The sequence below is a fragment of the Bombina bombina genome, chromosome 10 (assembly GCF_027579735.1).
Source record: "Bombina bombina isolate aBomBom1 chromosome 10, aBomBom1.pri, whole genome shotgun sequence".
Taxonomy (NCBI): domain Eukaryota; kingdom Metazoa; phylum Chordata; class Amphibia; order Anura; family Bombinatoridae; genus Bombina; species Bombina bombina.
In genome coordinates this window covers 162045457-162189635 of record NC_069508.1, presented here as the reverse complement: position 1 = coordinate 162189635, position 144179 = coordinate 162045457, and the positions used below count along the sequence as shown (strand labels likewise).

Below are 144179 nucleotides of genomic sequence, written 5' to 3'. Positions count from 1 at the left end.
TGTGTCTGTCAGCCAGTGAGCACTAATACTGCTGTATGAGGTTTGCCTGTCAGTCAGTGAACACTAATACAGCTGTATAAGATGTGTCTGTCAGTCAGTGAGTGCTAATACAGCTGTATGAGATGTGCCTGTCAGCCAGTGAGCACTAATACAGCTGTATGATATGTGCCTGTCAGTCAGTGAGCACTAATACAGCTGTATGAGATGTGTCTGTCAGCCTGTGAGCACTAATACAGCTGTATGAGATGTGTCTGTCAGTCAGTGAGCACTAATACAGCTGTATGAGATGTCTGTCAGTCAGTGAGTACTAATACAGCTGTATGAGATGTGTCTGTCAGTCAGTGAGCACTAATACAGCTGTATGAGGTGTGTCTGTCAGCCTGTGAGCACTAATACAGCTGTATGAGATGTGTCTGTCAGTCAGTGAGCATTAATACAGCTGTATGAGATGTGTCTGTCAGTCAGTGAGCATTAATACAGCTGTATGAGATGTGTCTGTCAGTCAGTGAGCATTAATACAGCTGTATGAGATGTGTCTGTCAGTCAGTGAGCACTAATACAGCTGTATGAGATGTGTCTGTCAGTCAGTGAGCACTAATACAGCTGTGTAAGATGTGTCTGTCAGTCAGTGAGCACTAATACAGCTGTATGAGATGTGTCTGTCAGTCAGTGAGCACTATACAGCTGTGTGAGATGTGTCTGTCAGTCAGTGAGCACTTATACAGCTGTATGAGATGTGTCTGTCAGTCAGTGAGCACTAATACAGCTGTATGAGATGTGTCTGTCAGTCAGTGAGCACTAATACAGCTGTTTAAGATGTGTCTGTCAGTCAGTGAGCACTAATACAGCTGTATGAGATGTGTCTGTCAGTCAGTGAGCACTAATACAGCTGTATGAGATGTGTCTGTCAGCCATTGAGCACTAATACAGCTGTATGAGATGTATCTGTCAGTCAGTGAGCACTAATACAGCTGTATGAGATGTGTCTGTCAGTCAGTGAGCACTAATACAGCTGTGTAAGATGTGTCTGTCAGTCAGTGAGCACTAATACAGCTGTATGAGATGTGTCTGTCAGTCAGTGAGCACTATACAGCTGTGTGAGATGTGTCTGTCAGTCAGTGAGCACTAATACAGCTGTATGAGATGTGTCTGTCAGTCAGTGAGCACTAATACAGCTGTGTGAGATGTGTCTGTCAGTCAGTGAGCACTAATACAGCTGTATGAGGTGTGTCTGTCAGCCAGTGATCACTAATACAGCTGTATGAGATGTGTCTGTCAGTCAGTGAGCACTAATACAGCTGTGTGAGATGTGTCTGTCAGTCAATGAGCCCTAAAACAGTTGTATGAGGTGTGCCTGTCAGTCGGTAAGAACTAATATAGCTGTAGCAGGTTTGCCTGTCAGTCAGTGAGAACTAATACAGCTGTATGAGGTGTGTATGTCAGTCAGTGAGCATTAAAACAGCTGTATAAGGTGTGCCTGTCAGCCAGTGAGCACTAATACAGCTGTATGAGATGTGCCTGTCAGTTAGTGAGCACTAATACTGCTGTATGAAATGTGCCTGTCAGCTAGTGAGCACTAATACTGCTGTATGAGATGTGTCTGTCAGTCAGTGAGCATTAATACAGCTGTATGAAGTGTGCCTGTCAGTCAGTGAGAACTAATACAGCTGTATGAGATGTGTCTGTCAGCCTGTGAGCACTAATACAGCTGTATGAGATGTGTCTGTCAGCTAGTGAGCACTAATACAGCTGTATGAGATGTGCCTGCCAGTCAGTGAGTACTAATACAGCTGTATGAGATGTACCTGTCAGCTAGTGAGCACTAATACAGCTGTATGATATGTGCCTGTCAGTCAGTGAGCACTAATACAGCTTTATGAGATGTGCCTGTCAGCCAGTGAGCACTAATACAGCTGTATGAGATGTGTCTGCCAGCCAGTGAGCACTAATACAGCTGTATGAGATGTGTCTGTCAGCCTGTGAGCACTAATACAGCTGTATGAGATGTGTCTGTCAGTCAGTGAGCACTAATACAGCTGTATGAGATGTGCCTGTTAGCCAGTGAGCACTAATACAGCTGTATGATATGTGCCTGTCAGTCAGTGAGCACTAATACAGCTGTATGAGATGTGTCTGTCAGTCAGTGAGCACTAATACAGCTGTATGAGGTGTGCCTGTCAGTCAGTGAGCACTAATACAGCTGTATGAGATGTGCCTGTCAGCCAGTGAGCACTAATACAGCTGTGTGAGATGTGTCTGTCAGCCAGTGAGCACTAATACTGCTGTATGAGGTTTGCCTGTCAGTCAGTGAACACTAATACAGCTGTATAAGATGTCTCTGTCAGTCAGTGAGTGCTAATACAGCTGTATGAGATGTGCCTGTCAGCCAGTGAGCACTAATACAGCTGTATGATATGTGCCTGTCAGTCAGTGAGCACTAATACAGCTGTATGAGATGTGTCTGTCAGCCTGTGAGCACTAATACAGCTGTATGAGATGTGTCTGTCAGTCAGTGAGCACTAATACAGCTGTATGAGATGTCTGTCAGTCAGTGAGTACTAATACAGCTGTATGAGATGTGTCTGTCAGTCAGTGAGCACTAATACAGCTGTATGAGGTGTGTCTGTCAGCCTGTGAGCACTAATACAGCTGTATGAGATGTGTCTGTCAGTCAGTGAGCATTAATACAGCTGTATGAGATGTGTCTGTCAGTCAGTGAGCATTAATACAGCTGTATGAGATGTGTCTGTCAGTCAGTGAGCATTAATACAGCTGTATGAGATGTGTCTGTCAGTCAGTGAGCACTAATACAGCTGTATGAGATGTGTCTGTCAGTCAGTGAGCATTAATACAGCTGTATGAGATGTGTCTGTCAGTCAGTGAGCACTAATACTGCTGTATGAGGTGTGCCTGTCAGCCAGTGAGCACTAATACAGCTGTATGAGATGTGCCTGTCAGTCATTGAGAGCTAATACAGCTGTATGAGATGTGCCTGTCAGTCAGTGAGCACTAATACAGCTGTGTGAGATGTGCCTGTCAGCCAGTGAGCACTAATACAGCTGTATGAGATGTGTCTGTCAGTCAGTGAGCACTAATACAGCTGTATGAGATGTGTCTGTCAGTCAGTGAGCACTAATACAGCTGTATGAGATGTGTCTGTCAGCCAGTGATCCCAATACAGCTGTATGAGATGTGTCTGTCAGCCAGTGATCCTAATACAGCTGTATGATATGTGTCTGTCAGCCAGTGATCCCAGTACAGTTGTATGAGGTGTGTCTGTCAGCAAGTGATCACTAATACAGCTGTATGAGGTGTGCCTGTCAGCCAGTGATCCCAGTACAGCTGTATGAGGTGTGTCTGTCAGCAAGTGATCACTAATACAGCTGTATGAGATGTGTCTGTCAGCCAGTGATCCCAGTACAGCTGTATGAGGTGTGCCTGTCAGCCAGTGAGCACTAATACAGCTGTATGAGATGTGCCTGTCAGCCAGTGAGCACTAATACAGTTGTATGAGGTGTGCCTGTCAGCCAGTGAGCACTAATACAGCTGTATGAGATGTGTCTGTCAGTCAGTGAGCATTAATACAGCTGTATGAGATGTGTCTGTCAGCCAGTGAGCACTAATACAGTTGTATGAGGTGAGCCTGTCAGCCAGTGAGCACTAATACAGCTGTATGAGATGTGTCTGTCAGTCAGTGAGCATTAATACAGCTGTATGAGATGTGCCTGTCAGCCAGTGAGCACTAATACAGCTGTATGAGATGTGCCTGTCAGTCAGTGAGCACTAATACAGCTGTATGAGATGTGTCTGTCAGCAAGTGAGCACTAATACAGCTGTATGAGATGTGCCTGTCAGCCAGTGATCACTAATACAGCTGAACTGTACCCATCAGCCAATAAGCCATATACAGCTGTATACCTTGTGCATAGGATGAAATAGAAACAAACTGTGCACATTTTTGTATTTAAATTTTATTTAAAAATAATAGCATTAACATTTTATTGGTATAAGGATTCTTACAGTGCATAAATGAGCATATGAAATTTCCATTTTTATTTAACTCTGTCAACTGCCAGGATGCTGCGGACACGTCAAGCAGTGTCGTATTAACAGCACACAGCGAGGTGCAGATAAAATAGCTGTTGCAGCTAGTAACAATCACAGCTGGAAACAAATCACTAACATACAGTTTCTACGTTCAACGTCAATCTGTACACTTGGTATAGTATTGTGCTTGTCCCAGTAAAACAATATAGAGTATAGCCTGGGGAGATTTCACCTAAAGTCTTGTCAATGTCACAAATTTATAATAAAGGAGAAAAAGAGAATATTATCACACCTGCAGCGATATCACACTGATCATATAGCTGCGATCAGAGAAAGACATCACACAGGGTAACCAGGCTAAGATTTGCTGCTAGACAAGGAATATATCTGCCTAGGGCATCTTTACTCTCTTGGGCACTTGCCTGACTACTCTCGTGATGAAGCTTTACACACACAGATTACTGTCAGCAGTACTAAATATAAACTAATGATTTACAGCTAACCACAGGACAGCCAACTACTTGTATGCTAGCGGTGATCTATGTAGAAAGACAGAAAGGGTCATTTATCATTCAGTGAATAGGGCAAGCAGGATTATATCTGTTATACTGTGCACTGTGCAACTAGGGTACAAATGAAAACAGCTAATTCCTCCTCCATCATAAGTAATTATCAATTCATCATGCACATTTGATCTGCTCCTTATTTTACGTTTGCCACCGTTTCTCCTGCTTGCAGATGGCAGCTTTTCGGTGACTTGGGAGACACAAGGTGCGATCATTGCCTTCTCAGGGATTTATTCATTAAGACTTTGATTAATGTGCCCCATAAGGTATCTGGGTGACCGTGGTTGAGTGCCCTATAAATGGAAGCTTAGTTTGGAGAATTAACATTTGGCCAAATAAAAATGACATCACAAAAAGTGACATCACACCCAAATTTGTTCTTATTTTTAAATGCAGATGTGAATGGTGATTTTGTTTTTCAACTGTTCAGCAAAGCACTGTATATTGTACAGCAAAGAGGAGAATAAAGGGACATTCTACTCTAGAATTTGTATTGTTTAAAACGATAATCCCTTTATTACCCATTACCCAGTTTTATATAACCAACACTCTTATATTAATACACGTTTTACCTCTAGGATTACCTTGTATCTAAGCCTCTGCAGACTGCCCACTTATTTTAGTTATTTGGCAGACTTGCATTTTAGCCAATCGGTGCTGACTCATAAATAACTCCACGTGAGTGAGCACAATGTTGATCTATATGGCACACATGAACTAACGCTGTCTAGCTGTAAAAAAAGTATCAAATGTTCTGAGATAAGAGGCGGCTTTCAAGGGCTTAGAAATTAGCATATGAGCCTACCTAGGTTTAGCTTTCAACAAAGAATACCAAGAGAACAACGCACATTTAATGATAAAAGTTGTTTAAAATTGCACGCCCTATCTGAATCATGAAAGTTTATTTCCGATTAGCCTGACCATTTAACTGCACATAAATGTGTAAAAAGGAAAATGCTGTAATGTGTTAGAGCTTTGCTGCTTGTATATAACTATTGATTTAACCCTTGCAAAGGATTTAGCATCATCTCCAGAGCAGCAATGCATTACTGGGAGCTAGTTGAGCACAACTGGTAAGCCAATGACTAGTGGTATATGTGTAGCCACCAATCAGCATATAGCTCCTAGTATCACATTGCTTGATATGATTTCCAACAAACAATACCAAGAGACTGAAGAAAATGTACTAAAAATACATTGAAACGTTTCTTAAAATTGCTTGTTCTATCTAAACCATTAAAGTTTAATTGTAACTGTCCTGCTGCTTTAGTTATTTGTTCACCAAACAGCTATAAACTATTTATTTGCCAAGATAAACGTAATGCACAGTCTAGTTTTGTTCTGCTTACAGAATAAATGTATTTCATCTGTTTTTAATCATTTATAATGTTAGCTTTAGCGATGTGAGACAGCTGCCCCCAGGTGGCAAGTCGGAAAATTGTCACTAACACCAGTAACAGACTCAGCATGTAAACTAGTCCCGGATTATCCAGTTCAGCTCTAGCACCCTCCAGGTGTGACTAATCTTACACAGTAATTAACTCAATGTCAATCAAGTTCTCCTCTAACTAATGGCACATAGTGTGTTAAATGCCTGTGCATCACTATAAAGTTCTGCTCAGCTAAAAGAGAGTATCTAACTGACCGAATAAGATCAGCAGATATCAATGAAAGTCACTTACTGAAAGGACTAACCTTACAGGCTTGTTGCACTATATCTGTTAGTGTGCGCATGTAAACCCAACTAACCTATAGGTCAGATCTCTACAAGGGGTTAACAAGAGTTAAAGGGACAGTAAAGTCAAAATAAAACTTTCATAATTCAGGTATAGCATCAATTTTAAACAACTTTCCAATTTACTTTATCTAATTATTTGTGTTCTCTTGGTATATTTTATTGGAGTAAATCTAGGTAGGCTCAGGAGTGTGCTTGTGTCTTAAGTACTCTATGGCAGCAGTGTTTTGCAACATTGTATAACAAAGCTACAAGTAATTTTGAAAATAGCTGAATATGTGAGCCAATGGCAGAAGGCATATATGTGCAGCCACCAATTACCAGCTTTAAAAACGTTTAGATTTGACCAATATATAGCAACACAACAAAAATGTCTTGTAATTATAAAATGTCCCTTCAGATTATCTCAATAATAATGTTTAGACATATCTCCTTTCCCTAATAAAAAATAAATAAATACCAGATGCTCTAGATCAGTGTTTACGTGTGCGCATGATCGTCGGACTCACTCAGAATACAACATCCTGCTGCTACCACCCAAACACAAGAATACTTCAAGAGCACAATACCATGCTGCCAAAAACAGCCAGAACACACAATCAAGATTTCCATAAGACTAACCAGTTACTAAAATACCAATATCACCTAAATTGCATTATCCACACCTTATGTTATATACTTTTATAGATAGCTATAATATACAAAGAGAGAAGCGCACTCTCAGGAACTAATAACCAGCTTAATAACTTGTTAGCTTGTTCTATGGCGATTTACCACCTGGGTGCAACTATTTTTAGCCCAGTAATGCTTTTCACAGAGTAGTATATCAGTCTGATCCCGCCTATTAAAGGGACACTGAACCCAAAAAATTTTTCATGATTCAGATAGAGCATGCAATTTTAAGCCACTTTCTAATTTATTCCTATTATCAATTTTTCTTCGTTCTCTTGCTTTCTTTATTTTAAAGCTTTTTTTTTTATTATTAAGAACTCTGGACAGCACTTTTTTTTGGTGGATGAATTTATCCACCAATCAGCAAGAACAACCCAGGTTGTTCACCAAAAATGGGCCGGCATCTAAACTTACTTTCTTGCATTTCAAATAAAGATACCAAGAGAATGAAGAAATTTGATAATAGGAGTAAATTAGAAAGTTGCTTAAAATGTCATGCTCTATCTGAATCACAAAAGAAAAAATATGGGTTCAGTGTAAGATCAGTCCAGCCCCGAAATACCAGGCAATTCCTCACTGAACAAGAAACACGGCAACCCCAGACGATTGTTTCAGCCTTTATTTGGCCTTGTCAGCTACTGAGCTGTTGTGTATTCCTAGTAGAGCACTTCTCTCTGTTTGCATTTGTATAATGACCCTGGGGAGGTCTCCCTAAGGGTGATGGGGGAAGCCAGACATGGACTCCTTGCCCAGTGTGCTTAGAGGAATATTGCTGCACCTCACTGACTAGGTCCATAGAAGGCCGAAATGATTGTCTGGGGTTGTCATGTTCCTTGTTCAGAGGCGAATTGCCTGGTATTTGGGGGGTGGACTGACCTTACTAGGTGGGATCTGGCTCATATACTTTAGGAAAGTTTTTCTCTGATAAGCACCATTGTGCTAAAAGACTGCTCCTGGGTGGTAACTCGCCATAGAACAAACTACTGAGCTGTTCGTTCCTGGTAGAGAGTTTCTGTATCTGTATACATTTGTACATATATTCGACTTCCTTGGAGGAGGAGCTCTCAGTGCACGCTGCGTGTGTTTCAGAGGCTTTAGAGGGCCCAATTAAGATCGCAAAATCTTTCTCCTAAACGAGCCTGCCCTTGGCCGGACCCACACCGGCTTTTTGGGCCACTATCCTGCTGCAAAGGTCCATTGCAGCTCTCGGCGGAAGTTCTATATTAGCGGAGACGCTGCTACCGGTGGTCAGGATAAGACCTGGGATTCGCCTATGTGACCAAGAAGATTACCTGGGGGCCATACAGTGGCCCATCCTCTTAACCACTACTTACCTCTGGGAAATTGCCGGGACCATCGCTGAGGGGCAAAGAAAGAACACCTGCGCCCTCCTGGTAGGGCGAAGCAGGTTGGAGCTGTCGGCACCCTCCGAAAGCAATCGGGTGATTGGCCCAAGCTAGTGGCGGAGGGATTTGTGTCACCGCTTTCCCGCTGGCCCTTCAGCAGAGACGCACCGGACTGGCGTCAGTGTCGACCGACACTCCGTACTGAGCACCGGATCTGTTAAGCTTGTAAGTGGCAGAGGGAGAAGTGTTCCAGCAGAAAATAACACACTTACAGATACCCCGCTGGAATATGGTAAAGTAAACCTGGAGCATTTCAGTGCTCTTGGTCATTTGGTTTGGCGATTCCCCTGAAACACTGGTATGTGTACTTTTATTTAGTGGGAGTTACTTTTTCTTTCTTCTGGGGAACATGCTCTTTGGACTATGCCTTGAATCTCTAAAAAAGTCTCCCCCAAAAATCATTGATATGGAGAGAGAGGCCAAAGAATAAAAAGGGGACATATCAAAAGTTTCTGAACGTTGCTACTAAAAGGGAAGGGAAAGGGAAAAAAGAAAGAAAAGGGGAAATTAACAATATACAGTCCTCTCTTCTTTAAACTGAGCTTACCTAAAGGAACTTTGGGACTGAATAGTGTTTCCAGAATTGCTGTTAATTTGTTTGGAAGCTAAGAGGCTGCATTTATAAATGGTTTATGGTTTCTTTTTTTTTTTTCCTGTCTCAGTTGCACTGTGAATATACATTATACTGATATATTACGTAGATAAGAACGAGTTTAGGATTTGCTTCCAACTTTCTCTAAGAAATAGCAGAGGGGCACATAAAATATATATAAGGTTTTTTGCTGTTATAGCTGTTTTTTCTGTGTTATTGGTGATATACATTGGTAGAGATTATATTACTAAATTGGTTGCCCCCTTCATAGAGTCATAGAGGGTTGGTTTTCCTTTTTTTCACTCACCTGTTGAGAAATCTCTTCACTTCACTTTTAACCCAGGAAGAGAAAAGAAAAAAGAAATAAAAGAAAAAATATCCCTTCCTTCTTTTTGGGATAAACTTAAAATACACCCATATTCTATTTACATTTCACCTGTCATAACTAGTTACACAAGTAAAGTCAATACAAGTCTAATTTGATAAATTTTCAAAACACAAAAAAAAAAAAAAAAAAGGGGGGTTGTTACATTTTGTAATAGTTGGAAGAACACAATATTTGTTTATATTTCACGGCTATACTATATAGTCTATATTTGTTCCACTCAAACATAAGTTTTTTTATCACAGTTTGATTGTATTTTATTTTTTGTATATATTGGCACTTTCCTTCCATTTGCTTATGGAAAAATATTTTACTCAGGTTAGCCAACACTCTTTAAAAATGCCTGCTAAATCTAGAGAGAAAAAGAGTAAGGGGGCAGACGTGAGCTCTGATTTCTCAGAAACTCCTTCTATTACCACTGATAATCAGACTTTAGTACTACAACTTAGTAATCTTTTTTCACCCCAGTTTGAAATAATTAAAAAAGAGTTAAATGGTATATCAATAGGACTTAATACTCTCAACACAGAAGTCAAACAATTTGCCACTAGAATGGCAGAAGCAGAGGACAGGATATCCGATATGGAGGATATAATTAATAAACAAGAAAACATGTTAATCAAACAACAATCTAAAATTCAAAATATTGAGGCGCGTCTAGAAGAACAAGAGGACCGTTCTAGACGCAACAATATTAGGGTAGTAGGTATCCCTGAAACTTCAGAATATGATAATTTGATTGAATTTACCTCACTAACATTGCCCCAAGCCTTAGGGTCCGCAAACTTTACCCTTATCCATCGAGAGAGCACATAGACTAGGACCTAAGAGATATTCTGAAAACGGTACAATTAGAGACAGGGTTTGTATATTTAAACTTTTGAGGTTCCAAGATAAAGTTGAAATGTTGAGATTATACAGGAAATCTGCAATGTTTACTATTAATGACAAAGAAATTCTTTTGTTTCAAGATTTCTCCAACGAGACAGTACAAAAAAGAAAAGCTATGTCACCCGTATGTGCATTAATGATAAACAAGGGAATGAAAGCCTTTTGATATACCCTGCTAAGATCATAGTAGACGATAATGGTAATAAGATGGTATTTTCTGAGGCCTCTAAAGCAAGAGAATATATGGATTCTAGAGAGGGATAGAGGATATTATTTGGTAGTAGTCCGCGATACCCATGTTAGATCTGATTTTCATAATGAAACAGGAATGTTTAAATTGTGGTTATCTGTTTTAGCATGTTCTTTTCCCCTCTTTTCTCTTCTCTTCTCTCTTTTCCGCCGCCACTCCCCCGCACCTGTCAGCTCTGGCAATAGGGGTGAAATAGCGTTTCTCATATTGAGGATTGAGAAACTGGATGTCTCCTTCTTATTAGGCTTTTGGGGCATGATTAAAAAATGTTTTATTTTTTTTTAAATATGACTGATACAATAGGGAATTTAAAGATCCTCTCGTGGAATGTGGGGGGTATAATTACCTCTGCAAAACGAAAACTAGTAATTAAAAAACTAGGATCACAAAAAACAAGTATTGTATTTTTACAAGAAACCCATCTAAAAAATCCTGAGATCCAGAAATTGCGATCTAGATGGGTGGAAGAGGTGATAGCGACTCCTTGTAAAGATAGGAAAGCATTGGTGGCTCTATTGATAAACAAGAATTTAACATATCAAATTATACAGAGTGAATTAGACCCAGAGGCAAGATTAATGATAGTACAAATACTAATCAATGGGTTTAGGTTTGTTTTATGTAATATATATGCACCCAATATATTTTCTAAAGTATTCTGGGAGAAGCTAAAGATTAAGCTATTACCATTTGTAGCAGATAAAATGATAATAGGAGGTGATTTTAATCTTTCACTTTGCCCTGCGATTGATATATTTAAAAAAAAAAATGTGACTTTATACAATAAACAAGCTAAATTTATGAAAAAGTTTTGCTATCAATTAAAATTAATTGACATCTGGAGACTCTATAACCCTGATCAACGTACATTTACATGTGAATCTAGAACATTCAGGACATTCTCCAGAATCGATTTTATTTTAGTCACGGAATCTTTATCATTGCAAAAAATGGAGCTTGAAATTGGTGAGATAGTTATTTCAGACCATGCAATTGTCTCACTGTCATTTCACTATCCCTCTAATTCAGCAAAAGGTAACTTAAATTTTGTCTTTCCGCGGTATATGTATAAAAATATGAAATTTATCTTATGGTTAAAACAGAAATGGAAAGATTACTGCACGTATAATATCTCTTATTTTCATAAAATCAAAACTTTTTGGGAAGCCTCAAAGGCATTTCTAAGGGGAGAAATAAAGGCTTATATGTGTAAAAAGAAAAGACAGTATGAGAGAAGTCCAATTGGCTAATCAAGTTAGAAATAGTTATAAGAAATATATTATGGATCCAATTCGCTCTCATTGGGAGAGGTATTCTAGCGCCAGATTAGAAAGGGACACATTTTTTAAACAAAAATCCTTAGAAGAGGAGGCAAACTCAATTTACGTTATAAGGGTTATTATGGATGCTCCGCCAAACATTTAGCGAACCTAATAAGAACTAGGGGGAAAAAAAACTATATTCTATCAATTAAAGATCAAGGTAATAGATATACCGAAGTGACTGATATTAATAAGGTTTTCTTTTCATATTACAAGAATCTATATAACCAGACCAGCAACCATAGTCAGAACCAAGAGAAATTTTGGGCCCAAATAAAAATTCCTCAAGTAGCAGATGATCTTCTGGAGATTCTGAATGCCCCCATTTCATTAAAAGTGATAGGGGACGCAATTGATAAAGCCAAGTTAAATAAAGCATCTGGCCCAGACTCCCTCCCCGCAGAATATTATAAGATATTAGCGGAAGAGATTAAGCCTACGCTGGAACTTTTTAATAATTACTTTATGTGTAGTAGTCCATTTTCAGAATGTTTTGCAGCCGCTTATATTTCTTTAATCCCTAAAAAAAGATAAAGACCTAGAAGATCCGGCCTCATACAGACCAATATCGGTACTCAATGTAGATTATAAAATACTGACTTCCATTTTAGCATCTAGATTAATGATATGCCTTGACCAAATTATACACCAAGACCAGACTGGATTTCTGGTTTCAAGAAACTCATCGAAAAATATACGGAAAATTACTACTCTTATAGACTACATATGGAATTTAAATAAAGATATCAGTAAACATTTTAAACACGATATTGCGCTCTTAGCGTTAGATGCAGTCAAGGCTTTCGACTCTATAGAATGGGAATACTTATTTCAGACACTTGAAAGATTTGGTTTTAAAAACCAATTTTTGCAATTTGTTTGTAACTTATATCAGTCCCCTATTTCTTATCTTTTGATTAATGATACTTTAACTTTTGGAATAAGACTGCAAAAAGGCACTAGGCAGGGTTGCCCACTATCTCCCCTTCTTTTTAATTTGGCACTAGAACCTCTCGCCATATGGCTAAGGGAAGTGATAGAAGGGATTAATTTTGGAAAAACTCTTCTAAAGACTTTATTGTATGCTGATGATCTGTTAATCTTTCTTTACAATACATCTAAATCCATTCCCATAGTCTTAGATTCTCTGAATCTCTTTAGTTCATTTTCTGGATATAAGGTGAACTTTCATAAAAGTGAATTGATGTGGATTTATAAAACTGATAATAGGACGATTAATACTTTGTTCAAGGAAGTTGAGATATTAAGATATTTAGGGATTTTTTTTACACAGAAACCCAGAAAAATGGTACAGACTTAATTTGTATCCAGTGTTACAGAAAATCCAATCAGATTTGAAATTATGGGCTGCATTTCCTTTATCAATCTGCTAAGGTTAATCTTATTAAGACAATTATTTTTCCCCGTTTGCTTTTTCCAATACAGAACTTACCTTTAATGCTGACCAAAACTGACTTACGGAAATTATATGCAAAATTTTCTCAATTTATTTGGCATGCTAAGAAAAAACTATGAATTGCGTTGGAAAAATTGATGTATCCACGTGAAGCGGTTGGCTTAGCATTACTCAATATTAAGTTTTATAATGTTGCTACTCTGGGGAAAATTGCGTTAGATTCGCTTGCAGAAACAAATTGGTTTTCATCAAAAGAAATTGAAAGCTTCATGGTTTTTCCTTTTTCTCTTAAAGCTTTACTGCATATACAATTCAAAGAATTACCCAGTAATATTAAGAATCTAATTTCAGTCAAAAATATAATTGACGCTTGGCAAAACTTATGTACCTTAATAGGTGCAGACTACTCCTTTTCGGAATATCTGCCTTTACTGGGCAATCCGGAGTTTTCCCTTGGGATCAATCAGAATGTATTTAAAAGTTGGGCCAATAAGGGTCTCAAAGCAGTCTATCAACTCTTTACAGAAGATGGACAAATAAAATTGTTCGATAATTTAAGATGTCTGTTTGATTTACCAAGTAAAAATCTGTATGCCTATCTTCAAACTTATCATTTCATAAAATCTAAAAATTGAAATGGCAGTGAGTCAGTTGCATGGTCTGCGCTAATATCTAGTATTATCATTTCTAGAAGCAAACCACCTTCAATCTCACTTTTATATAGTATTATGTTGGCTAAACAAAGTGATTCCCTGCTGGAAAGTCTCAGTGCGAAGTGGAGATTAGTGATTCCAAGGGTTGATCAGGGAAAAATGAGAATCATCTGTAAATTAGTTAATAAAATTCGGATACCAATAAGTTGGAAAGAGAGACACATGAAATTAATGCATAACTTTTACCTTACACCTTTGAAAATGTCTAAAATATATGTTAATCAAAATTTCTCATGTCCACGGTGTCTCTACATTAATGCAGATATTTTACATATGTTTACATCTTGCCCCAGGATTGATCAGTTTTGGAAAAAGGTAGCTTTTTGGTTTAATAGTCTGTATAGAACAAATATTTATTTTGATGCAGACTTTATTTTTTTTCTTGATCATACCAATCGTGAGGCATCTCTACTAAGAAAAAGCTTAAATGTAATTATCCTTCTTGTTAGATATCTTATATTAAAGAACTGGAAAGCCAAAAAAATGCCTGGTTTCTCAGTATTCGTTAAGGAAATCCAGATGCAAATAATTTTTGAATCCTTCCATTTGAGAGAAGCAAGTGAAAGGGAAGTTAGGAAATTTTTATTAAGATGGTTACCGATAATTAAGACATATCCGGAAGGAGTCCAAAAAACCATTTTATACTCATTTTTAAGTTCAGATAGTTTCAGTGACCTGGTATTACTAGGTGATTTTCCGGCGGATTGGATTAGGTCTTATAGAGACTTATAGTATTATAAAACTGAACTGAAATAATGAAGATATACCCTAGACACCTGATGAGGTGTCGAGGAGAGTGGGGGGGGAGCTCGGATCAATTTTCTTTTTTTTCTCCTCTATTTTCTTTAAAAAAAATGTTTTCTCTTTTTTCTTCTGTCCCCATATACAGTTTCTAGGCCTATAATAAAATATGCCATGTGTAAAAAGCAGAGATTGCTATGATTATTCTTTAATTTATAATGTCAAGAGAAAGTGGATAAAAATTGTTTATTTGGGTTATGCAATATGGCATAACTTCTCTGTTTATTATCTTGGGCTTTTCTTTCTGTTCTTTTATATCTTTTGAAAACAATGCCCTGTGTGGTGTTTGAACTGCTGTAACATGTATACCTTTTACACTGCTGGCAAACATAAATAAATATTATAAAAAAACAAACATTTGTACATATAGCTAAGTGCCACCCTGCAAGAAGTCTGCATATAAATGTGTTTTATAGTCATCAAAACGGTGTTCTAAACTAACAGTACTTTAAGATTTAAATGGACATTCCAGCCTAAATTGTAATGTAGATTGATAAATTTCAGTTTTTAATAGAAGCATTATTGCAATATACGTGTATTGGCAAAAGAGCTTCTAGCCTTTTCAAGAATTTTTAACTATTCTTTGTTAAAGTGAAGGTCCATTTTGAAGAATTAGTGCCCGGTTTTTAATAAACCTAACAATTTCACCGTTTTCTTCAAAAACTTACCTTTTAATCCTGGCAGCCGCTCCAGCACTTCCTCCGCCCGTTGCAAGCCGTCTTCAAAGGTCCAAAATGATGAATTCGTCTTCCTCCAATCACAGCGTTACATCAGGCCCGGGGGGGGGGGGGAGCTGTGATTGGAGGAAGCCTGGTTCATCATTCATGACGTCTGCAGAAGCTTCCGACGGCCGGGGTAATCGCTTGAGTGGCATTCAGGATTAAAAGGTAAGTTTTTGAAGAAAACAGTGAAATGTAAATTTTGATGAATTAAAGTGCCCTTGTTTTTAGCCCCTTGAGTGCTAATGACAGCTCTCACTAGCACTCTTCCACTTTGAGGGAGATCTGGGGGCTCCCAACCGCTCCTACCCCGGCGATTGGGCCTGCATAGTGACAGCCATCGCTGGGGCTTCACGTTATGCGCGGTAACGTCACCCACAATGACGTGATGCCGTCACCGTGCAACTTTATTTAACATTAACAATGTTAAATATAGGAGCAGGGGGCATGCTGCTTAGAAGCCTGTATCTCAGGCATCTAAGCAGCTACAGACCCCCAAGACCCACCGTTGGAAAGGTAATCGCCTAACCTTTCCAATAGTGTAAGTCTTGGGGATCTGAAATAAATAAAATAAAAATATTTTTAAAAATGTAAAATAAAAAATACCTTTAAACAACCCTAGCACCTAGGTGGGAAAGTGCTTAGCACTCAAATGGTTAATAGGTTTATTAAAAACCTGGCACTAATTAATCAAAATGGACCGTCACTTTAAAAGCTTAAACCTAGGTAAGCTTATAAACTGATTTCTAAGCCCTCGAAAACCACCTCTTAACTCAGTGCATTTTGACAGTTTATCACAGCTAGACAGCGTTAGTTCATGTGTGTCATATAGATAACATTGTGCTTTATGAGCACCGACTGGTATTTGTATGTCAAAAGAACGACAATAAGGGGGCAGTCTGCAGCGGCTAAGATTCAAGGTAATTACAGAGGTAAAAAGTGTATTAATAGAACAGTCTTAGTTATACAAAACTGGGGAATGGGTAATAAAAGGGATTATCTAGGGTGTGCACGTGTCTGCAGCACTATATAGCAGCAGTTTTGCACCAATGCTGTACATTTGCTAGAGCACTAGATGGCAGCACTATTTCCTGTCATGTAGTGCTCCAGACGTGCCCACGCTTGCTAACAAAATGACTGTGGCTAGCCTTCTCTACACAAGGCGCTAGGGAGAACATGAACCGTTCATCTGATTGGTTGTGCACCCTGTCCCTCATGGAGACACGGGTCAATCAGATGGGCACTGTAATTCACCCATCTTCACTAATTGCCTCTGCCTGGGGGGTTAGAGGGGCGCCCGCCGATCCTCTGGCATCGGCCCCAAGTGAACACCACAGACGGAGGCAAAATTAAATAGTCAAGTTGGAACGGACCAATCAGATCATGAATAGGAGATAAGCGCTAATACATGATCCGATTGGCCCGTGACAACCAATCAGATGAACGGTTCATGTTCTTGCTAGCGCCTTCTTTCTTTACTACTACACAATGTCCAGATTGGCTACTCCAAAAAAAGCAAGTGATAGGGGTGTTTTACATTTGAAAAGCTGCTGCAACGAATGTGGTGGTAATGTATTCAGAACATTTTCATATTCAATTGGTATGTTAATTAACTTTAAGCCTACAGAAAATTATTTTAGTAACAAGGTGGTCCCTTTAACATTGACTGGCACCAGGAGTAAAGAGAATTAGACACATTATTTGGTCTACAGATTAGGTGACATGTGGTGTTAAAAGACTCATCACAATCTATTTTAATTAGTTAAACCATAATAACGACACTAATCTGCATAAAATAGTGACATTTCAATGTATTGGCTCTGCAAACTTGCAAGTGATATCCCAGGGGAACAGCTGCAAACAAGACGCAGCAGGCATCTAGTGTGTTATCATATAAATACATGCACTAAGCTTATTACAATAACCGTATAAATCCCATGTAATGAAGTTCCCAACACTGTAGCTTTTTTTAAGACCTTCAATTTAGACGCCTTTTAAATTAAGTCAGTGTCCAAAAGTGTAAATATAAAAATACTGCACATTTTGTTAATGGAAGTAAATTGGAAAGCTGCTTAAAATTATATTCTTTATCTTAATCATCGTTTAATTTTGACTTTAGTGTCCCTTTAAAGGGACAGTATACATTTATTTTCATATAACTGCATGTAATAGACACTATTATAAAGAATAAGATGCACAGATACTGATATAAAAATCCATTATAAAACTGTTTAAAAAGAAGCTCTCAGTTTAGCTCTGTTGAAAAGGTAGCTGGAAAGCCCACTGCAAGTGGCAAACAAGACACTCCCCCATAACCTGCATATGAAAAGACCCTTTACACAAACAGGAGCAAGCTGGAGAAGGTAGCTGACGGTATTCACATAAAACTTTGGGGCTTGGTTAGGAGTCTGAAAATCAGAGAAATGTTATTTAAAAATAAGCAAAACTTGCGAAGGGTTTTGCAGGTCATCGATTTTTACTGGAGGAGAGGTATGGGCCGATATCGGGATGATGTCTCGGAGGCCTTCCTGCTGTCCCTGGACGCAGAGAAGGCCTTCGATAGAGTTGAGTGGGAACATCTGAACAACACTTTGACGCGCTACAATGTGGTGGGAAACTTTGCACAGACGATTCGGAACATTTACTCGAGACCAGTGGCCAGAATCCTGACTAATGGTCTGTTCTCCTCAGACATTATCCTGCAGCGAGGCACGAGACAGGGGTGTCCCCTGTCTCCTCTGCTTTTCGATTTAGCATTGGAACCTCTTGCTATCAAATTGCGGCAGAGCTTCCCGGGCGTCAAAGTGCACGGCAGACCACAACACTTGGCCCTGTACGCCGATGACATGCTACTATTTGTTGAGGACCCGGCCGAGCATGTCCCTAAAATCCTTCGGATTATTCAAAACTTTGGTAGCTTTTCCGGCTATAAGATCAACACAGGGAAGTCGGAAATACTGTGGCTCAACAAGCACTCAACCAGCAGAGGGACCTATCCCTTTACGGAAGTTGGGAATAGTCTAACCTATCTAGGAATCCAACTGCATAGAAACCCACACCACTTATATGATTTGAATCTTTCAAATCATTGTGCCAACCTATGTAAACAATTGCAGCAGTGGAGTTCACTGCCACTATCAATCATGGGACGAATCAGTCTCGTCAAAATGGTCACGCTGCCGAGGCTGCTTTACCCCATGCTTATGCTGCCTTTCCTACTGAACAAGAGAGATCTGAACTCCTTGAATATGGCAGTCAAAAAATTTGTGTGGAAAGGGGGGAAACCATGCATAGCTGCTACACACCTGCAGCAAACATACAACTCTGGGGGCTTTGGACTGCCAAATTTCAGAATGTATAACTGGGCGGCTCTGATCAGGGTGGTCCTTGACTGGCAACTGGATACTTCCCACTTCTGTGACAGTGAATTAGAAAAGGCTGTACTGAAACCTATAGACTTAGCATACCTGCCGCATCTAAAGGCAGTTGACACACCCCCACTCATTAAATCCTCTATCCTTTATAAGGGGCCACTGACAGCCTGGCGTATGGCTCATAAATACTTGGGGTCCCGATCCCCCTCAGCCAAACTACTGCCCATAGTGGGCAATCTTGACTTCTCAGCGGGCATAGACACCCTACCCTTCCGTCAGTGGAGGGATAGGGGAATAAAGACAATTGGAGATCTATTGAACCCCCTGACACACTCGGTTAAGACCTTTGCGGACTTGAGAACGAGTTATGATCTCCCCAACACGCAATTCTATGCCTATCTTCAAATTCGCCATTATATTGACGATCTTAAACAAAAAGACCCACACTTCTGGAGCACTCCAGTCTTTGCTATTACACAAACTTTATTTAAATTGGGGAATTTCTCGATATCCAGTATATATAAGACACTGATGCATAAATCGGTGACTACCTGTCAGAGCATCACCTTAGATAAATGGAAGGCAAGAGGAGTGAATGACGTTGCCAACATAGACATCCACAAAAGTCTGGAGCTAACTAAGAAGGCAACACTCAGCATGCCCCTACGGGAGTCGCAAGTCAGAATGTTACATTTCGACTACATTACTCCTAACAGGATCTCCAAATGGAACCCACACCTGCCAAACAGATGTGGCAAGTGTGGAGCCACGGCTCCAGATGTCACACACTATTTTTATTTCTGCCCTCTGGTGAGACAGTTCTGGGCCAGATTGCAATACTGGCTTAGACACTTATTAGATATCTCAATTTATCTACAATTAGATCAGATATGCTTGTTTAGATGGCGTGATGTTCCTCACAAATACCACGCACTGCTGACACTGACGACGCTACTCGCCAGACACTGCATACTATGCTTATGGACAGTGAGAAAATCACCAACTATGGGACAATTTAAACGCAAACTATTTAAACATTTATTCACAGAGCAATTTGACGTCAGGTTGGACACAGACCATAGACTACGACCTTTTCTAATAAAATGGGGACCATTTTTGAAAAAACAAACCCCCACAATACAAAGGCAGATACTTGGCCCATTCTCCCAGACGGAAACTCTCCTAGAGGCATTCCTAAGAGGAGAATGGACAGCATTATATGACAAAGACGCGGCTGCGGTAGATGACAGACAGGGTGAGATCCTAATCTCACAAATAATATAAATCGGAAATTAAGACACAGGCTGGGGGGGGTAGGGGGAGAGAGAGAGACCCTCGGGGAGCAATACCTTTTTTTTTTTTGTTTGTTTGTTTTTTTTTTTCCCCTTCTCCCCCCCCAACTCTGGGGTTTCGTGCCAAACTCCACGGTACACTTGGAATCACCTGCGGGCGAGGTTATGTGTTAAAGTAATGTGTTAAGTTATAAATGTATAAAGGAAAATAAAACAAAAATAAGAGAGTTGAAGGAGAGAGGAACGACAAAACTCTGATAACTATCAGCATTTAATCTCTATACAGAAATAAGCTACAAGAAAACTAAATGTAATATTGTCAAACCAAATATACCAACCTATGTATGAGGCATTTGATATGTTATGTGTATATCTAAAGGCTAATTGTAACTGTATCTGACCTCCTTTTCTCTCTAATAAAAAGAATTAAAAAAAAAAATAAAAAAAATAAGCAAAACTATACATTTTTTTAAAAAAAAACAAACTTCATGGGCTATATAGATAGATCATCTACAAAACATTTATGCAAAGTAAAAATGAGTGTATAATGTCCCTTTAAGGACACCCGCTGACCTCTATTTCTGTTCATTTCTAAGGATTCTAATACAATTTGAATGATTAGTTATTTCTAAAGCACTTATAGTCTTTAGTGATGATTAAAAAGATAAAAGCATGACGCACTCATAACGATACTTGCTGTGATGAATTCTTCCAAGCTAGAGGTGTGATAAAGACAAATTACGTAGTAGATTGTATTAGACAGGTGATATAACCTTCTCTGAAAGCTGCAAGAAGCTATTAAATGTGATGACAGTAGTTAGAGAGAGTAGGTTGAGTGCAATGACAATTCGGAGGCTGGTGAGAAGCAACAGAATAAGATAAACATAGGTCATTGGTAAAACCCTAATTGTTTTCTTTCATGACTCAAAGAGGGTACAATTTACTTCTATCTTTTGGTATCCTTTGTTGATAATACCTATGTTCAGGAACAGCACTACTGAGAGCTAGCTGCACATATATGCCTCTTATTGGCTCACCTGATGTGTTCAGCTAGCAACCAGGACTACACTGCTTCTCATTCTACAAAAGGATAACAAGAGAATGAACCATAATTTGTTAATAGTTGATAAGTTGTTAAAGGGACAGTATACTATAAAATTGTTTTTCCCTTAATGTGTTTCCAATTACTTTTTTTTACCAGCTGCGGAGTATAAAATGTTTGAGATTTGCTTTTTTTTTTTAAAGGCTTATTTGTGTATATGAATTAGCTGATTTTGTGTTTTGAAGCCACAACCTAATAAAATTGGTTGAGCTTGTAGGTATAATCAGATCTCATTACCTTATCACATTGTGTACATATAACTGCTTCTTTATCTTATATCTGTCCTTAAACCAATCACAAATATTTAGAGAAAACACCCACTGGGAGTGTAATTTCTTGTACGGGCTGTGTTTATACAGCTTGGCCTTGAGGCCAAATACTTTCAGGAGGGGGGGGGGAGATACCACAGGTTAAATAAAACAATTTCAAATGCCAATTTAAGGTCAATGGAAGTACTTGTAAACAATTTAATACACTCCAGCAGGTAAAAGTGGATCATTGGGAACAAATTAAAGGGGAGAATTTTTTTTGGAGTAAACTGTCCCTTTAAATTGTATGCTCTATCTGAATAATCAAAAGAAGAAATGTGTGTTCCATGTCCCTTTAAGTCGGGCTTATACTAATCTGCAACCTATTTCATTACATAAATGAGTACAGGAGAATTGCCGATGATCAGCTGCTAGAGACTAGAACTGCCTAGGGAATGAATTAAATGAGGAAGCAGGAGGCATCACAGATTGGGGAGGGAAGGAATAAGGACTGAAGCACTGAGGGGAGATTACAGAGGGTCTGACAAGTTCTGCACTGTGCCAATCACACTAAATGAATAATTACACAAAGGCATCTCACTTTATTAGTGATACATAATACACGTTATTGTATTTCTTTTTTATAACAAAATCAGTATCACAGTTTTATCATCTTTGGTGCATTGTGGAGTACACCTCAGGGGCTGCCATATAGGCCCTAAAAAGTGTACAATACACGTCAGGAACCATATACAATACACGTCAGGAACCATATACATGTACAATACACATCAGGAACCATATTTCTACAAAGTGTGTCTCTACCACTCAGCTTGCAGCTGAACACTGGAATATTCCAATCTCTTCAGAGTTACAGGTCTCAATCGTGATCTCCGTCCCATGTGCCTCATTCACCAAAGGAAATTGATGGTGCTCCATCTTTCTGCTGTCTGTGCAGCTCCCTGGCCCTGTTTTTCAGGGATTCTGCTTTAGAGTCATTTTTGCTCACACCATCCCCTAGTTTGTACATACGACTGGCATTGGCACAGCCCCATATGTGCCCCAATTCACAGGCCTTCTCAGAGTAGTGTAGAGCCTGGCTCATGTCCTTGGGTAGCCCAGGAGCTCCGTGTATATACAGGGCACTAAGATTGAAACAGCTTGCAGCAAATTTTCCCTCGCAGGCTTTGGTATAGTAGTCTCTAGCGGCCACAGGGTCGGGCTTTTCATCATTCACACGGCCATCGTGAGCCAGTAATCCCACATTATGGCAGGAATCTATTGATTTTTTCCCCCCTTGGTGACAAGACTTCAGGAAGCAGTCGTAGGCAGCTTTCAGATCCACTGATAAACCACCTGCAAAAAAACAACCACCACATCAAACAAAATACAGCCCAGTAACAATCTTTTACCTGCTAAAGACCTAAAAGAACTTACCGTGTGCTGCTGTATGGAGCATAAGAAGCCTTTATACGCTACGCCTAACAATCAGCTAATGAGAGTGTTTTTTAAAAATTAAAGTATCCAGGAAGCATGCAAAGTGTGTTAACTTCATGCACTGACATCTAGGGTAAACATATTTTGATACAATACAGTATATTGCAATAAGCATTACTTTGGGACATAAAAGCAGAATTAAAAGAATATTTGTTATATACTAGTTTTTGAATAAAATAAAGAGCAATGCCAATTTACAAATGCTTATTTTAAACAAACTGAATCAAGGCATAATTCTAACAAATGTGGGCCCTTATTCTATATTAAGTCCTAATTTTCAGATCCTATACAGAAATTACCAAAACTTGCACAAAGACATGCAATTTATGTAGGTTTCATAAATCAGTATGGGTTTGATTAGCCTTAAAAACTTGGGCTGCAACTCTATGAAAATAGAATACAAGCGTATAAGGGCACTTTACTTGGCATTAGACCATAATGTTATAGGTGCCATTGTATCCATTATTATTTGAGGCACAAAATAAAACCAATTTGAACTAAACAGTTGTTGAAATACTGTATAAGGATGTGGTTTTTGTTGCTTAACCTGATCAGACACCAATAACCTTTTAATCTGTGGTTGTGCAACTCTACAGATGAACAAATTAAGTATGGTGACTGATATATAAGAAACAATTGTATGTGAGATTTCAGGTCATCTCCCCTAGTAAACTGCCTTATATATTTAGTTTCAAAAAGCAATACTTGTTCCATTACCAGGTATACCTAGTATTCAGGAGGGGGGGGGGGGGATAAAAAAAAAAATAAAGGATTGTACACTCTCCCCTTTGTAAAAAAAAAAAAAAAAAAAAAAATCTGGAATGTTAGCGAAAATTTAGATGGAGTTTAATTAATCAGTTGTAATGAAGCTGCGCTATAAAACTTACTTTTTATATAGATATGAAATTCAAATATCCCAAGCTTCGCCGCTAACTTCAAAAGTCAATTTTTCTGTGAGCTAAAGGTTTCAACTGTTCTCCACTCAGCACTCCAGCTACAACAAAAGTGCCATATGGGGAGAACACTGATTGGAGAACAGTTCAAAACTAAAGCTCACAGAAAAATTGACTTTTGAAGTGGGCGGAGAAGCACAGGGTATTTGAATTTCATAACTACTTTATTGAGTTATAGTGCAACTTCATTACAAATGATGAATTAAACTCCATCTAAAATATCACTAACCTTCCAGATCTGTTTTTATAAAGGGGAGAGTATACCATATTTTTAATAAGATTTTTTTTTTTAAGAAACCATTATCTTGCTTTATGCTGCAGTGTTTCCCACTTACCTTTTCCAGTTACATAATAAGCACCCAATTTGTAGCAGCTCTCACTGTGCCCATTTTGGTTACAATTTATCTTCAGAATCTGCGCAGCAGCATCAAAGTTTTTTTTTATGCTTTCAAAATATTCAGCAAGTCGATGACAACCTGAGAAAATTAAAAAAAAAAAAAAACTCCTCGTTATCCTGATATAAATGCATCAGACACATTGTAAGTGATAATACAGACAGGCAAATACTCAGGAGGTCAGATGATCTCATTAGCCCCACAACCCATTCACTGTCCCACACAGTGAAGCTGCCAAAGCATTAAAGTGATTTTATACATGTTAGTGAATGTTTACTAGGGTTTAATAGAATAATTTACTCCACTTCACACACAAGCCCTTAATTTCTCTCTCTCTCTCTCTCTGGGGAAGGTCACACAAACCCCCCCAAAACCATTTTACCCAAGAGGGTCACAAACCACCTTAAGCCACATCTCCCCCAAGACTACCCCACCTGAGATGATCATGCCCCCCCCCAGTCACTTCACCTTAAAGGGTTTCACCCCCCTTAATTACGTAATCTGAGAGGGTCATGCCAACCCACCTAAACTGAGATGATCACACCAACCCCCTAGTCACTTCACCTGAGAGGGTCATGCCCCTCATTAAGCCACTTCACCTGAGAGGGTCATACCAACCCACCTAAACTGAGATGATCACACCGACCCCCTAGTCACTTCACCTGAGAGGGTCATGCCCCTCATTAAGCCACTTCACCTGAGAGGGTCATACCAACCCACCTAAACTGAGATGATCACACTGCCCCCACTCCTGTCGCTCCACCTGAGAGGATCATGCCAACCCACCTAAACTGAGATTATCACACTGACCCCCCCCCCCCGTCACTTCACCTGAGAGGGTCATGGCAACGCACCTAAACTGACCCCAAAGTCACTTCACCTGAGAGGGTCATGCCAACCCACCTAAACTGACCCCAAAGTCACTTCACCTGAGAGGGTCATGCCCCTCATTAAGCCACTTCACCTGAGAGGGTCATGCCCCTCATTAAGCCACTTCACCTGAGAGGGTCATGCCCCTCATTAAGCCACTTCACCTGAGAGGGTCATGCCAACCCACCTAAACTGAGATGATCACACTGCCCCCCACCCCCCGTCACTTCACCTGAGAGGGTCATGCCAACCCACCTAAACTGACCCCAAAGTCACTTCACCTGAAAGGGTCATGCCCCTCATTAAGCCACCTCATTTGAGAGGGTCAAACCACAAACAACGTCGCTTCACCAGGGAGGGTCACGCCACCCTCTCAGGCAGCCACACCAGGTAGGGTCCAGCAAGCCCTCCGAATCCTCTCTTTAAGAGGATCAGAAAATCCTCTACGGGGTCCTTTGAAAACTAGAAAATGGAACCACAGTCTGTTATTTTCCCATGTATATTCCTTACACACATACTCACAAGGATTCGTGCCAACCCCCCGTATGTATCTGCTGCTAATTACACTATCACACAGAATCATCCGTATCCCCCGTCTCACCATCCGGCTGCTTCTCCCGGTAGCACTGGTAGCTGTACTCCGTGCCCAAGTTATCTAGATATTCTTTCACATCCTCCTCGCTCTGGAAATCCACTAAACCAGCCATAGTAGGCACGTGTACCGGTCACTCCGACCTCTGCCTGCACCCGGAAGTGAGCACAAGCCGTTGTCATAGGAAACAACATCTTGCAAGAGGAACCAGTCACTTGAGAACCAATCGTATTAGATAAAGGTTCGTATGATAACGAGGCTTGACACGCATATGTGCCACGCCCCTAAAGAATAATCAATTTGCTGTTGGGTAAAAAGTCACATGATCATAAACCTAACCCAGGTCCCAGTTTAGGAACTGTCACTGGTCCTGCAGCGGTGACAAACAAACAAGTGCTGTGTGATTGTTGTTACAATGTAATAACGCGTTGTGTGTGCTGCCAAGGAGAAGACTAAATGTGATCTGTGCCAAATTCTCTTATTTATGTTCTTAAGGGGTTGCCCATTGGTGTAATCTCTATAAAACCATGGTGCTGTGCTGGTTCATTTGATGTGAGTACTATAAAAATCATAAGTGGTATTATATAACTGTGTTTAACCCATTCAGAAGGGTTGGAAAAAAAAAAGAATTTAAAATCAGCTCCAGAGCAGCAATGCACTACTGGCAGCTTCCTGAACACAGACGAGCCAATGACAAGGCATATGTTTGTAGCCACAAATCAGCAGCTAGCTCCCAGTAGACCATTGCTGCTCCTGAGCTACCTACAGCTTTTCAACAACTACAAAAAGAAAAGAGAAGCGATCTGCCAGGAATGAACAACAGCTCAGTGACTTGTTCTATGGCCCAGTTACAACTTGGAACTAGCTTCTTTTAGCCCAATTGTGCTTTTCACAGAGGAAAGCTTTCCTGAAGTATATCAGCCCAAAATACCAGGCAATTCTCTGAACAAGAGAAACAGCAACCCCAGACAATCATTTCAGCCTCCTTTGGGCCTTGTCATAGAGGTGTAGCCATATCCCTCTAAGCACTTTGGGCAAGGAGTCCCCATCTGGTTTCCCCCATCACCTTAAGGGGCCCGATTTACCAAGCCCCATATAGGCCCCAATGTCTTTGTTTCCGCACAAGCCTTCTGTCAGGGTGCCAGGAATCAGACTGAGATGAGAAGTGCAAAAATAATCACACCTTTATTAATAACAAAGAAATAATAAAAAGTCCACAAGTCAAATAACAAGCCAGGAGTCAAAGCCACAGCTGGTAGTCAGACGAGCCGAGTCAGTAACCAGGAGGGACATCAGACAGCCAGGTAATACACAGGAACAGGAACTCACAAACATGTCTGAGACAACACAAGGGAAAAAGCATACTGAACAGAGGCCCTTTAAATAATAAGTGATAACATCACAATACTGAGACTGCAACCTGCCTCAAACGGATGATGTACACCAGTCCGGCCATAGGAGGAAATGACAAAAATAACATCCATCTGGCCTGTCGCGGCAACAAATGTTTTGCTTTGAATAGATAAGTCAAATTCTTGTGGTCAGTAAAAATGAGCACTGGTACGCTAGTACCCTCAAGAAGAGGCCTCCATTCCTTGAGTGCAAAAATTATGGCCAGTAATTCCCTGTCGCCAATTTCATAATTGCACTCCGCCGGAGACAATTTCTTAGAGAAGAAACCGCACGGATGCAAGGAACCGTCAGGTGTAGGACGTTTAGACAAGAGGGCACCTACTCCAGTCTCAGACGCATCAACCTCAAGAATGAAAGGCAGGACAAGGTTAGAATGAGCCAAAACTGGAGCGGCAGCAAAGGCAGTCTTAAGACTCTCAAAAGCCTTATTGGCAGTAGGTGACCAATGGAGTGGACCATTCTTACGGGTCATATCAGTGATAGGTTTGACCAAGGAAGAAAAGTTTAATAAACTTCCTATAATAATTGGCAAAGCCCAAAAAATGTTGAATAGAGAGAAGACCAACTGGGCGAGGCCACTGCAGGACTGCAGACAACTTGTCAGGATCCATGGAGAACCCTGCAACGATTACATAACCTAGGAAGGTTACTTGAGTCTAATGGAGCTCACATTTCTATGGTTTACAAAACATGGGCCTTTCTCACGTAATCTCTGAAGTACCTGTGTAACATCAGAATGATGAGCCTCAAGAGTGGGTGAGTGTATGAGGATATCATCTAAGTACACCACAACACACTGTTGCAACATATCTCGTAGGACATAATTAATAAATTCCTGGAGAACAGCAGGAGCATTACTTAGGCCAAAGGGCATTACAAGATACTCATAATGCCCGCTCCTGGTGTTAAATGCTGTTTTCCATTCGTGGCCCTCCTTAATCCTAACGAGATTCTATGTTCCTCTCAAATCAAGTTTAGAAAAGACCCTAGCGCCCTTGAGTAATGAGCGGAATAGGGTAAGCATTCTTAATGGTAAGACGATTAAGACACCTATAATTGATGCATGGTCTTAACTCGCCACCCTTTTTCTTCACGATGAAGAAGCCAGCCCCTGCAGGAGAGCAGGATTTGCGGATGATCCCCCGCGACAGCATCGGCAACATACTCCTCCATAGCACAATTCTCTGCAACAGACAGAGGGTAAACCTGGCCCCAAGGAGGAATGGCTCCAGGTTGCAGGTCTATGGCACAATCGTAAGACCGGTGACGAGGCAACGTACCAGCACGCACCTGTCGGTGCCAGGAATCAGACTGAGACAAGAAGTGCAAAAATAATCACACCTTTATTAATAGCAAAAAATAATAAAAAGTCCACAAGTCAAATAACAAGCCAGGAATCAAAACCAGAGCTAGTAGTCAGACGAGCCGAGTCAGGAGCCAAAGCGAATAGTCAGACGAGCCAGAATCAGGGACAAGGAGAACAGCAGAGTCATGAACAAGCAGGGATCAGGAACCAGGAGAGACGTCGGACAGCCAGGTAATACACAGGAGCTCTTACAAACAGGTCTGAGACAACGCAAGGGCAAAGCATACTGAACAGAGGCCCTTTATATAATAAGTGATAACATTACAATTCTGAGACTGCAGCCTGTCTCACGTGGATGATGTACACCAGTCTGGCCATAATAGGAAGTGCAGGAAATGAGCAGCATCATACAGTATGCACCAGAGTCAGCAAGAGAGGTGAGTAGAATGGCTGCCAGCAGCACATGGCAAACAAAACAGGGAAAAAACCCTGACAGCACCTTGTCAAAAACGTCTAGGAACTCTTGGTACTCCTCTGGCAATTTAGATACTGAAGAAGTGCAGAAGACTTTGACTGGTTTCCGAAGCCAAGTGGAAATACATTGAGGGGACAATGACAACATTTCGGACCTGCGCCAGTCGAGATTGGGATTGTGCTTTTGGAGCCAGGGATAACCCAAAACAACCGGAAAAAATGCGGAGAGTTTATCACCTGGAACTGGAGGGTTTCAAAATGAAGAGCCCCAACAGCCATGGATAAAGGAGTGGTTTTGTAAATAACGTGTGCGGGCTGAAGGGGCCTGCCATCAATGGTCTCAATAGCAAGCGGAACGGACCGAGGCAATACAGGAATGGATTGCTTTGATACAAAAGCACTGTCAATGAAATAGCCCGCAGCATCGGAGTAAACAAGAGCCTGGGTGACTATGGAGGAGTCCATCCAGGAAAGGACAACCGTGACCAAAGGTTTCTCCTTTAGCGGTCCCGGGGACGAGGATAAACCACCCAAGGTCTGCCCCCGACAGGACCTTAGGTGCAAGCGTTTCCCGGCCGTGCAGGACAAGACTTTAAAAGGTGGCCCTGTAACCCACAATAGAGGCAGGGCCCCTCCCTCCTCCTAAAGGCCCTCTCCGCCGTGAAGAGATGTGTGAATCCCAACTGCATCGGCTCAGCAGTACCTGGTGACTCGGGACCAGGTGGCATAAGAGGAGAGGGAGGCATGGGTGGGAACGAACACGTAGGAGACAACGTAACAGGAGGCTTTCGCAAACGCTCCTTGAAAGAGGGCCTCTCACTTAGTCTGATGTCAATTAAGATTAAAAAAGACACCAATGCCTCGAGATCCTCTGGTAAATCTCTGGCAGCAACTTCGTCTTTAATCGCATCAGAGAGCCCATGAAAGAAGGCGGCAACAAGGGCTTCATTGTTCCAACCTACCTCTGCGGCAAATGTACGGAACTCAGTGGCATACTGAGCAACAGATCTCGTACCTTGCTGAATGGACACAAGTCGTTTAGCAGCAGAGGAGGAGCGAGCCGGAACATCAAAAACCCTTCGAAAGGAGGTCATAAATTTAGGATAATTTGAAATCACAGGTTTATTAGTCTCCCACAAGGGATTAGCCCAGACAAGAGCTGTGTCAGAGAGTAACGAAATGAGAAATCTCACCTTAGCTCTGTCAGAGGGAAATGCCTGAGGTAACATCTCAAAGTAAATGCCAACCTGGTTCAAAAACCCTCTGCACTGAATAGGATTGCCTCCATATCGCTGAGGTAGAGGTGCAGAACCGGACATGCTCCTGGTAGGACTAGGTGCAGCAGTGGAAACAGGAGCAGCCATAACTTGTGGGACACTCTGGTCCAAATGTGCAGTGCAAGTCAGCAGGGTTTGCAGGGCTAGTGCAAATTGATCCAAGTAGTGATCCTGTTCATCGATCCTGGAAATGATGGTAGGTTAAAGGTGGATTATTAGCACCATCAGGATTCATAGCCCTTGCATAATGTCAGGATGCCAGGAATCAGACTGAGACGAAAAGTGCAAAAAAGGAAATTTATTTTTACCTGATAAATTTATTTCTTTTACGATATGACGAGTCCATGGATTTCATACTTACTTATGGGATATCGCCTCCTGGTCAGCAGGAGGAGGCAAAGAGCTCCACAGCAGAGCTGCATAAATAGCTCCTCCCCCCCCCAACCCAGTCATTCGACCGAAGTTAGGAAGAGAAAGGAAAAGCCAAGGAGCAGAGGTGACTGAAGTTTAACAAAAATAAAAACCTGTCTTAGAAAACGACAGGGCGGGCCGTGGACTCGTCATATCGTAAAAGAAATAAATTTATCAGGTAAGCATACATTTCCTTTTCTTTTACAAGATATGATAAGTCCACGGATTTCATCCTTACTTATGGGATACAATACCAAAGCTATAGGACACGGATGAAAGGGAGGGACAAGACAGGAACCTAAAAGGAAGGCACCACTGCTTGAAGAACCTTTCTCCCAAAAACAGCCTCAGACGAGGCAAAAGTATCAAATTTTCTAAAATTTGGAAAAAATGTGAAGAGACAACCAAGTTGCAGCCTTGCAAATCTGTTCAACAGAAGCATCATTTTTAAAAGCCCATGAGGAGCCACAGCCCTAGCAGAATGAGCCGTAATTCGTTATGGAGGCTGCTGTCCAGCAGTCTCATATGCAACACGGATGATACTGTTCAGCCAAAAAGAAAGAGAGGTAGCCGTAACTTTCTGACCCCTACATACAAACAATGAAGATGTTTGACAAAAATCCTTAGTCGCCTGCAAGTAGAACTTCAAGGCACAGGTCACGTCCAAGTTATGTAACTGACGCTCCTTCTTAGAAGAAGAATTAGGACACAATGAAGGAACAATAAATTCCTGATTAATATGTTTGTTGAAAACAACCTTAGGTTTGGTACATAACACTACCTTATCGGAATGAAAAGATAAGGTAAGGAGAATCATATTGTAATGCTGAAAGCTCAGATACTCTGAGAGCAGAAGAAAAAGTAACCAAAAATAAAACTTTCCAAGATAATAATTCAATATCTATGGAATGCATAGGTTCAAACGGAACCCCTTGAAAAACCTTAAGAACTAAATTCCAACTCCAAGGAGGAGCAATAGGTCTAAACACAGGCCTGATTCTAGTCAGAGTCTGACAAAAAAGATTAACCATCCGGAATATCTGCCAGACATTTGTGCAGCAAAATAGATAAGGTAGAGAGATCTGTCCCTTTAAGGAACTTGCTGATAACCCTTTCTCCAATCCTTGGAGAAAAGATAAAATCCTAGGAATCCTAATCTTACTCTGTGAGTAGCCCTTGGATTCGCACCAATAAAGATATTTACGCCATATCTTATGGTATATCTTTCTAGTAACAGGCTTACGTGCCTGGATCAAGGTATCAATGACCGAATCAGAGAACTCTCGCTTAGATAAAATCAAGCGTTCAATCTCCAAGCAGTCAGTTGCAGAGGAATTAGATTTGGATGATGGAAGGGTCCCTGAATGAGAAGGTCCTGCCTCCATGGAAGCTTCCACGGCGGCAGAGAGGATATGTCCACCAGATTGGCATACCAAGTCCTGCGAGGCCATGCAGCAGCGATCAGAATCACCAAAGCCCTCTCCTGTTTGACTCGACCAATCACCCGGGGAAGGAGAGCAAACGACGGAAACACATAAGCTAGGTTGAACGACCAAGGCACTGCCAAGGCATCTATCAGTTCAGCCTGAGGATCCCTGGACCTGGATCCGTATCTCGGGAGCTTGGCATTCTGACGAGATGCCCTAAGATCCAGCTCCGGTCTGCCCCATCTGAGAATCAGGTTGGCAAAGACCTCCGGATGGAGTTCCCATTCCCCCAGATAAAACATCTGTCTGCTCAAAAAATCCGCTTCCCAGTTGTCCACTCCTGGGATGTAGATTGCGACAGATAACAAGAGTGAGCCTCCGCCCACCGAATGATCTTGGATACTTCTGTCATCGCTAAGGAACTCCTTGTTCCTCCCTGATGATTGATGTAAGCCACAGTCGTGATATTGTCCGACTGAAATCGGATGAATTTGGCCGAAACCAACTGAGGCCAAGCCTGAAGAGCATTGAATATTGCCCTCAACTCCAGAATATTGGAGGTAGAGACTCCGACCGAGTCCACACACCCTGAGCCTTCAGGGAATTCCAGACTGCACTCCATCCTTGTAGACTGGCGTCCGTTGTCACTATCACCCATGAGGGTCTGCGGAAGCACGTCCCTTGGGACAGATAATCCTGCGACAACCACTAAAGAGAGAGTCTCTTGTCTCCTGATCCAGATCTATCTGAGGAGACAAATTTGCATAATCTCCATTCCACTGTCTGAGGATGCTCAGTTGTAGAGGTCTGAGATGAAAAACGAGCAAACCATCAATCCAATTACCTCCATGCACTGAGCCACTGATGGCCAAGGATTGGACTGAAGGGCTCGGCATGTATTCAGAATCTGTAACTTTCTGACTTCCATCAAGAAGATTTTCATGAATACAGATTCTATTAGAGTTCCCAGGAAAGGAACCCTTACCTGTGGAATTAACTCTTTTCTAGATTCACCTTCCACCCGTGAGTCCTTAGAAAGGACAGAACCATGTCAGTATGAGACCTTGTCAGTTGATAAGACGACGTCTGGTTCAGAATATCGTCCAGATAAGACGCCACTGCAATGTCCCGCGGTCTGAGAACCGCCAGCAGAGACCCTAGAACCTTTGTGAAGATCCTGGGTGCCGTGGCTAACCCGAAAGGAAGGGCCACGAACTGAAAATGTTTGTCCAGGAGGGCAAACCTTAGAAACTGGTGATGATCTCTGTGGATAGGAATATGAATATTAGCTTCCTTTAAGTCCACGGTAGTCATATATATTGACCCTCCTGGATCAATTCCGAATAGTCTCCATCTTGAAGGATGGAACTCTGAGAAACTTGTTTAGACTCTTTAGATCTAAAATGGGTCTGCACGTTCCCTCTTTTTTTGGGAACTACCAAAATATTTGAGTAAAAACCCCAGCCCCTATATTTGTTTCTGAGCGGGACAAATTACTCCCATAGTGGAGAGGTCTTTATACACAACGTAAGAACACCTCTCTTTTTATCAGAATTGTAGATAATGTAAAAAAAGAAACCTTCTTCTGAAGAAAGAATTTCGGAATTCCAGATAGAATCCCTGAGACACAATATCTACTACCCAGGGAACCTGAACATCTCTCATCCAATCCTGGATGAAGAAAAACAATCTGCCCCTTACCAGATGCGGTCCCAGATCAGGGCTAACCCTACATGCTGAATTGGAAGCAGCAGCAGGTACCTCAGAACATTTACTCTTGTTCAAAACTGATTGGGTTACCGGGTAGCTTAGCTAGCGGAAAGTTCCCCTCCTTCTTAGAGGAAGAGCAAGTTCCTTCGAATTTTTGAAAGGAACGAAAAACCTCTCTGTCGTCAGAAATAATTTCCTTCAAGTCAGGTTCGCACAAGGTCCCCTACGTAAGTGAGAACCAAAAATTTTTAGATTAGGAAGAAAAACAGCCGCAGACCAAAATCTCATCAAAAGGTTCTGCATGCTAAGATGAAAAACCCAGACTCTTAGCCGCCAAATTGGTAATCAGCACAGAAGCGTCGGAGATAAATGAATTAGCTGAATGAATCACTTCCAAAGAAGACTCAGACTTAAAAGACTCTTCCAGAGCAGCAAACTAATAAGTAGCTGCACTTGGAATCGTAACAATGGCATCTGCCGGGTGTAATAGCAACCCCTGAGAAACCTAGAATTTCATAAGGGAACCCACTAATTCCAAGTCCTCTATTCTTGAACGTGTTTGTTGCATCTTTCAGACATATAAGAAGAACTAACAAACAAACAGCTGAAAATCACATATTACAATGTACACAGAGCTAGACGTTACTGTCTCTTTAAATCTCAAAGTAACTTATTTCTTCAGTGTTTTTGTACCATCCTATGACACAAAGGATGAATTAACAAAACAGCCACAATTCTTTAATAAGGGTGACCCAGTAAAAACTTTACTGTCACTTCCAATTAGTATGTAAACCTTGCTGGAAGTAGACGTTGCTATGAACAGTAAAGCAACCATGTCCTGAATGAAAAATGCAAGGAACCGTCGAGCACCGCATGTGGGCCAGAAAAAAGGAAGAAAAAAAAATTATATTATGTGTGCACTTGTTGTGAAATACCAAGCAGAATTTCAAATAACAAGAACCCCACCAATAAAAAACGGTACTGACTCTTAAAATTGGGAAGAACCTTATCTGTATTAGTGTGTCACTGTCTCCTTAAAAATTAAACTAAGAATGTTTATTTTCTTGCAAAAAGGGGAATATATTCACACACAAGAGTCAGAGCAACTACGGACATCTCCGATAAGCTTGCTGGGTTAAGGCATCACAACATAAACTATCTATACTGAAAACATCATGTTTGAATCAACATAACTTAAATTCACAGTAAAACAGAAGTGTCTGTACAAAGAGTCACACGTTATACGACTCTTCCAGGTTAAGAGAAATAGCACCTAATTATATACAAAGTGCAAAAGCAGCAACATTAAGTGTGTTCTACTTTTTCATTTTAACACACGCATCAATTGCACAACTCCCCGGGAAGGGGAAGAAAAAGGGCGCGCTATGAACAGCGCCATCTTAGGGACCGCCCATCGTTGGCGTTTACATGTATAGTGCCTAATTACGCTTGAAAAGAGCGAAGTGAGCCCAAGTAATGACGGCAGATATGAAGCTCCCGGTCGGCACGTATTGAAATAAAACTCCCGGGAGAACATGTCCCATATGTGTGTACAGCGGAACAGTACAAACAGTTGCCGCAATAATATAACAAACTCCCGGTCGGCTTGACACAAATGTTACACGTATCAGATAACCGCCGGGAGAACATGCCCCATATGAGTGAATAAAGTAAGCCCATCAAACCAATATGAGCGCTCTACTTTTTACAACCAGTTGCCTTGCAGTAAAAACTAATATAACAAACAGAGGTATGTTGCATTTTACAGTGAAACGGCCATGTGGTTTACCTAAGGGACGCATACAGAGAAACAAACGGATTGTCACACAAACACCCGAGACAATTCAGTCCATAAACGCTCCCACATATTAACATAAATGTGCCCTGAGCGATCTAGACAATCCACCACCTCCACCTTACTTCAATGGAAGACCTGGGTAAAATAAGGGGTTTGTAGATAAAAGGTAGCAGCGACTCCTGAGTTAATTCTGTCCCAGGAAAAAAGGAGCTGCACATACCTTGTTGCTGTCGACAGCATGAAAACGTCCCACAGCTATAAAGAAGTCTTCATTATCTTCTTGTCATTCTGTGGAGACATACCGGCCTTAGTTATGCATGTCTAAGACCATATTGCAAAAGGGCAGCCTGCAGTATGGGAGGCGCAGTAAGAAATTAATCCTGCCAGTTCCCAATGCCTTAAAGCCATCTGTAGTTTCCTAAAAAGAGGCTGATCAGGTCCTGTCTACACTCTGTAAGAAAATAGTACTCATTGGCACCATTTAAAAATAAAAAACTCTTGATTGAAGAATCTAAACTAACACCTCACTTTACCTCTTCCTATCACTAACACAGGCAAAGAGAATGACTGGGTTTGGGGGGAAGGGAGGAGCTATTTATGCAGCTCTGCTGTGGAGCTCTTTGCCTCCTCCTGCTGACCAGGAGGAGATATCCCATAAGTAAGGATGAAATCTGTGGACTTGTCATATCTTGTAAAAGAAATAATCACACCTTTATTAATAACAAAGAAATAATAAAAAGTCCACAAGTCAAATCAAAAGCCAGGAGTCAAAGCCAGAGCTGGTAGTCAGACGAGCCGAGTCAGGAACCAGGAGGGACGTCAGACAGCCAGGTAATACACAGGAACTCACAAACAGGTCTGAGACAACGCAAGGGCAAAGCATACTGAACAGAGGCCCTTTAAATAATAAGTGATGACATCAAAATACTGAGACTGCAACCTGTCTCACACGGATGATGTACACCCGTCCGGGATTAAGAGGGCGTGCAGGAAATGAGCAGCATCAGACACTCTGCACCAGATTCAGTAGGAGGCAATTAAAATGGCTGCCAGCAGCACATGGCAACCAAGGCAGGGAAAAAACCCTGACACCTTCAGGCTCGCCGGAAACAGGAGTTAAAAAACAGCGGTCTTAAAGGGTTAGAAATCTTTTCAAATTTGTATGAATGAAAAATAAATTATAAGATACCTCAATACTTAAACTTTTACATACACTTACTTTAATCCAAAAACAAAGCTTCTAATACAAATGAAATCATATTTTAATTTCTTCTAAAAACGGCTCTAACGACCGCCTATAAAGAAGGCTGGAGTTCTCAAGAATTAATTCTCACATCCTCCAATCGCACTGCACTATCACACCCCATTAAAACTGGCCAATCAAGAAATAGAACTCTTTAGACTCTGATTTTGTGTACCTAAGAAGTTTTCTTATTGGCTAAGAACGCAACCTTAGTCGGACATGTTATGCCATTTGCAAAATCGCATGCGCTGTATAATTCAAGTGCAATCGCATGCGTGCTGTACACTTGAACTCCTGTTCGCCATTTTTATTTCTCTACTCCCACGCATGGGCAGACACAGCCTACAGTCATAATCACACTGATTATGACATTGTCAAATATGCTCGTCAGTCTGGGGGTTTCTAAACACTTAGCTAGAAATTATGCAGTAGCTCTGTGGGTTCCTCCAAATCTGACTTGCATTGGATATGTCCGCTCCGTCTTCTGATCTCTGCTGTGCCACTCCCACAATGTTACACAGTGCAGGATTGATGACAAGCCAGCTGACACTAAACTAGTAGAAATCCATTTGCGCATGCGTGGGTCAGATACCATAGGAAATGCGCATGCGGGCCGCCATGATTGTTCTACTCAGGTAGAACACGCTAATTTCCTGTTAGTAATGAGGACAAAAAATGGGCTTGGCAGCAATAATAATTTAATCAGGGAAATACAAGTAAACAAAAAAAAATTGCTTATACATGTCATTTGCACTTTATAAGTATTTGATAAAAGGTTTTGAAATATGGAAAGTTTATTTTGGGGTTTACTATCCCTTTAAGACCGCTGCTCCTTAACTCGTACGCCACCTCTGAGGCGGCGTACAGCAATCAGCCCAATCACATACGATCGGGTTGATTGACACCCCCTGCTAGCGGCAGCTTGGCCGCAAATCTACAGGGGGCGGCATTGCACAAGCAGTTCACCAGAACTGCTTGTGCAATGATAAATGCCAACAGCATATGCTGTCGGCATTTATCGATGTCTGGCGGACATGATCGCTACAGCTGATCATGTCCGCCAGACAGATGATAAATCGGCCCCTATGGGAGAATTTTCCCAGGGTCATAATACACATACAAACAGAAAGAGGAGACAAAAGTAAATTTGATAATAGAAAGTAAATTGAACAGTCTTAAAATTGCGTAATCTTGGCTTTCATGTTATGTCTCAGTGAATAGATTTTGTGCTCCAGAAAATACTGTTTTAAAGTGAATGTAAATTTTCATCTTTTGGCTGTTACATATAAATTCCTTGTGTGTATATATTATTAAAACCGCCGTTTTTTTTATTATTAAAAAATATAAAATAAATGTTATATTTATCTCTCAAAATTTGGTCAGTTTTCATGGCCAGCTCCTCCCATCCACTACTTCCTCATTTGACTTTGTGTTACGTATGGGCCGGTCCCACCCACTGTTTACATAATCGCAAAGCTTGCTCCCGTGTAGAACTACAGTGCATGCGTTCCACAGAGATTCCGTTCTATAGCTACATAGTATTCAATGAATACTATTGTAGCATCAAATGCATTATTATTGTACATAATCTTCTTTATGTACAATATGCACCACAAATATATTTTAGGAATTCAATTACGTTTACAGAATCATTATATATGGTTTGCAAACAGCAGTGATACGATCGCTACTTACCTTGATGAACTACGATTGTTGAATAATTTTTTAACACCGAGAAAATTGCTAAAGCGCATGCGCGAAGCGCGAACGCGCGTACGAGTGGAATTGAAGATTTGCTGGCTAATGCAGGCGCATTCTGATCAAGTGATGTAAGGAAAAGGGGTTTGGTCCCCCGGAGGAGGATTCAATGTTTGGCATAAGCTGTCAATCTAAAAAAGGTAAGATGGCAGGCGGAGGATTAATACTAATAGCGTCGGGAGATAAAGGTAAAATAAAAGCGAACAAATGAATTGTTAAAATAATGATGAATGAAAGTAACCTTTTTTTTTTTTTTTTTTAAACGACTAAAGCGCTGTCAACGGTAGCCACTGAGTTTACATTCACTTTGAATGATGTTCAGAATTAAATGATACTAAAGTCCAGAATCAAGTAGCTGATGATAGTCACAACCCTGTCTCTTTCAGGACCAGGATATAATTGTAATATTTAGATAAATATGAGTTTTATAGCACACAAAAGACAAGCACAAACCTTTGGCTTAGAAATTGGACTGGTGCAGATACAGCATATTCTGGGAGCCTGGCACCTTAGCAGCACTGTTCAGATTTTGTTTCCTTATTTGTCGGACGCAAATACCGCCATTGCAGTTAGAAATATATAACCAGAATAACTAATATTTCTTAATCAATAAATGTATTTATTACGATATCTTTCCTGATCCATTCCATCAGTTTACAACATCAGCCATAACACATGCTTTATATATGTATTTAATGGTAGAATTTCATTTAAGGGGACATGAAACACTGGGAGATTGTAAAAAAAAAAAAATTGAATTTGTAGTAAACAAAAAAAAAAAAAAAAAAAAAACTTTGCAATATTCTTTATTTATGCTGCTCCCTTCTTTTGTTTTCTTACAAAAGGGTTTTTACTGCTTCCTCATAATTTAAAACTGAAAATTGTCCCTAATTGGTTTTAGTAGAGGTGATAAGATAAGGAACTGCAACACAATAAATAATTATCGCCTATATTACGAGTTGTGCGTTAGGGTTAAAAAGCAGCGTTGAGAGGTCCCAATGCTGCTTTTTAACGCCCGCTGGTATTACGAGTCTTGAAATGACAGGCTCACCGCTCACTTTTTTGGCCGGACTCGGAAATACCGCAAATCCACTTACGTCAATTACGTATCCTATATTTTCAAGTGAGCGGTAGACCCTCTCCTGTCAAGACTGGTACCGCATTTAAAAGTCAGTAGTTAAGGGTTTTACACTACAACGCCGTAGCATAAAACTCTTAACTAAAGTGCTTAAAAGTACACTAACACCCATAAATGACATATTAACCCCTAAATCGAGGCCCCCCCCCCCACATTGCAAACACTAAAATATATTTTTTAACCCCAATCTGCTGAACCGGACATCACCACCACTATAATAAATATATTAACCCCTAAACCGCCGCACTCCCGCATTGCAAACACTAGTTAAATATTATTAACCCCTAATCTGCCTGCCCTAACATCGCCAACACCTACCTACATTTATTAACCCCTAATCTGCCGCCCCCAACGTCGCCGCGACTATAATAAAGTTATTAACCCCTAAACCTAAGTCTAACCCTAAACCTAACACCCCTAACTGAAATATAATTTTAATAAATCTAAATAAAATTACTATCATTAACTAAATTATTCCTATTTAAAACTAAATACTTACCTGTAAAATAAACCCTAAGATAGCTACAATATAACTAATAATTACATTGTATCTAGTTTAAGGTTTATTTTTATTTTACAGGCAACTTTGTATTTATTTTAACTAGGTACAATAGTAATTAAATAGTTATTAACTATTTAATAACTACCTAGCTAAAATAAAGACAAATTTACCTGTAAAATAAAACCTAACCTATGTTACAATTACACCTAACACTACACTATAATTAAATTAATTACCTAAACTAAATACAATTAATTACAATTTTAAAAAATTAGCTAAAGTATGAAAAACAAACAAACACTAAATTACAGAAAATAATAAAATAATTACAAGAATTTTAAACTAATTACACCTACTCTAATCCCCCTAACAAAATAAAAAAGCCCCCCAAAATAAAAAAAGCCCTACCCTACATTAAATTTCAAATAGCCCTTAAAAGGGCCTTTTGCGGGGCATTGCCCCAAAGTAATCAGCTCTTTTACCTGTAAAAAAAAGTACAATACCCCCCCAACATTAAAACCCACCACCCACACACCCAACCCTACTCTAAAACCCACCCAATACCCCCTTAACACTAACCCCTTGAAGATTACCCTACCTTGAGAAGTCTTCACCTAACCGGGCCGAAGTCCTCAACGAAGCCAGGCGAAGTGGTCCTCCAGACGGGCAGAAGTCTTCATCCAAGCCGGGAAGAAGAGGTCCTCCAGATGGGCAGAAGCCTCCAGCCAATAGAATGCAAGCTCAATCCTATTGGCTGATTGCATCAGCCAATAGGATTTTTTCTACCTTAATTCCGATTGGCTGATAGAATTCTATCAGCCAATTGGAATTGAAGGGACGCCATCTTGGATGATGTCATTTAAAGGAACCTTCATTCTTCAGTTGGACGTCGTTTGAAGAGGATGCTCCGCGTCGGATGTCTTGAAGATGGAGCCGCTCCGCGCCGGATGGATGAAGATAGAAGATGCCACCTGGATGAAGACTTCTGCCCGTCTGGAGGACCTCTTCTTCCCGGCTTGGATGAAGACTTCTGCCCGTCTGGAGGACAACTTTGCCCGGCTTCGTTGAGGACTTTGGCCCGGTTGGGTGAAGACTTCTCAAGGTAGGGTGATCTTCAAGGGGTTAGCGTTAGGTTTTATTAAGGGGGTATTGGGTGGGTTTTAGAGTAGGGTTGGGTGTGTGGGTGGTGGGTTTTAATGTTAGGGGGGTAGTGTACTTTTTTTTACAGGTAAAAGAGCTGATTACTTTGGGGCAATGCCCGCATAAAGCCCTTTTAAGGGCTATTTGTAATTTAGTATAGGGTAGGGCTTTTTATTATTTTGGGGGGCTTTTTTATGTTATTAGGGGGATTAGATTAGGTGTAATTAGTTTAAAAAACTTGTAATTATTTTATTATTTTCTGTAATTTAGTGGGGGGTTTCATACTTTAGATAATTGTATTTAATTGTGTTTAGTTTAGGGAATTAATTAAATTATAGTGTAGTGTTAGGTGTAATTGTAACTTAGGTTCGGTTTTATTTTACAGGTAAATTTGTCTTCATTTTAACTAGGTAGCTATTATATCGTTAATAACTATTTAATAACTATTCTACCTAGTTAAAATAAATACAAAGTTGCCTGTAAAATAAAAATAAATCCTAAGCTAGCTACAATGTAACTATTAGTTATATTGTAGCTATCTTAGGGTTTATTTTATAGGTAAGTATTTAGTTTTAAATAGGAATAATTTAGTTAATTGTAGTTATTTTATTTAGATTTATTTAAATTATATTTAAGTTAGGGGGTTAGGGTTAGGGTTAGACTTAGGTTTAGGGGTTAAGAGCATTAATATAGTGGCAGCGACGTTGGGGGCGGCAGATTAGGGGTTAATAAGTGTAGGTAGGTGGAGGCGGCAGATTAGGGGTTAATAATATAATGTAGGTGTCGGCAATGTCGGGGGCGGTGGATTAGGGGTTAATAAGTGTAAGATTAGGGGTGTTTAGACTCGGGGTTCATGTTAGGGTGTTAGGTGTAGACATAAAAAGTATTTCCCCATAGGAATCAATGGGGCTGCGTTAAGAGCTGAACGCTGCTTTTTTCCAGGTGTTATTTTTTTTTCAGCCGGCTCTCACCCATTGATTCCTATGGGGAAATTGTGCACAAGCACGTTTTGCCAGCTCACCGCTACCGTAAGCAGCGCTGGTATTGAGGTGAGATGTGGAGCAAAATTTTGCTCTACGCTCACTTTTCTGCGGCTAACGCCGGGTTTCTAAAAACCCGTAATACCAGCGTTGTCTGCAAGTGAGCGGTGATGGAAAACTGCTCGTTAGCACCGCCCCCCTGTTACCGCAAAACTTGTAATCTAGGTGTATGTTTTTCCAGTTACATGTCCAGAATGGCTCTTCCAATAAGGGAAGTCATTTTAAGGAGTTTGGTCACTGCAAGATAATTACAGCAGATACATTGTTAATGTATTTGGAAAGTTTTCATACTCAACAAGAACATTAATTCATTGTAAGACTACACGAACGTTTTGTAATTACAAGGTTTTTTTTAAACTCACTTTAAAGGGACAATTTACTCAAAAAATTTCTCCCCTTTAATTTGTTCCCAATGATCCACTTTACCTGCTGGAGTGTATTAAATTGTTTACAAGTATTTCCATTACACTTATATTGGCATTTGAAATAGTTTATTTAGCCTGTTGTATCCCCACCTGTCCTGAAAGTTTTTGGCCTTAAGGCCAAGCTATAGATAAGCTGTGTAAACACAGCCAGTAGAATAAATTACACTCTCAGTGGGTTATAGAAGAGATAAAATAATAAAATGTTAATTTTCCATTGTTCTCTCCACGTATTGGTGATTGGTTTATTGACATATATAAGATAAAGAAACAGGTATATTTTCTTTATCTTATATTTGTCCATAAACCAATCAGATCTCATTACATTATGACATTGTGTAAATACACAATGTGATAATGTAATGAGATCTGATTATACCTACAAGTTAAAAACACATTTTATTAGGTTGTGGCTTCAAAACACAAAATTAGCTAATTCATATACACAAATAAACCTTAAAAAAGCAAATCTCATACATTATATACTCTGCAGCTGGTAAAAAAAAAAGAAATTGGAAGCACATTAAGGGAAAAACAATTTTATAGTATACTGTCCCTTTAATTATTTTTTTTCCACAATAGACCCCAATACATTGCATGCAAGAGCAACACATTACCCCAGAACAGAGATCGAAAAAACATATATATGCATTTGGCATTCGTTTTTCGTTAGTAAAATGAATGCAGAAAATGCCTGTGGTCAGTGGCATCCAACTAATTTCCACCCCAAATGTATTGAGAAAATGTGAAACACACTAATATCTGTCCAAATGCCAATAGTGTGTTGTAACATTTTTCATAATAAATACAGTGCAAAATGTTTGCACATCCCTAGTATTTTCAATGTAAAAATTCTCAATATCCATTCACACATGCAGTGCTATCAGCTGGCTGCATTTCTGGAACAGATACATGTGCAATACTCAACTGTATATAGTTATTTCACATATGCACCTATATTTTGTATCCAATAATTTCATAATATAAGAGCTGCCTTATGTCTAGTTACAAGAACCAAGTTGCCTTATATGGTTCCTAAAAGTGAGTTTATTGATAATGAAATTAACTCATATCTTCAAAAAATAATCAAGTAGGTTTTATGTGTGTGTGTGACTAGCTAAAGCCTCAGGGCCAATGTGCCAGGCTGTGTCTGTGTGACTAGATAAAGCCTCAGGGCCAATGTGCCAGGCTGTGTGTGTGTGACTAGCTAAAGCCTCAGGGCCAATGTGCCAGGCTGTGTGTGTGACTAGCTAAAGCCTCAGGGCCAATGTGCCAGGCTGTGTGTGTGAGACTAGCTAAAGCCTCAGGGCCAATGTGCCATGCTGTGTGTGTGAGAATAGCTAAAGCCTCAGGGCCAATGTGCCAGGCTGTGTGTGTGTGACTAGCTAAAGCCTCAGGGCCAATGTGCCAGGGTGTGTGTGTGAGACTAGCTAAAGCCTCAGGGCCAATGTGCCAGGCTGTGTGTGTGAGACTAGCTAAAGCCTCAGGGCCCGTGTGCCAGGCTGTGTGTGTGAGACTAGCTAAAGCCTCAGGGCCAATGTGCCAGGCTGTGTGTGTGAGACTAGCTAAAGCCTCAGGGCCAATGTGCCAGGCTGTGTGTGTGAGAGTAGATAAAGCCTCAGGGCCAATGTGCCAGGCTGTGTGTGTGATACTAGCTAAAGCCTCAGGGTCAATGTGCCAGGCTGTGTGTGTGAGACTAGCTAAAGCCTCAGGATCAATGTGCCAGGCTGTGTGTGTGTGACTAGCTAAAGCCTCAGGGCCAATGTGCCAGGCTGTGTGTGTGAGACTAGCTAAAGCCTCAGGGCCAATGTGCCAGGCTGTGTGTGTGAGACTAGCTAAAGCCTCAGGGCCAATGTGCCAGGCTGTGTGTGTGAGACTAGCTAAAGCCTCAGGGCCAATGTGCCAGGGTGTGTGTGTGTGAGACTAGCTAAAGCCTCAGGGCCAATGTGCCAGGCTGTGTGCGTGAGACTAGCTAAAGCCTCAGGGTCAATGTGCCAGGCTGTGTGTGTGTGTGAAACTAGCTAAAGCCTCAGGGCCAATGTGCCAGGCTGTGTGTGTGAGACTAGCTAAAGCCTCAGGGTCAATGTGCCAGGCTGTGTGTGTGAGACTAGCTAAAGCCTCAGGGCCAATGTGCCAGGGTGTGTGTGTGAGACTAGCTAAAGCCTCAGGGCCAATGTGCCAGGCTGTGTGTGTGAGACTAGCTAAAGCCTCAGGGTCAATGTGCCAGGCTGTGTGTGTGAGACTAGCTAAAGCCTCAGGGCCAATGTGCCAGGGTGTGTGTGTGAGACTAGCTAAAGCCTCAGGGCCAATGTGCCAGGCTGTGTGTGTGAGACTAGCTAAAGCCTTAGGGCCAATGTTCCAGGCTGTCTGTGTGACTAGCTAAAGCCTCAGGACCAATGTGCCAGGCTGTGTGTGTGTGTGTGACTAGCTAAAGCCTCAGGGCCAATGTGCCAGGCTGTGTGTGTAACTATCTAAAGCCTCAGGGCCAATGTGCCAGGCTGTGTGTGTGAGAATAGCTAAAGCCTCAGGGCCAATGTGCCAGGCTGTGTGTGTGAGATTAGCTAAAGCCTCAGGGCCCGTGTGCCAGGCTGTGTGTGTGAGACTAGCTAAAGCCTCAGCGCCAATGTGCCAGGCTGTGTGTGTGAGACTAGCTAAAGCCTCAGGGTCAATGTGCCAGGCTGTGTGTGTGAGATTAGCTAAAGCCTCAGGGCCAATGTGCCAGGCTGTCTGTGTGACTAGCTAAAGCCTCAGGGCCAATGTGCCCGGCTGTGTGTGTGACAAGCTAAAGCCTCAGGGCCAATGTGCCCGGGTGTGTGTGTGACTAGCTAAAGCCTCAGGGTCAATGTGCCAGTGTGTGTGTGTCTAGCTAAAGCCTCAGGGCCAATGTGCCAGGCTGTGTGTGTGACTAGCTAAAGCCTCAGGGCCAATGTGCCAGGCTGTGTGTGTGTGTTTAGCTAGTCACACACACAGCCTGGCACATTGGCCCTACCCATGATGGAGGTGCGGTTAAGAATTATCCAATGGCAATACCTGTAGCGTGGATTGTCCCATTTACATATAGCCCACAGGTACCTACTGGCTGTATAGTGGGATCACGTATCACCTTTTATATACAGATGCACATTGTTTTTGGACAAACACTTTATTTGATAAACACATAGGCCATTTTGTTTTATTCACAGTTAATTCACAGTTGGGCTACCTATATGGTATAGCCCCCTGATGTTTGCACACGGTCTCCAGAGATTGGTGACCAGAGTGTGGGAGGGGCCTACAGGCCTTTATAAGTTTGTTTATTTGCACATTTGGGTTGTCAGAAGAAGGGACGTTTGAGGTCCCGAAACGTCACAAATAAAATTATTTTACACAGATATCCAAAGTCCAGTGAGTGCTTCAATCTGTTTCTTTGTTACATACTCCTTAAGAGCACCCTGGCAGCTGCAGGACGGTTGTGAGAGTGCATATACCCTTTGAACTTTGCTTGCATATTTTCTTGCACAGTGCACCCACACAGGGGCTGACTGTTCAGCATCCTCCCTTCAGTTTATATACCTACTTTTTGCTTCAACATAAGATGGAGCCCATCATTGACCCAACAGAGGTGGATATGGTCACTGGGGGTGATACCCTGGAAGATAAGGATGACGACAACTTTATGTTCACTGATGAAGATGCGGATTTGATTAGATTTGGCTCAATCGAGGAACAACTAGAAACAACAGGTGGAGGAATTTAACCAATCCCTATACAACACATGGGCTAAGCTTAAACAACGTGAGATTGACCTAAACCTTAATGGTACCTATTTACCAGAGTACCACAAGAAAAGAATGCTGCCAAGAGGCTTCCGAGTTAGAAATGTTCCTACAATTGGAAGGTCAAGTATAGAGTTTTGCACAAATTGGTGCAAAATTCTGAACAAGTGTTCATTCGATCTAATGTTGCTGGTGATACGTGAAGCTGGAAGATTACTTCAGGAAGTTAAAACAGAGATCCAAACCTTTGAGAGTGAACAACTTAACAAGTTGAGGTCAGATAACCATGTGACTGGCTGGATAAATTGACCAAACAAGTTAAAGCATATAAACAGGAGTTAATTTCCTTTAAAAATCGGAAACTCCAAACGGTGGGATTGGATTATACACACAAGAGTGTGTACCGCTGGATGCTAGCACCAGAGGAGAGAAGGAACCTTAGACCTAGAAGGGAGAGAAGGTATACAAAGAAAGCCATCAATACAGTGGACACCAGCTCGGGTGATAGTTCTGGCCCAGAGGGGTCTACGAACCCTGAAGTTCCCCCATTTAGGGGTATTACAACTAGATCTAGAGGGACCAGCAATGCATCACAATGGGACAACACCCAAGAAGAGGGCTTTGCACGACCACCACTTGCTCCATAGTCAACATCCAATCATTTTTCAGGACAAGGACCCGGCCGCACACGAAGCGGGGGGGGGGGGCATGTCCCGCCACCCCCCAGTTATCGACAGCCAGAAATTTGGAAGATCATTACGCTTAAAAGATTTTTTCAGAAGTGAATCGGATGACATGTCAAGATTCAGAACAGCAGGGACATTTGATTCCACCTCTAGCAATCCTTCCATCAACTCCTATACAAATTATCTGACACGGCTAACCCAAGAACATATAACCGTCAGAAGAGGGAATGATAATTTATCAATGGAGCAGAGGCGAGCGCTGAGTTCGCTCAGTGAAGATGCTACGATTGTGATACGCCCTGCGGATAAAGGTGGAGGTGTAGTGGTGATGGATGTGGGGGATTACAAAAAAGATATTTTCCGTCAGCTGTCTTACAATACAACCTATACTGTCTTGCAGAACGACCCCACCTCTGCATTGAAGCGTGAAATTGATAACAGAATATCTGAATGGAAGGAAGCTGAGGTCATCTCTGAACAAGAAGCACGTTTCCTACAAAGGGATTTCCCAATAACACCGATATTGTACACATTGCCAAAAATTCATAAAGATATGAAGTGCCCTCCTGGAAGACCGATTGTGTCATCCAAAATCAGAAGATTAATCCAGCACACAGCGACCCTATTGCCAGCCACTCCAGAGACCCACTCCAGTCTCTGTAACATCAATACAATTTCCACTTTGAGTAGCAGCAAACAAATAGTGTTTATTTAAAACAACACAACACAATCAGCAACGTTTCGGTATTTCTACCTTATTCATGCTAAACATCATACTGAAATGATTCTATTTATACCTTATCACCACTAGGTGGCGCTGCAAGGGCAACTTCCCATTAACCCATTACATACAATTAAATACAATACAAACTTCCATAGTATTATCTAAACCTACTCTAAGCATTAAATAAATTTAAAAACTTGTTCTTTATACAGAATTTCAAAATAGAATCTTTACAAAATGACCTCTCATATACAGACATATTTAGAAATAACATTCTATAGAAATACAGACATATCTAGATCTCTATTTAACCCATTTGGTTCCATAGTGCCCAATTTCCAAATCCAAAAACACTCACGCTGTTTTAGTAGAAGTTCTCTATCCCCTAACCTACGTGGCATAGCTACTTTTTCTATAATCTGAAACCGCAGTTGCCCTATTGAATGACCTTTTTCAATAAAATGATGAGCTACAGGGGCTTTTAAATTCTTTGTTCTAATACAACTTTTATGCTCAATTATCCTATCCTTGATGACCCTAGTTGTTTCTCCTACATAACTCCGCCCACAAGGGCATTTAATTAAATAAATCACATATGATGTTAAGCATGTATGATGCCCATTAATTTTGAATTTCTTTCCTGTGGTTGGATGAAAAAAGATGGGCCCTTTGATCATATTGTTGCAGCATGAACAACTAAGGCAAGGGTAGCATCCCTCATTTCTACCAGTGATAAACTTCTGTTTTAACTTGATGTTAGACCCCACATCAGCTCTTAACTAGTTGTTGCTTTAGATTTAGGCCTTGCTTATACGCTGGCATAGGTACATTTTTAAATTCTTTTATTTGGGGATTGCATTCTGATAATATAGCCCAATGTTTCTTAACGATACGTTGGATTTGATTAGACTGAGCATTAAATTCAGATACAAATATTAAGCACTCTTCTTTATTACTTTGTTTCTTCTTAGGACTCAGTAGAGTTTCTCTGGAAACAGACAGCGCATAATTAATTTCTGCATCTATTATTTCTGATGGGTAACCTCTCTTAGAGAATCTGCCATTTCTTTAGTTCTAATTTTTAATAGATTGTCATCAGTGATAATTCTACGTGCTCTTAGAAATTGACTGCGAGGAAGGGCCTTTAAGAGGGATACAGGATGAGCTCTGTCAAAGTGCAATAAGCTATTTCTATCTGTCTCTTTCCTAAAAAGATCCACCTTTAGCCCCCTTCCATTTTTTATAATTTTAGTGTCAAGAAAAGTAATGTCACTCTCACTCCAAGTTAGCTTAAACTTTATGTGTCCAGATGCTTCATTTATTTCGTTCACAAATGCCAATAGGGATCCAACGTCGCCCCACCATATCCCAAAGATATCATCGATATAGCGCCACCAACAGGTGCCATACCGATGAAACCTAGGATTGGAAAAGATTAATTTCTCCTCAAATACATTCATAAAAATGTTAGCATAATTAGGGGCAACGTTGGACCCCATGGCTGTCCCTTGTATCTGCAAAAAGTACTCATCTTCGAATAAAAAATAATTACAGTACAGAATCAATTCCAACAGCTGAAGTAGAAAATGAGTCTGGGCTTTAGAATAATTCTTATCCATATTCAATACCATCTCAACTGCTCCCATACCACTATCGTGGGTAATTGATGTATAAAGACTTTCCACGTCTAAACTGTATAAAATATACTTCTCTGTTACCATATCCAATGTATCTATCTTCCTAAGGAAATCACTAGTATCCTTTAAAAATGAATTTGATACTTTTACATATGGATAGGATACGATCAAGAAAGACAGATACATTGGTTAAGACAGATTGAGTACTGGCAACGATTGGGCGACCTGGAGGGGCCTGCAGATTCTTATGAACTTTTGGTAAAGTATATAGCACTGGAGTGCAAGGATGTTCAGTATACAGAAAATTATGCAGATCCCTATCAATTAGGCCATATTGTAAAGCTCTCTGGCATACACCTTTCAACTCTTTCTGGATAGAGAATACAGGGTTATTTGACAATTTCTTGTACACATCAGGGGCATTTAACTGCTGTTTAATTTCTTCTACATAATAGTTTCTATCTAAGGCAATAATGGCCCCGCCTTTATCGGCTCTTTTCAAAATGATGTCATCCCTAGACCTTAAAGATTTTACAGCAGCTATATTATTCAAATCGAAATTGCTTTTTTGGTTTTTAATATACATATTTTTATTCTTATCAGTTTTGCATGAAGACATTTCTTTAACATTATGTTTACCTTTAATGACTTTTGCTTGCAATTTAGCAATATCTCTTTCTACAAGATTAATATATGTTTCCACACTGTGATTATTTTGTGGAGGTAGAAATGAACTTTTTTTCTTTAACCCTAATTTTGACAAATTAAATGCAGCTTTTTCTGTTTTGGCTATTTCACTATGTTGCAAATTACACATAAAACTTTTAAGCCTCAGATTTCTATAAAATCTAAATAGGTCTTTACTTAGTTGGAAAAAATCACAATCACTCCTGGAACAGAAAGAAAGTCCTTTGTTAAGGGTATTAAGTTCATCTTGTGAAAGTTCAGCATATGAAATGTTAATGACCGTGTCTTCTGCCTCAATACTGAGATCAAACTTGCCCGCTGCTGCAATATCAATCTTACCCGGTCTGCTGACTACTTGCCCCTTCTCGATCTCAGCTGTCTCTGCTGTTTGTCTTTTGGAGCTGCGGTGCTTACGTCCGCCTCGGCGTTGTCTGCCTTGGAGTCCCCAGGTGACATATCCGACGATCCGGAGCTGCTTCCACTTCTCGCAGGGTAACGATTCCGACGCCTCTTGAAACCGGAAGTTTGCCTCAGCCTCACTCCTTCCGGGTCATACTTCCAGCGTTATACTCGATTTTGTAAGTAATCATTTTCATCCCTAGCGAATTTAGTTCGCTTACGTTCTTCTATTACTTTTTTCAGGTCTCCCACCTTTGCATTGACCTCTTTCAACATCTTTGTGGCTTCTTCCTGTGGCAACCCACTTTTTATCTCGGCCTCCATAGATGACAATTTAAAGTCCTGCTCACTGATCTCTGTATTTAGACAATCAACGGTAAGCACCATTAGATCCATAGAACATTTGTTTAGAATTTGTTCAAATTTCTCACAATAGGCAGCATTTTCTTTCATTAAGGTAGGGCGTGTGCTCATGCGGAGCCCTCTTGGGATTCTTTTAACCCTGGGATATTCTGCCAGGGTGGTTGCATGAAGATCGTAAGCAACTCTTTTTTTCTGTAGCCTTTCAAAATCTTTTGAAACAGTTTCTGTAGGAGCAGTTTTCAGAAAATCTCTTGACCCTTTTGTTAAAGTTGTAATACGAGCAGCTTCCAAATCTGTATATGAGAAAGTCTTTAACTCTTGTTGTGCAGTCTCCATTGTTATATTGCAGGTAAATTCCTTACAGGGTCTAGGTGCACGGATTACAAGTGGTAAATATAAACATCCAAAATCAGAAGGTTAATCCAGCACACAGCGACCCTATTGCCAGCCACTCCAGAGACCCACTCCAGTCTCTGTAACATCAATACAATTTCCACTTTGAGTAGCAGCAAACAAATAGTGTTTATTTAAAACAACACAACACAATCAGCAACGTTTCGGTATTTCTACCTTAATGCTCAGTCTAATCAAATCCAACGTATCGTTAAGAAACATTGGGCTATATTATCAGAATGCAATCCCCAAGTAAAAGAATTTGAAAATTTACCTATGCCAGCGTATAAGCAAGGCCTAAATCTAAAGCAACAACTAGTTAGAGCTGATGTGGGGTCTAACATCAAGTTAAAACAGAAGTTTATCACTGGTAGAAATGAGGGATGCTACCCTTGCCTTAGTTGTTCATGCTGCAACAATCTGATCAAAGGGCCCATCTTTTTTCATCCAACCACAGGAAAGAAATTCAAAATGAATGGGCATCATACATGCTTAACATCATATGTGATTTATTTAATTAAATGCCCTTGTGGGCGGAGTTATGTAGGAGAAACAACTAGGGTCATCAAGGATAGGATAATTGAGCATAAAAGTTGTATTAGAACAAAGAATTTAAAAGCCCCTGTAGCTCATCATTTTATTGAAAAAGGTCATTCAATAGGGCAACTGCGGTTTCAGATTATAGAAAAAGTAGCTATGCCACGTAGGTTAGGGGATAGAGAACTTCTACTAAAACAGCGTGAGTGTTTTTGGATTTGGAAATTGGGCACTATGGAACCAAATGGGTTAAATAGAGATCTAGATATGTCTGTATTTCTATACAGGGAGTGCAGAATTATTAGGCAAGTTGTATTTTTGAGGATTAATTTTATTATTGAACAACAACCATGTTCTCAATGAACCCAAAAAACTCATTAATATCAAAGCTGAATAGTTTTGGAAGTAGTTTTTAGTTTGTTTTTAGTTATAGCTATTTTAGGGGGATATCTGTGTGTGCAGGTGACTATTACTGTGCATAATTATTAGGCAACTTAACAAAAAACAAATATATACCCATTTCAATTATTTATTTTTACTAGTGAAACCAATATAACATCTCAACATTCACAAATATACATTTCTGACATTCAAAAACAAAACAAAAACAAATCAGTGACCAATATAGCCACCTTTCTTTGCAAGGACACTCAAAAGCCTGCCATCCATGGATTCTGTCAGTGTTTTGATCTGTTCACCATCAACATTGCGTGCAGCAGCAACCACAGCCTCCCAGACACTGTTCAGAGAGGTGTACTGTTTTCCCTCGTAAATCTCACATTTGATGATGGACCACAGGTTCTCAATGGGGTTCAGATCAGGTGAACAAGGAGGCCATGTCATTAGATTTTCTTCTTTTATACCCTTTCTTGCCAGCCACGCTGTGGAGTACTTGGACGCGTGTGATGGAGCATTGTCCTGCATGAAAATCATGTTTTTCTTGAAGGATGCAGGCTTCTTCCTGTACCACTGCTTGAAGAAGGTGTCCAGAAACTGGCAGTAGGACTGGGAGTTGAGCTTGACTCCATCCTCAACCCGAAAAGGCCCCACAAGCTCATCTTTGATGATACCAGCCCAAACCAGTACTCCACCTCCACCTTGCTGGCGGGAGTCGGACTGGAGCTCTCTGCCCTTTACCAATCCAGCCACGGGCCCATCCATCTGGCCCATCAAGACTCACTCTCATTTCATCAGTCCATAAAACCTTAGAAAAATCAGTCTTGAGACATTTCTTGGCCCAGTCTTGACGTTTCAGCTTGTGTGTCTTGTTCAGTGGTGGTCGTCTTTCAGCCTTTCTTACCTTGGCCATGTCTCTGAGTATTGCACACCTTGTGCTTTTGGGCACTCCAGTGATGTTGCAGCTCTGAAATATGGCCAAACTGGTGGCAAGTGGCATCTTGGCAGCTGCACGCTTGACTTTTCTCAGTTCATGGGCAGTTATTTTGCACCTTGGTTTTTCCACACGCTTCTTGCGACCCTGTTGACTATTTTGAATGAAACGCTTGATTGTTCGATGATCACGCTTCAGAAGCTTTGCAATTTTAAGAGTGCTGCATCCCTCTGCAAGATATCTCACTATTTTTGACTTTTCTGAGCCTGTCAAGTCCTTCTTTTGACCCATTTTGCCAAAGGAAAGGAAGTTGCCTAATAATTATGCACCTGATATAGAGTGTTGATGTCATTAGACCACACCCCTTCTCATTACAGAGATGCACATCACCTAATATGCTTAATTGGTAGTAGGCTTTCGAGCCTATACAGCTTGGAGTAAGACAACATGCATAAAGAGGATGATGTGGTCAAAATACTCATTTGCCTAATAATTCTGCACACAGTGTAGAATGTTATTTCTAAATATGTCTATATATGAGAGGTCATTTTGTAAAGATTCTATTTTGAAATTCTGTATAAAGAACGAGTTTTTAAATTTATTTAATGCTTAGTTTAGGTTTAGATAATACTATGGAAGTTTGTATTGTATTTAATTGTATGTAATGGGTTAATGGGAAGTTGCCCTTGCAGCGCCACCTAGTGGTGATAAGGTATATATAGAATCATTTCAGTATGATGTTTAGCATGAATAAGGTAGAAATACCGAAACGTTGCTGATTGTGTTGTGTTGTTTTAAATAAACACTATTTGTTTGCTGCTACTCAAAGTGGAAATTGTATTGATGTTACAGAGACTGGAGTGGGTCTCTGGAGTGGCTGGCAATAGGGTCGCTGTGTGCTGGATTAATCTTCTGATTTTGGATTTTTATATTTACCACTTGTAATCCGTGCACCTAGACCCTGTAAGGAATTTACCTGCAATATAACAATGGAGACTGCACAACAAGAGTTAAAGACTTTCTCATATACAGATTTGGAAGCTGCTCGTATTACAACTTTAACAAAAGGGTCAAGAGATTTTCTGAAAACTGCTCCTACAGAAACTGTTTCAAAAGATTTTGAAAGGCTACAGAAAAAAAGAGTTGCTTACAATCTTCATGCAACCACCCTGGCAGAATATCCCAGGGTTAAAAGAATCCCAAGGGGGCTCCGTGTGAGCACACGCCCTACCTTAATGAAAGAAAATGCTGCCTATTGTGAGAAATTTGAACAAATTCTAAACAAATGTTCTATGGATCTAATGGTGCTTACCGTTGATTGTCTAAATACAGAGATCAGTGAGCAGGACGTTAAATTGTCATCTATGGAGGCCGAGATAAAAAGTGGGTTGTCACAGGAAGAAGCCACAGATGTTGAAAGAGGTCAATGCAAACTTCCGGTTTCCAGAGGCGTCGGAATCGTTACCCTGGGAGAAGTGGAAGCAGCTCCGGATCGTCGGATATGTCACCGGGGGACTCCGAGGCAGACAACGCCGAGGCGGACGTAAGCACCGCAGCTCCAAAAGACAAACAGCAGAGACAGCTGAGATCGAGAAGGGGCAAGTAGTCAGCAGACCGGGTAAGATTGATATTGCAGCAGCGGGCAAGTTTGATCTCAGTATTGAGGCAGAAGACACGGTCATTAACATTTCATATGCTGAACTTTCACAATATTAACTTAATACCCTTAACAAAGGACTTTCTTTCTGTCCCAGGAGGGATTGTGATTTTTTCCAACTAAGTAAAGACCTATTTAGATTTTATAGAAATCTGAGGCTTAAAAGTTTTATCTGTAATTTGCAACATAGTGAAATAGCCAAAACAGAAAAAGCTGCATTTAATTTGTCAAAATTAGGGTTAAAGAAAAAAAGTTCATTTCTACCTCCACAAAATAATCACAGTGTGGAAACATATATTAATCCTGTAGAAAGAGATATTGCTAAATTGCAAGCAAAAGTCATTAAAGGTAAACATAATGTTAAAGAAATGTCTTCATGCAAAACTGATAAGAATAAAAATATGTATATTAAAAACCAAAAAAGCAATTTCAATTTGAATAATATAGCTTGAAGGATTTTCTGATGAAGACAGACTTAACACCGCTGACTGATAAACAGATGTGGCTGAAGAAAAAAAGCGGCTGCTTTAAGTGCATGAGTTGTGTGACATGCAACAGCATGCACACTGGGAATACGTTTCAGCATCCTAAGAAAAAGAAGTATAAGATCAATTTCTTCCTCACATGCACAACAACTTACATTATCTATCTTCTTAATTGCCCATGTGGGCTATTCTACACTGGGAAAACCATCGATGATGCCCGGATCCGGATGGCTAACCACCGGTCAAGCATAAGGACTGCCCTGAAGAGCGGGAAGTCGGATCAACCGGTAGCCCGACATTTCTTAGAGAGAGGACACACGGTTACGGACTTCAGATTCCGTATATGTGCCGGCACCAAGAAGAGGGGGCAATAGAGCCAAGATCCTGTTGCAGAAAGAAGCCAGATGGATACACGAACTGGGAACCATGGCACCCAGGGGTCTTAATGTCCAAACTGGTTGGCAGGTGTTCCTGTGATGGACACTAATTTCTTAGAGTGGCAATACAGGATGCTTAGTGAGAGTCTTTGATCATATTCTACTATGAGAGTACACAATTACATTATATTACATATAGTTGCCTAATTGGTTAGCTTGCCAATATTTTACACATGCTGTTGGTTAATGAATTATCCATCTTTTTGTCATAACACTTTACGATCCAAAGATTTTTTAACCCAGTGTTGATGTAGTGTTGCAGGTAGGATATTTGTTCTTAACATGAGACTTTTTGGTCTCTTTTTATCATATTTTTGTTAAATGTTTTGTCTTCACAGCACTTACATTAATTTATACATATGGTGATCGTGGTCCCACATCTCCGTTCTCGTACTGGTTAGGTGACGAGCCCCTGCTTATGGATTAAGGTGTAAGATAGCATAACAGGAGTGATCCATGGCACTTATTTATTATCATCAGCAGGTTGTCTACTTGATGTTGTTGAGGATTGTCCTCTGCCCCCGAGTTGGAGCGTGGTACTATTCTGTCTATTTGTGTATCTCCACCCCTGATTCCTTTTTATATATATTTGTTACACTTTTTTATATATGGCTTACCCATTGGATAGAGTGATGCACGGGTTTATGGATCTGATAGTCGATCAGTATGACCTCATATATATTGTGCAGTAGAATGGGAGGGTTATATATATTTTTTTATATAATAATAATAACTTTTTACATTTTTCGCAATAACTATGCTATTTGTGGGTCTCTCCCTATCCATATAGGGGAGGCAGGGGCAGTCCTCTGACCTCTGTGATGGCGAGTTTGACTTTATAATTAGTTGTGGTAGGTGGCGCAAACCAAGTTGCTATTCCCAATGTGTCTTACTGTAAATATGTGTGATAATATGTGGGCTCAATATATGTTAATGTTTTGATAAGTACTATTTTATATTCTCTTATGGAAAAAATTGGATGTCGAAACGTTTTTTAAAAAAATATATATTATACTTTATTTGATTCTGGTAAATTTACCCAATAATAGTGATGCTAAAAGTACAATTAAACAAATATTATTACAAATTCCTTCAAAGTTTAAAAAATGACACCGGTGTCTCTATGTATCTATGTATAAAATGTACGTAATATATAAAAATATATGAATATATAAAAATTAAATTAAAATAATATCGTTGAAATCTTGCAATTTATACAGTTATAGGTTTATCACAAGTTGTAATTTCTAACAAAATGTTTGTAAATACAATTTAATAGTGGATAAGACAATAGTTGCTGTATAGTTCATATAGGATACTTTGTTTCAAGTTAAGCTGTGCAATTGAGATCTTATCTTAGGTAACTATATATCAAATGTAGAGGTATGTTGGTGCGATTTTTATCACACTGTGATACAAGTATACAAATTAGTACCTTAAAGTGTATCTGTTTGATATCACTTTTGTGAGATGATTGCGGTTAAATAAACGCCGCTATGCCAATAATTTGCTGATGGCAGTTCTATATGGGCTGCTGGCGGTTAAATAAATGCCACTTTGGTTTCCTCTTGTTAGGTGGGCTTATCTGTTTGCTGCGAGGAAATTCACTTTTATGTAAATGCTTGTGTAGTTGCCGTGGCCGCTTTGTTATCTTGTCCTTTGTCGGTCAGTGACCGATCGCGCTCTTAAGGATTTCTTGGTGGGATCTTCGTTGCGGTTAGGTGCTAACCGTTTGCTGATGTTTTTTAAGTATCCCCGGTTTTTCTATTCTGTGGTTTGTCTGTCGGTCAGTGACCGATCACGATGGTATGGTTGTTGGATGACCTCCTGATGTGGAATATTTGCGTGCCTCTCCGGTCCGTTGTTCCCAGGTTTCTTTGATGTCGGTCAGTGACCGATCTGGGTACTGAAATGTGGTTGTGGGATAAGTAGAAAGTTTGTGGGATAAGTAGAAAGTTTGTAGGATAAGTAGAAAAAGGAATTCTAGTTATCAATGTGATCTTTGCGGTTAAATATATGCCGCTAAGTAGGAACTTGAATATTTCACCAGGGTGTAGCTGGTATTCTCTTTGTCTTCTCAAATCCTTTGCAGGTGTGCTCTGGTATCAACGCGTTTCGGCTGGACAGCCTTTTTCAAGACCTTGAAAAGACTTTGACTTTATGGCTTTCTCTCTATCTTTTTTTCACTATTAGAAGGTGTGTGGCTTAATATTGGTTTATAGTGATTGCGGGTGTTTGGTTTCCCTTAGATCAAGACTCTTATTCCATTTAGCTTAGGTATAGGGTTCTTGATTTGTGTCTATCATGATAGATAGTATTCCCTTAGATGGGATTTAGTGCTCACACAGTGAGTAAGACTTGAGGCTCATACTCCCAACGTATTGGGGAGGGGGTGTGACCCTGCGCCTTCCATTAGGTGATATGGGAGGGGTTAATACCACTCTAGCCGTTGCAACTAAGGTTTTTAGACTGTGACAGAGAGGTTGGTTTTGTTTGTGGGGCGCTGGGCACATATTCTACATGCGAACCAGGCTTGTAGGTAAGGAAGGTTACGCGCTATGCAAGTTATAAGAGGAGGCAGAGTAGTAGATTGACAATATACGGTTGTATTGCTGTATGTTTGATCCATCTGTTGATACTAGACATCTGATTACTGTCTGGGGGCTAGTTTGACAGTGTACAGTGAAGCGCTGGGCAAGGTTTGCCTATGAAGATCTGTGCTGTAATGATGCGATCGGGAGGGCTGTCTATTTGATTTGCCTATTTGAGTTGTTTACCATTTTATGCCGAAGGGTTACTAGACCAATGCTCATAGCCTATAGGAGAAGGGGTGTGCCTCTGGTCTGCCTATGAGGTTGTATCAGAGGTGTTTTAGAGTGTCTTGCGGGATAGTGTTTTTTTCCTTGGGTCACAACAGGGTAGTTGATTTGAATATCGGGCGTTTTTGTATATAGCGCCTATCCGAGTGAGCAACAGCAGGGTCATGAGTCTTTCTCGGGCAGGTGATGTTGGCCATACTAGCCACTGTAAGATACACATGCCCGTAGGAGTGTTGTGTATGGTTGCTATAGGGATAGACAGAAACTGGTTGTTATGACTACCCATGATGGAGGTGCGGTTGAGAATTATCCAATGGCAATACCTGTAGCGTGGATTGTTCCATTTACATATAGCCCACGGGTACCTACTGGCTGGGGGAGCGTGAGTATAGTGGGATCGCATATCACCTTTTATATACAGATGCACATTGTTTTTGGACAAACACTTTATTTGATAAACACATAGGCCATTTTGTTTTATATGGCGTTTTTTGTTATATAGCAATATTGTAGTTAATTCACAGTTGGACTACCTATATGGTATAGCCCCCTAATGTTTGCACACGGTCTCCAGAGATTGGTGACCAGAGTGAGGGAGGGGCCTACAGGCCTTTATAAGTTTGTTTATTTGCACACTTGGGTTGTCAGAAGAAGGGACGTTTGAGGTCCCGAAACGTCACAAATAAAATTATTTTACACAGATATCTAAAGTCCAGTGAGTGCTTCACCGTTGTAAATTGAAACCCAGTTATTAATGTAAGTCAATGGGAAGTGAGGGAGTTAGGTTCCAGGCCCCTCTCAAAATTGACATAAGTAACACCTAATACATTATTTTTAAAGCTTTGAAATGAAGACTTTAAATGCTAAACAGCATTATAAACCTAATTAAATAATCACACAACAGACTGTATCATCAAACTAAGTTTAATGAACAAAAACATTTTTTTACTTGCATTTTTCTGCAAACAGTTCTCTGCATTGTTAGCATGTTAGATAATATTGGGTCTGCACCTATTCTATGCATTTCAATCTGGACTCATTAATAGGCAGTTAGGCACCCTCACCTCAAGCAGCTGGACAGGAAGATAAAAGGGAAGTGGCTTCTAGATCTTGTTGCTCGATAGCTCAGGTCTGTTCTGTGTACATATAATATATAATCAAAAACATGATATGCAGATAACCAAGAACAATGTGAAGATAACAGCGGCTAACATACAAAAGTTCATCCTTTGTGTAATAGGGAATAAATTAACTGCCGTATGTGCAAAAAAGTTTAAAGCATAGAGCACAAGTAAATTCTGCTGCAAATATTGCGTTATCTACTTCTTAGCAAAAAAAAACAGTCAATAGGACTATCCAAAGTAAGTGTATAAGTCTCTCCAAAGGTAAGTGTGATATTAGACTTACAGTTTCTCGCTGATTATCTCTATACAGATTTTCTTGGTGGATAGGATCAGTATTTTCCACAGCATTTAACCATTCTGTATCCTCCGTTCCCCAAAGGAATTACCAGCCGTCTTAGCTCAAAACGCTAGATCACGTGTCCCAGTGTGACTACTTGCGTTTGCGTGATGTGTTGGAATGCCAGCTTACACTATGAGTGGTTGGGGGTGACAGACCCCTTGCGATAATTGGGCCAAAGCCTCCTTTTCCTTGTGAATGATGACCCCTATATGGCTTGGGAGGTGTGTGTTAGAAACTATCCTTATTGCCGTAGGATCCTCACATGGGATATGTGGTAGTAGAAGACACCTGCTCTTAGTGCAACAATTGCACGCAGGGGTAATAGTCGTTAGACAAGTGGTCTAAAACTGAAATATACCTGAGTAAAGGTCGTTATGTAGAATGGAAAAAAAAGTTGTATTTCATAGATACAATGCTATCCTCTCTTATTGACTAGTTTCACCCTCTTACAGGGCTTTATCAAGATTAAAGGTTGTGGAATGTTTCCATTGGCTAGAGGGATCTCTACCAATTAATTGATATCAAACAGCTGTGACTTCATTTGTCAGAGTTTATTTAAAAGGTAGTATTTTTAAGGTGGCATTTTTGACAGCAGTATCTTTTGGTTATTTTTTCTTGATGGAAGAAGCTTATACATTTATATACAATTGTACATACAAATCATTTCAACCGCACATAAGAGCTATTTATTTGCAGTCTAACATAATAAACAATATATTAAAAATATATTTGATAGGCCTAAGCCCTCACATTGTGCAAGATTAGAATGCTTTGTGTGTTACTAGCTTAAGCCTCAGGGCCGTGTGCCAGGCTGTGTGTTTGTGTCACTAGCTAAAGCATCAGGGCCCATGTGCTAGGCTGTGTGTCTGTCCCTACTTAAAGCCTCAGGGCCCATGTGCCAGGCTATTACTAAATGAAGCTTCAGTGTTCTTGTGCCAGGCTTTGCGTGTCACTAGCTAAAGCCTCAGGGCCCGTGTGCCAGGCTATCACTAACTGAAGCTTCAGTGTTCTTGTGCCAGGCTTTGTGTGTCACTAGCTAAAGCCTCAGGGCCCGTGTGCCAGGCTATCACTAACTGAAGCTTCAGTGTTCTTGTGTCAGGCTTTGTGTGTCACTAGCTAAAGCCTCAGGGCCCGTGTGCCAGGCTATCACTAACTGAAGCTTCAGTGTTCTTGTGCCAGGCTTTGTGTGTCACTAGCTAAAGCCTCAGGGCCCGTGTGCCAGGCTATCACTAACTGAAGCTTCAGTGTTCTTGTGCCAGGCTTTGTGTGTCACTAGCTAAAGCCTCAGGGCCCTTATGCCAGGCTATCACTAACTGAAGCTTCAGTGTTCTTGTGCCAGGCTTTGCGTGTCACTAGCTAAAGCCTCAGGGCCCTTATGCCAGGCTATCACTAACTGAAGCTTCAGTGTTCTTGTGCCAGGCTTTGCGTGTCACTAACTAAAGCCTCAGGGCCCTTATGCCAGGCTATCACTAACTGAAGCTTCAGTGTTCTTGTGCCAGGCTTTGCGTGTCACTAGCTAAAGCCTCAGGGCCCGTGTGCCAGGCTATCACTAACTGAAGCTTCAGTGTTCTTGTGCCAGGCTTTGTGTGTCACTAGCTAAAGCCTCAGGGCCCGTGTGCCAGGCTATCACTAACTGAAGCTTCAGTGTTCTTGTGCCAGGCTTTGTGTGTCACTAGCTAAAACCTCAGGGCCCGTGTGCCAGGCTATCACTAACTGAAGCTTCAGTGTTCTTGTGCCAGGCTTTGTGTGTCACTAGCTAAAGCCTCAGGGCCCGTGTGCCAGGCTATCACTAACTGAAGCTTCAGTGTTCTTGTGCCAGGCTTTGTGTGTCACTAGCTAAAGCCTCAGGGCCCGTGTGCCAGGCTATCACCAACTGAAGCTTCAGTGTTCTTGTGCCAGGCTTTGTGTGTCACTAGCTAAAGCCTCAAGGCCCGTGTGCCAGGCTATCACTAACTATTCTGTAAGTAGCACTCTGGGAAGGGGCTATTTAATAAATTGTACTTATCGTCTACACTCAGATGCGTGTTGCGTTTCCCTGTTTTCTTGTTTTTGTAGTTAACTCTTGAACAGTCTGTGATGGGACTTTCTTTGGAGGAGCTGCAGTTTTAACACGCTGAATACATGGGACTCATGAACTTCCTATTCTAATATCAAGTAACTTTTGTATCAGGATAAAACGATACAATTTAGAAGATCTGTTTTAATATACATAGGTTATACAAGATTATAAACATATTTGTATGATTGGTTCCTATGATGATATACTCTAGAAGTTATTTTTGAGTTATGCAGTAGCGCACTCTGTGTTCTGTTTTTTCATTTGTATTGTCTTATACCATTACTGTAAGTTAGAGGTGCGGCAATTGATAACTGTGTTTATTCTAGTAATAGGATCATCTATATTGTTTTTTTAGCAGTTATATTAAGGGGAATTCTTTATAGAATTTCAAGATTAAGTTGGGGCTAATATTGTTTTACCTGTTCTTTGTTTGTATCAAGAGGTGTAAAATATTGTTAACACCAGACAAATTAGTTAGACTGCTTAACACTGGATTTACTGATTATACAGGGGGACTGAATATATAGCAAGGGTATTAGAGATAAGTTGTTTGACTATTTATTTCTCAGTAATACATTATAGATTGAGCTTGGAATAGCCTCACCAGGGGCAGAGAGTATGGTAAATACACCTATAGAGATGAACAAATTTGGGGATAACAATAGGAGAAGCACAAGACAACGTGCATTTAATTTGTTAAATGAAAACATTATTCCCACTGAACTAGATAACCATATTAGTTTATTTAGGGATTTGGAAAAGTTATTAGAAAAAGATGCTAAGGAGTGGCAAGATCTGGTATTACTAGATAATTATGTACTTCATGATGTGATACCTAGGGGTCTGAGGATCTTTAAGTTCCCTGCCTTTGAATTAGACGAAATAGAATTTCAAACAGAATGGGAGCAGGCTTTACACAAATGCTCCATGACTTTGATAAAGATACTTGTTAAATAGAGAGAATTTAAATTAGAGAATCTGAAGGGAGAAATAGACAACATAGTTGATAAAATACAAATCAAATGATAGAGAAATGGAAGGAATTCAATGAAAATATTCAAAATAGAATCAATAATTATTCCAAAGAATTAGAGATAAATAAATTGAAAAAATTAAAAAGAGACCTAGAAGATGTCAAACAAGATAAAGTATATACCTATAAAGAACAAAAAGGGAAGGCACAAAATGAAATACAAGAACCAGACAATAGACCCACTCCCCCAGTTTTGGAAATAGGAGCAGTAAAGATAATAAGGGCATAGAAAAAGTCAATAAGAATAATGGATATAATAGATCTAACAGTACAAAGAAAAATATGTAAAGGGATATCAACCACTGAATACACCCTCATATACATATAACGAACACAAAAAAAGGAAGGGCTAATAATAGAAATTATTATAAGGAAAACGTTAATGCTGAATATATACACCAAATACTGAATAGATATAGAACACCTAGGGAACAATATTCCAATTCTCCAAGGTGGGATCAGGAAGGAGCAAAACCTAAAACTAAGAATAATTTGTCAAATCAAGTAAAATAAAAAACATATTCCTAAACAGGATAATACAGGTAGGGGGCATTTTTTAGGGACCCCTTGGCGTCAAAAACAGTAAAGACAGCTGAGGGGAAATTATTTAGGCGAAATAGGAAATGTAAGAAAACCAAAAAGAATTTTAGACACTACAGAGGAACAAGAGGGGGAAGAAAACAGAGGAAAAAGAAACAAAATGGAGGGAATTAGAAATAGGATTAAAATTTATTTTTAACCTCTCTGATAAAACGTTTACAGACATAGAGGTTAAACTACTTTCAAAAGGTCTAAATTTTGCCCCTACATGTTCTCCTAACCAATTTGAACTATTTATTGATGTGCAAAAGTTTATAAGAAAAATTACACTTAAAAGGTATTATGAGAACAATAATTCTAAAAGAGAGGAATTGAGTAATAAGATTGATCAAAATGTATTAAAAAAATCCTCTGGATATTAATAGTAGGTTTGAAACAAACCCTCAAGAAATTGTATGGGAAGATTTATTGGATTTATCCCTACATGAGGAATCTATATACATGTCTCGCCAATTGTCCCCTAAAATGCAAACCTATCTTTTTTCCCCAAAATGCACAAAGTGAATACATTAAAACATTTAATAAATTGGTGTGTGAGGACATTGACAAAATGTTTGGTACAAATAAACATTTCAATGATAACCTATCCCATTCAGAAAGGCTAGCTTTAAAGAATCTTATGAAAGATACAGAAATAGTGCACAGGGCAGCGGACAAAGGGGGGGGCATTGTTGTCCAAAACAAGCAGGACTACTTAAAGGAGGCATACAACTTATTGGGTGATACTGATACATATAAATTATTGACATATAATCCAACTAGTGTATATAAGGAAGAACTTCGGGAGTTGTTGATAACAGCGAAACAAAATGGAGTTTTAAAATCAGGAAGAGTTCTCTCTTTGTATGCAAATTATTATGACCCTGGGGAAGTCTCCCTATGGGTGATGGGGGAAACCAGACGTGGACTCCTTGCCCAGTGTGCTTAGAGGAATGTGGCTGCACCTCACTGACGAGGCCCTTCGGAGGCCGAAACGATCGTCTGGGGTTGTCATGTTCCTTTTTCCAAGGAGAATTGCCTGGTATTTCGGGGCTGGACTGACCTTAATTGGCAGGATCAGACTGATATACTTCAGGAAAGTTTTCTTCTGTGAAAAGCACACTGGTCTAAAAGAGGCTGCTTCCGGGTGGTAAATCGCCATAGAACAAGCCACTGAGCTGTTGTTCGTTCCTGGTAGAGCGCTTCTCTCTTTGTATGCAAATTATTATGACCCTGGGGAAGTCTCCCTATGGGTGATGGGGGAAACCAGACGTGGACTCCTTGCCCAGTGTGCTTAGAGGAATGTGGCTGCACCTCACTGACGAGGCCCATAGGAGGCCGAAACGATCGTCTGGGGTTGTCATGTTCCTTGTTCAGAGGAGAATTGCCTGGTATTTCGGGGCTGGACTGACCTTAATTGGCAGGATCAGACTGATATACTTCAGGAAAGTTTTCTTCTGTGAAAAGCACACTGGTCTAAAAGAGGCTGCTTCCGGGTGGTAAATCGCCATAGAACAAGCCACTGAGCTGTTGTTCGTTCCTGGTAGAGCGCTTCTCTCTTTGTATGAGAGTTAAAATATGTACAGGAAATTTTTCCAAAAATAGCCTGTTTTTATCACCTCCCGAAGATTCACAAGAATCCCACTCAACCTCCGGGAAGACCTATTGTATCAGGCATTGGGTCTCTCTGTGACAATTTGTCTAAGTACATAGATTATTTCCTCCAACCTTGAATACTAGAGCCTATTTAAGAGATACCTTAGATGTTATAAATAAATATGAAGGAATACAGTGGAAACAAAATTATTATTGGGTGACATGCGATGTATCCGCTTTGTATACCAGCATTCCCCATGAGAAAGGAATATCTGTTATTAGAGAAGAATGCTCTAAAAGTGAACTAGAGGAAATACAAATAGAATTTATTGTGAATTGTATTTATTTCATCCTTACTCACAACTATTTTCTGTTTGAAGGGAAATTTTATAAACAAATTCGGGGCACAGCGATAGGGACAACTTTTGCCCCATCCTATGCAAATCTTTTTATGTCCAACTTTGAGAGTAATAAGATTTGGACTAATAATCCTTTCTCAGAGAATATAGTCCGGTACCATTGTTTTATTGACGATATTATAATAATCTGGCAGGGAGAGTCTAAGGACATCAGTAGATTTTTAGAATATATGAATACCAATTCATATAATCTTAAATTTACACATTCATTTTCACAGGATAAAATTGATTTTTTTAGATCTCACACTATTTAATGATAAAGAATGTAATAGGGTAGCAGTTAAAAACTTTAGGAAGAGCACTGATAGAAATGGTCTATTAAATGCTCATAGTGGACATTTGAAAAAGTGGAAAGATAACATCCCTTTGGGGCAATATCAACGCATTAGACGTAATTGTACCAAAAGGGAGGATTATATGGTAGAAGCAATTGCCCTAATATCTAAATTTGAAGAGAAGGGTTACAACAAACATCTATTAAAAACTACTAAATTAAAGGTAGATGGGATGGACAGAAAATCCCTAATTAAGCGATCAGGGAAGGAAGATACAAAAGGGTCAAAGGAAAGGAATAAGAATTATAATCCTAAATTTATAACTAAATTTAATAGTGAACATTATAACATTAAAAAGATTATAAAAAAAAACACTGGCAAGTATTAAGACAAGACCCTGTTCTAAAACAATGTATAGGGAGAAACCAGATATTCTGTTTAAGAAAAATAGAGATCTTAAGAGCATGCTTGCTCCAACTTAGTTAAGAGGGAGGAAAGGAATGGATACAAAATTAGTACAAGGGGGGGGGGGGATCCAACAATGGCACCTAGAAGTGCAAAACAAAAAACTGTGTTATGTGCCCTCACCTAAAGCCAGGAAATAACGTGTTTTTTAGTTCAAATAACTCAAAAGAATTCCAGGTCATAAGTAGATGTACGTGTTTGAGTACATATGTGGTGTATCAGCTGAAATGCAAAGGCAATCTTATCTATATAGGGCGCACGAAAAGAAAGGTCAATTACAGATTTAAAGAACATTTCACAAATATAGAAAAGAACCTAGACACTCATAGTGTACCTGCACATTTTAAAATTGCTCATAATAATGACACAAAAGATTTGGAGATCAAAGTAATTGAGTGGATACCTCCTAATATCTGGGATACTAACAGACTGCTGAAACTTAGACAAAGGGAGACATTCTGGATAAAAGAATTAGACTGCCTACAACCAAAAGAGTTAAATGTGGATCTAGATATCCAATCATTTTTAGTTTAATAATGTTTTTGTTTCATAAATAGGTATTTTTACTAATGTTCAAAATAGGGCTATACCCCATAATGGATAGATATCAAGTTTGGGTGACTAATTGTAGGACAATGATTTTTGCTGTGCAATATATATGTTGTTTATCTAAATTGTGTGATACAGTAAGATTTTAATATATCAAAAGTTTTATATGGTATTCTTTTTAACATAATTTTTATAAGTTGCAATTAATGTATATAGTAATAAGGGTTTTAAATGTAACGGTTTTAAAATTCGTATATAAGCTAAAAAGGTAACATTATTTTGAGGCAAGGGTTAAACGATCATGTGCTTAGATTACAGCCTATTTAAGGAGCATTTCCCATAAGGCTCAATACTCTTGAAAAAGCTTCTAGTTAGAAACTAAACGTACGTCGAGTTTGTTGTTTTTAACTGGTTTCAGTGAGGCTACCGGGTTCACAATTGTGTGAGCACTTGGATGAGCTGAGAAACAGTGTTTTATTATTTCACTTCATATTTATCATTGTTTGGCGGTTGTATATGGTACATATATGCAGCTTTGCACCCTTCCGGATTTGCGATATCCCACACATTAAAAACTGTCAGAGAAACAGCGTGAAAAGCACACTGATGATTGGATCAGCTGGGAGTATTCAGAAGGAGGCGGACAAGTCAGACGCCGAAGCAAGCTTCATAGTTGTATACAACTGATGTGCACGATTTATGTTTTTGTTCTTGTTTTTGTTCTGTAAGTAGCACTCTGGGAAGGGGCTATTTAATAAATTGTACTTATCGTCTACACTCAGATGCGTGTTGCGCTTCCCTGTTTTCTTGTTTTTGTATCACTAACTGAAGCTTCAGTGTTCTTGTGCCAGGCTGTGTGTGGTGTGTCAGGCTATCACTAACTGAAGCTTCAGTGTTCTTGTGCCAGGCTGTATGTGGTGTGTCAGGCTATCACTAACTGAAGCTTCAGTGTTCTTGTGCCAGGCTGTGTGTGTGTCACTAGCTAAAGCCTCAGGGCCTATGTGCCAGGCTATCAATAACTGAAGTATCAGTGTTTTTGTGCCAGGCTGTGTATGTGTCACTAGCTAAAGCCTCAGTGCCCGTGGGCCAGGCTATGTGTATCACTAGCTAAAGCCTCAGGGCCTGTGTGCCAGGCTGTGTGTGCCATTAGCTAAAGCCTCAGTGCCCGTGGGCCAGGCTATCACTAACTGAAGCCTCAGTGTTTTTGTGCCAGGCTGTGCGTGTGTCACTAGCTAAAGCCTCAGTGCCCATGGGCCAGGCTATCACTAACTGAAGCCTCAGTGTTTTTGTGCCAGTGTGTGTCACTAGCTAAAGATGCAGGGCCTGTGTGCAAAGCTATCACTAACGAACTGAAGCCTCAGTATTTTTGTGCCAGGCTGAGTGTGTGTCACTAGCTAAAGCTTCAGGGCTGTGTGCCAGGCTGTGTGTGTGTGTCACTAGCTAAAGCCTCAGGGCCTGTGTGCCAGGCTATCACTAACTAATTGAAGCCTCAGTGTTCTTGTGCCAGACTGTGTGTGTGTCACAAGCTAAAGCCTCAGGGCCTGTGTGCCAGGCTGTGTGTGTCACTAGCAAAAGCCTCAGGGCCCGTGTGCCAGGTTCTCACTAACTAACTGAAGCCTCAGTGTTTTTGTGCCAGTGTGTGTGTGTCACTAGCTAAAGCCTCAGGGCATGGGTGCCAGGCTATAACTAACTGAAGCCTCAGTGTTTTTGTGCCAGGCTGTGTGTGTGTGTCACTAGCTAAAGCCTCAGGGCCCCTGTGCCAGGCTATCACTAACTGAAGCCTCAGTGTTTTTGTGCCAGGCTGTGTGTGTGTGCCACTAGCTAAAGCCTCAGGGCCCCTGTGCCAGGCTATCTCTAACTAACTGAAGCCTCAGTGTTTTTGTGCCAGTGTGTGTGTCACTAGCTAAAGCCTCAGGGCATGGGTGCCAGGCTATCACTAACTGAAGCCTCCGTGTTTTTGTGCCAGGCTGTGTGTGTGTCACTAGCTAAAGCCTCAGGGCCCCTGTGCCAGGCTATCTCTAACTAACTGAAGCCACAGTGTTTTTATGCCAGTGTGTGTGACACTAGCTAAAGCCTCAGGGCATGTGTGCCAGGCTATCACTAACTAACTGAAGCCTCAGTGTTTTTATGCCAGTGTGTGTGACACTAGCTAAAGCCTCAGGGCATGTGTGCCAGGCTATCACTAACTAACTGAAGCCTCAGTGTTTTTGTGCCAGGCTGTGTGTGTCACTAGCTAAAGCCTCAGGGCCCCTGTGCCAGACTATCTCTAACTAACTGAAGCCTCAGTGTTTTTATGCCAGTGTGTGTGACACTAGCTAAAGCCTCAGGGCCTGTGTGCCAGGCTATCACTAACTAATTGAAGCCTCAGTGTTCTTGTGCCAGACTGTGTGTGTGTCACAAGCTAAAGCCTCAGGGCCTGTGTGCCAGGCTGTGTGTGTCACTAGCAAAAGCCTCAGGGCCCGTGTGCCAGGTTCTCACTAACTAACTGAAGCCTCAGTGTTTTTGTGCCAGTGTGTGTGTCACTAGCTAAAGCCTCAGGGCATGGGTGCCAGGCTATAACTAACTGAAGCCTCAGTGTTTTTGTGCCAGGCTGTGTGTGTGTGTCACTAGCTAAAGTCTCAGGGCCCCTGTGCCAGGCTATCACTAACTGAAGCCTCAGTGTTTTTGTGCCAGGCTGTGTGTGTGTGCCACTAGCTAAAGCCTCAGGGCCCCTGTGCCAGGCTATCTCTAACTAACTGAAGCCTCAGTGTTTTTGTGCCAGTGTGTGTGTCACTAGCTAAAGCCTCAGGGCATGGGTGCCAGGCTATCACTAACTGAAGCCTCCGTGTTTTTGTGCCAGGCTGTGTGTGTGTCACTAGCTAAAGCCTCAGGGCCCCTGTGCCAGGCTATCTCTAACTAACTGAAGCCTCAGTGTTTTTATGCCAGTGTGTGTGACACTAGCTAAAGCCTCAGGGCATGTGTGCCAGGCTATCACTAACTAACTGAAGCCTCAGTGTTTTTGTGCCAGTGTGTGTCACTAGCTAAAGCCTCAGGGGCGGCATGTGTGCGTAACTAACGACTCAGTGTTTTTGTACCAGGCTGTGTGTATTTAATATCACGTTAGTGTGACCCCACGCCATTGACGACCCCCAAATCAGTGTCACACCAGTGTACGTGGATTTTCTCTGAGCCTCTAACTCTGCATTTGCGGCCCCTTTAAGAGACGTTGCGTAGCAACGCGTGGACTTCCCGGCCTGCAGCGCCTGGGCCTCTCCCAGCCGTCGGGCCGGAGACCTCGCAGCTTACAGCAGGCCGCAAGCAGTGGAGAGGCCGTGACACAGCCGGGGCAGTTTTTTCCACCTCCCTGTGATACCCAGCGGATAACGACATGGTGAGTGGGGGAGACAAGGGCGACTGTCTGCACTTCCGAGAGGGAGTGTGTCTGACCCAGGCGTGTATAGAATGTGACCCCAGCACTTGCCACAGTAATGTTGTCCTGAATGTTTGTCTAGTTATGCCCCCCTCACTCAGGTGTCCTTATAATATGTGTGCTCCCACCAGTACCACCTTTCCCCCATCCAGATGTTTGTGTGTGCACCTCCCCCAACCAGGTGTATATTTGTGTACCTAACCTTTCCCTAAATATGTCTGTGCCACCCAGGTGTGTATTTGTGTACCTTTCCCCACCCCAGTGTGTGTCTGTTTGTGCCACCCTGGTGTGTGTAACCCCCGCATATGTCTGTCTTTACCACCCAGGTGTGTTTTTGTGTACCTTCCCCCACCCCTGCATATGTCTGTTTGTGCCACCCAGGTGTATATTTGTATACGTACCCCTGAATATATGTGCCACCCAGATGTGTATTCTGTGTGTGTCCGTTCCATCCAGGTGTGTATTTGTGTACCTTGCCCTGAATATATCTGTGCAACCCAGATGTGTATTCTGCGTGTGTCTGTTCATTCCACCCAAGTGTGTATTTGTGTACCTATTTGTGAATGTCTTTGCCACCCAGGTGTGTATTTGTGTACTTTCCCCCACCCCTGCATGTGTCGGTTCGTTCCACCCAAGTGTTTATTTGTGTATCTACCCTTGAATATGTCTGTTTGTACCACCCAGGTGTGTATTTGTGTGCCTTCCCCCACCCCTGCTTGTCTGTTTGCACCACTAAGGTGTGTATTTGTGTACCTTCCCTCCAACCCACCCTTGCACATGTGTGCTGCCCAGGTGTGTATTTGTGTACCTTCCCCCACCGACCCCTGCATATGTCTGTGCCACCCAAGTGTGTATTTGTGTACCTTCCCTCCCCCCCCGCCCGCATATGTCTGTTTGTGCCATCCAGGTGTGTATTTGTTTACCCCCCCCCCCCCTGCATATTTCTGTTTGTGCCACCCAGGTGTGTATTTGTGTACCTCCCCCCACCCCTGCAAGTGTGTGCTGCCCAGGTGTGTATTTGTGTACCTTCCCCCACCCCTGCGTGTCTGTTTTCACCACTAAGGTGTGTATTTGTGTACCTTCCTTCCATCCCACCCCTGCACATGTGTGCTGCTCAGGTGTGTATTTGTGTACCTTCCCCCACCCACCCCTACATATGTCTGTTTGTGCCACCCAGGTGTGTATTTGTGTACCCTCCCCCTGCATATGTCTTTGCCACCCAGGTGTGTATTTGTGTACCTTCCCTCCACTTACCCCTGCATATGTGTTTGTTTGTATTTGTGTACCTTCCCTCCACCCCACCCCTGCAAGTGTGTGCTGCCCAGGTGTGTATTTGTGTACCTTCCCTCCACCCCACCCCTGCAAGTGTGTGCTGCCCAGGTGTGTATTTGTGTACCTTCCCCCACCCCTGCGTGTTTGTCTGTACCACTAAGGTGTGTATTTGTGTACCTCCCCCCCACCCCTGCATGTGTGTGCTGCCCAGGTGTGTATTTGTGTACCTTCCCTCCACCCACCCGTGCATATGTGTTTGTGCCACCCAGGTGTGTATTTGTGTACCTTCCCCCACCCACCCCTACATATGTCTGTTTGTGCCACCCAGGTGTGTATTTGTGTACCGCCCGCATATGCCTGTGCCACCCAGGTGTGTATTTGTGTACCTTCCCTCCACCCACTCCTGCATATGTCTGTTTGTGCCACCCAGGTGTGTATTTGTGTACCCCCCTGCATATGTCTGTGCCACCCAGGTGTGTATTTGTGTACCTTCCCTCACCCCTGCGTGTCTGTCTGTACCACTAAGGTGTGTATTTGTGTACCTTCCCCCACACCTGCGTGTCTGTCTGTACCACTAAGGTGTGTATTTGTGTACCTTCCCCCACCCCTGCGTGTCTGTCTGTACCACTAAGGTGTGTATTTGTGTACCTTCCCCCACCCCTGCTTGTCTGTTTGCACCACTAAGGTGTGTATTTGTGTACCTTCCCTCCAACCCACCCTTGCACATGTGTGCTGCCCAGGTGTGTATTTGTGTACCTTCCCCCACCGACCCCTGCATATGTCTGTGCCACCCAAGTGTGTATTTGTGTACCTTCCCTCCACCCCCCCCCCGCCCGCCCGCATATGTCTGTTTGTGCCATCCAGGTGTGTATTTGTTTACCCCCCCCCCTGCATATTTCTGTTTGTGCCACCCAGGTGTGTATTTGTGTACCTCCCCCCACCCCTGCAAGTGTGTGCTGCCCAGGTGTGTATTTGTGTACCTTCCCCCACCCCTGCGTGTCTGTTTTCACCACTAAGGTGTGTATTTGTGTACCTTCCTTCCACCCCACCCCTGCACATGTGTGCTGCTCAGGTGTGTATTTGTGTACCTTCCCCCACCCACCCCTACATATGTCTGTTTGTGCCACCCAGATGTGTATTTGTGTACCCTCCCCCTGCATATGTCTTTGCCACCCAGGTGTGTATTTGTGTACCTTCCCTCCACTTACCCCTGCATATGTGTTTGTTTGTATTTGTGTACCTCCCCCCCCCCACCCCTGCAAGTGTGTGCTGCCCAGGTGTGTATTTGTGTACCTTCCCTCCACCCCACCCCTGCAAGTGTGTGCTGCCCAGGTGTGTATTTGTGTACCTTCCCCCACCCCTGCGTGTTTGTCTGTACCACTAAGGTGTGTATTTGTGTACCTCCCCCCCACCCCTGCATGTGTGTGCTGCCCAGGTGTGTATTTGTGTACCTTTCCTCCACCCACCCGTGCATATGTGTTTGTGCCACCCAGGTGTGTATTTGTGTACCGCCCGCATATGCCTGTGCCACCCAGGTGTGTATTTGTGTACCTTCCCTCCACCCACTCCTGCATATGTCTGTTTGTGCCACCCAGGTGTGTATTTGTGTACCCCCCTGCATATGTCTGTGCCACCCAGGTGTGTATTTGTGTACCTTCCCTCACCCCTGCGTGTCTGTCTGTACCACTAAGGTGTGTATTTGTGTACCTTCCCCCACCCCTGCGTGTCTGTCTGTACCACTAAGGTGTGTATTTGTGTACCTTCCCCCACCCCTGCGTGTCTGTCTGTACCACTAAGGTGTGTATTTGTGTACCTTCCCCCACCCCTGCTTGTCTGTCTGTACCACTAAGGTGTGTATTTGTGTACCTTCCCCCACCCCTGCGTGTCTGTTTGTACCAATAAGGATTTTATTTGTGTACCTCCCCTGCATGTGTGTGCTGCACAGGTGTGTATTTGTGTACCTTCCCCCACCCCTCCATGTTTCTGTTTTTGCCACCCAGGTGTGTATTTGTGTACCCTAACCTTTCCTCCACCCACCCCATCATATGTGTGCTGCTCAGCTGTGTATTTGTGTACCTTCCCCCCACCCACTTCCCCACTTATACTGAATGTGTAAACAAAAAAGGTTTAGATAAAATAATGCTCCCCGTTGGGGCCTGTGACAGAGAACAATGGGAAATTAACATTTTAGTCCCTCTCTAAGTTTTGTCCTTTTTAATTCAACAGTAAAAAAGATCAGGATGTTTAAAGGGACACTGTACCCAAAAATTCTTTCATGATTCCGATTGAGCATGAAATTTTAAGCAACTTTCCAATTTACTTCTATTATCAAATTTTCTTCATTCTCTTGGTATCTTTATTTAAAATGCAAGAATGTAAGTTTAGATGCCGGCCCATTTTAGGTGAACAACCTGGGTTGTCTTTGCTGATTGGTGGATAAATTCATCCACCAATAAAAAAAAATTGCTGTCCAGAGTACTGAACCCAAAAAAGCATAGATGCCTTCTTTTTCAAATAAAGATAGCAAGATAACAAAGAAAAATTGATAATAAGAGTAAATTAGAAAGTTGCTTAAAATTGCATGCTCTTTCTGAATTACAAAACAACATTTTTGGGTTCAGAAAAAAAATAGGTCTGCTTTTCCTGCTAGCTAAACCAATTTCATTGGTTTGTGGTTTCAATTGGCAGTAACCATTATTTCATATACAAAATTATACCTAAAGGTGCCATTTCCCATACGTTTTAAACTCTGCAGCTGGTAGAACAAAAGTCATTATAAACACATTAAAGGGACAGTCTACCATAGAATTGTTATTGTTTTAAAAGATAGATACTCCCTTTATTACCCATTCCCCAGTTTTGCATGACCAACACAGTTAGTTATATTAATATACTTTTTACCTCTGTGATTACCTTGTATCTAGGAACCTTCTTCCAGCCCCCTGATCACATGACTGTGACTGTTTATTATCTATTGTCTTAAATTTAGCATTGTTTTGTGCTAAATCTTAAATAACACTGTGTTCAGGCACAGGGGGTTATCTATATGGTCCATGTGTACTTTCTGTCTCTTTGTGTTGAAAAGAGATTTAAAAAGTATGTGATAAGAGGCAGCCCTCAAAGGCTTAGAAATTAACATATGAGCCTACCTATGTTTAGTTTAAACTAAGAATACCAAGAGAAAAAAGCAAATTTGATGATAAAAGTAAATTGGAAAGTTGATTAAAATTAAAAGTCCTATCTGAATAATGAAAGTTTAATTTATGCTAGACTGTCCCTTTAAGGAGAAACCAGTTGTACAGTACTCTGCCCCTTTAACCAAAATGGCTGCAATACAGGGCATAGCCACCAGATATTTGAACTATAGCCTTGGTTCTATAGCCTTGGTTATAACTGCCTCTCCAGCATTGGTCAAGTGAGCCCAGGAGTATGTATTTCACAGTTTGTGGGGTCAGATACCTCCTTGTTCGAATGTTTATATTTGTTTCTATATATTGTCTGAGACTGTGAGAAATTTGCTGTTTAGAATATTGAGGCTCATTCCTTTGCAAGTAGTTTGAAGTTCTTTGTGCCGTGATTGTTTGGTTACCACATATAAGAGGTCTCAGAAATTTAGTTCTTTCCCTGTGCATTGTAATAAAATGGTTCAGTTGATATCTGATCCGTGGCTCACAGAAAGCACTGCATAGTGTCTATCTTAACTTGATTTTTGCCTGCATCAAGGCTTAAAGTGAATGAAAAAGTGCCCGGTATTTTAAAAAACATTTTTAAAAAAAATACTTCCCTTTGTTTTATGGAAAGCCGACCAGCAATGCTCTGCCCGCAGCTCCTGCTGTAGTTAACAGAGCAATGACGAATCCGGCTTCCTCCATTTGTTGCATGCCCACTTTGGCATCCAGCTCGTGAGGCCACACGATTGGAGAAAGCTGAATTCGTCATTGCTGTGCTAAGTACAGCAGGAGCTGCGGGCGGAGGATCGCGAGTCTGCTTTCCATAAAGAAAAGGTAAGTATTTTTTTTAAAAACTGCTTCATTGTAAAGTTAAATGAATGGAAAGTGTCCCTGATTTTTAAAGTGAAGGATAATTTCACAGCAATCGACTCCAGCAATGTATTCAGCAACATCTCAGTATTGTAGTCGCTAAGTTTTTTTTAATTTTTTTTTTATTATATGTTATTTTGGTGAAATAAATATATAGTACAATATGTACCTTTTTCGATTGCGACTCCTCCCATGCAATACTTCCTCCTTCAGCATTTGTGACGTAGCGAGCAGTCCCACCCGCTCTCTACATTTTTCCCAAGCTCATGCACGATATTACAAAGTAACTGCACATGCGTATTTACCCACCCAAAGCGCATGCGTCAGTTGTCGCGATTCCTTTCTATCAAATTCGAGACTAGTTTACGCATGCGCATAATTAGAATATGACGTTGCGAGAAAGGGGCTGAACGCCCCAGGGGGAAAGGCCATTGGAGACTGTCATATTACTAGGCTGTCAATCAAGTTAGTTAAAATGGCGGGTAGACGGAATAAGTGTACCGGAGCATGATATAAGGTAGAAAAATAATATTATTAATACGATGTATAAAAAATGATGAATGAAAGTCTAGGTCATTTTGAATTCACTGTAGAACGACGTGAGCGAGTCACCTGAACTTGACCTTCACTTTAAGAGTGATTTTAAAAACTAGACACTTATTCATTAAACTTTACTTTCACTTTAAGTAGAAAATAAGTAGCTTTGTAATAGAGAAGGTCCCTTCAGGTTTACAATCTACTCCCGGAGCAAACTCCAGGTTACATAATATATAATGGTAAAGATATAAACTGGAATAAAGTAGTTCCTTTTTTAAGAGTCTAACGCAAGATCGAAAAAGTCTCTCAGATGATTGGTGGACATTTGTGTAGAATTGCTAAGGCATAACTGGCAATAGCTAATTCTGTAACACATTTGCAAATGTTGCATATAAAAACATGGATCTAGCAGTTTTTCCTTCTTAAAACCTCACCTACTATGTTTAACAGTATTCTCATGTTCACATAATGATATAGAAAGGGGGGGAAAAAATTTGACCTCCTAAACCCAGATTAAAGGATTATTTGTGTTGATCTGTGTTGCTTTAATAATTTAGTTTCTATTTCCAGTCATGTGTAGAGTTCACATGAATCAACTTGCTGGCAGAACCCTTGGTCTGAAGGGTAGATGTTTTGTAGCATTTGTAACATTCTCAGTTCAACATCTTCCTTACTGAAATGGGCATACAGGATTAATAAAGTAATGTGCTCAAACATTTTCTTATTGCACTATGGCTTGAACAGAACTTTGCATTTAACCTTCAGGGTTAAACAAATGGTTGAGGTCCACTGCATCAAGCAGTGAACTGATGAACATGGGCACTGAACCAATCAGGTGAGGCATATGTGCATAGCCACCTATCACCAGCTGTGTTCAGCTTTGAAAGTGGGTAAAATCAAAATTACACTTTCATTAATCAGACAGAACATGCAATTTATGATTTGCTTAGCTGATTGATGTCACATGATACAGAGGATCGGGAGATAATGGGTAGCTTTGAAATTCTTCAGAAAAACAAATCAACTGCTCATTTGAAATTCTGAGTTTTATTGTATGTTTTTTTTTTATATATATATATATATATATATATATATATATATATATATATACTTTTATTGATTATATGCTGTGTTTTACTATGGGGTAGATTCTATTCTATTGGCCTATTTGTTTTTGGCAAAATAAGGCCCTTTTCGTTTCAGCGTGATCACAATTGTGGGTTTTCATCTGTTTTTCTGAGCCGAGAACGTAATTCTGACTTGCTGCAAAAAACCCTATTTTTAACATGGAGCTTAATATTTTCAATACTTTTCAACATGTTTTTGAGACCATTTGACTCTTATTTAATGTAATACCTAAAAGCACTTGATAAAGTCTCAAACTGGTCTTTTTGACATAAGTGGAACAATTCTATTACGTTGAACATGTCCGATGGCCATGGATTCATTAAAGCTCTATTCATTGCTATTATGTAGAACATCTGCAATGGGCAGGACACAAATTTACATATGTATTTAATACATGATATCCCATACAACTAACAGGATCTGCAGGAAAAGTGAGAAAATTGTAACTGACTGCTGCATCTAGAAATTGTGTGTAGCGATCGTGTTCTGTAAATCACTTGAAAAACATGCTTCCCATATTGTCCAGAACCTCACTATTGAGAGCCAATTGGAGGATCAATGTTGATTGTTGTGTACTTAACCCTGTTGCGGGGCTTTAATACACATTTCAGTTCAAGCAGTTGTGCAACAATATGACTTTAGAACAATAGAGCATGTTATTATTGCTTTTGATATAATTATTTTGCAATGCTTGCTAACAATTTAATTATTCATCCTCTCCTTCCAAGAGTATGGGACTCAGCCTCCTTCAGGTGTGTCAGCCCCTCTAACTAATCTCTCCACTTGTATTTTTGTTTTATATATGAAAGAAAAAATATCTGGTGTTCCTCTCTTTCAAGGGATAAAGCTACAGATTTTAGTCATTATAAGCTAAAACTCATCAACATGTGTTCTCCTGTCTTTAGGTCCAAAAAGCTGCAGTTGTGAAAGCCAACTTTGAAAGTGTGTATGTATGTGTGTATATATATATATATATATATATATATATATATATATATATATATATATATATATATATATATATATCTATATATATATATCCTATTTTTTTTTTTTTTAAACTTTTATTTATCATAACAAGGGTTACCATGTAGAGATGTCTCTCTCATGGGTCACAGATCATTGGAAAACAAAAACATGTTACAATTGGATGTTTACATTGCAAAACTGGGTCTATATTTTTGCGAGTGATATTTTTACATACAGTCTCTCTGCAGGTACTTCCCGAGTTTTTCTTTTAAAGCAAAAAGGAAAATTTACAAACTGTGTCCCAAGAGTTGGTCTTTTTGCAGCAATAGTCCATGGTAAATCCCTCTTTTCCTTTTTCCTCTCTCAGTCTCCTCCCATCCCTCCCTCATCTCCCACCCAACTCCTCCAAATAGTACAGCGTTCAATAATAACTAGATACGGATAATAATAATCATAACAGTAACAATCAGAGCTGAATTCGATCCTCTCTCTACACTGATCCCGTTGGGATCTCGAGCGTCTCTCATTGTTAGGTCTCTTGTTCTCCCCTGGGCAGTAGCAAGAAGACAGACTTTGTAATGTGTGGGCAGATGTCCACTAACTCATCTTTCATGTTTCTCTTCATACAGAAAACCCCATTTGCCTCTCAGGTGTTGTTCTAATAGGATTTCTGTGTTCCTAAGGGGGAATAAAAGCTGTGTTTGCACAGTAGTATGTAGAGTGTGTATGTAGGGTTCCCATTTTTTCATAAAAGGTCTGGTTCTCAACTGTACATCTCTTAGGGTGTCTGCTGCTTCATATGTAAGCTGTTTGTGAATGTTTGTTTTGAGTTGTGATAGTGTAGGGGTCCCTGGACTCAACCAATTTTTGAATATAAGTTTCCTAGCTTGTGAGATGATGTTTGTGATCATTTTTTTAAGGGAGTTAGGTGTAGAGGCTGGGATCTCTAAGAATACTATCAGTCTGGGGGAAACTATCAGTTCAGTGTGGAACGTGGATTTTATCCAATATGCTGTCATGCCCCAAAATTTCCGTATCATAGGGCAATGCCACAGCAAGTGGGGCAGGTCCGCATCTGCTGCTTTGCATTTCTTACAGTGACCTTCTGTTTCTGGCCTCCATTTTTTGAATGTCTTGGGTGGTATGTATGCTGCTTGTAACAGTCTGGTGTGTGATTCTCTAGTAGTCGCTGATAAAGTTGCTCCTCTTGTATTTTGTATGCTGCGCTGTATTACGTCTGGTGTAATTTCAGTGTCTAGGGTGCGTGTCCATGTGTCACTGATATGCGTGATCGTAGCTACGTTCGTCGGTTTCATGTGCAGTCTGTAAGTTGGGGAGATAGACGTGTTACCTTGCATTGTCATATGTAGCAGTCTGTTTACGTCTGAGTTTTGGTCAGTAAGTTCTGTGTGTCCTAGTAAGTCTTGGATGTAGTGTCTTGCTTGTAGGTATGCGAAATGGTGTGTGCGGGGTAGGTCAAATTGGGTTTGCAGTTCCTGAAAAGGCTTGACCTTCATGTCCAACCCATTTATCAATTGGGACACGGCTGTCAACCCCTTAGTTTCCCATGTGGAGAACACTGGGGAATCAATCCCTGCGGGGAATCATGGGTTACCTCTCAGAGGGAGGTATTTTGTATAGGTAGGGTCAAATCGGGATCTCTTGCAGAGTCTCCACCAAGTAGAGTGGGGCTGGGATATTAGTGGGTAATTTCTAATTAACTTGAGTGTGCGTGACGGTGTCATATGTGGGAGCGCCTGCAGGGACCATGGAGCCGTAGCCTGCTTTTCAAGTTCTGGCAGTGTGAAGTGTCCTTTTTCTGTCAACCAGTCCAGTACATATTTAACCTGGGCTGCCTCACAGTATGCATCGAGGTTGGGGACAGCTAAGCCCCCTGAAGTGATCTCTGCCATCAGTCTAGAAGAGTTTATTTTATGTTTTTTCCCTGCCCATATAAAAGAGAGCATCGCTTTGTTTAATATTTGTGTGTCTGCTTTATGGATGTGGTGAGGTATCATCTGAAATAAGTACAGGAGTTTCGGGAATATGATCATTTTGACGAGGGCGATCCTACCTGGTAGTGCTACCGGCAGATTACTCCATCTGAGCAATGTCTCTTGGAGGTCTTTTATCAGGGGGCGGTAATTTAGATGGTACCACTCTCCGGGGTTGTGGGATAGCTTGACTCCCAGGTATTTGAAGGAGTGGGTAACTTGTTTGAAGTTGTATGGTAGAGTAGCGCAGGGTGCCCCCGGGAGTAGCCAGACAAGCTCCGACTTGTCAGCGTTTATTTTGTAGCCTGAGATCCGACTAAACTGGTGTATGATTTGCATGACGTGAGGGATGTTTGTTTTTGGATTTTGTAGGTATAGGATCATGTCGTCTGCAAAGAGAGACAAATGGCACTGGACTTTACCCACCCACAGTCCCTCTGACTCTGCCCTAATTTTGATGGCTAGGGGTTCGATGGCAATGTCAAAAAGGAGGGGTGACAGTGGGCAACCCTGTCTTGTTCCCCTGCCCAGTTGGAATGGAGGTGAGGGAATGCCATTAATCAAAACTGAGGCGTGGGGATTCGCGTATAGGGATTCGATTGTGGATGCAAAAGGGCCCTTGATACCGAATTTATCTAAGGTGTTAAAAAGATGATCCCAAAGGACCATGTCAAAGGCCTTCTCCGCGTCTATAAGCAGAGCGCAGGCATCTATGTCTGTGTCCCCACCTTCTCCGGCCTGATTCCAGAAGTGTGTCAGTATAAATTGGAGCTTGCGAATGTTTAATACCGAGGATCTACCCTTCACAAACCCCATCTGGTCTCGGTGTATCAGTGTGGGTAGGGCTATTGCGAGTCTATCCGCCAGGATTTTGGTTAGCAGTTTATAATCCTGGTTTAACAGGGATATTGGGCGGTAGGATTGGGTAAGTAAATTGTCTCTGCCTTCCTTGGGAATCACACAGATGTTAGCTTCTGTGAAGCGGGTAGAGATCCTTTCCTCACCTTTCATGATTTTATTGTAGAGAGTGGTGAGTGTTACCACCACCTCCTCCTTCACTAGTTTGTAGAACTCCCCTGGTAGTCCATCCGGACCTGGGGTTTTGTCAAGGGGCAGAGTATTTATGGCCTTCACTATTTCTGTCTCTGAGATAGGTGCGTTCAGGAGAGTTAGATGTTCTTCTGAGATGGTAGGGTTGTGTACGGTTTCCCAGAAGGATGTTTTCTGTGTTCTGTCTATTGCCTCCTCTTTATATAAGGTTTTGTAATAATTCATGAAGGCAGTTTGTATCTGCGGTGTGGTAGTGTGAGTAGCATTTCCTACTTTGATGGCTCCTATATATTTATTAGGTATATATTTATTAGGTTTAGCAAATTTAGTGAGTCTAGCTAGGAGCTTCCCTGTCTTATCTCCGTGTCTGTAAAAGTTTGCTTGAGTTGCTGTCATCTCCCTGACAGTGTTCTGGTGTAGTGATAGGTCTCTAAGTGTCAGTGTAGTGTCGTTTCGTCGTCTGGTTTGGGTTTCGTAAGTATGTATTTCTAGCGCTGATCACCCTTCTCAGTAGGTTCTCGCTCTTTTGTTTCAGGCGTTTGGACCTTCTGATTGTGTAAGAGGATATAAGACCCCTCATCACCGCTTTTCCCGCCTCCCAGAGTAGTAGGGTGTCATGTCGGTGCTCGGAGTTTAGAGTCATGTAAGTTTTCCATTCTCCCTTTAGAAATCTCTTAAAGTTTATGTCCCCATATAAGTAAGTGGGAAAGAACCACCTACGGGGTCCCTCTCTAGTTGGCGTGAGATTGATTTTAAGGCTAATGGGGGCATGGTCTGATATGGTCGCAGGATCTATGGTAGTGTTAGTGATCTGTTGTCCCAAGGTATGTGTTGTTAGGAATAGATCGATTCTGGAAAGGGTGTCTTTGGCTGGGGTGGTGCAAGTGTAGTTTCTTTCTTCTGGGTGCTGATCTCGCCATATGTCTGTCAGTGCTAAAGAGTGCTTGAGTTTGGACAAGATCAGGGAATCTCTCCTTGCGTTTCTATAGGTTGTGTTATGTCTTGTTGCTGAGTTTGGATCCCTGAATCTGTCTGCTGGGGTTTGAGGGGCTATATTATAGTCTCCCCCTAGAATCATCGGGGAGTCAGCAAACTTTGTTGTGACAGTGCTGAAATTTCTCCAGAAGTCCTTTTTATCAGTGTGTGGGCCGTAGACTCCCCCTATGATAATGTGTTTATGATTGAGTTTTATTAACACGTATCTACCCTCGGGGTCTGTCAGTTGTTTAACTATAGTGTAATCTAGATTTTTTCTAAAGAGGATAGCTACTCCTCTGGCTCTTTTCCCTTCATACGTGGTGTGGATAACTTCTCCCACCCATCCCTGTCTTAGTTTCTGATGTTCTGCGTTAGTCAAGTGGGTTTCTTCCAAAATCGCTATGTCTGCATGTTGGTTCCTCAAATATTTTAGAATGGTTTTTCTTTTGATGGGGGACGTAATGCCCCCAACGTTCCAGGAAACTAGTTTCATGGGGAAACTTGAAGGGGTGTGTGCAGTGGTTATGTGAGAGTGTGGTAGGAGAAAAATAGAGTAAGTCTGTCTATCTTACTTACCGCCAGCTGCCCAGGGGAGAGCGTATACGGTTATCAAGATGTTTTAAGGCAGCATTACTACTGATCAGCTCTCTGCAGAGGTAAACAATAAGTTATAAATTATAAATTATAAATTAGCACAGTAGATATATACAAAGATATATATTATTTTCCTTCTGTCTACAGTTGGCAATAGATATCAGCAATTCCTGATTTGTTTAAATTTCAAACAGTAACTAAACTTGTAAACTATTCAACTGTCAAACTTCACAAAATCCCAAAAGCCCTCCCCCCCCCCCCCCATTATTGAAAAGGATATATATGCAGCTTGTAGCACCAATTTCTGTGCATTATGTCCCTCCAGTTAGTCCTGATAAGTTAAAAAGTCCTGAGTTGAGGATTCTAAATCTTGCTTGGTTTTCTCCTACTTCATGTGTCGTCTTCTTCTTCTTGCTGGGCCTGCCTTGGCCGATCTGCACGCCTCTTGATTTGATCCAGGAACAGCTGAAGGTGTTTTGGAGAGTCAAATATCTTTGGGCCTTGTGGCGTTTGAAGTCGCAATCTGGCTGGGTAGAGAAGTGCTATGGATTCACCTTGAGCTATAAGGTCTCTGCAGTAAGGCGTGAATTCTCTCCTTTTCTTTGAGACATCTGCGGAATAGTCCTGGAAGATAAAGATTTTCCTCCCTTCAAAATCAGTAGGTGTCTTTTGTCTGTACGCTCTGAGTATTAGCGTTTTATCTTTGAAATTTAGGTAGCGCACCATTATCTGTCTAGGTGCACCTTCCTGCTGGGGAGCTCCCACTCTGTGTGCTCTTTCTGCTATGCAAGGTATGCTTGTAGATGGGAGTTTGAGTATACCTGGGAGAATAGTCTCTACAAAGTTCATTAGGGCCCCCGAGGGGACAGATTCTGGCACTCCAACTATTCTTAGATTGTTCCGTCTTGAACGGTTCTCCAAGTCCTCTACCTTGGCCTGCAGCAATTTGTTTTGTCTTTGGAGAGTAGTGATGGAGGAAGTTGTGTCCCTGTGTCTTTCTTCTCCCTCTGCTGTTTTCTGTTCCACAGCGGTTAGGCGTGTGGAGAAGGCTCTGAGGTCTGTGGACAGGCTGTCCATTCCTGTTTGCAATTGTTCTATTTTAGGCAAGAAGAGCGCAGACAATTGAGATACAATAGGATGTGTGTCTTGCGTCGAGGTAATGGATGTTTCTAGCAGTGACTGAGTCTGGTCTTGGTTCTCAGTTTGGGTTCTCTGGCGTCTCTCCGTTTGCTTCTGTCTACCTGCCATGTTGTCAGTCTTTTTATTGTATGGGGTATAGTATTTTTGCATACAGGCAGTTCACAGCAAAGGTTTTACTGTAGTTGTAATTTAGTAGGAGGATTAAACTTTTTCCATAGGATTAGGAGAATTAGTTTCTCTTCTGTTTCTGGAGGTTTGTGCTTGGGGAGGGGGGTACATTGGCTCTGGTTTAGTGTGCCATATCTATTGTTGTCCCCTAAGTAGAATTAACGATTGAGCTGTTGGTAGTCAGTCTTATGTTAAGGTGGGCTGCTCCCTAGTTGTCCGCCTCACCCGCAAGTCGGACACTGCTGTGCTACAAGTCCATCTCCCCTCCACGTGGGATCTATCTGTGTAGCGTTGACAGCCTTCTTGGGCTCTGTGCTGGCAGCCACCCAGTGATAGGCAGGTTCCCCTGTAAAATGATTACTCTCTCTCTTTGTCAAGCGGGTGGCAGAAATAATATAATAAACTTGGGAGGAGAGGGGAGATAGTAAGGCTATTGAGCCCCCAAATACGAAGCAGATCACTATTTTTCCTGTGTATGCTGTTTCTTAACACTGTTATAGTAGGGCCGATACCCAAGATGGCCGCCGTCAGTTTAATGCGTAGTTCTCTGGGTATTGGGGCAGATTACCTTGTCCGTTTCTGATTTCCAAGAGACTGGAATTTAGCCCTCCTCTGTAAAGCCCCAGCCTGTTCGGCTTCTCACCTACTCCCTTTCGATGGTGCGGGAGGTCTGGCCTCTCTGATCGCCGCCGCGATCGTGCTTCAGCTATTTGTTTGTACGGCTGCCGGCGGGGGAGCGGATCGAAGGCGCCCCTCACTATGTCTTGTCCGGGCAGGTGTCCGTTGAGTGTCCTGCCAAGGATTGCAGCTTTTTGGCACTTTAGGTGGCTAAAAAACACAGGTCCGCGAGCATAGAGACACGGAGCTCAGCAAACCTGCGTCCTCTCGCCGTGCCCGCCCACCGGAAGTCATATATAGCCTATTTTTATATGTTAGTAATAAGTATGTCCATTAATTAAACATATATATATATATATATATATATATATATATATATATATATATATATATATATATATATATATATATATATATATATATATATATATTTTAAAATAAACTTTTTATAAAGTTTTGTGACATCCGGGATAATCTTGATGATATTTATGATGTTAACAATATCACAAAAATAATCACATCGGGTTGGAATTTTTTTTTTCTTCCTTGTTTTTTTTTCTTCTTGTATTTCTTTTAATATAAACTTAGAAGATAAGTCATCGGACATGGGGTGGGGGTGGCCTTTAACATAGTTTTAATACAAAATGCTTGCTTATTAAAATAAAAACATAATTTATGTTACTTGAGAAACTCTCGCCCTAGGTATTCCAATCAATCTGATTGTGTATGTATGCATACATACAAATATCGAGAGAGGGGGGGGATACATGAACACAATTTTGGTTACATTTTCATTCAAAACCTGTAAATAAATTGGACTCCTAACCTGGACTTTATTATGGGACTGGATTATGTCCCATTTCCAGGTTTTGAATGTAGTTTACCTGAAAACTGCTTTTTATTGTGTGCTCTCACAGGTGTAGCTTACAAGCACTGTCAACAACCAGCTTGCTAAGGTTGGCACCCAGACGCGGCCTTTTGTCCTATGAATGAGTGCCAGCTACTATCGTGTTCTATTTGTGTTCCCCATTACTTGCTTAGCATCAGAGTCTGTTTTTGACAATCCGCTTCTTTCTCCTTTTTATATGTAACTTTCCTCACATTGACCTTTCTGTCATCCACCCCTGCAACTTGTGACCGCCTATTTATCTGCATTTATATTAATGCCACCTAATGAGCAATAACTTTTTAATTTCTCTGCTTTTCCTCTTCAGTCTTCCCCTTTCTAAAGTATATAATGTACTAGTAATTTTGTTTTTATTTCTTTTCTGTTTAATTCAAATACCCCATAAATTTATGTTTTTATTTGTGGTAACAATCAATCTCCTACATTTTTAATCTCTTGGCACAATTGGGATTTTAGTAATGTTAAATAATGCTAGTCTCGTCACTAAAGGGTGTATGTGAATTACATTCTGATGTAGCTAATCCTTTTTCTTTTAATACACTTTTTTAAATTAGGAAGAATCTTCTCCCAAGTCACTTCTTGACATTTGTCTGCATTACCTGAGCACGCATCTAGAGAAATTCTGCTGGGAGAGGCAGGATGGAACCTACTGTTTGCAGGATGCCGCCATGTTCCCCCAGGAAGTGGCAGATCGGCTTCTTCAAACCATGGCGATTCAAAGTAAATCTCCTTTGTGCTATTATGCTTATTATACTTATTTCTATAACTATTATCATAATCGAGCTATAGTTTATATGGCAATGGGATATTCCCTAGTACCACTCAGATGATTTATATTTGCACTGTTAGAATACACATTTTATGTAGCTGCTCACACAGAACACCTTGCACCAACGAGCTTTCCAGCTATCCTGTAGCTGCTGTTTCTCTCCCCCCCCCCCTCATATGTAGTGTAGTCAGAAGAGATGTAATTCATGTGTGTCATCTCTACCATGCATTTTATTGGTAGATAGTGTAGCATGATCATGTGGTCTATTTCAGATTAACTGTTTTATTGTTTGGTTTGTTTCCGTTTCAGGACAGCTGAATGAAGTAACAGTTGGAATTTTCCGAGGTGGCCAGCTGCGTCTCAAGCGTGCGTGTATTCGTAAGGCAAAGATTTCTGCTGTGGCTTTTCTTAGGGCATTTTGTCACCATAAGCTGGTTGAATTAGATGCCACTGGAGTCAATGCAGATATCACCATTACAGACATTATAAGTGGACTCAGCAGTAGCAAATGGATACGAGAGAACCTGCAGTGTCTGGTACTCAATTCCTTGACTCTGTCCTTGGAGGATCCTTATGAGCGTTGTTTTAGCCAGCTCTCTGGTCTCCGCATCCTTAGCATCACTAATGTCTTGTTTTATAATGAAGATCTGGCTGACGTAGCTTCACTTCCCAGACTGGAGAGCCTTGATATCTCGAACACTTCAGTGACTGATATTTCTGCCCTTGTAGCTTGCAAGGAAAGACTCAAGTCACTCACTATGCACCACCTCAAGTGTTTGAAGATGACCACCACTCAGATGCTGGAAGTGATAAGGGAACTTGTGCACTTGAACCACCTGGATATATCTGATGACAAGCAGTTCACATCAGACATTGCATGCCGTCTACTGGAGCAAAAAGACATTCTGCCTAATCTGATTTCTTTGGACATTTCTGGAAGGAAACATGTTGCAGATAAGGCTGTGGAAGCTTTTATTGAACAGCGACCCAGGATGCAGTTTGTTGGCCTTTTGGCTACTGAGGCTGGTTATTCTGAGCTTCTGTCTGGGGAAGGACCTGTGAAGGTGTGCTTGTACTACTGCTCGCTTCTCTTCCTCTGGGTCACCTGTAATACAAAATCCTGGTGCTTGCCCCAGTCCTGAAATTATCCACCTCCATAGCATACAATTTAAAAAAAAAAAAAAAGTTTCAAAGTTTTCATTGTATTGCATTGTTGCAGAGATACATAGGTAGGTAGCATTCACATGTCTGGAGCACTACATGGCAGGAAAAAGTGCTGCCACCTAGTGCTTGCAAAGATATAACATTTGTGTAAAACTGCTGTCATATAGTACTGCAGATATGTGCACGCTCCTGAGTTTTTATCTTTCTGCTGCTTTCCACAACGCATACCAAGGGAATGAAGAAAATTGCATTATAAATTAGCTGCCAAGAAGAAAATAAAGTTTTGTGAATTTTTTAAAATGTCTCTTGAAAAAAATCCCTGAGAGCCAGTCAACAATAAATCCTCTGGTGCTTTGCAGCGCTGCTCCATATTTCACTGTTCTCTTCAAACAGCACGCTGTCCTGGATGCCTGTGTTAAAGGGACAGTCTACACTAAAAAAAAAAAATTATTTAAAAGATAGATAGATAACACCTTTACTACCCATTCCCAGCTTTGCACAACCAACATTGATATATTGATATATTTTTATAACATTTAAACCTCCTAAATGGACAAGAGAAGACAGATGCTCCACATGGCCCAATATTGTTTGGTCCAGAATATATTGATAGATGTACAGGGATTGAACTCACATTTGTTTAAGCACCTCAATTAGTGCTATGGAGACAGTCTGGGATCTCTTACAGTCACCCAGGGGACCAAACTCCGGTATTGGTATGATGTCTGTATCAAAACGACATAAAGAGACACAGGTGCCTATATGGGCTAGTATTGTCTTGACAAGGTAATCAATGTGATAAGATGAAATGGTACTCACAATAGTTGTAGCATCTCCTTTGATGCTATAGAGGCAGGATGGGATCAATGTAGTCACCCACCAGACTTATGCAAAGGCCCACTGGATACAGATGGAAGTCAGGAACCACCAGTTGTCAGGAAGACCCAGAATAAGATCCCCCCCCTCTCAACCAGAGGGATAGAAGGCAAGCAAACAAGATGGTAGCAAGTGTTTAGGATATAAAAAAGTTTGCTACCATCTTGTTTGCTTGCCTTCTATCCCTCTGGTTGAGAGGGGGGATCTTATTCTGGGTCTTCCTGACAACTGGTGGTTCCTGACTTCCATCTGTATCCAGTGGGCCTTTGCATAAGTCTGGTGGGTGACTACATTGATCCCATCCTGCCTCTATAGCATCAAAGGAGATGCTACAACTATTGTGAGTACCATTTCATCTTATCACATTGATTACCTTGTCAAGACAATACTAGCCCATATAGGCACCTGTGTCTCTCTATGTCGTTTTGATACAGACATCATACCAGTACCGGAGTTTGGTCCCCTGGGTGACTGTAAGAGATCCCAGACTGTCTCCATAGCACTAATTGAGGTGCTTAAACAAATGTGAGTTCAATCCCTGTACATCTATCAATATATTCTGGACCAAACAATATTGGGCCATGTGGAGCATCTGTCTTCTCTTGTCTTTGTAGATTGCTGCTTTGGATCCCGGCCTGGATCTCTACAAATAGCTGCCTCGATCTTCACCTCAGTGACTCTTCATTTTTTTAGAGACTATCTCACTATATGATTTCATATTTCGTCTATATAATATAGTGCATTGAATAATCAAAGTACAAACCATTGTGAGAGATTGCTCATTTAGGTCTAATCACCTGCTTATTATTATTATACATGTTTCTATCTTTGTCTTTCTCTTAGGAGGTTGTGCTTTATATCTATTTTTCTGTTACAATTGTTATATCAGACTGCATTGTCTTCTGCACCAGTACTCCATCTTTCTCTTATGAGGTTGGTTGATATATATTTATATCTTGTCTGCATTGACGGCTATAGAGGACTGACTAAGTCACCTATATACTTATTAGGATTATTGACTATCCCCTATTAGGGCGCCCCCTCCCTTGTTGTTTTGTTCTAAACCTCCTAAATGGCTGCCTGTTTCTAAGCCACTATAGACAGCCTCTTAATCAAATGCTTTTTGTATTTGCTGTTCACAACAGAAGACTTCTAAACCATGTGTGCCATATAGATAACATTGTGTTCACGCCCGGGGAGTTATTTAAGAGTCAGCACAACACAGTACTAAATGCAAGTCAATAGATAATAAATAAAAAGTAATGTGATCGGGGGCAGTCTGCAGAGGCTTAGATACAAGGTAATCACAGAGGTAAAAAGTATATTAATATAACTGTGTTGGTTATGCAAAACTAGGGAATGGGTAATAAAGGGATTATCTATTTTTTTAAACAATACAAATTCTATTGTAGACTGTACCTTTAAGGAAAACTTACACCGTGAAGCCAGAGTACAGTGCATTTTGAAGAGAACAGCGCTGCAAAGCGGTAGAGCTAACAGTTCCTGCATGTGTCTCATTCTTTCTGCAGACATGCTGCATTTTCTGTGATAACATCTCAGATCACAACCTTGGGGAGTGTTGCTTTAAAAAAATTAAAGTTGTGTTTTTGTTTTTTTTTGGATATATTAAGGTGAAATTCGCTATAAATCTCTTATTATTTTTGTTGAAGTAAATCTTGGATGTGATGTAAAACCTTGATGTGACAGACAATCCCCTTTTGTATTAAGGTGTCAGGAGAAGCCAATCAGACTCAGATAGCAGAGGCTCTGCGCCGGTACAGTGAGCGCTCATTCTTTGTACGTGAAGCTCTCTTCCACCTTTTCAGTCTAACGCATGTAATGGACAAAGCAAGCCCTGAGATGCTAAAGGTAATTTGCACTGATGGGTACAGATGTTTTGCAGATTTCTGTGTTTACAATGTAATACCGGTTTTGTGTCAATATAGCATGGAATGCATCTTTCTTCTACTACTAATATTTTAATGTTATTCTGTCATAAAGTGTGTGGGGTTTACTGGGAAATATTTGTGTCCCCTGTTCAGATGTGATAAATGTCTCTTGTCAGCTGTTTAGCAGTTCAGGTAACACCTACATGTTATATGCAATATTATCTCATTAAAGACCCAATCTTTCAGCTCTGGCAAGATTGTCTAAGAAGTTTCGTCAGTAATGTGAGGTTCCTCAAATTGTATAAAGACTGTTTAACTATGCAGGGTTCATTTTGTGAAGGAGAGGCAAATACATTGCAATATAATGCTAAAAAACAAACATATTTTCAGTGATCCTCCAGCACTGCAAGATACCTCACGAGATGCTAAAAATGCAGACTTTGCTATACTTCTCCAAGGGGCGTTCCTTCCCTGCATTTTTTTTTATGTGAAGTAGATACAAATCCAGTGAAATTAAAGCACTGCATGAAATGAGAGCTCTGCTGCATTTACACTTGGTGCTTTGTATTTTATATTACTTAAGATTTCAGATTGCTGTATTACATTTATACTTTGCACTTTCTATTTTGTATTTTAATGCAATGTACTGTCTGTAGATTCTTTATACAGTAGTGAATTTAGGGTTCTGATTTTTACAAATTCTGATTATGCTTTGACAGTTTCCAGCTTTGGCAAATAAGTGTTGTACATTTTTATGCTCATCGTTGACAAATTATTTTTGTATTTGTTCTATTTAAAATAAAACTGACAGTGTCAGTTTCCCAGAGAGCTTAATTACTTTCTATGGGAACAATGATCAAAGATTCTTTAGTTTGGAACAAAATTATAGTGCAGACTTCACAGGGGCTGGGAACATTGAATTCTATAAGAAAAAGTGTGGAACCTGGAAGTCCCAGAAAGATGAGATGCCTTCCATAGAAAGTAATGAGGGTCTCTGGGATACAGATTTTTACAGGAGAACATCTGTGATTGATATAAAGGTCCAGTTTGCAGCAAATACAAATTTAAAATGTTTTCACTACAATATAACTTGATTTTGTCAATAGTTTAGTATATATTCATTTCTGTCAGTTAAAGGATCAGCAAATACAGTAGATTTGCATAATCAACAAATGCATGATAAAAAGACAATACAATAGCACTTACTCTGAACTTCAAATGAGTAGTAAATTTTTTTTTTTCTAACAAATTTCAGTTATGTATATTTCCACCCCCACTGTACCATGTGACGGCCATCAGCCAATCGCAAATGCATATACTTTTATTCTGTGAATTCTTGCACATGCTCAGTAGGAGCTGGTGACTCGGTGTAAATATAAAAAAAATTGCATGCTCTATCTGAAACATGAAAGTTTAATTTGACCCGAGTGTCCCTTTTAAATAAGTGTATTGTGAATTTTGAGCAAACTTTACCTGCATACAGCTGACGAGATAATTCAGGGAGACCAGCTTGTGTAAAATGCTTACATTATTTCATGAGAACTCCCCTGTCCCATCCACTTTCTGAAGCTGTTTTATTTTACAATAGAGAAAATACAAAATAGAATTTAATTTGTAGAATATACTTTAAATATGCAAAGTATGATCTTAATTTTATTAAAGAAACACAGAAACTTTTAAAACATAATCATAATTTGTAAAATCACTGCTGTATCTAAATGCATTAAAATACAAAAGAGAGAGTGCAAATCTTAAATGTAATAATACTGAAGGAACCCAATCTGAAGTGTAAAGTAATATAAAATACAAAGTGTAGATGCAGCAGAACTGTCATGTCATGCTATACTACGTTGGGCTTGTCTCACCTTCTTATATAGAAATGCAGAGAAGGCCTGTTAGACAAATATAACAAAATGTGCCTGTCTAGAATCTTGTGAGAGATCTCACGGTGCTGAAGGATAATATTATATCATCTCATCTGAGTGAAGAACTTTAATGGGAGGCTTCCCATCTACCTGGGCCTTCCAGGTTCCGACCTTTTTCTAATAACATTCAGATAGTTCAGCCCCTAAACTACAATTTCTCTCAAAGCAGGAGACTCTTTTATCATCAGGCCCTAAATCACAAAGCATGTGAAGGGAGTGGGGGGGGGGGGGGTTTGCTATTAAATATTCGGCACAACCAGACAAAATTACAAGCTTCTTACAGCACATTGGATTGTGAGAGACCTGGACAGATGTATTTTTAATATGTTTTTCAGGTAATCTAAATTTAAACGGTTCCCATGCCCCTTTAATTCCAGTGTGACTGATCAGCTTTGTGCACTGTGACACCTGTATTTGCATATGACCTCTTTACTGGTGTTTCTTTTCCAGTTAGTGGTGATTGGCATGAGGAACCACCCTACCAATCTACCAGTGCAGCTCGCTGCCAGCGCCTGTGTGTTTAATCTCACCAAGCAGGACCTGGCAGCTGGGATGCCTGTGAAGCTTTTGGCTGATGTGACTCATTTACTTCTGGAGGCCATGAAGCAGTTCCCCAACCACCAACAGGTACGCCACACCCTCTGTAAAACCGAAATGGAATTGGTGAGTTATTTCAGTAAACGTCATGTCAGCCTTTGCCCAGAAAACCTATAGATGGGCCATACTGTGTTGTCCCTCACATCTGAGTATTTAATAATGTCCTATTGGGTTTCAAGCTAATTCAAATATGGAGACTGTACCAGATGTTTTTTTCTATTCATATCCTCTTAATTATTCAGTTTCTGTAGTGTTTTATCTACTAGAGGAGGATGTCTGGGGTTAGCGGTTTGGTCGGTTGGTGCGCATGTTATGTCATACCTGTGTGCAAATAGCCCTACATTAGTAGCTTTTTAAATGGGCAGTCTACAATATAATTTTTATTGTTTTAAAAGATAGATAATCCATTTATTACACATTCCCCAGTTTTGCATAACCAACACTGTTTTATATTAAAATACTTTTTACCTCTGATTACCTTGTATCTAAACATCTTCTGACAGCCCCCTGATCACATGACTTTGTATTTATTATCTATTGACTTGCATTTAGTACTGTGTTGTGCTAACTCTTAAAGAACTCAGTGTGAACACAATGTTATCTAATATAGCCCACATGAACTAGCAGTCTCTTGTTGTGAAAAGCAAATACAAAAGCATGTGATTAAGAGGCTGTCAAGAGAGCCTTTTTGAAACAGGCAAACATTTAGAGGTTTAAAGGTTATAAAGTATATTAATATAACCATGTTGGTTGTGCAAAGCTGGGGAATGGGTAGTAAAGGCGTTATCTATCTTTTTAAACAATAAAAATGTTTATGTAGACTGTCCCTTTAATAGCATATTCAATAAGCTCTGTATGTCTGTAAAATTCATAGTTGCAGTTGTCTGTAAAAACTTAAGACACAGCGTGAATTGATTATAAATTATGCGTGGTAAAAAAACAAAACAAAACAGTTTGCTTAATGATAACGGCTTCAAACTTTTTTTTTTTTCATTCTAAAATAACAAAAACATGAAGAGAACAGTAAAAGTTGGAGGGAGGGGCGAAAAGTAAATATTTGAATAACCTTATTAACCTTCGATATTATGAGAATAATTTAATGTTATTATTTCACCCCTATAGAGTAGTGTGTGTGTGTGTGAAGCTATACTTGATTAGATTTTGCATTAGGCTTTTAGGTAGAATAGGTGTGTTTGTGCATTCAGATAAGATCAGTATTAATAAATGGAGCATACAATAGAGGTACAGAGTGTGCTGGAAAAAAATTGTGCTTTATATAATCGAAGAATATTTTAACTCTGTATTTCACACATTCTTAACCCCTTGTGTATCATTTCAGCTGCAGAAAAACTGTCTCCTGTCTCTGTGCAGCGACCGAATACTGCAGGATGTTCCCTTCAACAGGTGTGTGACAGACACTGGCCCTGGTGTTTAAAATCTGTACCCCTGATAGATAGAGGTTTGGTGTAGAAATGTGCAGAGTAATATATTTAGCAATTCATATAGTGGGGGGAAAAAAATCCTCACTTAACATAACATCAAATACAATTTATTATACACAATAAACCTGTTTTATCTGCACCTATAAATTAATTTGTTCTCTTTTTTGCTTGAGGCTTTACAGTGGAGTGTGATTGAGACTCTAGATAAGATGTAACCATTGGCTGGTCACCAGACAAATTATGATTTTGCCGTTCCTTCCCAGGTTTGACGCAGCAAAGCTCGTTATGCAATGGTTGTGTAACCACGAGGACCAGAACATGCAGAGGATGGCAGTTGCTATAATATCTATTCTTGCAGCAAAGGTTTGTGTTCCTCTCCCCGCTCTTTATCTGTTCTGGGTTCAAACCACACTTAGTTCCACAAATCACAGGGCGGTGGCTCCGGTAAACACAGAGAGGGTAAGTGATGCGATCTATCAATCCTCATCTGTATTTTCATTTGTCATACTGGCCCTATATAGTATGCAAATAAGACTTTGCTGTTATGTGGGGTCTTTCACCTGCTCATAAGATCACACACATGATGCACTTCTGTTTCAGGATCACACATCTGGTTCTTTCAAATGTGCTGAGTTTTATTTTCCAAGCGCAATAATCCAACTTGAATATCCTAATACTGTTTGACACACTCAACTCCATTAGCTGAAAAACACTGGGACCTTATGTTTACTGTGATTTTATATGTTTCTGTTTAACTCGTTGTGGTGGGTATAGAGGAGAATTCAGTGTAAACACTCAGAATTAGGTGCATCGCTCCAGTCGTAGGTGATTTTATATTATACATAGGGGCAAAGCCTCTAGTGACTTCTCTAAGATTACTCAAAGTGTTCTTAATAGCTTATTAATAGTTTTCCTACAAAAATCTGCAAGATTCCCACTGCCATTGTACTTGTTTTCCTGTCTGATGCTTACCAGGTTTAACAACCAGATTTGATGCCTGTTCATTACCCCACAATATGTAGTACGTTATGTTCTGGCTGGGACTTTTCATCTTATTAGGTATTCATTTACAGTATAACTAGGTATTCCAGATGTCACCTACCCAAAGTTTACATAAACATTGATTTTAATGGCAGATAAGAACCATAGGCCCAACAAGCCTGACCAAATTTCCTTAAAGTGTAAACTTACCTAGCTTGTAGGATAGCCTAATACTTATCACAGGCATTATTGAAAGCCCCCACAGTGATTGTCAGGTTTATTGGTTAAGCAGCTGGGATATTTGAATTCATGCCTTTATTCATTTAAAGGGGCATACAAGTAAATAATACTACTAGCATATGCCATTCATTTTTAGGGTCAATACTTGCCTTGCGTTAAAGTTCTCTCTTTCTCTGTTGCACAGTACCATAGTCACTTCTCACAGTGGCGCTTTGACACATGTCCTTAACCGCCTGTGTGTAGGTTACCCTGTAAATCCTTACACTTCACATTTATTTCACTTTAACCCTGTTCAGTCCAGCCAGGCAGCCTTGAAATGTGTTCTGTAGTGTCTGGTTCACAACAAGACGTTTTGTTCTGGCAACTGCCTGTAAGTTTGCAGAGACTCCTTAAGGTTCTGCATATGGTTCCTTAGATGGAAGAAGATAAAGCGTTCAGGGGTGAAAAATAAAGCTTTTTTACGCTTGTGTGTCATTATCCACCAATAAAACTGCTGGTATTAGTTGTACACAAATATGCATTTCCTGTTTGTTTTAAATCAGATTTAAATTTAAGCTAAAAAAAAAAGTATGTGTGTTAAGCTGGGGCAATCTCCTCTAATGGTTTCTGACCTTACGGAATATGTAAGTGCAAACATTATTCTCTTTATCAAAATTTTTGTTTAAGATAGTAGACGGCAAGGAGGGTTTGAGTGTATCAGTGAACTGACAAAACCCTATTACCATGCTATTAGTGTGCCAGATCAGAAAGGCATCCTGAGGTGTTCTAAAAGCCTTTAGTCAATCTAACTAAAGGGGCAAGAAACCCAAAATGTTTCTTTTGCTTCAGATAGGGAATACAATTTTTAAAAATAGTTTTCAGTTTAATTCTACTATCAGATTTGCTTTGTTCTTTGTTAGAGATATCTAGATAGGCAGCGTGCACGTGTCGGCAGCACTTCCTGTCATGTAGTGCTTCAATCTAGTGCTCTTGCTAATGTATAACATTGTTGCAAAACTGCTGCAATGTAGTGCTGCAAGAAAACAAAGAACTTTTAATAATGGAAGTAAATTGGAAAGTTGTTTACAATTGTGTGTTCTATCTGAATCATTAAAGAAAAATGTTAGGCTTTATGTCCCTTTTTTTTTAATTTCTTTTTTTCTGAAATCGTTACTGCAGTCTACCCAAGCTTTAAGTGGCTTACTTACATGTTGCTCTTTGTAGGTTGAATGACAGTTGGTCCTGCCAGACAAAAACACAAGTGTATCGGCTCAGTGTAAATGGTTAGCTAAAGACCGTGTGTGACTGGCTGGGCTTACAGTGGTTGGCTTTAACATGGTGGTGTCACATGGCTGTGACCCAGAGCAGGAGAAGAACTGAAGACAAACATGTATCTCACTATTAGCCAATTAAACCACTTGAAGAACAGGACTCGGTAGATCACGGAGTCCATCATCTGTTTGGGCTTTGGGGCAGATGCGGCTCTTGAAAGCTGGTTCTTCTTTACTGAAAACCCTTTTTATAAATCCTATCACTCCTAGATCTAAAAACTTTTCTTTATGTTCTGAAATAACTGCGATTACCCACTTAGGTGCCCTCAAGCACACACGTTCCCATCTACACTCACATGACACTCATTTGGGGGTTTCTCTTGTCTTGTTGCTAGGGAGATATCACATACTCAATGACTAGATGAAGGATTTCACTAACTGTTTTTCATTTGCAGATGTACACTTCAGTTCTTCTTCTTAGAAGAAACAGGGAGGTATGAAAAAAGAGCCACTACTATTCCTTTTGTTACATAACTATAGTACAAAACGTGTATTTGTTTCACTCCCAGAGACCGGTGGTTGCTTTCCATCAGGTTTTTAGGATTCCAGCTTATGTTTTGCTTTATTAATCTTCTTTATACATAATAATGTTAGCTGCAGATCTTATTTGTTGATGGTAAACTTTAATTTAAAGTGTAGATCTGGAAATGAAGACCGTTAAAATGCTGATAGTTTTAGATCCTACATTTCTATAATTAGCATTCTCCAGCTGTGTATTGTGTACCACGTCCGGCACTCTACATCATAGGCTTGCTGTAGGCTCTAGCTTTTCAAATAGGTTTTTAGTTCCATATGGACTTAAAGGGACATTTAAACACTGAATAAATGCTAGATAGAATGAGGCATTCAAAGAAAAGATTAGTCTGAGAATAACATGTAGATGTATTTTTTTTTTAAAGTTTAATTGGCTGTTTATTGACAAAATAAGTGTAAAGTTTGTGTTTATAACACAATGGGAGCTGCCATGTTGTAACTTAGGTTACCTTCTCTGCTGTTTCCAATTAGGGACGGTTATAAATAGGTCACTAGAGCGTGCAGCTGATGGCTGTGTGGAATATAACAATGTTCTGCACTTCAATTTCTAACAGGGACTGTAAAGCTCACAATTTCTGCATGGAATTACAGGAAATGAGGACAAAATAAATGATGAAAGTTATATTGCAGTGTGTGTGTATATATATATATATATATATATATATATATATATATATATATGTATGTATGTGTGTGTGTATATTATATATTATTTTTTTTATTTTATACTGCCATCTCTAAGTGTTTAATATCCCAGTTGCAGCCCATAAACACACATTGTAAGAAGAGACAAGAAGCTCATGCCCAATTTTACATTTCTTCCACTCCCCTTCTATACAATACAAGTAAGATTGTTTAGTAATTGAGTATAATCCATACCATGGTGTGTATGAATATTATTTTTGGTGACCGGTCTTTTTAAAGGGATTGGTATAAGGGCAGTTGTCCAACAAATATATTTTATTGGCTTGAAGGCTATATCTGTGCATTATGATTACACATAGTTGGCTGTTTTTGGAACCAGCTTTCACATTCTTTATATCTTGGTCTTGGTGTAAATTGGGGAAAGGATGATTGGGTATAACAAACGTCTGTCTCATTTTAGTTTGCATATAAAACACACTCCGTACTAATGATCCCTCCGAGAGTGGATGGATAGAAATTTGAAGTTCAGAAATGTTTTGTTGGGATTTTTGAATGATCAGGAAATGCAAATTTGTGCTTAACTAATCTTCAAGAATCAGTTCACTGGCTGTTAAGGACGTTCCCACAGTTCTGTTGGTGGATTAGAGATTTGTCCCACAAGCTCAACAATGTGTTTTATATAGGAAAATCCCAAAACTGCAAAATATTTAGTTTTTTTTTTTAAATGCCCTCTGTTAGCTGCAGCAAAGAAAATGAATGTCCATCTGATCAGCAAAATCATGGTCTTTATATTCTGCAGAGGACTGACCGAATGTTGTAAAGCGAGCCAGGGATGATGCTGAGTGCAGGAAATGGCACACACTGTGCACAATGAGAGACCACAGCATAAATGTGTTTCAAATGTTCCATTAAAAGTCTTAATATGTAGATATCCATTTTACACCCAAAGATCAGACGCCCCTTACGTCATTCAAATTTTTCTAAGCTGTAACTAACGTTTTTAAATACATCCTAGTACAGAGCACAGTTCTTAGCCACAACTGATGTTTCTATGACCACAGAATACTTCGTAGTACAGTTATTTTAACTTTAGAATTTCAGGATGAAACACGGCTCTTTGTCAAACGTTAAATTTCCTATAATTTATTTTTATTTTAAATAGAGCTTACCATTTTGTAGCTTTAAAATTACTTTCTAGCAAACTGTAACATGCTTTCACCTCTGTTAATCAGTTTTATTTTTATTTTCTTGTTAGCTTTCAACTGAACAGACGGCGCAGCTGGGGGCAGAACTCTTCATTGTCCGGGTAAGTTCTGCTTCTTTGTGTGCTGGAAACAGTTTGTGGGTGCTGAGGATGAGAAGCTCTGGTTGTGTCTAGGCTGGATTATACTGCCATCGGGGCTGCAGGATAGTAGTAGAACCCTTAGCAGCTGGGGATTGTCGCACGTAGCTCCTTAAAGTGCCATAAAACAGGTTGAGATCTGTGCATATCCTAAAAGGGCTAATTAATTTAAAATAGTTTGCATAAAAAAATGTTTAAAAATTGCTGGCAAGTATTTTCATTTTTTTTAAAAAAAATAAGCAATATGAATTAAATAGCTAAACTGCCTGGAGCAGCTAACTCCACCCCTCTTATCAGTGTTTAGACACAGGCATTGTATTTCAACTGTGTTCACAGCTTCTAGGCAGCTCCAGCAAATAATCCCTATTCAATTTAGCATTTTACCAAAATAACTATCAACATAGATACAGACATAAAAGGAACTGTGTGGGGGGAGTTAGAGTTTTACAATTCAGAAACTAAAAAGAAAGGTTAATGGCGAGGCAGTGCAGGTAAAGTAATTAAAGTACATATTATATTATTTTGTCTCTATCCCAACTTGTTTTATGTCCCTTTAAAAGCCAGTCATTATCTACATCACAAAATCTCTGTTTCTAAATATTCACCCTCTCCAGAGAGGCAGCAGTAGAACAAGAATGAAATGGTTGTATTTTTAATGACGAGCAACTGGAATAGGTTTTTTTTTCTGCAGGAAATTTCCTTTCTTTTCAAAGAATTTGACTGAGCTTTACAAATAACTAATAATAAATTAGACCAAAAACTGCCAAAATGCAAATGTTTTTTACGGTTTAAATGTAAGGCCCATTGACTCGTCTCTTATATTATAGATCAGTGTTTTTCAACCAGTGTGCCGTGGCACACTAGTGTGCCGTGAGAGATCCTCAGGTGTGCCACGGCAGACTGACAACAGTGTGACATATTTTTTAAACTTTCTTGTTTTTTACTCCCAGTGCAGGGGTAGTTTGTAGGAGGCATGGCATAACAGCACAATACATACAGTATGTGTGTGTTTGTGTGTATGTGTATATATATATATATGCTGTATTAGGCTACAATGTGTGATTTTTTTTACATTTTGGGATGGTGGTGTGCCACAGGATTTTATAATGTAAAAAAGTGTGCCACGGCAAAAAAAAGGTTAAAAATCACTGTTATAGATAATGTCTTTTTTATACAGAAGATTTCCTTTGCTTAATTGACTCTAATGCTCAGTGATTAGGGCAGGGATTTGTTTGTGTGTCCCTAACTGGCTTCAGCAAAGGAGATAAAATAAACTTGCTCAAGTAGCTTATCAAAGATTATGTCCCTGGACTACAAATGTACCGTTTATATGCAGAGCAGCCCCTTCGCGGGGGGTTAAATACATAGCATTAAAGGGTCACTAGTCGTAAAATTACATACTCAAATTCTAATTGGTTTAGAATATAATGGCCCTTTTATTAAAATGTTTTTACTTCTATTGAACCTAATTATGTATATTGTTCTTTTCTTAGCAACTGTTACAGATTGTAAGACAGAAAACCAACCAGAGTCTTGTGGACACAACTTTGAAATTCACCCTTAGTGCCCTGTGGAACCTGACGGATGAATCTCCGACAACCTGTCGACATTTCATAGAGAACCAGGGTCTGGAGCTGTTCATGAAGGTTCTCGAGGTAACTAACCATCTGCATTGAGCACATGTTTAAAGGGATAGGAAAGTCAAAATTAAACTTGCATGATTCAGATAGAGCATGTCATTTTAAAAAAACGTTTAAATTCACTTCTATTTTCAAATGTACTTCGTTCTCTTAGTATCCCTTGTTAAAAAATGAATACGCACAAATCATACACTAGTGGGAGCTGCTGCTAATTGGTGCCTGCACACATTTGTCTCTTGTGATTGGCTAAATAGATATTTTCAGCTTCCTGTCAGTATGGCAATGCGGTCCCTTCAGCAATGGATAACAAGAGAATGAAGACAATTTGATAATAGAATTAAATTGGAAAGTTGTTTAAAATTGCATGTTCTATCTGAATCATAAAATTAAAATTTGGGGGTTTACTATCCCTTTAACTTCGGTTTTAAGTATTTGTTTTTATTCCCTTCGGGTGTAGGTACACCCGAAGGTAGGTACGTGTTTAAAATAATGTTCCTTTTATCTCTTTTTCAGTCTTTCCCATCAGAATCATCCATTCAGCAGAAAGTTCTGGGACTGTTGGTAAGATCCATTGTTGTCCTTTCTTTTGTGCTGCAGAGTACCTTTTCAAAATTCCCCTTCCTCGTTTAAATAATTTGTGAGCATTTTAAAGTAATATAAAATAAACTTCTTATGAGCAGAATTTAGGTTGTGTAACGAACAGGCCACATTTGTTTTATTAGTGGTGTCAAAGTATATACATACATACCCAGGATGGAATGTCCGTGGCATGAAAAGAAGTACAGTACCTTTAAACTTCAGAAAGATACTTTTGTCCCCACAGCACCAGGCAGACACTCTCTGAAGCTCCTACTTTTGTCCAGAGTTTAATTTACAGCATTCGTATACATTTCGATTAATAGGACTTAAAATGATATTGTACCTCATTTGCAGAAATGTATGTGAATTTATATGAATGCCGTAACTCAAAGCACATACAGTATAATATGCCCTTATTTATTGTTTTTAATCAAATTGACAGATATTGGGTCAGATTAAAAATTGAGCACAATCTTGATAGCACAGGGTTGTTTGGTATTACAAGTAGATGGTTAAATACATTAACCAAATTATGTTAACACCACATGTCATACACATTTAATAGCACAGGGAGTTCTATTAGCACTCTCATTGCACTTTATACATATTAGTTGTAAGTGTTCTTGGCTGATGCACAATCCAAAGTACAGCTGTAACATTTAGCTCTAAGATCTGAAGTAAACCGTTATCATTAATAATATAGCACAGAAATACATAATGAACTCCGCAATATCCAACATGAATTGTCAATTATTATACTATACTATACGCATTGTTAGCGCACTAGACTATCACTCAAGTAAAATAAATTTGTACTTATTTATTTTTAATGACACGATGAGTCCACGGATCATCTTAATTACTATTGGGAACACCACTCCTGCACCGCAGGAGGTGGCAAAGAGCACCACAGCTAAGCTGCCAAATAGCTCCTCCCCTCTCACCCACCCACCCCAGTCATTCTCTTTGCCTACGTTTGTGCTAGGAAGTGGAAAAGTTAGGTGTTAGTTAAGATTTTTCATTCAAGAGTTTATTATATTTAAAGTGGTACAAGATTGTGCTTCTTTGTTCTGTGATGTAGGCGTAGTCCATATCAGTCTCTTCAGTAGAGCAGTGGTGGCCTTAGATCAATGGGAACTGGTGGGACATAATTCTCACTGTGCTTCCCATATATTTATGCTGCCCTAATCCTGATAGCCTAAGTAAGATTACTCAGGCTTTATCCTTTTTCCACAGGGCTATGTGATGGAGAGGACCTCTCAAACATGCTGAGCTGCCTTGCTTTCGGGCAGATTTTAAAGGTAAGTGCTGACTTTTTATTCTGGGTCTGGGAAAAAGGATCTCAGAGGAAGTGGAGCACTTTATTTTACTGGGACAGAACTCCTATATGCAAAAGGAGGGGGTTTCTGTGACAGCACGTTGTAAGCAGGCACTGGGGCTGAAATAGATTAGGTGGTGTTATTTCTGGGGGCTTATTCACTAGAGCTGAGGGAAATTGACTTGGTAGGAGGTGAATGTCTTGTGTGTTTGTCACATATATGGGCTAAGTAAGCGGTAGCCCAATTTTGCCCCCAGGCTTATCAGTAGGTTCAGTTAGCTTCCTGTGGCCTATTTGTAAAGACATTAAATAATTGCGACCGGGAGATTGATTGTTGTAACGCCCACGATGGGCGGAGCTATGTGTGGCGCCAATTTGGGCTGCGCACTCTCCACATCAATTCCGTTTTCAGAAACTGATGGAAGAGTCTATTTTAATTACACGCATGGTCCTTAAGGTTTGCATATGTGGGACAGCGCTACAGCTGCGTTCCGGACTTTTTTATGAATAGAGATTAAAGTCAGTAACGTTTTTTATTTTAAGTTACGTTTTGGAAATAAGAGTCTGGAATGTAATAGGCACCTCAGCAAGGTTAGGCTGAGGTGTAGTTAAGTTCTGCAGTAATTACTCACTAATTCAGCTTCCTTCTGCACAAAAAAATAAAAAGTTACGTTTTAAAATTTAAAGAGACAGTAACGTTTTTTTATGTGTTCATTTTTATTAAAAATGTAAGCTTTTTTTGTGGTTTTACTCGTTCTTGTGACTCAGGGTGGACCAAGAGGCCCTGCTTGGTCTCTCTTGTTTTTAAGCTTCGACTCTACCAATCAAGTTCCTTATCTTTGAGAGAACATTCATTTATAAAAATAGATTTTTTTCTGAACCTACTCCTTCTAAAGTGCATGCTGTTTAGGAGTTTATTGACAATGGTCAAGATATGCCACAAAATTTTTCCTATAATGTCCCAAAAATGTATAGCCCACATGCAGTGCCCTGTGCTTCCTCTCACACTCCTCCTGGAGTTAACTTGCTTTGCATGCATTGTCTGTTTTTCCCACGCTGTAGGAAAAAGTACAAGAGGACTTATTTTCAATCAGTGATAGTGTGATTGATTCAGTAGTAGCTATTCCGAATGTTTCTTCCCTGTAACCTGAAAGAGGAAGATACTTCGGTAGTATCTGGGGGGGCATTCTCAGATTCAGATTGGGTAATACCTTTATCTGATCCTGAGGTTGTTTTCTTTCAGTTTTAGCTTGAATACCTCCATTTGTTACTTGAGGAGGTTTTTGGCTACCTTAGGCGGCTGCGACACTACCGGCGTAGTCTATCCTAGAGAGTCCAGTAAATTATAGTTATATTGTGAGGTGCCCTTCATGGTGGAAGTATTTCCTGTACCAGATAGGGCTATACAGATATTTAATCAGGAATTGGAGAAACCGGTTATTACTTTTTTTTTCCTCCCCTATATTAAAAGGATGCTTTATATAGCAGACTCTATTGAGGAGTCTTTGCAGAAGGGAGATACTATTCCCATAGAGGATAGTAGTTCCTTTTGGACCTTATGCAGGAGAAGGACCCTATGGATAGAAGTTAGAGGGTTTACATTGACAACCTGCGGTTGGTATGGCTACTGTCTCCAGTGCAGCGGCGTGCACCCGATCCGTAAGGGGGCAGGTTTTCCTTCTTCGATCAGACTTGGGTTTGTGATTTCATGATCACTTGGGGACATTGTGTCCCTGGGATATAAATTAGAGTTCAAGGCCTTCCTCCCAGGGGCAGGTTTCTGCTTTTAAGATTATCGGTAGACCAGACAAGAGGAGAGGCGTTCTTACACTGTGTGGGAGACCTCTCCAACCAGGGAGTGATAGTTCCTCTTCCGATTTAGGAACAGGGCCTGGGATTTTATTCCTTTCTGTTCGTGGTTCCCAAAAAAGAGGGAACCTTCAGGTCTATTTTTGATCTCAAGAGTCTAAACAAACTCCTCAGAGTACCGTCCTTCAAGATGGAAACTATTCGTTCCATTCTCGCTTTGGTCCAAGAGGGTCAATTTATGACAACGGTGGATTTTAAGGATGCGTACTGGAATGTTCCCATTCACAGGGATCATCACAAGTTTCTAAGGTTTGCCTTTCTAGACAAACACTTCCAATTCGTGGCTCTTCCCTTCGGTCTTGCCACAGCTTCCAGAATTTACTCAAAGGTTCTGGGATCGCTGCTAGCGGTGCTTCGGTTATGGGGCATTGCAGTGGCGCCCTATCGGGACAACATCTGTTATCCTTCCTGCGATCTCATGGATGGAAGGTAAATCTGGAAAAGAGTTCCTTAGTCCCAGATACAAGGGTAACTTTCTTGGGAACCATCATAGATTTCCTATCGATGAAGAATTTCCTGACAGATGTTAGGAAATCAAGGCTTTTCAGTCCACTCCTCGTCCATCAGTGGCTCAGTGTATGGAGATAATCGGGCTGATGGTAGCGGGAATGGACATCATCCCGTTTGCTCAGTTGCATCACAGAGATCTGCAGTGAAACATTCTCAGTCAATAGAACGGAGATTGAGGATTTGTCTGCTCGGATACTTCTGGAGCAGGAGATAAGGAATTCCCTTCAATGGTGGTCTCGGAATCATCTCTCCCAGGGTACCTGTTTCAGCAGACAATCTTGGGTGATTGTGACAACTGATGCCAGCCTTCTAGGCTGGGGAGCAGTTGGGGGGCTCCCTAAGGTCTCAGGGAGTTTGGACTCAGTCAGAGTCTGTTCTACCTTTTTAAATATTCTGGAACTGAGAGCGATCTTCAATGCACTGGCCCCAGTTAGCTTTGGTCCAGTTTATCAGGTTCCAGTTGGACAACATAACCTCAGGGGTTTACATGAATCATCAGGGAGGAACGAGGAGTTCCTTAGCGATGACAGAAGTAACCAAAATAATCCAGTGGGAGGAAACCCACTCTTGCTGTCTGTCGGCGATCCACATCCCAGGGGTGGAAAACTGGGTGGTGGACTTCCTGAGCAGGCAGACCTTTCATCCAGGAGAGTAGGAACTCCATCCGGAAGTGTTTTCCAGACTGATTCTGAAATGGGGTCAGCCGGAATTGGATCTCATGGCATCTCAGCAGAATGCCAAGCTTCCAAGGTACGGGTCGAGGTCCAGGGATCCTCAGGCGGTACTGATAGACGCTCTGGCGGTACCTTGAACCTTCGGTCTAGCATACCTACTTCCTCCGTTTGCTCTGCTTCCTCGGGTTATTGCTCGAATCAAGCAGGAGAGGGCCTCTGTGATCCTCATTGCACCAGCTTGGCCTCGCGGGATTTGGTATGCAGATCTGGTGGACATGTCCTCTCTGCCACCTTGGAGACTTCTGTTGAGGAAGGACCTTTTAATTCAGGGGCCCTTCCTTCACCCAAACATAGTTTCTCTGAAACTGAGTGCTTGGAGATTGAACGCTTAATTTTATCCAAGCGGGGCTTTTCAGAATCGTTCATAGAGACCATGATTAAGGCTTGTAAACCTGTAACTAGAAGGATTTACCATAAGATATGGCGTAAATATCTCTATTGGCGGGAATCCAAGGGCTATTCCTGGATTAGTTAGGATTCCTAGAAATTTTTTTGGAGAAAGGATTATCGACAGGTTCCCTAAAGGCTCAAATTTCTGCCTTCTCTATTTTGTTACGCAAACGTCTGGCAGATGTTCCAGATGTACAATTTTTTTGTCAGGCCTTGGTCAGGATCAGGCCTATGTTCAAACCAGTTACTCGTCCATGGAGTCTTAATTTAGTTCTCAATGTTCTTCAAGAAGCTCCGTTTGAGCCTATGCTTTCCTTAGATATTAAGTTGTTATCTTGGAAAGTTATATTTTTTTGTTGCTATTTCTTCTGCTCGCAGAATGTCAGAGCTCTCGGCTTTGCAGTATGAGTCTCCTTACCTTATTTTTCATTCAGATAAGGTACTTTTACGTACTAAATTAGAATTTCTTCCTAAAGTTGTTTCTGATCTGAACATTAATTAGGAGATTGTTGTTCCTTCCTTGTGTCCTAATCCTTCTTCTCAGAAGGAACGGCTTCTACACAATTTGGATGTGGTTCGTGCCTTAAGGTTTTACCTGCAGGCGACTAAGGATTTTCGTCAGTCTTCTGCTTTGTTTGTGGTTTTCTCAGGAACGTAAGGGACAGAAAGCTACGGCTACTTCTCTTTCTTTTTGGCTGAAGAGTATCATATGTTTTGCATATGAGACTGCTGGACAGCAGCCTCTAGAGAGAGTTACGGCTCATTCCACGAGGGCTGTTGCTTCCTCATGGGCATTCAAAGATGAAGCTTCTGTGGAACAGATTTTTAAGGCTGCAACTTGGTCTTCTTTTCTAACTTTTTCAAAATTTTATAAATTTGACTCTCTTGCCTCAGCTGAGGCTGCTTTTGGGAGAAAGGTTCTTCAAGCAGTGGTGCCTTCCGTTTAGGTTCCCTGTCTTGTCCCTCCCGTATCATCTGTGTACTCTAGCTTGGGTATTGATTCCCAATAGTAATTAAGATGATCCGTGGACTCATCGTGTCATTAAAAAGAAAAGAAAATTTATGCTTACCTTAAAAATGTATTTCTTTTTTGATACGATGAGTCCACGGCCCACCCTGTTATGTAGACAGGTTATTTGTATGTTATAAACTTCAGACACCTCTGCACTTTGTTTCTTCCTTTCTCTCCTTCACTTCGGTTGAATGACTGGAGTGGGAGGGAGGGGAGGAGCTATTTGGGAGCTTTGCTGTGGTGCTCTTTGCCGCCTCCTGCGGGGCAGGAGTGGTGTTCCCAATAGTAATTAAGATGATCCGTGGACTCATCGTGTCAAAAATAAATAAATTTATCAGGTAAGCATAAATTTTCTTTTTTTAAAAACACACACATAATTGTGCTCAAGTGATCTTTACACACAATAGCACTAATATTTTTGTGCTCAACTTATGATCAAGGCCATAGGCATTTAGTACTTTTATTTGTTATTTCCACAATAGTCATTAGTGTTGTTTGATTTTTGAGTGATACTTAGTGTGTGCCAGCTCATGCTCTTGCTTCCGTCCCTGCAGAATAACATTGCTGAGGTGAAGGAATTGCACTCAGAGCTCATGTGGAAGGAATTTATTGATCACATTAGCAAGCTTCTGCACAGTGTGGAGGTGGAGGTCAGCTACTTTGCTGCAGGAATCATCGCCCACTTGGTATCCCGTGGAGAGGAGACATGGACCTTGGGCTCCAGCGTGAGAGACGACCTGCTTGAGCAGCTGGTTAGTGTAACTTATCCTGCCCCTCTATTTCACCCTCATAATCTAGTCTCTGCCATCCATGCTCTATGCATGGTCTTCCTTGCTTTGCTTAGCCCAAACTCCTCCCCCAAGCTTCACAGCTTCCCTCTTGTTTTAGCATTTTAATTTCCCTGTATAATTTAGACATAACATTTCCTGTTTTTTTTGCAGCATTCGGCCATTCTTAGCTGGCCAACTCCAGACTGTGAGATGGTTGCCTACAGGTAAGCACTGTGTTTTATCACTTTACATAGCATTGATTTATATTTATGGAAAGTGAAATAACTTTGATAACAGCATAAAATACATTATTTTATTTTTTTAACCAACATCGGTTTAGTTTGTTTCCAAGCTTTCATGTGTAGGTATCACATGTACAGTGGTGAGTAGTTTAAAGAGATAAGTTCGGTGCCAGCCTTATCTATTGCAGGGTAACTCCCCTGATAAATTTTCAGCCAGCTGGGCTGTAAGGTGTTTTAGTTGAGTAATGTTACATGACATGGTAGCTGGAGAGGCCTCTTAAAGTGATTGTAAACTTTAATGAACTAAAACCCAGTATAAAAAAATAATCTTAAAAAAGGGGCACTTTAATTCATTAAAGTTTACAAAGATGCTTATTTTTTTAAAATGCTTACCATTGCGTTATGGAAAACAAAATGCTGATCCTCCGCCCGCATCACCTGCTTTCTTTAGTAGATCAATGACAAATCGGGCTTCCTCCAATCGTTGCGTGCCCCCTTTGGCATCCAGCTCGTGGGGCACGCAACGATTGAAGGAAGCTGTAATTCAAGTTCATACAATCTTGATAGCTTAATTTAATTTCCATTGTGATGGCCTTCAGCGACAAATTATCAAACTTGTGTAACTGTCCAAATACTTATGGACCGAACTGTATATTCCAAGGCTTTTATTATTGGCACAATAGGGATTTTGTGCCAGGTTTAGCTCCATTTGACACCTAGATTTCATCCATTTTATTAAAGGGGCATAAAGTAATTTTTTATTTTTTATTTTAACTACCATCTATTATAATACTCCAACCCCACACCAGTTGTTAGTTGCCATCACAGCACTTCATTTACTGAAATAACCATTTACAAAAGCAGTTTCCCATCTGTTACATTAAGTATCTGAAAATGATTTCTTGGAAATAATGTTGTAATTCTTCAGTTTTTTTCTTCTCTCACAACCTATTGTTCACCAAATCAAAGCTCGTCGGTCAATATGGATGAACAGCCATTTATAGCTAGTGTGACCTGAGGGTTCTGTTTGGGTTCTGTAGGACTAATTAAGTGGACTTTTTTTTTTTTTCTTTTTTTTTCTTTTCTTTTTAGATTCTTTCTTTTTATTAATTTTATTCTTTTCTCCCCATATCGATTATACTTTATGGCCCCTCTTCCCATAAACTAGAAACCAACCTGATGAATTCTATACTATGAGAGATCTAATAAGTACTTTTCATTTAAACAAATCTGTAGTTGAATTGCAGTACTTTATGACAGTGAAACTTTTTACTACCATTAAATAGGTTAAAAATCAAAATGCAGAGACCCTAAATTGTTTAGTTGTGTATTGTAAAGGAACATGCAATGTGCATTCATTTATTTATTTTGCCCACTTTTTCTGGAACAACTTAATTTATTATCACACCTTGTTTGCTTATAACCTTGTATTTATCCCATGCAAAGAGCAGCAGTGCATCACTGGGAGCTAGCTGAACACATCAGGTGAAATTAAACCAATATTTCTATCCACTAATCGCAACCTAGCTCCCAGTATGCATTGCTGAGCAGATGTACATATGCTTTCCTTACAGTCAATACCAGGAGAACAAAGAAATGTGATTATATAAGTGAATTTAAAAGTGTCTTAAATTGTTTGCTCAATCTGAGCCATGAAAGTTTAATTTTGACTTTCACGTCCCTTTTTAATTTAATTTGAGCAGAGTAAGGTAAAAAATATATTTTTTTTTGCGTAAGTATTTTTTTATGGGCTATTTTAATTTTGAGTTTGCCGTTTTATTAAAGCAAGTGTGTTTTATGCAGGTTCTCATTTTATTTACCTAGTGGAACACACAGTTAGTTTTATTAGCAAGCTGCTGTTACACTGATTAGTCAGCCCCAGCACGTAAAGAAACAGAGTGAGAGTACATGTGCATCTCCTGTTCCTTTTAATTCATTCTGTTCTGATTCTGAGTGGATATGTGTTCACTTGACCTTTTTCTGTATGTGACTAAAAATGTCACAATGATCTGTGAGAGTGTTTTCTCTAATTTTAGCCAGTGGCGTTTAACTCTAGTTGGTCTTTTGGAAGAAGCCCATTGGATACTGATAGATCTGAGAGTTACCGTTTTTTATGTAAAAGGAGCACATAGATAATTATTTTAATAAGTTGATTGGTATTTAAACAGAAAAATTATATGTTGAAAAGTATGTGAAGAATCTTGATTTTGATATTTATTCTTTGATTGTGCAACTCGATTAAAGTATGTGTGTGTATGTATAGAAAAAAAAGGGTAGATCCAGGCTTTTTTTCCCAAAGGTAAAGAATTTTCTTTATTTATTCCAAAACTAAAAGATCAACACATTGGTTAGTGTGTAAAACCGCTCGGTCTTGCGCGTTTCGGCAAAACAAGTACGCCTTAAAGGGCCATAATACCCAAATGTTTAAACACTTGAAAGTGATGCAGTATAGCTGTAAAAAGCTGATTAGAAAATATCACCAGAACATCTCTATGTAAAAAAGAAAGTTATTTTACCTCAAAAGTTTCTTAGTAGCCGCATCCGATTGTAAAGGATTTCTAAGCAGCAAATTAGTATGTCTGTCCTGGGACATCGGAAGGAGCAAGCTTACGTGCACTCTCATCTTATCTCCCTATTTAGCTTATGTTGATGGGACTGTGATCTCTTCTTGAGGGAGAGGTCTATGGCAGCCATTTTATACAGGCACTGGGGCTGGATAGGAGACAGTGTTATTTTACTCTTGGCGGTTTTAACATAAAATATGCCGACCGGGAGATGGTTTAGTTTTTGCCACGCCCACGATGGGCGGATCTTAATGCTGCGCGCCACTTTTTCTGCCCTTGTTTTGTGTCTCACTCGGTGCCCATTTTTAATTGGATCAATCTGCGCATTTGGCCCTAATATGGCAGGTGCTTAGTGTATAGTCTGGCGGATCTTAGCATTGCGCACCATGCCTGTAAAGCTTTGAGGGGTTCTCCCGGCGGTTTTAACATTGAACTATACCGACCGGGAGATGGCTCTGTTTTTGGCAACGCCCACGATGGGTGGATCTTATTACTGCACGCTACTTTCTCTGTGCTGGTATTGTCACTCATGGCCCCATCTTAAGTGATTATTACCATCTGCGCAATCTGCCATAATAGATTAAGTGCTTAGCGCATAGTTGGGTTTTACTGGAACCGGAGGAACGGTTAGTTTTCCTCCTGCTACGTCCGGATTGTTTCTGCACAAGTAAAAGCTAAATAGTCCTGGTGCAGAGTGGCAGTTTTAAATTGTACACTTATATTTGGAATTTTTTTTTTTCCATCAGTCTCCCATTTTTGCAGCGACTGCAATAAAACAATAATTCTGAAAAGTTCTGCTGTTATATTATATATCTAGCACACAGACACATGTATTAGACGGGCAGATGGGTACCTCAGCATGGTTTAGCTGAAGTGTAGTTAACTTCTACTTTGTGTATTATAAGATAGCACTATTGTGTAGTCAGTATTGTGGAGACTCTCTGACTTCTCAGCTGGGTCAGGCGAAGGTGTAAAGAGGGTTTATTTGTGTTGGAAATCCTCACATTCTTATTCTGAATTTTCTGTCATTAAAATGACTATTATTTTTTCGATTAATCGACTAATCGGATAAAAAATAAATAAATATACATACGGGAGGCACTCACCAAAGGTGAATCTGAACAACCTGTAGCAAGCCACTTTTGTCAGTTTAAGTATGCCGTTTCAAGCCTGAGATCTATGCTGATTGGCCACGTACCCTCTATGCCAAGAGCTGGCAACCGAGGGAAGAAACTGCTACAACTTGAAAGCAAGTGGATTTACCGGCTGGAAACATTAGCCCCAAGGGGCCTTAACACCTCTTTGGATTTCAGCCCTTTCTACTAAATTGAATGACACCGTGATGGATCCACAATTTCCCTACTAAGTTCAATGGGACTATTTCACCCTCTAAGAAGTCATAATTGGGGTCTCACTGCTTATAAAAGTAGCATGAAGTATCATCATGAGTTATACACATAAAATATATAGGTCTCTGATACATTATAACACTAGTTGTGTAAGGTTTAGTACTATCAATTAATTAGTATCTAGTATTGTTATTTTATCATCGTATACTTGTAGTAATTATAAATGTGCACTGTTCCTATTTTGTTTTTAGATAAAGGTTTTGTGTTTCCATCACTTGGTACATGCTAGTTCAAATGTGGGCTTATTCACAATGTTATTAATATTCTTTATTAAATTTCTAATTGTATTTGATTAAAGTACACATCGGTGTTATGCCCAAAGTTTTTCTCTTGTTAAGTGTATCCAGTCCACGGATCATCCATTACTTATGGAATATATTCTCCTTCCCAACAGGAAGTTGCAAGAGTCCACCCACAGCAAAGCTGCTATATAGCTCCTCCCCTAACTGCCATACTCAGTCATTCTCTTGCAAGCCTCAACATAGAAGGAGGTCGTGAGAGTCTGTGGTTTTTTATACTTAGTTTATTCTTCAATCAAAAGTTTGTTATTTTTAAATGGCACCGGAGTGTGCTGTTTATCTCAGGCAGTATTTGGAAGAAGAATCTGCCTGCGTTTTTCTATGATCTTAGCAGACGTAACTAAGATCCATTTGCTGTTCTCACACATTCTGAGGAGTGAGGTACTTCAGAGGGGGAATGGTGTGCAGGTTTTCCTGCAGATAAGGTATGTGCAGTAAAATATTTTTCTAGGAATGGAATTGACTAAAAAAATACTGCTGATACCGAAGTAATGTAAGTAAAGCCTTAAATGCAGCGATAGCGACTGGTATCAGGCTTATTAATAGAGATACATACTCTTGTAAAAATGTGTTTTAAAACGTTTGCTGGCATGTTTAATCGTTTTTTAACATATGTTTGGTGATAAAACTTATTGGGGCCTAAGTTTTTTCCACATGGCTGGCTTAAATTTTGCATAGAAACAGTTAACTGAAGCTTCCCACTGTTGTAATATGAGTGGGAAGGGCCTAATTTAGCGCTTTTTTGCGCAGTTAAAATTACAAAATGAATCATCCAGATTCCCTCAGCAGTCCCATGAATACTACAGGACATTTCTAAAGGGCTAAAAAGACTTCCAAAATCGTTTATAGGGAAGGTAATCCACAGCTCTGCTGTGGCAGTTTGTTGTGTCTGTTTTTAAAAACGTCTATGTCGTTTTTTTTTTTATCTGTTTTTTGCATTAAGGGGTTAATCATCCATTTGCAAGTGGGTGCAATGCTCTGTTACCTTATTACATGTACTGTAAAAATTTCGTTTGTTTTACTGCCTTTTTTCACTGTTTTTCAAATTTTGACAAAATTTGTTTCTCTTAAAGGCACAGTAACGTTTTATATATTTGCTTGTTAACTTGATTTAAAGTGTTTTCCAAGCTTACTAGTCTCATTATTAGTCTGTTCTAACATGTCTGACATAGAGGAAGCTCTGTGTTCATTATGTTTGAAAGCCATGGTGGAACCCCATCTTAGAATGTGTACCAGATGTACTGATTTCATGTTAAACAATAAAGATCATTTTTTGTCTTTAAAAACATTATCACCAGAGGATTCTGTCGTGGGGGTAGTTATGCCGACTAACTCTCCCCACGTGTCAGACCTTTTGACTCCCGCTTTAGGGACTCACGCTCAAATGGCGCCAAGTACATTAAGGGCACCCATAGCGTTTATTTTACCAGGGGATTCTGTCGAGGGGAAAGTTATGCCGACTAACTCTCCCCACGTGTCAGACCCTTCGACTCCCGCTTCAGGGACTCACGCTCAAATGGCGCCAAGTACATCAAGGGCGTCCATAGCGTTTATTTTACAAGACATGGCAAAGGTGGTGAATAATACTCTGGCAGCAGTATTAGTCAGACTACCTGAAATTAAAAGAAAGCAGATAGCTCTGGGGGTAGATACAGAGCATACAGACGCTTTAAGAATCATGTATGATACTACCTCACAATATGCTTAGTCTGTGGGTGATTTTTTTGACTCAGGGAAGATGATTTAACCTGATTCTGATATTTCTACATTTAAAATTTATGCTTGAGAACCTCCACTTGTTGCTCAGGGAGGCTTTGGCTGCTCTGAATGAATGTGTACAATCGCAGGGCCAGAGAAATTGTGTAGACTGGATAAATAATATGCAGTGCCGGTGTGTACTGATGTTTTTCCAATACCTAAAGAGGTTTATTAAAAAAAAAAAAAAATTTTTTTTAAGGAATGGGATAGACCAGGTGTGCCGTTCTCTTCCCCTCCTATTTTTTAGAAGAATGTTTTCTAATAGTTACGACCACACGGGACTTCTGGCAGACAGTTCCTAAGGTGGAGAGAAGAGTTTCTACTCTAGCTAGGCGTACCACTACCTCTGGCGAGGACAGTTGTGCTTTTTAGATCCAATGGATAAAAAATGTTTATTCAACAGGGTTTTATCCTGCAGCCCCTTGCATACATTGCTTCTGTCACTGCTGCTGCGGCGTTCTGGGTTGAGTCTCTTGATGAGGCTTTACAGTTAGCGACTCCATTGGATGAATATATTTGACAAGCTTATGCTAGCCAATTCCTTTGTTTTCTGATGCCTTTGTTAATTTGACTAGACTAACGGCTAAGAATTCTGTTTTTTACTATACTGGCGCGCAGAGCGCTATGGCTTATATCATAGTCAGCTGTCGTGACTTTAATAAATAAGCTACTTAACTTCCCTTCAAGGGGCAGACCCTATTCGGGCCTGGTTTGAAGGAGATTATTGCTTATATCACTGGAGGAAAAGGTCATGCCCTTCCTCAGGATAGGTCCAAATCAAGGGCCAAGAAAGGTCTAATTTTCGTGCCTTTTAAAACTTCAGGGCAGGTGTGGCATCCACTTCCTCTAAGGCAAAACAAGAGGGAATTTTTGCTCAGTCCAAGGCGGTCTGGAGACAATCGGACCTGGAACAAAGATAAGCAGGCCAAGGAGCCTGCTGCTGCCTCTAAGGCAGCATGAAGGAACGGACCCCTATCCGGTAACGGATCCTATAGGGGGCAGACTTTCATTCTTCGCCCAGGCGTGGGCAAGAGATGCCCAGGGTCCCTAGGCATTGGAATTTATATCCCAGAGATATCTTCTGGATTTCAAAGATTCCCCCCCAAAAAAGGTGAGATTTCGCCTTTCCAATTATCTGCAAACCAGATAAAGAAGGAGGCATTCTTACATTGTGTACGAGATCCATCCAGTTCCAAGAGAGGAACAGGGACAGAGTTTTTACTCAAATCTGTGTGTGGTTCCCAAGGAGAGGGAACCTTCAGACCTATTTTGGATCTAAAGATCTTAAACAAATTCCTCAGAATTCCGTCTTTTAAGATGGAAACTATTCGTACCATCTTAACTATGATCCAGGAGAGTCAATAGAGGACTACAATGGATTTGAAGGATGTTTATCCTCACATTGTGATGCATAAAGATCACCATCGTTTTTCAGGTTTGCCTTTCTAGACAGGCATTACCAGTTTGTAGCTCTTTCCGTTGAGATATCTACAGCCCCAAGAATCTTTATGGAGGTTCTGGGGTCGCTTTGGCGGTCCTTAGGCCGCGGGGCATAGAAGTGGCCCCTTATTTAGACGACATCCTGATACAGGCGTCAAACATCCAAATTGCCAAGTCTCATACGGACGTAGTACTGGCATTTCTGAGATCACATGGGTGGAAAGTGAACAAGGAAAGAGTTCTCTATCCCCAATCTCAAGGGTTTCCCTCTTAGGGACTCTGATAGATTCTGTAGAAATTAAAATTTACCTGACGGAGTCCAGGTTGTCAAAGTTTCTAAATTTCTGCCGTGTTTTTCATTACATCCGCGCCCTTCGGTGGCTCAGTACAATGAAATCGGCTTAATGGTAGCGGCAAGGGACATAGTACCGTTTGTACGTCTACATTTCAGACCGCTGCAACTATGCATGCTCAGTCAGAGAAACGGGGATTACACAGGTTTGTCCCCCTGTTAAACCTGGACCAAGAGACCAGAGATTCTCTGGTGACTATGTCGGGTCCATCTGTCCAAGGGTATAACCTTCCGCAGGTCAGATGGGACAATTGTTACAATAGATGCCAGCCTTTTAGGTTGGGATGCAGTCTGGAACTCCCTGAAGGCTCAGGGATAGTGGACTTAGGAGGAGACCCTCCTTCTAATAAATATTCTGGAACTGGGAGTGATATTCCATGCTCTTCAGACTTGGCCTCAGTTAAGCAACTCTGAGGTACATCATATTCAGTCGGACAATATACACGACTGTGGTTTACATCAGCCATCAAGGGGGAACAGAAGTTCCCTAGCGATGTTAGAAGTCTTACAATAATTCACTGGACAGAGACTCACTCTTGTCTATCAGCTATCCATATCCCAGGTGTTGAGAACTGGGAGGTGGTTTTTCTAAGTCGTCAGACTTTTCTTCCGGGGGAGTGGGATTTCCTCCGGAGGTCAAGACCAAGCAGGAGAGGGCTTTGGTGTTTTTGTCAGCGCCTGCGTAGCCACGCAGGACCTGGTATGCAGATCTGGTGGACATGTCATCCTTTCCATCACGGTCTCTGCTTCTGAGACAGGTCCCTCTACCTCAGGGTCCTTTCAACCATCTAATAGAATCAATCTGAGATGGACTGCCTGGAGACTGAACGCTTGATGTTATCAAAGCATGGCTTCTCCGAGTCAGTCATTGATACCTTAATACAGACATGAAAGCCTGTCTCTAGGAAAATTGAACATAGATATGGTGTAAATATCTGATATGAATCCAAGGGTTACTCATGGAGTAAAGTCTGGATTCCCAGGATATTATCTTTTCTCCAAGATGTTTTGGAGAAAAGGGTTGTCAGCTAATTCCTTAAAAGGGACAGATTCTTACTCTTGTCTATTTTTTTGCACAAGCGTCTGGCAGGTATTCTAGACGTTCAGGCATTTGGTCAGGCTTTGGTTAGATCCAAGCCTGTGTTTAAAACTGTTGCTCCACCATGGAGCTTAAACCTGGTTCTTAAGTTTTCTTCAAGAAGTTCCGTTTGAACCTTTTTTGTTCCATAGATATCAATCTTTATCTTGGAAAGTTCCTTTTGGGTAGCTATTTCCTCGACTCGTAGAGTCTCCAAGTTATCTGTGTTACAATGTGATTCTCCTTATCTGGTCCTTCGTACGGATAAGGTAGTCCTGCGTACCAACCTGGGTTTTTTCCTAAGGTGGTATCTAACAAGAACATCACTCAAGAGATAGTTGTTCCATGCTTGTATCCTAATCCTTCCTGAAAGAAGGAACGTCTATTACACAATATTGGACGTGGTTTGTGCTTTAAAGTTTTACTTACAAGCTACTACAGTTTTCATCAAACGTTCACCTTGTTTGTTGTCTATTCTGGACAGAGGAGAGGTCAAAAGACTTCAGCAGCCTCTCTGTCTTTTTGGTTAAAAAGCATAATTCATTTAGCTTATGAGACTGCTGGACAGCAGCCTCCTGAAGGGATTACAGCTCATTCTACTAGAGCTGTGGTTTTCACTTGGGCCTTTTTTAAATGTGGCTTCTGTTGAACAGATTTACAAGACGGAGTCTTGGTCTGCGCTTCATACTTTTTCAAATTTAACAAATTTGATACCTTGCTTCTTCGGAGGCTATTTTTGGGAGAAAGGGTTTCTTACAGGCAGTGGTAACTTCCGTTTAAGTACCTGCCTTGTCCCTCCCATCATCCGTGTACTTTAGCTTTGGTATTGGTATTCCATAAGTAATGGATGATCCGTGGACTGGATACACTTAACAAGAGAAAACATAATTTATGCTTACCTGATAAATTTATTTCTCTTGTAGTGTATCCAGTCCACGGCCCGCCCTGTCACTTTAAGGCAGGTAATTTTTTCATTTGAACTACAGTCACCACTGCACCCTATGGTTTTTCCTTTCTCTGCATGTTTTCGGTCGAATATGGCAGTTAGGGGAGGAGCTATATAGCAGCTTTGCTGTGGGTGGACTCTTGCAACTTCCTGTTGGGAAGGAGAATATATTCCATAAGTAATGGATGATCCGTGGACTGGATACACTACAAGAGAAATAAATTTATCAGGTAAGCATAAATTATGTTTTTCAAGCAGTGTGACTATGTGATTGACACAAGTTGTCAGTTCATCCGCAACCGCTAACGTTACTGTTAGTTTACACAGATCACCATGACAACATCGGCACATACGTCATGACGCTACGCATTTTGATGACGTCATGTGAATGTGCCTGACGCCGGCACACCTGGAGTTGCGGTGGTAATTGGACACGGATATAAGGAGTGTGTAATACAATGTTTGTCATTAGTTTTAGGTTGTATGTCATCATTTTTTAAAGACCACTGAGTGCCTGTGTCTTTGGACTGATCTGGATACACCCTTTTGTAGTGCACCGTGGCATTTACTGTGTGTGTGTATATATATATATATATATATATATATATATATATATATATATATATATATATATATATATATATATATATATATATATATAATGTATCAAGGAGTGTTACCAGCGCTCAGTTGAAGGACTAGTGTCTATAATGTGCCACGATATTAGCAATATGTCCTAAATTATAGACCTGGCACAGAGGTTGGATCTGGGATATGTGTATTCCCTTTAGATTCCTTAGAAGGTATTGATGTAGGTATTGTGCAGCATGAACAAATGATTCAGTGTACCCCTGACACTGACAAGAAAATGAAGTAAAAGAGAACTTGATCAAATGAAATTCAGCGCCACTAATACGAGTGATGTGAAAAATGTGTCAAAGATCACTCAAAACTTGTGAATATGCAAAGATTAAAACATATATACAATTTTTCACTTTGATTAGAAGTTCATATGTCCAGTTCAAATAGTGTTCGCTATCTGGTAATAGCAATAATACATGAAGACAGTTATTATCCCCTTACCGGAAGGTACCTCAATCATATGAGGTAATGTTTGCACGTCTGGTTACTCCTTTCTGGTCAGTCGTGGACTTCCCTTTGGTGTGAATGTTGAGGAGATTCCGCTTGTGTATGGTGCTGTTCAGCTTTGAAACTTCCAGGCCTTTGATGTTGATACCTTGGTGTCTCACCGGAGTATGGTAATCCAATCTGGTTCTTGGCTCTTGTAGTGCTCAGAGAGGTATAGCAAGGAAAAAGAAAGAGTACATAGTGTGATATTGTTTAAACAAATATTTATTTCAAACAATAGAATAGTAGGAAATGCACTCACATGTATAAACCTCAATCAATATATGAGGTAAGATAGAGGTATGTTAATATATTTTTATACACCTTAAGTAGGTGTGTGGTTCTTGTGGCTGTTGATTTTCTAAGTAGTGTGAAACTGTATGTTAATCCCAGAGTTCAGTACATACTTCCAGCCGGTCCTTTGGTATTATACTTCACTGTGTGACAGACAGTGTCTTTTTTATATAAAGAGCAAATAGCTACTGGTGGTAATAGTGGCTGCTCAATGTTCAAGTGATGTATATAAATATATATAATAAAAGCGAATATGTAAAAAACTGTTAAAAAACACAATATAAAATGTACACAGTAGGCAAAATATCACCAGAGCCTGTAACAGGTTCACAAGAGTATATAGCAGTTGAGAGTGCTAATTGCTAAACAGGTTGTGCTGTTGTCGTCAGCACTGAGGAGATAGGCTGGGATCGCTATGTAACGTCCCTGCAGTTGGGCCAAATGGACCTGAAAATGCTGTAGGCAAAAGTCAGCTAAAAGTGCCTATTTCAATTAGTGGGTAAGGGAAAACGCACTGCCACTCTTTAAATTTCCTTACGCGTTTCGAAGCTTCTGAGTTGCTTCTTCGTCAGAGGAAGTAGTGGCGTGCTTGCTGAAAGTGCTGTGTTTTAAAGGCTTAAAGATGGGCGTGTTTTTCCCTGGGGCGTCTGACGTCATTACGTGGCGGCACTTGCAGACTAGTATGTGTGCGGTTGTCTAGGAACCCGGATATGTGTATACTTAGAGAAGGCTTTAAATATAGTATACAAACTTCTTGTAAAGTCAAACTATACATGTGTAAGGCTTGAATTTAAGTTCACTACATATTCGATTACACACTGCGCTTTAACAATGTTTTGCAAGTACTGGGTTTCTTAAAAAGGGAAGGAAAACACCTGTACTAAAATATTTTTTCTTCTTGTTCAATTGTCATTATTTGCTTAACATCTACAACGTGGCTATAGATTGCCTGATAAGTTTCGGCGTAATTAGTGCCTGGTTTATTATCACATAATCGTGTGGTTGTCATGGCAAAAAGTCTCTGTCAGCCATAAGAAGCTTTTCAGGGTAGCTGCTGGGAACCTATGTTTGATTTAACTTATGTGGTTAATCCAGTCTGTTAGAACGCTTTGGAGAAGTGTTATATCAACCTGTTCTTAGTTGAATATGTCCTGGGATGATCGTAACTTTCTTTGTTACAATTATAAATGGAAAATAGTTATAGTTAAAGTTAAATTTGATAGGTCCCTGGGATAGCAATTTTGCTACAGACTATCTGCTGGACCCCGGAACAGTGCCTTTTTTTTGGCCGTATAGTGGTACCTATGACTGTCCTAATCTAAAGAGGACTGAACATTCTAATCTCCGAGTATGTGTTCTACTATTTTGGCCCCAGAAGGAGTGGTGAAAAAGAAAAAAAGGAAAAAGCGAAAGAAAATAGACGGAAATTAACAAGATGCTGGCTATATTCTAATATTTGAGAATATTTTTCTGTCTGAGGTATAGACATTTACTTAGATGTATCTTGATCTGAGGAGCAGGTCTCTAATGGTCAGGAGTATTTATTGTAAGTATTTAAGTTTAATATCTTGTAATCGGGGTCAGGTAAAATGTATACCTGAAGGATATATTTTTATATATTTCTATATGTGAATATATATGTGAGTAATTGAAGGATCTTTTGTTGTGTTGGTGATCGTGATGCCAGAAGTTTGCAATTAGCTGGTATGATGTATGACAAATTGTTGGCAAAGTTTTCCACTATTCTCTGATTTAAAGGAAGGCTGCCAGGTCTAGGTTTTCATTGAGGCCCCTAGGTGCCATTGTGCCCATGTAATGAATCCAGTAGGATTCTCTCTGTCTCAGTTTCTGAAATCTGTCACCGCCTCTTGCTGGTACTAAGACGTGTTCAAGAATAGTCCCTCTTAATAATTGGGTAGTTTTTTTGGTGATCTGTTTTGAAGTGTCTGGACAGACTATGGTCCTTGTATCCTTCCTCAATGTTCTTGAGGTGTTCCAATAGGCGAGTCTTGTAAGTCCTTTTTGTACGCCCGATATATTGAAGCTTACACGGGCATTCTAGCAGATACACCACAAAGTTAGTCTTGCAGTTGATTAATCTATTGATTTTACATGTTTTTGTGAGGAAAGGTGTTAGATTGGATGATTTTGGTCGGTTTCTTTGGATTGTATGCATGTTCGCATCCTTTACAGTTCAGTCGGTTACATTTGAAGAACCCTTTTGCTTTTTTCTGTAAGCCAATTGTCTCCAGATTTATTTTTGATTTGACTTGGGGCTAGCATTTCTTTGAAATTTAGTTTTTTTCTAAATATTATTTTAGGTACTGCGCCTATTGTATTCTTCAGTAGTTTGTCCTGCTGTAAAATTGGCCAGTATTTTTATATATATATATATATATATATATATATATATATATATATATATATATATATATATATATATATATATATATATATATATATATATATATATATATATATATATATATATATATATATATATATATATATATATACACATACGCATATATATACATATATATATATATATACACATACGCACATCCATTTTTATAAACACAACATATTTTTTGAACTGCAGCAAAAAATTGCCTGCAAACAACATCAAGGAACAACAATTTCTTTTTAAAATTGGGATCTTAGTCACACAATATGGCCATATTTTGCTTAGCCAGTCACCACTTACAAGGTGCCCCAATATAGATAGACTGGTCCTAACACTACAGTACTATGCCTCAGAGGGTTGAATCATTCCTGCTTTTACTTCTTGATGAAGGAAGGCACTCGCTGGTCTTTTAATCAAATATTAATTTTAATCAAGCGTGACGTTTCGGGGACACACTCCCCTTCCTCAGACAAAAAATACTTTTTTTGTCTGAGGAAGGGGAGTGTGTCCTATATTTTTTTTTTATATGTTGTGAGTGTGTGCACTCTCACCATCCGTCAACAGCTGCCAGGGTGCTATAGAGCGTTGCAATAATTTTAGAAAGGTTAAGCACTCACTGGACTGCGGTCATCTGTGTGATAGCAATTTTATTAGTGACGTTTTCGGGACAAAAACAGTCCCTTCCTCTGATATATATATATATATATATATATATATATATATATATATATATATATATATATATATATATATATATATATATATATATATATATATATATATATATATATATATATATATATATATATATATATATATAAAATCCCAAAAAGAGCAAGCACATCAAACCGTTTTTAGCAGCAGCCAGGGTGCACTTTAAAAGTTATCCACAAGTCCTGCAAAAAAAGGCACTCACTGTTCACATAAAATATAACTTTTAATAAGATTTCAAAAGTTTAAAATGACATAACGTTTCAGTGTTTACAAAACACCTTCGTCAAATGTCAAAAATTCATAAGTATCCTAATACCCCAAGACTCGCCTATCATACCCAAATACACGCCGCCTTATGTACACAAGCCAATTTGCGTTTCTGCATGCGATTCACTGCTCACGTGATGACGTCATCACGCTACGTGACCATGTGATACGTCAGCCAATCACGCTTTAGCCGGTAACCATAGAAACCAGTATACAATGCCTCAATAGTGCTAGGCTGACTCGCGATCTGCAGCTAAATGAAAGCACACTGCGAGCATAAATGCCCCTATTAATCACACAAGTATTAGACATCGTATGGTACTTAGGCACTGTTGGCTACTAACACAAGGCACTGATCGCAATACAGAAATGCAAATAGAATTAAAAACTTTACTAACCTAAATTATAAGTGCAATTAAGATTAAAAATTAGATTTAATTTTTCATATATGGACAGTAGGGATATGGAAAATTGCCCACTTATATATTCAACAATTCATGATCATCTCACAAATACACATTTGGACAAAGGACTAGATTAGACTCAACCCTGCACACATCTACTAAATCATCAAATAATCTCCCCCTTCATGTCACTTGAGGTATGTATAGAAACCTGTGGGTACCCACTAGGATTAAAATCCATGTGAATAGTCTCAGGTAACTGTGCATATAACAGTTGCTGCTAGATTCAGATGTAGTTTATTTCGTATAGAACGGTCCGAAGTCAAGGACAGTATTCAGTCCTTCAGGAACTGTGTCCAACATGGGAATCCATTTTGTTTCCACTTGTAGCAGCCTCTTGTCCCTATTACCAACTCTCCTTAGTGGGGGCACGTGGTCAATCACCATTGACCTAAGGCTGGATAGAGTGTGATTGTGCTCAGCTGAGCACAATCACAGTCTATCCAGCCTTATATTTTCTCACAAAAGTGAGTACACCCCTCACATTTTTGTAAATATTTTATTATATAATTTCATGTGACAACACTGAATAAATGACACTTTGCTACAATGTAAAGTAGTGAGTGTACAGCCTTATAACAGTGTAAATTTGCTGTCCCCTCAAAATAACTCAACACACAGCCATTAATGTCTAAACCGTTGGCAACAAAAGTGAGTACTGTCCAAATGTCCAAATTGGACCCAATTAGCCATTTTCCCTCTCCAGTGTCTTGTGACTCGTTAGTGTTACAAGGTCTGAGGTGTGAATGGGGAGCAGGTTTGTTAAATTTGGTGTTATCGCTCTCATACTGGTCATTGGAATTTCAACATGGTACCTCATGGCAAAGAACTCTGAGGATATGAAAAAAAGAATTGTTGCTCTACATAAAGATGGCCTAGGCTATAAGAAGATTGTCAAGACCCTGAAACTGAGCTGCAGCACGGTGAGCAAGACCATACAACTGTTTCACAGGACAGGTTCCACTCAGAACAGGCCTCGCCATGGTCGACAAAAGAAGTTGAGTGCACGTGCTCAGCGTCATATCCAGAGGTTGTCTTTGGGAAATAGACGTATGAGTGCTGCCAGCATTGTTGCAGAGGTTGAAGGGGAGGTGGGTCAGCCTATCTGTGCTCAGACCATATGCCGCACACTGCATCAAATTGGTCTGCATGGCTGTCGTCCCAGAAGGAAGCCTCTTCTAAAGATGATGCACAAGAAAGCCTGCAAACCAGTTTGCTGAAGACCAACAGACTGGAACCATGTCCTGTGATCCGATGAGATTAAGATAAACTTATTTGGTTTAGATGGTGTCAAGCATGTGTGGCAGCAACCAGGTGAGGAGTACAAAGACAAGTGTGTCTTACCTACAGTCAAGCATGGTGGTGGGAGTGTCATGGTCTGGGCCTGCATGAGTGCTGTCTGCACTGGGGAGCTACAGTTCATTGAGGGAACCATGAATGCCAACATGTACTGTGACATACTGAAGCAGAGCATGGTCCCCCTCCCTTCGGAGACTGGGCCGCAGGGCAGTATTCCAACATAACAACCCCAAACACACCTCCAAGACGACCACTGCCCTGCTAAAGAAGCCGAGGGTAAAGGTGATGGACTGGCCAAGCATGTCTCCAGACATAAACCCTATTGAGCATCTGTGGGGCATCCTCAAATGTGGGGGAGTGCAAGGAGGAGTGGAAGAGGATTCCAGTGGCAACCACACAACATATTGACACTTTGGGCCCAATTTGGACATTTCCACTTAGGGGTGTAGTCCCTTTTGTTGCCAACGGTTTAGACATTAATGGCTGTGTGTTGAGTTATTTTGAGGGGACAGCAAATGAACACTGTTATACAGGCTGTACACTCACTACTTTACATTGTAGCAAAGTGTCATCTATTCAGTGTTGTCACATGAAAATATATATAATAAAATATTTACAAAAATGTGAGGGGTGTACTCACTTTTGTGAGATACTGTGTGTGTATATGTATATATATATATATATATATATATATATCTCACACACACACACATATATTATTATATATTGTGTGTGTTTTACAGGTAAAATAAGATATCCTGATAATCCTAGGTTTACCTGGGTAAAACTGACATTACCCAAGCGGCTGTGGGTAAAGCTCGATGTACTAGAATTCCCCACCTACGCTATATATATATTTTTTCTAATGACACGATGAGTCCACGGATCATCTAATTACTATTGGGAATATCACTCCTGCCCAGCAGGAGGCGGCAAAGAGCACCACAGCAAAGCTGTTAAATATCACCTCCCTTCCCTCCAACCCCAGTCATTCTCTTTGCCTATGTTAGAGCAAGAAAGTGGTAAAGTTAGATGTTTGAAAAGATTCTTCAATCAAGAGTTTTTTGTTTTTTTTAACACAAGCTTGTGTTGTTTGTTCTGCTAGGGTGTAGCCGTAGTCCACATCAGTCTCTTCAGTAGAGCAGTGGTGGCTTTCAAGCAATGGGAACTTGTGGGACATAATTCTCACTGCGCCTCCCATATATTTAATGCTGCCCTAATACTGAAAGCCTGAGTAAGATTACTCAGACTTTATCTTTTTTTCCACAGGTCCATGTGAGGGAGAGGACCTCTCAAACCTGGTGAGCTGCCTTACTGCCGGGCAGTTTTCTAAAGGTAAGTGCTAAGTTTATGTTTCTGGGGAGCACAGGAAAATTGGCACTTTATTTATAATAATGGACAGAAAAGATGACATTATCCTTGGTAGCTGAGGATTACGTTATAGGGGCAGTAATGGCAGGCACTGGGGACGAGGAGATGTGGCTCATGTGTTAGGTGCGTTTTCACAACTCCCGACGGCTTTATTTTACAAGTCATTTGCCGACCGAGAGGTTTACTTTGATACGCCCACAATGGGCCAAGCTAGCTATGCGGCAATGTTTGCGCGCTCTTTTTGTCTCTCACTTAATTTCCGGTGTTACGGAGAGTGGTGACAAGCGGTTAAGAAGTATTTCTATGATGCAGCAGAACAGCCTCAGATACTTTAATAAGGAGTATTAGATTGAGTCCAGACGTTTACTTTCTGTGAAATATACGCTCCGGTGGCAGGTAGGCACTTCAGCAAAGCTTAGCTGAGGTGTGGAGATTGTCTGCTGTTTATTGTAAGAATTTTACATTTTTCTTGTAAAGCAAAATAAAAACGTTTACATTTTAACATTTAAAGACACAGTAACATTTTTTTTGTGAGGTAATTTCAAGTTAAGATATAGGTTTATCCAATTTTAATTTGCTCAAATTGTGAATAAAGATGGACCAAGAGGCCCTGCAAGACGTTACATGATGCCAATGTGGAACCACCAATCCCTTTCTGTTCCTCATGTATTGAGAGAACTTTACAGTTCAGGGATAGACTTTTTTCTGAGCCAACATTGTCTGGGGCGGATGCTGTTCAGGAGCCTTTTGACAATGTTCAATATATGCCGCAGCTTTCTCCTCAAGTGTCCCAAAACTTAGCGTCCATACAGCCAGTGCCCTGCGCTTCCTCCACTACTCCACCTGGAGTTGCTTCCCTCATGTCCTCTGTGGTTTCTGATGCATTGTCTGCTTTTCCCATGCTGCAGGGAAAGCGCAAGAGTTAAAGTAAACTATCCGTGAGCGAGGTTACTGACACAGTTGTTGCTATTTCAAATGCCCCCTCACAGAAGCCTGAGGAGGAGGATACTTCGGTAGCATCTGAGGGTGAAATCTCAGACTCAGACAGTTTAATTCCTCCTGCTGATACTGAAGTTGTATCCTTCAGGTTTAAGCTAGAACACCTCCGCCTGTTACTCAAGGAGGTTTTAGCTACTCTGGACAACAGCAACACCATGCTCGTTGTCAATCCTAAAAAATCCAATAAGCTAAATATTTTGATGTATCTTCCATGGTGGAAGTTTTTCCTGTACCCAGATCAAGCTACTGACATTATTGCTAAAGAATGGGAGAGACCGGGTATCCCTTTTTCTCCATCCCCTGTATTTAAAAAGATGTTTCCTATAGCAGATTCTATCAAGGAATCTTGGCAAGCGGTACCCAAAGTGGAAGGGGCAATTTCCACGCTAGCCAAGAGAACTACTATTCATATAGAGGATAGTTGTTCCTTTAAGGATTCTATGAATAAGAAGTTAGAGGGGTTACTCAAGAAAATGTATGTACAGCAGGGTTTACAATGGCAACCCGCGGTTTGTATTGCTACGGTCACTAGTGCGGCAGCATACTGGTTTGATGCATTGTCTGAATCTATTCAGACAGACTCTCACCTCGAAGAAATCCAGGATAGGATAAAGGCCCTTAAGTTGGCCAACTCCTTTATCACGGATGCTTCCCTTCAGGTTATTAAGCTGGGAGCTAAGATTTCCGGTTTTGCTGTACTGGCCCGCAGAGCTTTATGGGTAAAATCTTGGTCTACAGATGTGTCATCTAAGTGTTAACTTTTGGCGATTCCTTACAAAGGAAAGACTTTGTTTGGGCTGGGTTTGACGGAAATAATTTCTGACGTCACGGGAGGAAAGGGGCATTTCTTCCCTCAGGATAAGAGAAATAAACAAAAGAGACGTCAGAGTAATTTTCATTCCTTTCGAAATTTCAAGGGAAATACTTCCACTTCCTCCTCCAAGCAGGAGCAGTCCAAGCCTTCCTGGAGACCCAATCAGTCTTGGAACAAGGGAAAACCATCCAAAATCCTGCTATTGAATCAAAAGCAGCATGAAGGGTCTGCCTCCGATCCGGGACCTGATCTTGTGGGGGGCAGACTTTCATTCGTCACTCAGGCTTGGGTTTGAGATGTTCAGGATTCCTGGGCGGTGGACATCGTGTCCCAGGGATACAAACTAGAGTTCAAAGCCCTTCCTCCCAGGGGCAGGTTTTTGCTTTCTGTAGACCAGAAAAAAAGATAGGAGTTCTTGCACTGTGTTCAGGACCTCTCCGACCTGGGAGTGATAGTTCCTGTTCCAGTGCAGGAACGGGGTCAGGGATTCTATTCCAATCTGTTCGTGGTTCCCAAAAAGGAGGGAACCTTCAGACCGATTTTAGATCTCAAGAGTCTAACCAAATTCCTCCGAGTGCCATCCTTCAAGATGGAAACTATTCGTTCTATTCTTCCTTTGGTCCAAGAGGGTCAATTGATGACAACGGTGGATTTAAAGGACGCGTATCTGCATGTTCCCATACACAGGGACCATCACAAGTTTCTAAGGTTTGCATTTCTAGACAAACACTTCCAGTTCGTGGCTCTTCCATTCGGTCTTGCCCACAGCTCCCAGAATTTCCTCAAAGGTTCTGGGATCCCTGCTAGTGGTGCTCCGATTGCGGGGCATTGCAGTGGCACCTTATCTGGACGACATTCTAGTTCAGGCGCCTTCCTTTCAACAAGCAAGATCTCACACGGAAATGTAATCTTTCCTGCGGTCTCACGGATCTTGGGAACCATAATAGATTCCTTGTCAATGAAGATTTTTCTGACAGAAGTCAGGAAATCAAAGAATTTCGATTCTTGCCTAGCACTTCAGTCCTCTCCTCGGTCATCAGTGTGGCTCAGTGCATGGAGGTAATTGGGCTGATGGTAGCGGCAATGGACATCATCCCGTTCGCCCGTTTCCACCTCAGACCTCTGCAGTTAAGCATGCTCAGGCAGTGGAACGGAGATTATGCGGATCTGTCTCCACAATTACAACTGGAGCAGGAGACAAGGGATTCTCTTCTTTGGTGGTTGTCTCTGTATCATCTTTCCCAGGGAACCTGCTTTCGCAGACCCTCTTGGATGATTGTGCCAACAGATGCCAGCCTTCTGGGATGGGGAGCAGTGTGGGGCTCTCTAAAGGCTCAGGGAACATGGACTCGGTCAGAGTCTGTTCTACCCATAAACATTCTGGAACTGAGAGCGATCTTCAATGCTCTCCTGGCCTGGCCTCAGCTTCAGCCCGGTTCATCAGGTTCCAGTCGGACAATATAACCTCAGTGGCTTGCATCAACCATCAGGGAGGAACTCGGAGTTCCTTGGCCATGACAGAGGTAGCCAAGATCATTTAGTGGGCAGGGACCCACAACTGTTGTCTGTCGGCGATCCACATTCCAGGAGTGGACAACTAGCAGGCGGACTTCCTGAGCAGGCAGACCTTTCACCCGGGGGAGTGGAAGCTCCATCCGGAAGTGTTTTCCAGCCTGATTCTCAAATGGGGTCAGCCGGAAGTGGATCTCATGGCATCTCGGCAGGATGCCAAGCTCCCGAGGTACGGGTCGAGGTCAAGGGACCCTCAGGCTGTACTGATGGACGCTCTGGCAGTACCTTGGAATTTCAGTCTCGCATACCTATTTCCTCCTTTCGCTCTTCTACCTCGGGTCATTGTTCGAATCAAGCAGGAAAGGGTGTCGGTGATCCTCATTGCACCAGTGTGGCCTTGCAGGATTTGGTATACAGACCTGGTGGACATATCATCTCTTCCACCTTGGAGACTTCCGTTGAGGAAAGACATTCTACTTCAAGGGCCCTTGCTTCATCCAAATCTAGTTTCTCTGAAGCTGACTGCTTGGAGATTGAACGCTTAATTTTATCCAAGCGTGGATTTTCGGAATCGGTCATTGAGACCATGATTCAGGCTCGTAAAGCTGTGACTAGAAAGATTTACCATAAAATATGGTGTAAATATCTATATTGGTGTGAATCCAAGGGCTTCTCTTGGAGTAGAGTTAGGATTCCTAGAATTCTGTCCTTTCTCCACGAAGGTTTGGAGAAGGGTTTATCGGCAAGTTCCCTAAAGGGTCAAATATCTGCCTTGTCTATTTTGTTACATAAGCGTCTGGCAGACGTGCAAGCGTTTTTGTCAGGCCTTGGTCAGGATCAGGCCTGTGTTCAAACCAGTTACTCCTCCCTGGAGTCTTAGTTTAGTTCTTAAGGTTCTTCAAGGGGCTCCGTTTGAGCCTATGCATTCCTTAGATATTAAGTTGTTATCTTGGAAAGTTTTGTTTCTTGTTGCTATTTCATCTGCTCGTAGAGTGTCAGAGCTTTCGGCATTAGAGTATGAGTCTCCTTACCTTATAAGGTGGTTTTACGTACCAAATTAAGGTTTCTCCCTAAAGTAGTTTCAGACCGGAACATTAATCAGGAGATTGTTGTTCCTTCCTTGTGTCTTAATCCTTCTTCTCAGAAGGAACGGCTTCTGCACAATCTGGACGTGGTTCGTGCACTAAAATTCTATTTACAGGAGACTAAGAATTTTCGTCAGTCTTCTGCTCTGTTTGTGGTATTATCTGGGAAACGTAAGGGTCAGAAAGGTACGGCTACTTCTCTTTCTTTTTGCTTTGCCTATGAAACTGCTGGACAGCAGCCTCCTGAGAGAGTTACGGCTCATTCTACGAGGGCTGTTTCCTCTTCCTGGGCATTCAAAAATGAAGCTTCTGTGGAACAGATTTGCAAGGCTGCAACTTGGTCCTCTCTTCACACTTTTTCAAAATTCTATAAATTTGACACTTTTGCCTCGGCTGAGGCCGCTTTTGGGAGAAAGGTTCTTCAAGCAGTGGTGCCTTCCATTTAGGTTCCCTGTCTTGTCCCTCCCTTATCATCTGTGTACTCTAGCTTGGGTATTGATTTCCAATAGTAATTAGATGATCCGTGGACTCATCGTGTAATTAGAAAGAAAACAAAAATAATGCTTACCTGATAAATGTATTTATTTCTTGACACGATGAGTCCACGGCCCGCCCTGTTCTTTAGACAGGTTGTTGGTATGTTGTAAACTTCAGACACCTCTGCACCTTGTTGCTTCCTTTTTTTTTCCTTTTACTTCAGTTGAATGACTGGGGTTAGAGGGAAGGGAGGTGATATTTAACAGCTTTGCTGTGGTGTTCTTTGTCGCCTCCTGCTGGGCAGGAGTGATATTCCCAATTGTAATTAGATGATCCGTGGACTCATCGTGTCAAGAAAGCAATACATTTATCAGGTAAGCATACATTTTGTTTGTTTTTTGCCTCCGTCTGGGGGGTTCAAGGAAGGCGCTCCACTGATCCTCTGGCATCGACTCCAAGTGAACATTGAGAGTGAGGTTCGCCACCCTTGAAACCCCCCCAGGCAGAGGCAAAAAAGATAGTGAAGATGTGGGAATTACAGTGCATCGTATATATGTTTGATGCAGTGACTCGATGACTCTAAGGGGATTTATGATCTTACATTGGGCTTTACTCACAGCCCCATGGGTAATGTCTGTTTTACCAGTGTAATCCTAGTATTACCCAATATCTAACTTTACCCATAATAAATAAATAAAAAATATATATATATATATATATATATATACACACTGTGTGTATGTATGTGTGTGTATATATGGAGAGAGAGAGATGATATATGTGCTAGAAATAAAATCTACTTGTCTCATTTTTCCTTTTCCTCTCATTCAGGTCGTTTAACCCTTTCTTCCCGCTCCTCGAGTGTTTCAGTACCCCCGGCGTACAGCTCTGGGCAGTGTGGGCAATGCAGCACGTGTGCAGCAAAAACCGTACGTATTCCTGGAAATAATTAGTTCTTGTGTGCTGTGAGCCTGTAGTGTAGACAGAATACAAATGTACATCGCAGGCTTTGTCTACCGTATAGACAAGTAATTGATCATTATTTAGTGAGATGAGCAGCCTTTGGAGGGTTTGTGCACTGCTTTGTTCAAGCTTGAGTTGTGGAATGTTTTCCACTTTTATATTCCTCTCCAAATGTTTAACATGTTTAAAGGGACATTAAACCCAAAATGTTTTTCTTTCATTATTCAGATAATACAATTTTAAACAACTTTCCAATTTATTTCTATTATCAGTTTTGTTTCATTCTCTTGGTATCCTTTATTGAAGGAGCAGCAATGCCCTACTTGGGAGCTAGCTGAACTCCTTGGTAATCCAATGACAAGAGGCATATGTGTGCAGCTAGCTCTCAGCAGCTGAGTCTTAAAGGGATATGAAACCCAAGTTTCGACAAAACAAATTTAAAAAAAAGTTTCCAATTAATTTAATTTCTATTATCAAATTTGCTTCATTCCCATGATATTCTGTGCTGAAGAGATACCTAGGTAGGCATCTGGAGCACTACATGTCAGGAAATAGTGCTGCCATTTAGTGCTCCAGAAATAGACTGGCTTCTAACTTACATCCCTTCTTATCAACAAACGATACCAAGAGAACAAAGAAAAATTGATCATAGAAGTAAATTAGAAAGTTGATTAAAATTGTATGCTCTATCTGAATCATGAGACATTTTGGGGGGTTTTATGTCCCTTTGTGTGTTGGGTTAAGTGGGTAATATTTTTACCCTATAGACTCCCTTTTCAGACTTTTAAAATGATTTGTTCTTAAATCATGTTGTGTATAATGTAGTTTTGTGTTTTATACTTTTGGATATTTTTGTTGAGGGTTTAAACGCATGAAATGAATTGCAGTGATACCAGAATAGTATCTCTTTTCATTGTATTTTTATTTGTCTTTTATTTAAACCTGTATAATAAATAGTGCTGTTTGAGGATTTGGCTTTATAGCTATTGATCAGAATTATGCTCCTACAGATGAACTTCTGTCCTTTTTTCTCCTCTGTTGATTTGTTATGTTTGCTTCTCTTTTTTTTTTTCTGTCTGCAGCCGTCCGATATTGCAATATGCTGATCGAGGAGGGGGGTCTGGAAAAACTACACAACATTAGAGACCATGAAAGAGCTGACCCAGATGTTCTGCGTATTACTGTTGCCATCTTAGACAACCTGGAAAGACACGTAATAAGGCATGGGAACCCCCAGGGTGCTGAACCACCCCCGATAAAATGACTTAAATGGAATATATTCCAAACAAGCTGAGTGCATTGTTCCAGGCATGAAATGGACAATTGGCCTCCTAGTAGCGGAAAAGTTTCTTTAAACTCAAGTGTGGATGTTAATGCGTTTTTTCAGATGAGAAAGCATCTTCATTTTGTAAGAAAAGAATAATGCATGTTCTATTCCCTCTAACTCCTAGAGGAATCTGCATGCCTGCCCTGCATTTTACCTGAGCTGTGTTTCCGGGCCGCTTGCTTTTTCCATATTCTTACGGTTTATCTCCTAGTTTTCTTCCTGCCGCAGCTCAGATTGTTTTAGAATTTTCTGGTCTTTATTCAGGCTGCAGCACTCATGCTCTTTGTGGTTTATAGATGTTCCTCTACCTTTTATGGAACCCCTGCTAAACTCAAATCAGGGGAGTGAATTAACTGCCCTTGCAGCCTTCATTGGCCTCCCAAGAGAAGCATTAATATCTGTAGGTAACACAGCAGTTAGTGAACAAGCAGCAGTGGACAAGCTCTTCACTTAGCCATCATATATTTGGTAATATGGCACCAAAAAGACTTAATACAACACTGGGCTAATTGAGAACTGTGTGCTGACCAGTCATGTGTGCCGTGTATCTTCATAAAACCTCAAATAGTTTTATCTGGTTGCAAAAGCCCTTTGTGTAGTGAGGAAGGTACTTTAAGCTGGATACATTTTCCAGGATTCCAAAACACATTTTCGATAAGTAACTTGATGTTCAAGTGATTTTAGTGGCAAGTAGAGGTGGCAGTGTCTCTACAGCTTATGATGCCTGGCGTGTGTATGTGAGCGTGCTTGTGTGAAGTGTGCTCCCCCTGCATAGCCATGTCTGAGTGTGTACATGAGTAACATGTCTGTACATCCACATCTGAGGCTGTGTGGGCGTTTGTCTATTCCAGAAACTAATTTGTGCCATGTCCCTAGGCACGTAGCAGCCTCTGGAGTGGATTCCATCCTTGGGTTTCTTCTGTGTCTGTATTACAGGATGTGTTTTTAATTATTATTCATTGTGTATATAATGTATTTAAGCAGCAGTCATTTTCTATTGATCCTGAACATATAAGACTAGAATATGTTCACTAACGTTTCCTGTAGAATTGTAACTTCATTATAATTTTTTTTTGAGCACCCGGTCAAGATATTTGTTACCGAGAGTGCTAGGCTATCTTGTGGAAAATATATATAATCTTAATCGCTGTTGCTTCAACGATTAAGATGTTAATCTATTTAATTGTAAAAATGGCTTCTTTTTTTTTTTCTTTTTTTTTTTTCTTTTTTGAAAGACCTCTTGTATTAAAAAATATATATATATATATATATATATGGAGTGAAATCATTCAGTCCATGACTGTAATCAGTGTATTTTAGCGTGTTTCATTTTAACTGAAGATTTATAATGTAAATTATCTCCAATTAAATGTAAATAATTTCCATGTGTTTTAGGAAGCTGTGCTGCTTTCATATCTCTTCTGTTTATCAGACCCAGGTCTATAAAAAAAGAGAAATGTTCTTGTGGTTTTCTCCCAGGACTAAATTAGAATCAGGACATGATGGACACTCTATGCCCTCAGACAATGCCCTTGTGCAGAATGCATCTTCTGAGGCCTGTTAATATTGAGCACACAGTAACAGAATCGAAAATGCAATGTTGCAGCTTCACAGTTGAGATATTATAAATCAAAATATCACAAGTTTATGGCTAACCCCTTGTCTGACAGTGTTATATATATATATATATTTTCAGGCAACCACGCCGTTAACTACCGTTTGCATCATTTCAGATGTTAACTCAATCATGCAACATTTAAATTGTAAGATTTGCAGTGGTGCTGGGTGAATATAATCACAATTCAGTAGTAAACCCACAGCTTGGAACGCATTTGGTCATTCTCACTTTCTTAAAGCACAAGCCAGCTCCTCTTCATCTTTGGTTAAACTCTGAGGTGCTCATCTTATCTTGTGTAATTTTTCTATGCTCTCCTTTTTATATTAGTCTTTCAGTTATCAATTCATCAGCAAGCTATGGGAATAATATATTCCACACGTGTTATGATTTTAGTCTGTCATGCCCTTTCTTAATTTTCATTGGAAAAATAACATGTTGCCCTTTTTAGGCAAGAAAATATTTGTAATAGCAGCTATGTTTTTTTTTAGTTAACAAACAGAAAAAAAACATTTAAGGGACATTCTTGTTGAAATTGAAACGCATATATATTGTCGGAGATGAAACGTCAATGGCATTCTATGCGTAGCGCCACAGGCAGTGTGCACAGTGACAACTAGCACAAGTTTTCATTGCAAAAATGCTTATCAAAATAATTTCAGTGTTTGCTGGAAGGAGAGGATGGAGTGATTGACATGCTGAAGTTTGCTGTTGATTGCTTGTGTATAGGGTGATTGCTGAGTATACAGTGAGCTGCTGTTATAAAAACCTTTTGCAAAGTGTGAAATGCATTTGCAAAAACCTTACAAAGCTTTTTTAAATGTGTATGAAATATAATTTGTAATCTCATTGTTGCTCTCCCCCCCCCCCCCCCTAAAATATGGAATTCACATATGGAAATTACATGGCAAACACTCTCTATTTAGATTACGTGCAATAACCGGCTAATCCGGAGAATCGTTTTACTTAATTATATCAATGGATAAATCCTGTGTTAAAACTGTCATTGAAAATCCACATTTATTCCCTGATGAGTGTAATGGCAGAGAGTTTCTGTTTTGTATTCTTTGGAAGGATTATGAGTTTGTGATTTATGTTTATTTATAACTGCCAGAGTTTGATTAAATAAAACAATCTAAGATGAAAGTGCTGCAGCCAGAGAATGTGCTTCAGTATTACCCAGATGACCTTTTGCCAGTGTTACGCGTTTCCCTGTTCTGTGTATTTGTCACCTATTTTGTTACTGCATTAAACAAAATGTCTGTCATGTCTACTACGTTGTGCAGAGTGATTATTTTCATTGTGTTGCTACAGTAAGAAAATAATTTCCCCATGATTATAATATCCTGGAATAAACTAGCGCCTTCCACTTTTAAAACTCCAGTTTACCGTATGATTCTGCCTTATACCCATTGCTTGGAAACATTCACATTACTGAAAAGGACATGAAAGTGAAAATGACATGCTCTGAGTAATAAAAGTTTTTAAGATACTTTTTCATTTTGTGGTCATTATCGGGATATGGGAATTATTGCAGATTTTAAAATTCAGTAGACAATGCAGCAGGTAAGGCCAGTAGAACACTTTACAGATCATTAGTTAGGCCTCATCTGGAATACTGTGTACAGTTCTGAAGACCATTTGTCCAGAAGGATAGAAATAAACTAGAAACTGTACAAAGGACGCTAATAAATGGTACACGGTTTTAAAATATAAAACGTACAAAGAAATACTCTACAATCTAAATATGTATAATTTAGAGGAGAGAAGGGAAAGAGGTTATATGATATAAACCTAAAAAGAAAAATGGAGGGGCAGCAATACGTAAAAGTAAAACGACTTTAATTTCTTTATCATTTAAACGATACAGCATTCAATATTCGTCCATAGCATAGTAGAAAGCTGCTTACGCTTTTCGGCTACAATGCCATACTCAAGCAAGCTAAGAGTACGGCATTGTAGCCTAAACGCGTAAGCTGATTTCTACTCCGCTACGGGGGAATATTGAATGCTGTATCGTTTTAATGATAAAGAAATAAAAGTCAAGTTTTTACTTTTACATATTGCTACTCCTCTATTTTTATTTTTACGATGGCCTTATTGGGAGAGAAGCAGCATTAATTGCAGACAAGAATCCTACATTGACCATTTCATACCCAGGAATTGTTATATTCTGCCACATACAGCAGGAGACAGGAATCGGCAAGTGGCATTACCCCCTGAAGCCGGCCTCCTATGGTGACGTCATCACCCGGAGTGGAGTTTGGCCGACCCTGAGGGACACAGCGGATGACCCGCGCTAGCTGTGTGGGGATCAGCTTGTTGAGCAGGAGCAACTCCAAGCGCACAACAGCAGAAAGAACCCCAGAAAAAGGTGCATGGTTGATTGTAGACTTGGGATGGAGGAGTCCCCAAGGTTTTCAAGCAGTATCTGCCTTTGTGGACCGTGAAGCGGGGGTAAGCTGACTTTGGATATAACCGGTAACTTGCTCCACAACATTAATATTGTAATAGTGGCATATTTGGGGTTCATCTGTTCATTGAACATAAAGGATTATACTTGGCACAAGTGCACCCAGAGTCTTCCCGTAAGGGAATTTTCACTTTCTCTATGATATAAACCTACAAATATATGAAGGAACTAAATAAAGTGGAAGCTGAAAGCATTTTCCACAAAAAAAGGGGGTTACAATCTTAAAAGGGACATGATACCCAAATGTTGAAACACTTGAAAGTGATGCAGCATAGCTGTAAAAAGCCAACTAAAAAATATCACCTGAACATCTCTATATAAAAAAGAAAGCTATTTTACCTCAAAATGTCCTAAGTATTCACACCCCATTGTTAAGGACTTTAAGCAGCAAATCAGTATACCTGTCCAGGGACTTGCAAGGGAGTGTGCCTCATGCACACTTATTTTATTTCCCTATTCAGTTTAAGGAAGTTTACTATGAAATCACACTGCTGATTGGCTGCTGTACATTTATTTTTTTACCTTAATCTGGGCAGTAACTGGCAGATACCTTTTTACGGAACACTTACTCTGGTGAGCTGAGGAAATTGTGAGGTAAAATGTCTTCCTTTTTTACATAGAGATGGTTAAGTGATATTTTCCTGTCAGCTTTTTACAGTTATGCTGCATCACTTTCAAGTGATTTGGTATATGAGAATTATGTCCCTTTAAGTTAGAGGGAAGTAGATTCAGGAGAAACGGCAGGACGCATTTTTTTTTACAGAAAGGGTTATTAGCAGATTTACTAGCTGTACACTGCACATAATACCAATGACTTTAGGAAATTCTTCATGCATTGGGGAAGGGAGCTGTTGACCAGGAGTCAGTTGAGCTGGGGGACTGAGAGCCCAGCATATACTTTCCTGGAACCTGGTGCTGCTTTACACTTGTGGATTATATTTCTTTCCAATGGCATGGAGAGTCCACAAATTCATTCATTACTATTGGGAATTCAACACCTGACAACCAGAGAAGGCAAAGACACCCGACCAAAGCATTAAATATCCCTACCACTGCCCAAACTCCCCCAGTCATTCTTTGCCTCTGTAACGTGGAGGTTGGCGAAGATGGTGCTCTGAAGAAAATTTATTTAAGTCCTTTAATGGGTAGTTTCCCTGCAAGATATGACTGGATTTAATGCTGTGTCCATGTAATCATCTTAGTAATGGGTTTTGGTAGCTGTTAGCTGCTGGATGTTGCAGGGAAACTGTTCTCCTTCCAGCAATCTGTGCTAACACCCCCACCTAGCAACCAGTGTTAGCTTACACTGCTTTTCTTTCTACCTCATGTCCCGGTCAGAAGTTGGATGAAGCTGTCAAGACTTGGAGATGCTGTGTCTGCTCCACAGAAGAGGCCCTGGAGGTAAGTGCCTTTATGCTATCCTTTCCTTGGGACCTGCAGAAGAGGGGCACTGTGATAGGTGACCCGGAGGGCACCTGATTACCTCTGTGATGGGTCTGGGGACAAAATATCAAAATATATATATTTTAAGTGCAGGATGAATATATATCCCCTAAGAGGCAGCAAAATGACCAAGTATCAATGAATGAGTATAATGTCATTAATCTCTCTACTGTAGCCCTGACAAGGACACAACTTAAGGTTTTAAGTTACGGTCTGAATTTTGCCCCCTCTAACTCTTTTGATCTTTTCAGGACCATGCTGGATGTTAACAGACTGATTAGAAAACTCACCCTAAGAAAACATTTCCGGGGGGGCGGATGAAACAGAGGCTGAAGACTCTGATTTTCCAGAATGTATCCAGCATGGCCCTGAGTCCCTTAAAGATCTTGAATTCTCAGAAGTATGTGATGTAGTCACACTACAGAGTTTAGATGATACAGGTAATTCCTCTAATACGGCACGCACTATCAAATGTTTCAATGGTTTTAGGAAACAGTCTACCTTTTATCCCATACAGACGTGGGGTCCTATCCTAGAAACATTTTATAAAAGAATAGAGCAGGATCTTACACAATTATCATACAAAACAGCAGAGACTGCAAACAGTTCAAATTTGTCTAAGGCAGAAATGAAAGCTCTTTCTCCTGTTAAGTGTGGTCAGTCCACGGGTCATCATTACTTCTGGGATATTATCTCCTCCCCTACAGGAAGTGCAAGAGGATTCACCCAGCAGAGCTGCTACATAGCTCCTCCCCTCTACGTCACCTCCAGTCATTCTCTTGCACCCAACGAATAGATAGGATGTGTGAGAGGACTGTGGTGATTTTAATTAGTTTATTACCTTCAATCAAAAGTTTGTTATTTTATAATAGCACCGGAGTGTGTTATTCATTCTCTGGTAGAATTTGAAGAAGAATCTACCTGAGTTTTTTCTATGATTTTAGCCGGAGTAGTTAAGATCATATTGCTGTTTCTCGGCCATCTGAGGAGAGGTAAACTTCAGATCAGGGGACAGCGGGCAGATTAATCTGCAAAGAGGTATGTAGCAGTTTATTATTTTCTAACATGGAATTGATGAGAAAATCCTGCCATACCGTTATAATGTAAACTCAGCCTTAAATACAGTAGATGTATCTGGTATCAGGCTGTCATGTATGTATATTTTACACTTCAGTATTCTGGGGAATGGTACTTCACTGGATTTATACTGTATGCATAGACTTAACCTAATTTGCAGGGACTTGCAATAGGTTTTTAAATAACAATTAATTTATTGAGGTTAAACGTTTTTTTGCTGGCATGTAAAATCGTTTATTTCTCTGAGGTACTGGGTGAAAAAATGTTTTGGGCACTGTTTTTTCCACTTGGCAATAGTTTTGTTTAAATTTAAACAGTTTACTGATCTCTCTCACTGTTATGTGTGAGGGGGAGGGGCCATTTTTGGCGCTTTTACTACGCATCAAAAAACTCAGTCAGAGGTTCATTTTCTTCCTGCATGATCCGGTTCATCTCTACAGAACTCAGGGATCTTCAAAGCTTGTTTTGAGGGAGGTAATCATTCACAGCAGAGCTGTGAAGATTGTAGTTGACTGTGATAAAAAAACGTTTATTTGTGTATTTTTTCTGCTGTCAGGGTTAGTTATCCTTTGCTAATGGGAACAATCCTTTGCTAAAATTGTATATTTCTTACAAAGATTTGATGCTATAATTTATTTATTTCAACTGTCATAATTTTTTCTGTGCTTCTTATAGGCACAGTTCGTTTTCATATTATTGTAAATTACTTGAAAAGCATTTCCAAGTTGCTAGTTAATTGCTAGTGTGTTAAACATGTCTGATTCAGAGGAAGATACATGTGCTATATGTGCTAATGCCAAAGTGGAGCCCAATAGAAATTTATGTACTAACTGTATTGATGCTACTTTAAATAAAAGTCAATCTGTACAAATTGAACATATTTCACCAAACAACGAGGGGAGAGTTATGCCGACTAACTCGCCTCACGTGTCAGTACCTGCATCTCCCGCTCGGGAGGTGCGTGATATTGTAGCGCCGAGTACATCTGGGCGGCCATTACAAATCACATTACAGGATATGGCTACTGTTATGACTGAAGTTTTGGCTAAATTACCAGAACTGAGAGGTAAGCGTGATCACTCTGGGGTGAGAACAGAGTGCGCTGATAATATTAGGGCCATGTCAGACACTGCGTCACAGGTGGCAGAACATGAGGACGGAGAACTTCATTCTGTGGGTGACGGTTCTGATCCAAACAGACTGGATTCAGATATTTCAAATTTTAAATTTAAGCTGGAAAACCTCCGTGTATTACTAGGGGAGGTATTAGCGGCTCTGAATGATTGTAACACAGTTGCAATACCAGAGAAAATGTGTAGGTTGGATAGATATTTTGCGGTACCGGCGAGTACTGATGTTTTTCCTATACCTAAGAGACTTACTGAAATTGTTACTAAGGAGTGGGATAGACCCGGTGTGCCGTTCTCATCCCCTCCGATATTTAGAAAAATGTTTCCAATAGACGCCACCACACGGGACTTATGGCAAACGGTCCCTAAGGTGGAGGGAGCAGTTTCTACTTTAGCTAAGCGTACCACTATCCCGGTGGAGGATAGCTGTGCTTTTTCAGATCCAATGGATAAAAAATTAGAGGGTTACCTTAAGAAAATGTTTGTTCAACAAGGTTTTATATTGCAACCTCTTGAATGTATTGCGCCTGTCACGGCTGCAGCAGCATTTTGGTTTGAGTCTCTGGAAGAGACACTTGAATCATCTACACTAGATGAGATTACACACAAACTTAAAGCCCTTAAGTTAGCTAACTCATTTATTTCAGATGCCGTAGTACATTTAACTAAACTTACGGCTAAGAATTCCGGATTCGCCATTCAGGCACGCAGAGCACTGTGGCTAAAATCCTGGTCAGCTGATGTTACTTCTAAATCTAAATTGCTTAATATACCTTTCAAAGGGCAGACCTTATTCGGGCCCGGGTTGAAAGAGATCATCGCTGACATTACAGGAGGTAAAGGCCATGCCCTGCCTCAGGACAAAGCCAAAGCTAAGGCTAGACAGTCTAATTTTCGTTCCTTTCGTAATTTCAAAGCAGGAACAGCATCAACTTCCTCTGCACCAAAACAGGAAGGAGCTGTTGCTCGCTACAGACAAGGCTGGAAACCTAACCAGTCCTGGAACAAGGGCAAGCAGACCAGGAAACCTGCTGCTGCCCCTAAGACAGCATGAATCGAGGGCCCCCGATCCGGGACCGGATCTAGTGGGGGGCAGACTTTCTCTCTTCGCCCAGGCTTGGGCAAGAGATGTTCAGGATCCCTGGGCGTTAGAGATCATATCTCAGGGATACCTTCTGGACTTCAAATCCTCTCCCCCAAGAGGGAGATTTCATCTGTCAAGGTTGTCAACAAACCAAACAAAGAAGGAAGCGTTTCTACGCTGCGTACAAGATCTTTTATTAATGGGAGTGATCCATCCAGTTCCGCGGTCGGAACAAGGACAAGGGTTTTACTCAAATCTGTTTGTAGTTCCCAAGAAAGAGGGAACTTTCAGGCCAATCTTGGATTTAAAGATCCTAAACAAATTCCTAAGAGTTCCATCGTTCAAGATGGAAACTATTCGAACAATTTTGCCCATGATCCAGGAGGGTCAGTACATGACCACAGTGGATTTAAAGGATGCTTACCTTCACATACCGATTCACAGAAATAATTACCGGTATCTAAGGTTTACCTTTCTAGACAGGCATTACCAGTTTGTAGCTCTTCCATTCGGATTGGCTACGGCTCCAAGAATCTTCACAAAGGTTCTGGGTACTCTTCTGGCGGTACTAAGACCGCGAGGAATTTCGGTAGCTCCGTACCTAGACGATATTCTGATACAAGCTTCAAGCTTTCAAACTGCCAAGTCTCATACAGAGTTAGTACTGGCATTTCTAAGGTCGCATGGATGGAAGGTGAACGAAAAGAAGAGTTCTCTCTTTCCACTCACAAGAGTTCCCTTCTTGGGGACTCTGATAGATTCTGTAGAAATGAAGATTTACCTGACAGAAAACAGGTTAACAAAGCTTCAAAATGCATGCCGTGTCCTTCATTCCATTCAACACCCGTCAGTAGCTCAATGCATGGAGGTGATCGGATTAATGGTAGCGGCAATGGACATAGTCCCCTTTGCACGCCTACATCTCAGACCGCTGCAATTGTGCATGCTAAGTCAGTGGAATGGGGATTACTCAGATTTGTCCCCCACTCTGAATCTGAATCAAGAGACCAGAAATTCTCTTCTATGGTGGCTTTATCGGCCACATCTGTCCAGGGGGATGCCATTCAGCAGGCCAGACTGGACAATTGTAACAACAGACGCCAGCCTTCTAGGTTGGGGCGCTGTCTGGAATTCTCTGAAGGCTCAGGGACTATGGAATCAGGAGGAGAGTCTCCTTCCAATAAACATTCTGGAATTGAGAGCAGTTCTCAATGCCCTTCTGGCTTGGCCCCAGTTAACAACTCGGGGGTTCATCAGGTTTCAGTCGGACAACATCACGACTGTAGCTTACATCAACCATCAGGGAGGGACAAGAAGCTCCCTAGCAATGATGGAAGTATCAAAGATAATTCGCTGGGCAGAGTCTCACTCTTGCCACCTGTCTGCAATCCACATCCCGGGAGTGGAGAACTGGGAGGCGGATTTCTTAAGTCGTCAGACTTTTCATCCGGGGGAGTGGGAACTTCATCCGGAGGTCTTTGCCCAAATACTTCGACGTTGGGGCAAACCAGAGATAGATCTCATGGCGTCTCGTCAGAACGCCAAGCTTCCTCGCTACGGGT

General features: G+C 40.5%; 2 protein-coding genes across 3 annotated transcripts; one reads left to right on the top strand and one right to left on the bottom strand.

Annotated features, from left to right (window-relative positions):
- Nucleotides 1–22111: 22111 nt before the first annotated feature.
- LOC128641369 (cytochrome c oxidase assembly factor 7A) lies at nt 22112–26006 on the bottom strand. The gene is made up of 3 exons (XM_053693993.1): nt 25849–26006; nt 24318–24458; nt 22112–22888 (listed from the first exon to the last, which is right to left on the bottom strand). The coding sequence occupies exons 1-3, from the start codon at nt 25952–25954 to the stop codon at nt 22440–22442; spliced, it is 696 nt and encodes a 231-aa protein (XP_053549968.1). The 5' UTR covers nt 25955–26006; the 3' UTR covers nt 22112–22439.
- A 44475-nt stretch (nt 26007–70481) lies between these two features.
- ZYG11B (zyg-11 family member B, cell cycle regulator) lies at nt 70482–136683 on the top strand. Of its 2 annotated transcripts, XM_053693463.1 has the most exons (15): nt 70482–70616; nt 86605–86770; nt 87129–87883; nt 90588–90728; nt 93124–93300; nt 94610–94674; nt 94976–95075; nt 97639–97677; nt 99678–99728; nt 101258–101419; nt 101918–101965; nt 108371–108568; nt 108758–108810; nt 132337–132434; nt 133551–136683. In XM_053693463.1, the coding sequence occupies exons 1-15, from the start codon at nt 70614–70616 to the stop codon at nt 133730–133732; spliced, it is 2238 nt and encodes a 745-aa protein (XP_053549438.1). In that variant the 5' UTR covers nt 70482–70613; the 3' UTR covers nt 133733–136683. The 2 variants fall into 2 exon arrangements, with proteins under 2 accessions (XP_053549438.1, XP_053549439.1); XM_053693464.1 differs by lacking the exon at nt 97639–97677.
- The last annotated feature ends 7496 nt before the right edge of the window (nt 136684–144179 follow it).

Excerpts from the sequence above, each read along its gene's own strand:
- LOC128641369 (XM_053693993.1), bottom strand. The coding sequence starts at position 25,954 with ATGGCTGGTTTAGTGGATTTCCAGAGCGAGGAGGATGTGAAAGAATAT. Across the intron at positions 24,459-25,848 it reads CCGGGAGAAGCAGCCGGATG|GTTGTCATCGACTTGCTGAA; the intron begins GTGAGACGGGGG and ends TAATTTTCTCAG. Across the intron at positions 22,889-24,317 it reads TTATTATGTAACTGGAAAAG|GTGGTTTATCAGTGGATCTG; the intron begins GTAAGTGGGAAA and ends GTTTTTTTGCAG.
- ZYG11B (XM_053693463.1), top strand. Across the intron at positions 101,420-101,917 it reads TGTTCATGAAGGTTCTCGAG|TCTTTCCCATCAGAATCATC; the intron begins GTAACTAACCAT and ends TCTCTTTTTCAG. Across the intron at positions 132,435-133,550 it reads GCACGTGTGCAGCAAAAACC|CCGTCCGATATTGCAATATG; the intron begins GTACGTATTCCT and ends TTCTGTCTGCAG.